Source organism: Paramormyrops kingsleyae, chromosome 25 (genome assembly GCF_048594095.1).
Source record: "Paramormyrops kingsleyae isolate MSU_618 chromosome 25, PKINGS_0.4, whole genome shotgun sequence".
Lineage (NCBI taxonomy): Eukaryota > Metazoa > Chordata > Actinopteri > Osteoglossiformes > Mormyridae > Paramormyrops > Paramormyrops kingsleyae.
In genome coordinates this window covers 19,262,217-19,405,816 of record NC_132821.1, presented here as the reverse complement: position 1 = coordinate 19,405,816, position 143,600 = coordinate 19,262,217, and the positions used below count along the sequence as shown (strand labels likewise).

At 50.4% G+C, this 143,600-nt stretch overlaps 2 protein-coding genes and 1 long non-coding RNA gene across 10 annotated transcripts; 2 read left to right on the top strand and 1 right to left on the bottom strand.

Annotated features, from left to right (window-relative positions):
- The first annotated feature begins 71,740 nt into the window (after positions 1-71,740).
- On the top strand, positions 71,741-118,954 carry fat1a (FAT atypical cadherin 1a). Of its 8 annotated transcripts, XR_002840494.2 has the most exons (31): positions 71,741-72,463; positions 75,761-79,050; positions 87,412-87,726; positions 92,875-92,936; positions 95,905-96,219; positions 96,333-96,543; positions 96,906-96,974; positions 97,382-97,521; positions 101,067-101,342; positions 101,499-101,709; positions 102,268-106,341; positions 106,888-107,084; positions 107,209-107,362; positions 108,020-108,253; positions 108,896-109,285; positions 109,394-109,608; positions 110,762-110,899; positions 110,991-111,134; positions 111,371-111,568; positions 111,787-112,600; positions 112,695-112,826; positions 112,926-113,083; positions 113,204-113,666; positions 113,751-113,904; positions 113,994-114,104; positions 114,202-114,821; positions 114,905-115,042; positions 115,307-115,366; positions 116,089-116,148; positions 116,694-116,729; positions 117,355-117,390. XR_002840494.2 is itself a non-coding variant. In XM_023830744.2 (30 exons), exons 2-28 carry the CDS (start codon positions 75,789-75,791, stop codon positions 115,351-115,353), a joined length of 13,242 nt encoding a protein of 4,413 aa, XP_023686512.2. In that variant the 5' UTR covers positions 71,741-72,463; positions 75,761-75,788; the 3' UTR covers positions 115,354-115,366; positions 116,694-116,729; positions 117,355-117,433. The 8 variants fall into 8 exon arrangements, 7 of the variants coding, with proteins under 7 accessions (XP_023686512.2, XP_023686505.2, XP_023686509.2 ...); XM_023830744.2 differs by lacking the exon at positions 116,089-116,148 and having other exon boundaries at positions 117,355-117,433; XM_023830737.2 differs by lacking the exons at positions 115,307-115,366; positions 116,089-116,148 and having other exon boundaries at positions 117,355-118,954.
- A 2,418-nt stretch (positions 118,955-121,372) lies between these two features.
- Positions 121,373-122,374, bottom strand: LOC140582675 (uncharacterized). Its single transcript, XR_011985483.1, has 3 exons — positions 122,177-122,374; positions 121,994-122,078; positions 121,373-121,869 (listed from the first exon to the last, which is right to left on the bottom strand). It is a non-coding gene; the product is annotated as an uncharacterized lncRNA (long non-coding RNA).
- Positions 122,375-123,377: 1,003 nt separating this feature from the next.
- mtnr1aa (melatonin receptor 1A a) lies at positions 123,378-142,442 on the top strand. Its single transcript, XM_023830615.2, has 2 exons — positions 123,378-123,954; positions 141,117-142,442. Exons 1-2 carry the CDS (start codon positions 123,792-123,794, stop codon positions 141,977-141,979), a joined length of 1,026 nt encoding a protein of 341 aa, XP_023686383.1. The 5' UTR covers positions 123,378-123,791; the 3' UTR covers positions 141,980-142,442.
- Positions 142,443-143,600: the final 1,158 nt, after the last annotated feature.

The window sequence follows — 143,600 nt, the reverse complement described above, 5'->3', positions numbered from 1 at the left end:
CGAACAGCCGCACCTGTCCTGCAGGGGGCCCTGGGGGGGACGGCTGCTCGGAGCGGACCAGCAGAGTCACACATTCAGTTAAATGCCATTTTGATTCCATTTGAGGCTGCGAGCCAGAAGCCCACGTGTCACCCTAAAATCTGCCCCCCTGAAATGCACAGTATCTGTGTGCGTGCGTGTGTGTGTGTGTGTGCGCGTGTGTGTGTGGTGCTAACGCGATCATAGTCACTGTGGGTGAAATAAGGATGACGGATAACAGCAATGTGTCGCAACAGACAGGGGGCAGTTTGCGGGCCTTTGACAGCAGCACTGTGAAAGCGCCCAAAGGGAGATTGGTCTGGATCTCTTGTTTTCAGCTGCTCCCCCCCCCCACCCCACCAACCCCACTGCTGTGCTTATAGAGTCCGTCCCTGTTTTTCTCATACCTGGTAGAACTGGTCTGGGCTGAGAAGAGGTTTATTATCAATCCCAAGGTAATGACCAGTAATCCAGTTCTGCTCCACACACCCCGGCATTGGTGCCCATTTCCAGAGTATTACTACTGCCCCCCCCCCCCCCCTCCAATCTCTCACACTCACAGATATATGAAGAAATATCACCCTCCCAGCTATCACTGCTGCTATGGAAATAAAGCGCAGTTTTGGCTTTTAGACTTTGCTGGAAACCAGCACAAATCAGCCCAGGAGCACCCCAGGCTTAAAGACTGAAATGGAATCACACAAAAGCGGGTGATGGAGATAAAGGACCCAGAAGACCTGGAAGGTGAACGGAGCACCTTCAGGAAAAGGAGAAGGTGAGGTCCCACAAGTGCCGCTCGCATGCGGGTTGGAGGAAACACATGTACACATCACTTCGGCTTCCGAAACGTCCACGATGGCATGAGCGCGACTTGTTGGACTTGTTGGTGCGGATCCATTGGGGGTTGCCAGTGAGCGGCAGACAGAACGCAGATGCACGCAGGCTGCTGTCTTTCCAGGGTCATGGGGAGTTACCAGGTAGGGAGTCCTGAGGGGAGCAGACTCATTGAGATGCGAGTGCTATGTTCAAGGACAGCTCCTCGTTGACTGCCCCATGTACCAGAGATGGACACACCCACATGGCGGGCAGGCGAGGCAGTCGACTACAGGTATATATAGCGCAGAGTACATTTCTGTGCATGTGTATGGACTCCCACCTTTCTGTGAGCCTCTATGGCACGTCATGCCAACCTGTACCCGCAGCCCCACTGTGAGGCCAGGCCCAATATTAATGTGCCACTGTTCAGGGTCCTGCTGCTCACGCCTTCATAGGGATATAACATGACTGAAGCCTTCCTTCTCTGCAGTTCAAAGCCTTCTTTCTAACCACCCCCCCCCCCCCGTCCCCAGCTTCCTGCCCTGATGACCAAGGCATACTCCGCATTAAACGTTTCACTTCTTAATTTAGTTTTTCAATAAGTGAATCTCTGCACGGCTACTTCCTGGAATCCTGCGCCGCTGTTGTGTTCTGCTACGGCCGCTGTGGCAGTGATTGGATCGTGGTGGCTCACGTAGCCCCTACCTCCCCGAGCAGCCTGGCCCCAGCACACTTACGTTTCACTGCCTGCTTTGTGTTATTGTGGCCGTTTCCATTATTTGTTTTCGCTCTTCATTTGCTGGGGTTGTGGCTGACAGCTCCTGTTGCCCAAGTGACCACTTTAGGCCCATTGTCAGGGAGGAAACAGCGGCACTCGGCCTTGATTCGCATTTAAAAAAAAAAAAAACAGCCAGAGCAACTGAACGATGCCGCATGTATTGTACAAGACATTCCTCCTCGTGCGAGTCTTCATTTGTAGAGCTAGAAACACCGGCTGCACAACGCTGCCCCGTCGGGAGGAGGCCGAGAAGCGACCTCAGCGAACGAGTGACTCCATGTGGTGCTGTATTGGTGCTAAACATGCCGTAGGCAGGTTCCCCGCCTCACACGAGGCCCCCTGATGTTCACGAGGACACATGTTGACAGCTGTTTGCCTTCACGCGACAAGGACGGGAACAAGAGCGCACTCGGGAAGTTGTGTATGCGGTGGCTGCACCAGTGTCCTTATCCGCTAATTATGAAAGCAGCGATTGCGATCCGCCCCCTGTCACTCCTCACCTGGGAACGATAAACAAACAATAAATCAGATCGGATGTCATCCAGGTGTTTCAGACGACTTTCATTCTATGGGGCTCTGGCAGGTAACGCTGATGGAGAGCCGGCCCGGTGCTCCGCGCTCAGCACGTCTGACACGTGTCATGGCAGCATCCGTCATGGAAACAAGCCTCTCCGGGAAAAGTGGGAAAACAGAGTAGCAAACGGATTGTGGCAGAGCCAGGAATGTGATTTGCGGGGGGCATGTTTAACACGGATCCTGGCTTTGAGTGAGCGCTAGCAGATGGTCTGAGCTGGGCCTGGGACTCGTCCGCGCCAGCGGCGTCCAAGGAGAGGGGACGAAATTATCTCTGAAGTTTGATAGCAGCTGCTGCCTCGTGCCCTTGAGGGTGGTGGGAGGCAGGTAGGGACAGTCGGTCGCAAGGGGCTCACAAGGAGCACGAGGGAGAGTCTTTGCTTCACCAACGAGTCTCACATTGGGGCTTCATCGTCAGACTGAGTCACAGCTCCTCGCTATAGCTAAATATAGTGGGAGCGGTGAAGGGGATTGTGGTCTGTGTCCTGTCCCTGGGGCGGGTTACTGCCAGGTCGTTAGGAAGCCATCAGTTCTCCTCCCTGTTTTCACATTCCTCACACGCTCGTCATCGAGGACAGCAGTCGCCACCAGTAAGCAAGCCCAGCACGATGGCCGTCTTCCTCTTCACCCACGTCGCTGTAACTCCCGTAACTCGTTACCTGCTTGCACTCACTAATTAAACACCGCGGACAACGTCCCCAGTGGCCACGCCCGAGTGTATCAGAGACCGGATTTCCGGCACCTTCACATGTGATTTTGCTCACACTATCCCAGCGGATTTCAAACAACCTGCATCGACATGCCCCATGCGTCTCCTTGGACAAACTGTCAGACCAGACGGCTCCTTAAGGACTGTAACTTGAGGATTGCTGGAGATATGGTGTTTCTACACGAGACTCAAGGTGCAAAAAATGGGCACGGCGTATTAAGAGGCTCTTTCAGTTAAACTAAGTCCAACTACTAGTCATATCGATGGATGGGGTCACGTTTTGACGGCGTGGTGTTTTGGTTCATAGAGGACGGCGTTGTTGTGTGGATCCTACTCGATGCCATGTGCTGAATGGGATTAAAACCCCATTGAGCCGGGGCCTGTTTTTCTTATTCCTGCCTTGCAGTCTTTGATCACTGCCGTCAGCCTGAGGGCGCTGGGGAGACACGTGAGAGACACGCTGATAATTTATTCCCCAAACCGCGGAAGGTTAGGCCTCCCTCTGGAAACCCCACTGCTGAACGGTTCGGCTGAGAATGATCAGCCCTCTGATTTAGCGCTCATCCTGACAGAGGAGGGCTTTCTTCTTTTCATAACCATTAAAACCCAATAAAACTTTACATGTGGCACTGTTAATACTCCCACTTTTTGTCTTCTCCCCCATCCATCCCTGTCTGCTTATCCTGGTCACGGTGGGCCCACCCCAGGGCACTGGGCAGGAGTGCACCTAGATGTGATGCCAGTCCATCACAGGGCTCACCTTTAACCGTACCATACTGACCAATCAGGGAGCCCAGAGATGCGATTTCATGATGTATCCCGATGTTTTGGGGCACTCTAAGTTGGATGGATAGTCCAGCGTGAGATACTTCTTAGGTGCTACGTCCCATAATCTCCTCCCTGGCTGAAACCTCATTCCATATCTCTGCTCGGGGCTGTTCTCTACCTTCCTTCTAGTTTTATTGTCTTGTTGCCCATTTTATTCTCCGTCCATCCATGCCGTCAGCACGTTTCCAGTGGTGGCCGCGCCAACCTCTTTCAGGCGGTTGCCATGGCGACCGAGACACAATCTATTTGTCGCCAAAGCAATGGTGGAGCTTGCAGTGGAACCCTTAGCACCATTAGATCAGATGTGGGAATCCTGTGGCCACAAGCATGGAGGGAGCGGAGAGCGATTAAAACCGGAAATATTCCTTAGCCTGTTACGTGGACCATTGTCGTGCACCACCTTATACCACAGGGTGTGTTGGGAACATTTAGCCTCTGTCCTGCCTTATCCGGCACCTGACAACAGGCTCTGGCCTGTCACCACATAGTACAGCGCCCCCTGCTGGTTTGGCAAAGCCAGGGGGTCGTTAGAGACTGTCCCTCATCATTACTCCTTTATGGTTTTAACTCAGCATGATCGATGCTACCTTCAAATCATTTAAAACGAACACTTTCATTTTTATGGGAAAACATAATGGTTTTACGATGATGCTATAATTAAATTATAAATCTTAAATTAAAGGTGACAGAGAAGCCTATGAGGAAGACGTTTATGTAGTGTATTAGAACTTTCTCAAATATATAGTACCATTTAAACGTCTTCTGTGCAGTATAATTTGGCTGCTGAAAAACATAAACTTACACAGGGAGCCAAGCTGAGTGCAGAGTGCAAAAGCACAGCCCATCTGCCGGGCAGTCAATCAGAAACGGGCCCAGAATGTTCCACATCCAAACAGGAACAAGGGAGGTAAAATTCCACACTGAATTTGGGGTTTCTAAGCTCGAACAGCAATCCGGCCAGATCCGGTCTTGGCTGCTGTGGATTTGAGTCCTGTCGAGAGTCAGCCCTGAGGTTAGCTACAGCGGACCGAGTTACCTGACAGTGACAGCGTGATATTCTCATAAGATTCACTGCTGACTGGGTTAGGGGGAAACTGCTGTTAACATGATTCTTGGTGAGCCAGACAGTGGCCGTCTCTCCGAGAGTGTGTATTCCTGCTCACGCAGCGCGTATCCAGCACTCTGCCGGCTGCAGCTAATAAATGAATGCACACCTCACACAGTGCGACAGCATTCAGAGCTGCTGCAGCAGAGATGCGACACCTGTTTAGCAGAGGGAGAGCGGGTCTGATTAGCCCGTCTGCGCCCCTCTGCCCAGGGGAGTCACAGCCGTAAACAGCTGAACGATGAGGCCGGCTTGTGCCCTCGCCTGTCGCTTACACCCTGGGGGCCGGTGGCCCGACCTTCCCGGTCCCCTGTGCCCTCGGCCTCACCTGCTGGTTCAAATCAAGCTGGTCCAGTCTGCTGGTCACCAACCCCAGTGACCTGAGAGAGGTGGATAGGGGCGAAATACGTGAGACATACTGGTTGAGGCTCCGCAATCAAAGGAAGGGCGATGCACGTCACTGACACTTGGGCAGGAGTTGGAGAAGAAGCCGGATGCTGCTGCCGGATGTTTCTACGTCTCGTATCCGTGTCTCTCTGTTATTATCGTTTTTCATACTGTCCCATTATCTAATCTGGTAGCCATAAAGCCGGCGGCATAGGGCCGGGAAATGGCTTTTCTGCTTACAGACACATCATTTGTTTGATGTTTGCAGGAATAATATTACCTACAGTCGACGCTTGGCTGTCCGGGCCTGCGAGGGTCTCATCAGTTACGGCTGCATACGTCTGGATTAAAGCACAAATGTTTCAGAAGTTTGATCAAACCCATTTTGTGTGGTCTACACATATGTAACCAGTCGGTCAACTGCACTCTGACCTTTGCCCTTCGGTGATGAGGGGGAGGGGCGTGTGTCAGGCGTTTTTTTTTTTTACCCACAATGACCCTGAAATGCTGAGAGAGCTTGGAGAACATGCATCTTTATCGACGTTGGTGGATCCATACCTCCCTCCAAGGACCTCATGAACACCAGACGTGTTCAGGCTACCGCAATGTCCTACTGTCCTAAAATCACCTGAAAGTAACATTTACTTGGGTGCAGAGCTTTTCGGGATGGGATTTCATTGAGGGGACTGGGATCACTGGGAGTTAGGGTCAGTAGCTACTTGGGCAGCGCCTAACGTCACCTGGGAAAATGCTGGCAAGTTCCGTCCCTCCTTTTATGTAACTTCCAGCAAAGAGCATCATCAATTTGATCTATTTTCGCTTGACATAAGGTATTGATTACGTATTTGGGGATTCGCTGCACACAAACACAAAACACCCCACCCACACTGAACCCTAGCCCCCCCCCCACCCCCCACTCAATACAGAGATGTTGTCAAATGTAAATATAAAGTACATCCCTGTCCGCACATGTGTTTGTATGCTAGTATCACTGAGCCAATTAATGCTGCAGTTATCTCCTAAAGAGAACCTGCATTTTTAAAAAAATGACGTTTTTCAGTTATTAAATGATAAGTCAATTGCTATCTCGTCTGGAAATGGCTTTCGGCTGCCACGTGACCCCGGACGGCATGTCAAATGCCCCCCGTTTAGCGAAGTGGTGGCCGTCGCATTCCCGCTGGCCCTGATAGGGCGTATCGCCGTGGCCCCGTCTTTGCGAGCAGGGCCCGCGGCTCCGCGGATGGCTGCTTAGCCTTATCGCGCCATTAGCATTGGGCGCGTTTAATTTGTGTGTTCCCTCGCCTGTGTCCGTATGTGTTTATGCATTATTCAGAGGTGCCCCCTCAGACCCCCGGTACCACTGTGCTTCCCGCTCTAATGAAGTACAGCACCAGCCACGTATAAATCTTCATTTCCCCGCCGCAAAGTTATGAGCACAAAAGAGAGAAATTAAAAATGCATTACATCACCTTATTTCATTATTTCTTACAGCAGCCTGTTTCATTATTTTTCTGGTTCCTTTAAAACTCCAGATTTCAACCTCTAATTGAAATTGGCCCGAAAGGTCGCACTTCAATTGGAGCCCCACGGCGAAGCAGGAGCGCGGTGGGAGAGCTGCCGGCTGAGCAGTCGTGTGCGCCGGTGAAAGGGCACACTCACAGGTACGCTTTCACACGTACACACGCACACGTACGCACACGCACTCACATATACACACTCGGATGTATGCACTAACACCAACACATGACTCTCACGCACACACTTTCACATGTACACACTCACATACACGCATACAAACTCAGATATAAATACACACTCACACATACACATGTACATGCTTACTTGCATGCATTCACGCATACGCACTCACACATACATATTCACATATATACACTCACACATATGCTTTCACACATACAGCCACACATACATGCTCACACATACACAGTTACGCATAGATACTCACATGTACACAATCACGCATAAGCATGCACACACATGCCCTCACACACGCACTCACACATACATGCACACTCACATGTACACACACACTCACGCACGCAGTCACACATGCATACACTCACACACACACGCATGCACTCTGCCACACCCATGTGCTGACACACAGACACACACACAAGCACCGTGCCGCTTCACATCCTCCTGACAGACGGAGCCCTTGGCCGCTTGAACGGCTCCCTCAAAGACAGCAGGTAGTGCCTGAGGTCAGCGCTATTTACAGATCAGGCTGCTGGGCTCCAGGAACCTGTACAGCTCGCCTAGAAACACCATTCAGCAGCCCAAAGCCCTCTGCAGTATTCAGCAGCGCCCCCTGGGCAGTAGAGGGCGTAACGGTGAGAGGTGGCCAAGTGCCATGGGATGGAGCAACTAATCTGTATCTATTTAAAGATCACATAGGTACCGGCGGGTGAAGAGACGAAGGTACAGCGTGGCTTTCGGAATGTGAGTGGCTCTCTTTAAGCGTGGAAAACAGAACCATGAGAACGAGCGGGAATGTATGACATCATCGGGGCCACTCATCTCCCATGAGCTCATCAAGCCACAGTTAGCATTCATCTGACCTACCGCAGCAGACTGCCACTTAAAGTGGACTGTCCTCCTCCCGCAGACCAGCGACTCTGCTGGGAAAGACATCACCCCGCAGTGTCCACTCCTCCCACTCACTTGCTTTTTTGTCCTTTGTTTCTCGTCCTTTCATGGCCTGGCAGGTTTCACATTTAATGGCTGGTATAAAATTTTAAAGGGACAGAGAATGCCAGATGTGTGAGGAAGAAACACTGTAATATGGATGAAATGTCTTGCTCACTTTAATGCCCAGCTTCATGGTTAATTGTCTTGGTAACAGTTAAGAGTCTGACTCTTCCTTTATCTGTAAATTAGTTTTTCCCAGACCGTGATTCGAATGCTGATGGTCCTCCTGGCAGGAAGGGGGCGGTGTGGATGCACTTTCCAACTGTTGTCCTTGGAGAGGCAACAGACACAGTAAATTGAGTCTGTGTCTGGGCACTTGGCCCCAAGACACGTCCCACAGAGCATGGATAGAGAGGGAGGTGCATTTCACTGCCAGTGTGCAATTTTGTGCCTACAACCTCATGATTACTGTGATTGCAGCTAATCTCGGTCAACCCTCGGAGCCACTGTATTGTAAAAAACAACACGGACGTCCTGTAAACCTCTTCTCTCGCCCCCCTGCTGTGGGGGCTCTTCCTTGCTGAGTTTGCTTCTCCATCTGCTGGCCACCCTGCAATGCGCTCCCCTGACCCGGGACAAATGCGCCTTCATGGACATTAAGGTATCGACCACAAAACTCTTTTATGGGGACTGATTTGTATTGAGCAACAGCTGGAAGGTTTGGTCAGAGAGTGGCATAGTGTGGAGACGAGGATGGGTCTAGCAGAGAGTCAGAGAGCGGCGTAGTGTGGAGACTGGGACAGGTCTACCAGAGAGTCAAAGAGTGGCGTAGTGTGGAGACTGGGACGGGTCTACCAGAGAGTCAAAGAGCGGCGTAGTGTGGAGACTGGGACGGGTCTACCAGAGAGTCAAAGAGCGGCGTAGTGTGGAGACCAGGATGGGTCTAGCAGAGAGTCAGAGAGCGGCGTAGTGTGGAGACTGGGATGGGTCTACCAGAGAGTCAGAGAGAAGCGTAGTGTGGAGACCAGGACAGGTCTACCAGAGAGTCAGAGAGAGGTGTAGTGTGGAGACCAGGATGGGTCTAGCAGAGAGTCAGAGAGCGGCGTAGTGTAGAGACTGGGACAGGTCTACCAGAGTCAGAGAGAGGCGTAGTGTGGAGACCAGGACAGGTCTACCAGAGAGTCAGAGAGAGGTGTAGTGTGGAGACCAGGATGGGTCTAGCAGAGAGTCAGAGAGCGGCGTAGTGTAGAGACTGGGACAGGTCTACCAGAGTCAGAGAGAGGCGTAGTGTGGAGACCAGGACAGGTCTACCAGAGAGTCAGAGAGAGGTGTAGTGTGGAGACCAGGATGGGTCTAGCAGAGAGTCAGAGAGCGGCGTAGTGTAGAGACTGGGACAGGTCTACCAGAGTCAGAGAGAGGTGTAGTGTGGAGACCAGGACAGGTCTACCAGAGAGTCAGAGAGAGGTGTAGTGTGGAGACCAGGATGGGTCTAGCAGAGAGTCAGAGAGCGGCGTAGTGTAGAGACTGGGACAGGTCTACCAGAGTCAGAGAGAGGCGTAGTGTGGAGACCAGGACAGGTCTACCAGAGTCAGGCAGTGGCATAGTGTGGAGACCAGGATGGGTCTACCAGAGAGTCAGAGAGCGGCGTAGTGTGGAGACCAGGACAGGTCTACTAGAGTCAGAGAGAGGCATAGTGTGGAGACCAGGACAGGTCTACCAGAGTCAGAGAGAGGCGTAGTGTGGAGACCAGGACAGGTCTACCAGAGTCAGGGAGAGGTGTAGTGTGGAGACTGAGAAGAGGGTCATAGAGTCAGAGCACTAATTTTTTTTGGGGGGGGGGGGGGGAATTGAGGAAAGGCTTTGGTAACCTGTTAACTGTAAATGAAAAAGGATGTTCAGATTGCAGACTGTAATTTATTCTGAACTGAGCTTGGTAAAGAAACCAGCAAACACACAGCAGCTTCCCATGCCGCGAGTGATGGCCAGTATTCCGAGCACACGGACGCTGGGACGGCCCTCTCTGCGGTGCGGTTTAATTTACTCGAACACATGTTTATGAAACTATTTATTAAAAAGAAGTGCAAATCACGTTCGCTGCCAAGCCTGAATCAGGGCTGCTGGGTAATACCAACCTGCGTTAAAAACAGGTCAGCGGCAGCTCGTAAAAGGGGACGCAATCATTACAGGCTCTAAAATGGCACATGCGTTTCTGATTTTTTTCACAGTAAATGAACCACACCAGAACTGCAGTTTTGCTGATGGATCTGGTCGCCTTGCCTCCTACTGTGTGTTTGTGTGTGTTGGGGGGGTCCTTGTTTACCTCTCTGGGGGGCACGAGGCAGCATTTTCCCCCACACCTGTCAGCCTGACTTTGTTGCGCCTTGTTTCCAAACCCACGTGCCCCCGGGTGATGTTGTGTGAGGTGGGGATCGCTCTGTGTTTCACTTATGGCGTTATTGGTAAAAGTGAATGGGCTTAATGAGTGTGATGTTACGGCGTGCCGGCGACGTGCCGCCTTGCCTGCCAGAAATGCATGTTTCTCCGCCTGCCGCTGGGCTTGAGCTCTGAACACCGCTTTCTGCAAAGTTAATGCAAATACAGTCCTGATTGCCTGGTGACACAGACACATCAAAGAATCAAAACACTGGCAAAAAATGCTATTTATTAATGCCCCCCCCCCCCCCCCCCCCGCCCCCCCGGCACACGCAGGGAGCCATTTCTATGATGCCTGCCGTTTTGCCGGACCCAGATTCTGCTCCAGGTGCCCGTCCACTGCCCTGTGGTGCAGAGGCAGACAGCAGGCATATGCTTTCTGAGAATCAGGCGATCCTCTGCACCGCTTTACCAGCCATGATGTCTGTCTGTGTGTCTGTGTGTCTCTGTTCCTGGGTTAGAAGGTCCCGGATAACTCTGATCAGGGCCACGCCCAACTCCCATCCGCACCGATGCCCTTTCTAAACAGCCGGTGGCAGGGGGTAGGGGTGGCAAGACCAGGCATGGGCAAGGGGGACCCAGACCACAAGGTACAGCTCAGAAACATCTAGAAAATGTAAGAAACCACTTATACTACATTCAGAATAAGAAAAAAGCTCTTCAGGGCTTTGAACCTGGTAACCGCTGTAGTTCAGGGGAGATGGAGACAGATGACAGATGGAGAGCAGATTTGCCAACCAAAGCCAGTTCTTGGTGACCATTTGTACTGCAGGAAGTCGACCCTGAAACACACCTGTTCAGGTGGCATATCCCCTCCGAACAAACCATATCAAAAGAGAGGCCTCGGGCCATATTATTAGAGTGCTAAACAGCAGAGAGAGGGGATGGGCTGCATTTCCAGGTCTAAATTAGGGTGTAACAACACGATTTTTTCAAATATTCCTTCTTTTTCAGTGTTGCAGGCTAAATGCAGCCTTAGGCCAACAGGAAATCATGTCTTTACTTCATGTGACCAATAAGCAGGACTGACAGACTGTAAAAGACTATTTGTCAAATGAAAAACAAACACTCATTGCAGCTGCCTCCTTAATGCCGTTTCCTTTAGTCAGTATATCAAACACAGCGTTTACTCTCTGAAAAATCCATTTTACCCAGTAATCCATACAGTCTGTATCCACAGTTTCTACCCTCATAGTCTGGACCCTGAATTTTGTACCCCACAGTCTGCAGCCCTGCAGGTTTCATCCTGCAGTGTACCTTCATAGTCTGTACACTGTATTCTGTACCCCTACAGTCTCTACCTACTGTCTCTACCCCCACAATCTGTTTCCTGCAGTCTGTACTTTCTGCACCACCACAGTCTGTACCCCAGAGTCAGTACCCAGGTTCAGTTTGCAGACTGACCATTTTCTGCCAGCCGTTTGGTCATTTCAGGACACTTTTGATAATGTAGCAGAGCAACCATTCAAGAGTTTTTTTCTGGCCAGAAGACACTAGTGACATTTCCAGTTATATGACTCTGTTCCCTGGGTCTCTGTCCTCTGAGTCTCTGGGTCTCTGTCCTCTGAACTTCCATCTTCTGGGTCTCTGTCCTCTGAACTTCCATCTTCTGGGTCTCTGTCCTCTGAACTTCCATCCTCTGGGTCTCTATCTTCTGGGTCTCTGTCCTCTGAACTTCCATCCTCTGGGTCTCTATCTTCTGAGTCTCTGGGTCTCTATCTTCTGGGTCTCTGTCCTCTGAACTTCCATCCTCTGGGTCTCTATCCTCTGAGTCTCTGGGTCTCTATCTTCTGGGTCTCTGTCCTCTGAACTTCCATCTTCTGGGTCTCTGTCCTCTGAGTCTCTATCTTCTGGGTCTCTATCTTCTGGGTCTCTGTCCTCTGAACTTCCATCCTCTGGGTCTCTGTCCTCTGAGTCTCTATCTTCTGGGTCTCTGTCCTCTGAACTTCCAGCTTCTGGGTCTCTGTCCTCTCAGTCTCTGGGTCTCTATCTTCTGGGTCTCTGTCCTCTGAACTTCCACCTTCTAGGTCTCTGTCCCCTGTGTTTCCACCCTCTGACTCATTCCTTACCTGTGTGGTGTCGTTCACGACCCCTGACAGGAACTTGCGGGCCCTGCAGGGACACTCCCATGACAGAGATCCAGCTGAAATCGATGGCTGGTGTTTTTTTTCCCCTTCTATTTGGCTCCCGTGCACTTCCTGTCATCCCCGCTTGGAGGCTCCGCCCCCATCAGCTCACCCTCAGTCATATTTGGTTTCACTCCCTGCGACTTCCGCACCATTGGGCCATTTTCCCACTCAGCTGGCTCCAGCTCCTATCACCTACCTGATCGCTCTCCGTCGCCTTGTGTGCTGCTTTTTATTGCCCATAATATAAATTATTTAACAAATGAAACACTACGATAAGGTCTGTGATGACTCTTCACCACCTGTTTCGTTTGTAGGCCCTGACGGCTACTTGGATGGATCTGAACTCAACAGAAACACACTTTCCTTTAAAGGGACCGGCAGTCACATCCACTTGGCTGCCTGAAATAAATCTTAAATGAACCAAGATTTATTCATGTTTGTTAGGTTCCCAGGGAAAATCCTCACCGTGTCGTCCGACGGGAAAGTCTTTAAAATATCATTCTCCTCCATATTTCATGCCGTCACAAGTAATTTATGGCCGGTGCAGACAGCAAGCGGCGCAGCGCCGACGTCTTGATCTGCCGTCACAGGGAGTGGCGTGTCTGGGTGACATGCTTCAGATCAGATCGGCGGAAGGCGGGGCGGTGGGTGGGGTGGGGTGGGGGTAGGGGGGCAGCCGCAGGGACAGAGATTATGAATCTGCAGCATGACCTCAGATGTCAGCTCCAAAGGGGAACGTTTTCTTCAGGTAGGGTGAGGGGCTGGTGTCATTCTGACGCAGGATGGTGGGACACAGCGTCACTGGCGTGAATGTGAAGCATGAGCTGCTTACAGGTGAACACACACAAACACACACACACACACACACGTTTTTATTCATATAAACAAAACAAAATAATGTCCACACAAGGTACAAAGTTACAGGTTTTTATCACATTTTGGGGACACCTGGTCCCCTCACTGTAATAATTACAAAAACACACATGTACACGCATACACGCACACATGCATACGCATACACACACACATGACCGCACACATGCACACACATAAACTCAAACATGCTTAGAATTTACATGCACAGGCACAGGTGACCAGAATATAAATAATGTAATTATTTGATATATCACCATATCAACAGGATATTGCTTTGGTAATTTATTTTTATCATAAAATATTGTATAATTTATATTCTACCCTTCTCTTTCTTTAAGTGTTTATTCAGCAAGAGGCCACAGATCCTCCAAACCTCGTTGTCTGTTTACAGCGAGTGCTGGACAGCCTCTTCAGCGTGATGGTCATGTGATCAGCACATGTTGGCTGGCTGAGGCTTCGCACGTTCCCGAGGCACCACCGCTTGCCGTCGTGCTGCACGTGGAGCGGCCTGGCACGGCTTCAGAGCCATGAGCTTGGGGATGTCATCATTCCAGCCGCTGCCAGCTTCGAACAGCCTAACAATGAGGACGACTCCAGCGTCTCCTGAACCCAGAGCGGCCGCCCTCCCTTCTTCACTCCCAGCAGCCATGCTGTCATTAAACGTACGGAGGCAGAGTGCCGCCTGCGATGGCAGGCCTTGCCTGCGATGGCAGGCCTTGCCTGCGATGGCAGGCCTTGCCTGCGATGGCAGGCCTTGCCTGCGATGGCAGGCCTTGCCTGCGATGGCAGGCCTTGCCTGCGGCCTGCTAGCTTTGTTTCTCAGCCCTCGCCACTTCATTATGCTGCCAATTTGGCTGACATCCATCACACTTCCCCGTGGGAGGCTGGGTCACGCGGGGCTCTGATTTAAACACGATTACATGTGAATTGTATGCAAATTAGTACGAGCCCTTATTTACATACACAAGCAGCCCATCAAAGATATTAACCTAAGCAATTATCTTTTTTTGGAAAAGCCATTTATAATAAACAAACACCAAAAGCTATGGGAGAACGGATGTCATCTCGCTTCCGAATCTGACGCCAATAATTTATCCTTCAAGATTGCCACCATCGTTGCCTTAGATGGCGAGTGTGTGCTGCGGAGTGGGATCCCACTCTGCCTGATCCACTAATTAAAGTGATCTGTTAAAGATAACAGCAAAGGAAGCCAACCAATGGGTAAAGAGGGAAATAGGAGAATCTTTTCCTGGGGAAATGGAGACGGGTCGATTGCAGGTGATGACCTGAGGATGGAAGAACAAGCCGGTAGGATTTTAAAATGCGAGTGTGCTGCGTGACCCACCGGGTCAGTACCGTCAGCGTACGGCAGTCACGGCGTCCTCAGAAGTAGATGTGACCTACCCCGAGGCCAGCGTGCCCCCTCGACACTGTGGAGCCCAGGAAGCGCTCTCATCCGGACGGGATGGGGGTTCTGAAGGACTCCTCAGGCCGGCAGGAACGTGCCCCCCCCTGGCTCGTCCCGGCCCACCTCCTCCCCGCAAATATTGCCCTGGATTTCCGGGCATTCAAGCGTCTTCAAATGAACTTGCACATTCCGCTGCGCCCTGGCAAGCGAAGGATGTCACATGAAACACCCCCACGGACGGAAGAGGCCTGCGGTCTGGCACTCTGCATGAGCAGGAATGTGCGTGCATGCATGCGAAGGCGCAGTTGTACTGGGCTGCAAGGCCTACGGGTGCCGTCCTCAGGGTTTGACTGCCTGCTTTGTTGTGCTCGTCGGCGGAGCTGAGCAGTGTGTTCATTGTGCATGATCACAGTCACGTCAATGCCCTACATACAGCACTGTTTGCTTTATAGTAACTCATTCCATGAGTAACAAAACTACAACAACTGTACTAACTTGGTTAAGCCATAGACCTGTGGTCTTTGTGGTAGATGACTGAGACTGGGGGTTAAATACTGTCCTCTTAGCACAACGTCATTGTGAGGGGCAAGCAAATTACAGAGTTTATCATGGTTTCCACACTATTAAACGTCCTAAATACTGTTGGTATAAACATTTATTTATGTCAGACTGAGCTGCACTTGCACTTGTATTCTTACAGACATGTCCCTGTTCATACACACACACACACACACACACACTCGCGTGATCTGGCATGTTGTTGGCATGTTGGCATTCTGAGTGACCCCACTTTCACGACCGCTTCACTGACTGAGAAGTACACACATATACATCTGCATTCACGCATGTGTGCGTACACATACGCACTCATACACATACATCCGCACAGACTGCCTTTAAACACACACGCAAAACGCTGTTCAGATTCTGAAAGATTTAGAAGAGAATCTGGTTGATGGAGATGAGATTTATGGTGAGAAGAACAATAAGAGGCAATAAGAGGACAGCGTGACATGGTGGCAATAACATGCAAATGCTTTCCTGTTGGCAGAAATCCCTGTAAGGACAGCGCTCGTATTCTGACAGTGAGACAGCTAGCTTTAATGGCGTGTGACAGAAATGTTCATAATGTTTGTTATGACCAAGATAATAATCTGGTTCTCGTTAATCTTTTTAACTTGCAGCATTTTCTTAAGCGTCAATGTAGAGTTTGATTCCTAGCAAATTGCATCTGTCTCATTTGCAGCAGACATGCCTCAAAGTCTACATGGAAGGAGCTTATGATGAGAATATTCATCTCGAATCATGGAAACAGTGGTAAATTGTGTCACATCTCATATGCAGCTTGTGAAAAACATGAGTATTTCCTTGATCCTGTCACCCTTGAAATTTTATATCTGCTCCTTATCAGCCAGAAGGGGGCGGCAGCAGCTTCCCTGCTGAAAGGGGCACCAGCAGGTGGAGATTCAGATTTATGGCACTTTTGGGGATATATAAATCACCGGGGGTGATCTTCAGCCTGCCCAGGGCCCCAGGCATGCTAAGCGCCTGATCTGAGGATAATTAGCCTTACAGAGCAACAGGTTGATTAATCATTTACCCAGACATCGTGGCAAATTTTCAACAGGAAGCCGTTAAGCTGGTTTACCAGGACTGGTGGGAGGGGGCTGTTGGTCAAACGAGACCTTGTGCGGGTTGCCTGATGTTTCCATGGATATTACTGAGCTTTTCTTGTGCTACTAGCAATTCCAGGAAACAACAGGTCTGCTAGCAATGCCCGAGAGCAGAAGGCTGACCCCACCAAGCCAGACCTCCAGCTGCTAGCAATACCAAGGAGCAGAAGCCCGGCCCCCCAATCTGGACCTACAGCTGCAAGTAATGCCAGGGAGCAGAAGGCCTGCCCTCCGAATGGAGCCCTGCAGTTGCTAGCAATGCTAGGGAGCAGAAGCCCTGCCCCCCAAGCCAGACATCCAATTGCTAGCAATGCCAAGAAGCAGAAGCCCTGCCCCCAAGCTTGACCACCAGCTGCTAGCAATGCTAGGGAGCAGAAGGCCTGCCCCTTAAGCTGTAACTCCAGCTGCAAGCAATGCCAGGGATCAGAAGGCCTGCCCCATAAGCTGTAACTCCAGCTGCAAGCAATGCCAGGGAGCATAAAGCCTGCCCCCCAAGGAAGACCTTCAGTTGCTAGCAATACTAGGGAGCAGAAGGCTGGCCCTTCAAGCTGGACCTCCAGCTGCTAGCAATGCTAGGGAGCAGAAGGCCTGCCCCCCAAGCCAGACCTCCATCTGCTAGCAATGCCAGGAAGCAGAAGGCCTGCCCCCAAACCGGACTTCCAGCTGCTAGCAATGCCAGGAAGCAGAAGGCCTGCCCTCTGAGCTGGCCCTCAGCTGTTAGATAATTCGTAATGTGCTGCGGGTCCCTTGTCTCCCATCCATGTCCTGATCTGTTCTGGTTGTACCCATTTTCTGAAAGACATCATTCGAAGCACTCAGAAAATGTCCTACATAATGCAAGAGAGTGGAGGTGAATGGAGGGGAGCCTGCAGTAACTGGACTCGCACTCCTGTTCTGCATTCTTCATCTGAGGATTGAGTGCTTAGTTCAGTTAGTTTTCTTTTTCAAGCTGCAGTCCGGTCATTTTTTCTTATTAATCGGAATTTGAATCAATAACTGGAGAAAGGCTCCTGAAAACTCCTGCCTGAAATATCTCCAACTCCAGAAATAGCACCAAGAATATATGAAAGGAGCATTCGTTAGATGAATGAATGAGCCAGCCGTTTTCTGTCCTCTGACGGTGTTTTTCGGGATGGTAAGCATGATGCAGGCGCCACAAAAGAGCGTCTCCCATCAGCAGCTTTGATCCTCGCCTGCTCGGACAACTCAGCTGGTCTGCAGGCAGGTGGATCACGTGACTGCCCATGTGACGTGCTGCGTGTCGTTCCCATAATAAACGAGGCTGACTTCCCTGGCCTCTGCCGCAGATAACTAGCGCGCCATATGGTCCACGCAACGGACGCGGCTGGTGTCAAATTAATCATCAATGTGTTAATTTACTCTCTGCGCAAAATATTTTCACATTACAATGCTAACACCTTTGTCTTCCATGTTCATGAGTCTCCGCACTATATTATGTCTTATTAAAAACACATATTTCACTAAGACATTTGAACCCATAAGCAGCACGGAATCTGGTGAAGATGCCACCCATGCTAAATGTGTTTCATGCAAAAATGTGAAAAAAAAAATCAGTCCTGAAGACAAGTTGGAATATTGAATATGCAGTGCAAATCTGCTTCACAAATGCAGCCCTATAGAAAATACATTTTGTCAGTAATTATTCCCAGCCTATTAAATGTGCCACTCAGAATTAGGTTACCTAGTGCACTGAGGTGCTTTTCAAAATAAATGTTAGAAACACATTGACTCAAATCGCATTTTCCTTGTCTGCGGCTTTTGTGACACGGTGCTCGACACCTGTCTTATTTTCGTCCGAGGGGCGTGTAGTGTCCTTCACTGGAGGGAGACAGCGGTGGAGCGTAAAACGATTCAAATGGAAAAAGAGTTGAGCTGTTGTTAGGCTCTCCTCTTCTCTGAAACACATTATCGCTACTTAGAGAGATTGAATTCACACAATCCTTATAGCACTGAAATATTAAACCCGTCACTCAAAATGCGCGAGTATTTTTTTTTCGGGAGTTTTCTCCCTGCCTTATAAAAACGCCGACTCACACCGCTCCCTTTAATCTCTGACGGTGCCTTTGGAGCTCGGAGAAGGCCTCATAGCCTTTGAAGTTTGGCTGCAACTAAAGCTCAAAAATAAGTGTAAGCCTCCACTAATGTATTTACGGCTCGGTGGAGTAGGCCGCGGCCCTCGGGCCTGCACACGACAGGGTTGGGCGCTCGGTGCTGCCTGGCGCTCTGTCCTCACTCGGTACCCAGGGGTGTTGATGTGATCCGACACCTTCACACTTCAAAATGAAACCTTTGTTTTTTGCCTCGAGGGAGTTTATTTATGTGATTTTCGGGCTGGTTATTATTAACGTTTTAATTCTCTCAAACGCTTTTGCCATCAGCTGGAACGTGCAGCTGCTCCTGAACCAAGCAGGATGTCGTATAAAGGATGAGCAGCACCGACTGGATCTGACGCTCTTTCAAACATATTGAGCTTAAGTTGCTTTTCCCAAGGCTGTTTAGCTATGCTGGCTCCGCTACAGGGAATTGTTTCCGGACCGAGCCTGGGGGTTCCTCAGAGCTTGTCAGGCTCACATGGGCCCGGCGCTCTTTGTTCTGGATAATCCCGCTTTCTGGCGCCGGTGCCGCCTGAAGAACCGCGGCCGGCGTGTGTGAGGCTCAGCTGGCCCGGTCTTGCCGAGGCCCAGGGAAATGACTCTGAAGTGAGCATGAAATCGACTGCATGACTCTTGCCAGAACCGGGCCGTCTGTTTGGGGGGGGGGGGGGCGCTGAGGCACGTGGTGCTGCCTCTGCTGGGAAATGTCCCACATCCAGAGAGCACACATGAGCAGATGCGTGTTGGGACGGAACGTGCTCAGATTTTCACGCCAGCCCCCACCCCCCGTGATGTTTACCAGGATGGTCGATGTATTGATGTGACTGTTTTTATCTCTGCAGAACATCTGGAGGTCTGTAATTTAATCTTAAATTTGATTATGAATAATCCATAATGGATGAATAGTGCCAATGCTCAGACTCAGGAATATCTAGGAATGTGTCCTTGGGTGCCTTAATCCTTTTAATGTTATTTAGTGAACTGCAGCTTAGTGACTCCACCCCTCCTGAAGACGGGTGGCATGGTGACTCCACCCCTCCTGACGACGGGCGGCATGGTGACTCCACCCCTCCTGACGACGGGCGGCATGGTGACTCCACCCCTCCTGAAGACGGGCGGCATGGTGACTCCACCCCTCCTGAAGACGGGCGGCATGGTGACTCCACCCCTCCTGACGTCGGGCGGCATGGTGACTCCACCCCTCCTGACGACGGGCGGCATGGTGACTCCACCCCTCCTGAAGACGGGCGGCATGGTGATGTCAGTGACTCCGCCCTTATTGATGACATGTGCTATGGTGACTCCACCCCTCCTGAAGACGGGCGGCATGGTGATGTTAGTGACTCCCTTATTGATGACATGTGGTATGGTGACTCCACCCCCCCCCCCAACCCCCAGTAAGTGTGCGGTTCATGTGCTCTCTCCTGTCTACACAGCTCACACCCCTCGCAGCTTTCTGTCTTCCGTGTGGTGGGGTCTCTCTAAACTGCCATTAGTGTGCTGTATGTGCTCCCTGCAGCTGTGTGGCCTCCTGTGCTGGGCCCTTGTCCCTATAGGACAGGCTAAAGTTTGACTGTGACAGCATACTGGACAGGCACTTGCAGAATGCATTTCATGAGAAATAAATTCCTATTTATTCTTATTGCAGATCCAGAGTGCTTTCTTGTCTTTGCACAGAGAAATGCCTTGCAAACTAGTTTCATGTGTTTTATATTTGGAAACGTTAGAATTACAGGGTTTCACATGTACAATATTTCTGTCTCAAATAAATTATAGAGCCTGGCTCTGTTTATCGTCACGCACCTGTGAATTATCTCATTACCCGAAATTATGTCCGGGAGTTTGGCAGAACTTTTTCCATTTTAAGTTTTAACTGCACAAAACCTATTAGAACTCAAGAGTTTAGCAGCGAAAACATCAGATCAGAGATCGTAGAATCCCTAAGGGCTCTACTGTCATCTGACACTCAAAGGAAAACTCTCCAGCTATTTGGACCACTGTGACGTTCCACATGGGAATACTGGGAAATAATACAAACCATTATGAGCCTATATGATTATGTTGCTAATGTGAGTGGGAAGATCGCTCAAGCAGGTTGTGGATTTTGGGAAAGGCATTGGTGTTTCTCGCTGGTATTCTTCAACAGCTGGATGAGTTGGGGGGGATGGTCCAAAAATTACGAGGATTGAGCCTCTCGGAGCTTAAGTTTTTAATCCAGAGAGAGTTGAGCCCCCTTAATCCATGGATTGGTGGAGGTCGCTCACATACCTGGTTTACACAAGGGGTTCTGCTTGGGGTGTCGTGTAGGATTACGGCTGTCTGGGATTGGTTGGTCATCCTGCTCCTCAAAACCCTGGAGTCACCTTCACCCCCCCATAACCATTCCATTGTCCTCTGACAAGACTGAATGCTCCGCTCTCAACCCCAGCTACCCACCTGCCCCTTCAGACTAAATCTGTTGTGCTCGACCGTCTCTGTCGCGGTCTGACCTTGACTTGACTGTGACGTGCGCTTACCCTGCATATCCTCACACTGGATTCTGCGGACATCAGCGGTCAGGCACCTCATCAGCTCCGGCGGCTCGGTCCAGCCCGCCTTTGGCACAGGGCGTTTGTGGGCGGTGCCGCAGACGCCCCCGTTACGACTGCCGCCAGCCAAACGGGATGGGACCACAAGCAGCCCGCTGAAGGTTATTAAAACAACATTAATTCTGTCACGCATGTCGGCAGGCGCAGCACAGAGAGCGGGGGGGGGGGGCTGAGCCGCGGTGGGGGGGGGCGTGAGGCAGACCCCTGTCAGCCAAGATCAATACCGTGCTAATAGGCAGCTTTAGAGGCTAACTTGGCCTGACCCTTTACCGGCGAGTTCCCGGGCCGGGGCCTGTTTTCAGGGCTCTTATCGCTGGATCACCGGCACCACGCAGGGGCCCATCTAGACAAGCAACAATAGCAATAAGGCAGCCGATCGTCATAAAGGGCCGCTTCTACGACAGCTTTGTTCCTTAATAACTCCTCTGATACCATCAGCATTGCATAGATGCAAGCGCATCCCTCTGTCTCTTCCCAAAGAATCTGTCGGCACCACCAAGGGCGGGTTTCCTGTAGTGATCCCGGGTCCTGGTCCAGCAAGCCGGGCCGGCAGGAAGGGGCCCCGCGGTGGAGCGCGGGCAACAGGGCCCGGATGCACTCTGCATTCACCTCAGAGCTGCCCGCGCGGTGCCCTTCAGCCGTGGGCACGTCGAGTCACGCGCCAGGAGCCTTGCTGGGTGTCACGGGGAGGACGTGCAGGGCAAAGAGATGGAGAGACGGGAAGGAGAGAGAGAGAGAGAGAGAGAGAGAGAGAGTCTCCCCTGTGTCTATCCCCACAAGGACGGCTGCTTCCCGTTCTGCTATTGCATTTTAATTAGAAGAGATCAAAGCTGAACTATCCAGCCCATCCCTCGAAGAGGGTCATGCACACAGACACACACACACACACACACACACACTCACACACAGGTTTGTAATTATATCCTCGTGGGGACTCCCCATAAATTTTTATGGGGATAACATGATGACCCCTAACCCAGTCCTAACCTTAGCCATAAGTAACCAAAGTATAAGACTTTTGGCATTTTTAGTTTTTTGACTGCGTTCACAGATCTTTGTGGGGACCTGAAAAATGGTCTCCACAACGTCAAAGAAACAGGCTTTTATTACATTGTGGGTGCCCACAATGTAATATAAACCTCATCCACACACACACACAAGCACACACACACAGACACACCACCCCACCGCCAGTGGGCCGCAAGTCTCAGATCCAGGTCCTTCTGAGGTCTTTCTGGACAGCTGACCGGAGACCTGATCCCGGGCCTGGAAATCTCCATGGTCCACTGGGCTGCCGTTGTTACCAGGACAACAGCACATCCTCACCAGCCGAACAAACCTCCAGGAGAGTGGGGCCAAACTGGCCTGAAATGTGTGTGGCTCTGCCCTGAGGGATCTCACTCCACCCAGACGGGGTGGGGAGTTCTCGGGGCCCAAGATGGGTCCCCTCGCCTTGACTGAGGTTCGAGCTCGTTAATGCTCGTCAGCATGACCATTTGGACCTAGAGCTTCCCGCCTGCTGTGGAGTTGCCCGGCACCATCGCCCACCCTCATTGGCTCACCGTACACAGCCCCTCCCACCCCAGCCACGACTGCGTGCCATTGGACTCCCCAGGCATCACGAGGTGTCCTTGAAGGTGAAGCCGCTGTAAAGTGGCTCAGGTGGGATTTCTCCCTGACTTGTTAAATCATCGATGCGCTTGCACGCCTCTCGCGTTGATTAAATCCGTAACGATAATTACTCTGTGGGTCTCCCGGTGCTGCCCATTCTCCCCAGACTGCTAAGGGACAGGGAAGGAGAGAAGTGAAATGTTTTCCCGAAAAGGGCACAATTAAATGAAGTCTAAAGGAGCAGCGCGTTTTATGGCCTTTTTGGGGGGGGGGGCGCATTTGACACAACTGGGGGGTGAGGTGGTTCTCTGCAGGGTCCCGGCCTTTGAGGGAGAGCCCAGCTGACAGCCGAGGTTGTATCTATCCACGGCGTGATGTGTTCCCTCGGCTGTGTGTGTGGGCAGACTGGAGGGGGGGGGCAGCTGACAGCTCGTCGATGGGCCCCAGATTACTTCTTTGTTGCGGCCGAGTTGATGGAACATGGAGGCTCTCGTGCCCAAGGTCGACTCCGGGACTCACCATCCGCCCCGTGGACCGTAGCCTTCCACGGGACTCGCCTGACGGACCGGCTGGTGCAGGCAAATTAACAAAGTCCCCCCCACTCCCCCCTGCCGAGCCTGACAGATGAAACATCCCCTTACGTTAACCTTTGCTTCTGTCTGATAATGTGACGGCGGCAGCGTGTGTATGCCCCCATGTGCCCCCCATCTCCTCCAAGGTGCTTAACATCATCACCATCATTACTCCCTCCCAGACCCCCACCACACAACCACCCCCCTCCCTGACTCGGCTCGCTCTGCGTTCCTGCGTCTCTTGTAGCTGCTCCCTTCGTTCCTCCACATCACTTTGTTAAAATGAAGCGCATACTCTGTCCTCTCATTCCCGCTTCACCTTCTTGAAGTTCCCTGCGCAATCCCATCACCCTGCTGACGGCTGAGCCAGTAGGCCGGCACAGGAGAGTCGCAAGGGCGTCTGATCTTTAGAAGGCCGTCCAGGCAGATTTAGCCTGAAAAAATTCTCTGTTTGAGTGTGTGCATATTTCTATGTATGCTGGAGGTTGTGGAAAATTTCCAAAAATGTTCAGGAGACAACGTGAAGCACCCAAGGGACTACTTCTTGCAGAGTGCAGACCTGAAACCCTCACAGCCCTCAGATGTCTTCAGAGAGTGTTTCCTTGATCCGTGTTTTTTAGACGGCATTTCTGAGGGGCACCTTGAACTGCTCCCCAGCAGCGGTTTGTGTTGCATTCGCACCCTTTGTGTGTCTGTTTGTTTGTTTTGTTTTGTTTTGTTTTGTTTGCTCGTGCTCGTTTGTGCCGGCGCGGGACGCAGAGCACGGCGTGGGCGTCTTTTCCAGACACGCCCCGATTGATCGCCTCCGCGCTCCTGCTGCCTCCCTCCTTCCCAACCTCTCCGCGACCCCGAATGAGTCTCAAAGGCAGACGATTGAACTGCGAAAATCCCCACAATAGCTTAACGCAGCTCACGAGTACAAAGAGATGGCTGGCTGGTGTAGTGGTCGCCTTGTTAACCCAACCCGGGCCCCTGCTGTTAACCATGAATCTCCGCCGTGAAAATATCAGGTTGTAGGAATCAGCTGCCGATCCAGAGCTCTGAGCCACATAAGCTAAAATACTGTAATAATATTAGCAGATCTCCAATAATAGTCAGATTATAAAAATAACAGGCACCTACCCAGTAGCAAAAGGACAATCTGGGATGAGTTCTTCAGATACACAATGTCTGGGTCACCAGAAAGAGCTGCCAGCAGTGAGATCTTCAGGTGCTTAAAGGCGTTTTGTTATCTTCTAAAACTCAGACTCTCAGCAGAGATCAACACCCCCATCACTGTATATTTATTCATACTTGAATATTCATTTTCACCCCCATGCATACTGTAAATTTGCTTATGTGTTGGAATGAGCTGCGGTGCGGTTGACATGTCCCCGCAGACGCGTCTCTCCAGCAGCGTGTGGCGGCGTCCCTGACCCAGCCGCTGATGCATTTTGAGTAAGACCCACTGAAGCAAAGGTCCATCCACTCTGCTGAAGGTTTATCCTGATTATCTTCCCTGAGGATCAGCGCTGATGCATTCGGAAAGGGGTCAGCCAGGGCTGACGACTTACCGTCTCGCCGGGCCATTGCGGCTCCCTGTTTATTTGCTGTTTTTTTCTTTTGGTGGGGGGGGGGGTGAATTAATGTCGTGTGGCTTCAAGGACGTTCTGATAGCGCATCCTGAGTTCGGGCTAAGCAATGGGCAGGCAGGCAATTCAGGAGGGACGCAAACCAAGGCAGCGGAGGAGGACGGCGAACAGGAGGCGCAGGCCTCCGGCGTGCGGCTGAGTCCCGCTTAGCCCCGAAAGTGCGGCATGGTAGGCGCTCCCAGGCCAGTGGCGTGGCTTCCGGGGCCGCTTGAGGGAATAAGGAGAATTGACGTTTATTGGTTTACGGTTGTTCTGAGCTAATCCATCTGCTGAGAGCCTAGACAAATTGGCTAATCTCAGGCTCGGATCTGTACCTGAGAGTCCCACACACCTCCCCGGTGCCCCAAACCCCCCCCCCCCCACCCCGGATTGTCGGGTCTCTGCATGTCGGTCACGTTTGGGAGTCGGCTAAATTACAGACCACATCGACAAGCAATAATAAGCGACGAGATTCGATATGTCTTGCACAACATTAGCGTTGCCTCTGATTGGCATAATGAATAATAAATGTCTTATTTTGTCTGCAGTGTGGAGGAAAAGTGAATCTCATCTCCAGGGACAATTGGGGCTCCAATGGACGACCCCGCATGGTTCCTGGGGGTGGGGAAGACAATGTGAGCCTGTTTGGGGTGTTTATATGACCTTTCACAATTGTCTGTTTTATTGCCTCATCCCCTGACAGCAATAGCCTCTGCTCCTCTCTGTGGCCTGTGCTCCTCTCTGTGGCCTGTGCTCCTCTCTGTTGCCTGTGTTCCTCTCTCTTGCCTCTGCTCCTCTCCATAGCCTGTGCTCCTCTCTGTGGCCCTTTCTCCTTTCTTCTGCGTGCTCTCCTCTCTGCTGCTTCGGGCCTGGGTCCATTTGGCTAATTTAAGGCCCCAGTTCCGTTTGTATAATTTAGGGCCCTGGTCTGTTTGACTAATTTAAGACTCTGGTCTCTTTTGCTGATTGAGCACCTGGTTCCATCCATTAATTTTCTGCCACTTATCCTATTAAGGATCTTGGGGGGGTCCAGAGCCTATCCCAGAGGCTATGGGCACAAGGCAGGGAACAACCCAGGATGGGCCACCAGCCCATTGCAGGGCACATTCACACGTGCACACCTACAGGCAATTTAGTAATTATAATTAGCCTTAGCATGTTTTTGGAATGTGATGGAAAACTGAAGGAATCCCCACAACAACATGGGGAGAACATGCAAAGTCCACATACATGGAGTCATGGCAGAGACTCAAACCCTAGTCCCCAAGGTGTGAGGCAACAGTGCTAATGACAATGCCACCATACCAGCCCACACACTGGCTCCGTTTAGCTAATTTAGCACCCTAGTCCATTTGGCTAATTTAGCACCCTGGTCTGTTTGGCTAATTTAGCTTCCGGGTCCATTCGCCTAGTTTAGCTTCTGAGTCCATTTGCTTAATTCAGTGCCTGAGTCCGTTTGGTTAATTTATTACCTTGATCCGTTTTGCTAATTTAATGCCTGGGTCTGTTTCGTTAATTTAGCACCCCGGTCCGTTCCTGCAGATGAGCAGGTTTTAAAACACTACATGCAGCAGGAACATTAGAGGAGCTGTCCTCAGATGGTCCCAGGGCTGGTGTCTGGTGGGAGCAGTGACCTTTCCCAGAGACTCGGAAGCAGTGGAGATGCCTTCAGGTCTTGGCAGGGAACGAGGCTTCCCATTTATAGCCCAACTGGGTGCTCATGATGGAGACACATCTTACCACGAGAAATTACGAGCCTAGGAAGGAGAGTCTGCACGCTCGGGTCTGTGTCCACCCACTGACCCTTCCGATTGGCTGTGGTCCTGGGGGGCCGGAACACCCTAGGCTGTTGGACCACCAGCATTACCCTCATAAAGCATTTTTAGTCATGGCGGTATGGTGATACTGTCGTATTGCAGTGTGTCTACAGAAGACTTAAACCGCAGTGCATTATGGGTATTACATCACACAACCGGCAGAGACCCCGATTAACATTTATCAGGCAGCAGTGTAACCAGTACACTGTTTCCTCTGATTCACCGGGACAGTAGCAGGGAGCTGGGCTGTGCCATGTGGGGTTATTAAAGACCGCTTCCACATCAATCGGAATTAATGAAGAGGGTTTGATTAAAAAGCCATAAATCACCGGCAGCTTGACACTTTTATCGTGAAAAACCGAAACACACGCCGATTGCCGCTGCACTGTGATTTATTTATTTCCCGCCGGGCTGACAAGGAGGCAAACGTGTCGGGGAGTTAAATAATAACACAAAAAGCCCGGCCAATTCGGCTCATGTTTTTATGGTTTATTTCACAAGAAACTTACCTCAACAATTATCCAATCACATTTACATTTTCTATATTGCACCCCTCCAATTTCCATGACTGCTGATTCAATGCAGGGCCACGTTGAACTGGTCCACTGAAGCTGGGACGAAACACAGGGAGACGCAAACTGACAGAGCACACTGGCAGTGGGCAGCGAGCCCACAGCCCCCTAGGAGTGAGGGCATGGTGTTTGTTTCAGATATAAATAGCCTGTACATCCAATCCAATACATCCCCGGGACGAGCAGATGAGTTTTTCTCTTTTTATAGTGTGTGACAGAAGCACACAGACCAGTTAGCAGTGACACCGGCATTAAACCTGGATGAGATTTTGATGACCGTGACATTGGGACGCCCCCACCAAAGCCTGGGCTGTGGCGGGGGGGGGGGGGGTTAGTTTCACTTTCCTGGGAATCCAAGAAAGCATGAACAGGTTATTGTTTACCTTAGCAGGTAAGTGAAGGTCGTTCTGGGGTTGAAATTGGTCTGAAGGTGGTGAGGGTTGTGGAAACTAACCAGCTCATCCATACCTTCCCCAAATCGACATGGGAATCAGAATTGATAACAGACAAATGATTCCGAGCAGAGGCACAAAATATTCCTGGAGATGGCTGATGCTAATAGTCATGTTGTGAGAAGCTCCAGGCTCCAGCTCTGGCTCTGAGCTTCGACTCCAGTAACCAGGCTCCTGGTTCCAAGCTCCAGGCTTCGGCTCTGGTTCCGTGCTTCAGCTCCAGGTTCCAGGCTCCTGGTTCCAAGCTCCAGGCTAAGACTCTGGCTCCGTGCTTCGGCTCCAGGTTCCAGGCTCTCGGTTTCAGGCTCCAGCTCTGGCTCTGGGCTTCAGCTCCAGGGACCAAGAACGAGGCACCAAGCTTCAGGCTCCCAGTTCCAGGCTCGAGGCTTCGGCTCTGTTTCCGTGCTTCAGCTCCAGGTTCCACGCTCACTGTTCCAGGCTCCAGGCTTTAGCTGTGGCTCCAGGCTTTGGGTTTCAGCTCCAGGGATTTCTGCAGTCCACACTGCAAGCTGGAACATAATTCATATCACTGTCGATAATAAGTCCAGTATTAATACAGATATATTACTTTTCAAGTAATACGGAGCAAGCCCAAATAGGAATGAGCAGCTAACTTCTTCTGACAGTCAAGTCATAGATTTCTTTTGCTCATGAATTTGCTAATTTTTTTACAGCTAGGAGGGCAAATCTCAGTTATTTTCTCTATCGCATTTTATCATACTGGGGAATTTTAATCATAGTATAACTTGTTACTGTAGCAGTCTAACAGTTTAATGAAATACTTGCATGTCCTTTTTTATATTCTGGAAGATAAGTTTGCCATCGTTTGCTCGTTATCTTTGTGGTGGCACATGTGGCGGGGACGGGGCGGGCTTTTGAGGGCCCCCGGAGCCTGGGGCCCCAAGCATGTGGAACCGTAGGTGCCACAGCGACAGAGCACTGCTGATTGCGGAGGCAGACGGCCTGGAGAATGGGGCCCCTTTATTAAAACGTTCCACCTCTGAGTGGATAATAAATGGGGGTCGTTGTGATGTCAGCTGCATGCGGCTTCGCCGTCTCCCACATATGCCGTCTACATATTAATATGGCAACATTAGCGCAGACTAAATGCAGGAGGCCGTGTGCTTGCATAGTGAATGTGAAATAACTAAATATTCACGCTGGATCATGGCACTAACCCTGCCCGCATGCATGAATATGAATAAACAGGTGGGATTGACCGGGAATTGAGCGGGTTTCGTGGTGAACACCGTTCCGTCCTGGCATTTGGAATCCGCCCGAACACGATCAATGAGCACCTAATTAATAACGCCTATCTGGAAAGCTCTCTTGCTGTTTCTAAGAGGCTGTTTTCTCGCAGGCAGCGCGGGGAATCTCTCCCCTCAGCTTCTGAGTCTCCATCCTGCCAGCAGGATTAATCTTCGCTATTATCCACTTTCTGACAGGCAGTTTCTAATGCAAATTAACTTTATTACAATGAGGACTTGATAGGCGCCTCTTTGGAGATTAAAAATTAAAGCAGCCGTGGACGCGGGGACTCTCGGAGAGTCTCAGGGAGTCTCAGGGAGTCCGCTGCATATTTATTACAGCAACTCAAGGTCCCGCTTCTTAAAGGGACGGCGACAGCTTAGGGGGTCTTGGTGATGCGGCGTCTGATCTGCTCTGCCACCGGCCGCCTGAATTAACTATAGAGACAGCGGTCAGTGTTGGCCCAAGGTCGTCAAGCAGAGCAGACGGGTTCCTCCACCCGCACTGAGGAATCTCCGTAAGGTGACCACGCTTCCTTGGCTCTGGAAGTGCCTGGGGTTATGGAGTGTTTTTCCATACGCATGCAGGAATTGAGAATAATCACTGGAATGTTTGCAGCCATAGGATCTGACAGACGGGGTGATTAACCGCTGCTTAGCCTCCCCGACACATTAAACTCAGCCTGCAAAATTGATCTGGAACTTAACTCCATTTAATTATTTAAGCATTTTTTACGTTTGCAGTAAAGTAAAATTGACTTATGGAGTGAATCCAGAAATCCAAGTCATTCCATTGGGCACTTCTGGCAGGGAAGCCCTTTAAGGACCAGATCTAGGAAAGGCCAACCAATTGTGGGCTTTGGTGGGATGGGTTTCTACTGGACACCAGCTAATCAGGGAGCGGTGGAGGCGGGCTTTCACCAGGTGAGATATAAATGGACCTATCAGGGAGAATTCACCCTCTTGCCTTCAACCAAACAAGCACTTGTATTTATTTGTACATATGTGTTTGGGGAGGTGTCTGCAGAGCCTGTTTGAGAATAGGGCCCTGAGACGGAGATGAAAACAGACATGTTTTTGGCAACAGATTCACCGCTGGTTAAGAGACTGGAGAGGAGAGCTTAACCAGTTAAATACGCCGCTCTTTGAAAAATAGCTGTAATTGTACTGCTGACTCTCAGCAGTAATGTGAGCAAAGCAGCAGCTGGCCAGTGGAAGCTTCTCCCCAAAGTGTTAGCAGTCCAGCTGCGTGGAGCCAAGGCTGCGTCCTGGCGGCTGGGCCACTGCGTCACGCGCCTGCTGTTTTACGCCCTTCCCTTCCTTTCTCCTGGCTGGTCACCTGCAAGCAGCAAAGAAGTAGGCCAGTATGTAAAAAACGCCCCAAGAAAACATCTCCCACAGACACCATTGCGTCTGTCTTCTCCATAATAAAGTGAATTCGATTGACCAGGGCACCAAACCTGAAAGTGAATAAATTTGTCATCATAAAACCCAAAAAACACAAATTCCAGAAGCAACCATGTAAGTCTGAGATGACGAGCCAAGCATTTTAGCTGAGAAAGGAAGCTTCACCCTGTCACACCATCGCTGACCTGCAGGGTCCCACGCCGCAGATCATCCTGCAAATGTTGGTGGTCCATGGCGGTACTCTGAGGGTGACGTGACGCCCCTCTGGCCCCTGACCTCACGCTGCAGGAACCTGCCAGGTATGTGTTGATGGCGGCATTGTGAGGGATCGTGCTGTATGCAGGTGTGAATGATGTCACACTGTGAAGGAGGGGCTCTCACTCCGGGGCCATTTAGCTCGTCACCTGATGTTCTCTAACAGAGTGGGGTGGGAGGCATTTATCCAGCCCCCCAGCCCCAAGCTCCATCTGTCAGGCGCCTCTGCCCTGACTACCTTGGAGAAGCCCCTGCTGTGTGGTCCCCGGCTGCATTCCTGGCTCCTGGTCCTGTCTGCCCCCCCCCCCCCCCCCCAGTTAAAATGGGATGCTCTGGATTAGCGGGAAAAGCTGGGATTGCCCCAGGTCAGCAGGAAGAGCAGGGATGCTCTGGATCAGCAGACGACAGCGGCACCTTGAAACTCCAGCTCTGCAAAATGCAGCTTTAACAACATAAAGTTTCCAGGATTCATTAGTCAAATGATTCTCATTAGAGTCTTTGGCTTAAAAAAAATTAATTACCAAGTCACCTCTAGCAGGTAACTGGAAGGAAAGATCACTTTGCCATGCTAAATAACTTCCTGAGAGTGTTTATGTTTGTTTAAGAAAGTACCTTTATGAAATGTTTGCCAAATCTTATCCCTGGGGGTTAGCTTGTACCCGTCAGCGAGGCACTTAACCCCAAAGCGCTTCATTAATTATACACCTGCAAACGAACCGTATTTATTAAGCTTTTGCAGCAGGACAAAATTTGCATGTCATTTCTTTGAGTATTACAATTTTTAATGTGCTTTTAAGTGAAAATTTAAATTAGTAAAACAAAGTTTAGGAAAGGGATTAAACCATCAAGGGAGAGGTGAAAGTACCTCAGCCGCCAGGAGCCGAAGCGTGACGAGGGAGGGAGACGACCTGATGAGTGAGTACGTCACCACGCCGATCTGCCGGAACATTCTGCGGCCTTGGGAGTTCTGCACTTTCTGGGCAGGCGGTCTCAATTGGGTGCCGGTTCCCTTCTGTAAATAAACGGGTCTAATTAACAAGCTGGTGAAAGTGGAGCCTGCCGGCCAGGTTCACTCATCACAAGGTCATTTCCTGCCGGGTTCACTCATCACGAGGTCATTTCCTGTCACACTCAGTGCTTTGTCCCGGCTTTGTGTACACAGGCACCAGTTTGCAGTACAGAGCTTCCTGCCACTGTGACGGTTTCACGGTCACCTCGCTGTTCACGGGCACTCCCACACGGCGGGGTTCAGCTCGCCGTGTCCTGTTGCCCGGCGCTCTAGCAGCCAGCATCCGCGTGCCTCCAGCTGGCAGAAAAGACTGCGTCTAACCAGCCGACTTCATTTTCCTGGCCCAGACCCCTAGAGCTCCCACTAAATGACTGTGCTTTCCCTGAGCCCCCCAGGCGAAGACGTACCCCCTTCACACCTGCTTTTCCAAATGTCAAAGCCAGTGAAGCTCAGACCAGTCATCACCCCCCACCCCAATGTGCTCCCACTGGTTTCCGCTCCGAAAATGACGCTGCTGTGAGGCTGCTGTCTCTGTTAAGGGCCTTTTGTCTGAATAAAATGCCGTTTTTGTTTTGCCTGAGTGGTATTTCACTGTCGGTGGGAAGCCGCGGGACTCAAGATGGGGAGGATATCTCAGCACGGCGGTGGGGCCGCTGGGGTCCTGGGAAGCCCCCTGTTACCTGCCCTGAGGTAAACAAGAGCATAATTAAAGGGCGGTGAGCTCACAGCAGAACCGCGGGGCCCCCATCCCTGGGGTGTTGGGGGGCACAGGTGAGTGTATGCATAATTCATCCCTGCCTTTCTCGCCTTGCCTGCAGCTCCGCGGACCCCCCCCCCTCCCGAGGCTCTATCACCATCTGCTGTCCAGGTCTGAGAGTTACTCACTGCACAGTGCCGTTCTCCCAGGGTGCCGGAGGGAGCGCCATTCCAAGAAGGTGCCAGAAGCCCCAGTGTTGCAGTGGGGGGACTCTTGGTGAGGATGGAGGACGGCGACACAACTGGCAGGACATGGCAGCAACCGACCACTGCTGAGCACCAAGCACCGTCCCTACCGACCCCCTGACATGCCAAGCACCGTCACTGCTGAAACGCCAAGCAACGTTACCACTGTCATGCCGCATGCCGAACACCGTCACTGCCGATACACTGCGCGCCATCATCGCCATGAGCGGTGTGGCTGGGAGCCCAAGCTCGGTTCTGCACTGGCTTATGGCCGTACATGTAGAATGGATGTCACCGTGATCTTCATCCTCAAGAAGAAGCACAACACTGCAAGCCTGAAGTGGGGGGGATTCCCCTTGAGATGCCGCTAAGTGGTTCCCCAGGCATGGATTGTTTGATGTGGACATACCGCTGGGGTGTTTGGGGAAATACAGACAGGTTTGGGAGAATTCTTCTCTTACACACTATAGGGAACTCTGGCCCAAAAACTCCTCAATGTCACCTGTCCGTGTTGTGGCCCCCTGGGACAGCAACGGGGGCTGGAAGGAGGGTGTGCTTGGGGGTTTCTATGACACACCTGCTTCCCAGTGACCGTCCAATTTCGGCAGCGTTGATAGACACATGCTTGCAAGAGCCCACCTCCCTGGGACCCCGGAGATAGAGATTATGGGGGGGGGGGGGGGGGGGCAGTTGACAGTGCCTCGTAAGGACCGGCGAGGACGGGGCTGGCTGCCAGTGATTAAAGACCCAAATTAAACGCTTGTTACCAGCCAACGGAGGAGCATGAATCATTTTCTTTTGTGAGACTGTCGCAACTCATCAAGCATCAATTATGCCATCTGACAATTAGCACAATCGCCGTGTGACGCAAAGGGGCGAAAAATAAAGGATGCAGGCGAAGAGGCTGCCGACGGCGTCCCCCGGAGGCGTCCCACAGTCGCTGTCCATCACTGCTGTCCGGCTGATGGGGGAGCCATCACCGCCCCCCCGCCCGCATTCTATAAACGGCCCTAAACTCCGACAGCTTCAGCTAACAGTCCCCGACTTCAGCCAGACGGCCTCTGTCACAGTAATTCACCATCCACAGAGATAGGGGGCAGGGAGATGGAGAACTCGAGGACAGGGAGGGCCAGTGCAAAGCAAAGCAATATCATAATTGGGAGAGGTGGGGAAAGCAGTTAAGGCACAGGGTTGGGTTTGGAGCATCCTCAGCTTTATGGGCTGATGGGGCGTGATCCACACTGATGTAATACATCCTGAGAACAGAAGCAGTGGTGACAGAGGCTCTGGCTTGTGAGTTTTGATTTCTCCTCACTGGCTTTGAGAATCTGCCATGTCTCCCCCGAAGAAAGTGCTTTCACACCTGCATGCCCTGGCCTCAGGGGCCCCTGTGCTTCACATTTGCCTTCACTTTGCAGGATACACGCACACTCAGGCACAAACTCGCACACGCACACTCAGGGACACACTTGCACAAGCACACTCAGGCACAAACTCGCACATGTATATTCAGGGAGACACTTGCACATGCACACTCAGAGACACACTTGCACAAGCACACTCAGGCACAAACTCGCACATGCATACTCAGGGAGACACTTGCACATGCACACTCAGGCACAAACTTGCACATGCACACTCAGGGACACACTTGCACATGCACACTCAGGCACAAACTCGCACACGCACACTCAGGGACACACTTGCACATGCACACTCAGGCACAAACTCACACACGCACACTCAGGGACACACTTGCACACACACAGAGAAAAACTCATACACGCACACTCAGTGACACACTCACACATGCACACTCAGGCACAAACTCACACACGTACACTCAGGGACACACTCGCACATGCACAGTCAGGCACAAACTGACACACGCACACTCAGGGACACACTAGCACATGCACACTCAGGCACAAACTGACACACGTACACTCAGGGACACACTCGCACATGCACAGTCAGGCACAAACTCACACACGCACACTCAGGGACACACTCGCACATGCACACTCAGGCACAAACTCGCACATGCACACTCAGGCACAAACTCACACACGCACGATCAGTGACACACTCGCACACGTAACACGTAAAACAGAACATGTGCACAGCGCTATGGGCTGGCTGAGGGTGTAGGAAGTATTAGATGTTTTAATTCCACGCTTTAGGTTTTTTTAAATATATATACGTGCCACCAATTCATAGTGACTCGCCTCTATGACTAACATCAAGAGAAGCAGGAGAGTCATCAGCTGCTGTGCTGAGGGTCAACTCTGCAGGTTGGTGTGGGGGGGTGGAGGACAGTTCACGGCTGGGCCTTGGAGGAGCACAACTCACCCCAGGCAGCTGGCATTCTGGGTAAAAAATAGAAGTTGAATCACATTATGACAAAAGCACACGTCGCATGGGGCAGTGACAGTACACCATATACAGTGACATTTCCTTTTATGGGTGAACTGATAAATAAAAATAATAGACAGTCCCATAAATAACTATTACTAAAGTCTTCACACACATACGACCCAACACTGACCGCTTCGGTTGGTTTCTTATTTCAGTGCTGTTTTATGAATGGTCTTATTAACAGCCTCTTTATCTGTAATCCTCGGCCTGACTGGACACGGCTCTCCTAATTTGCTCCCTTTTGATGCGTACAGACACAGAAAGCAGCTGGAACCCCCTGGCCCCCCCTCCTCCAGGTGTTGCAGTTTTCAGGGGAAACTGGTCTCAGTAATGCTGAGTACTCGGAGAGGGCAGTCTTGAGGAGCACAGCTTGGGGGGGGGTGGCTCTGTAAAACACCTGGGACCCCCTGTAAAGAGGACAGATGGCATGGAGGAGCTGGGCATGCAGGGGGCGCAGATGAACCGGGAGGTTTACAGGAGAAATGCAGTTGATCAACAGAGAACACAGCATCTGAAATGGGGCATGGGGGTTCGGGGGCTGTGCCATGCCTTAAGCGTGCCCATAGGAAGCAAGGAGATGCCACGTAACATGCATTCGAGGACCCCTCCTGCATTTCCAGTGACACCGTATGACATGAATCATTTGAGGACTCTTCCTGCATTTCCGGAGACACCGCATGACATGCAACATTCAAGGACCCCTCCTGCATTTCCAGAAACACCGCATGACATGCATCATTCGAGGACCCCTCCTGCATTTCCAGAAACACCGCATGACATGCATCATTGAAGGACTACTCCTGCATTTCCGGAGATGTCACGTGACATGCATCATTCGAGGACCCCTCTTCCATTTCCTGCCAAGGATGGTGTGGACAAGAATGAACAACACTCAGAACCATCAGGAGTGATGGAGGATGGCGAGGAGGATCATGGTGCCGTTCTCCTGATGGTACAATGCATGTGATATAATCTCCAGGCTACAGGGGGTGCTCTCAGGCCTCCACACCAACCTTCATGTCCTATTAATAAGTGAGACAGTTGTGTAGGTGACCCAGCAGCAGACATAATTATCCTGGACAAACCAGCTGCCATTGATTGCCCCTAATTCCCTTCTGTCCCCTCGGTGCTCTGAAACACGTTCCTATGTGTTCTGGTTCCCATGTTCTTCCTTCCGCATGACAACCACCCACCCAGCCTGAAGTATCAGAGGTGTATCTTGCACATTTGAAATCCCTGAGGCCCCCAATACAGAGTGTGTTTGCAGAGACAACGTGACAGACACCTGGCCTCGGTGCCCAGAGAAACGTTGTTCTGTAACCTCTATTCTTTCTTCTTCATTTCACAGCCCCATCTGCCCATTGTTCCACCTTCACCTGGATGGTGTTAGCAGAACACCAGTACAGGATCCAGTTTCCATTCACGGGTGACGAGTACTAAGTGCCTCAAGCCTGAAAAATACGGTAACTGTGCATTTCTCAAAGCTGCTCAGTGTACTGCAGCGCAAGCAGGATCAATGATGACAGCAACACAGATGTTTGCGATCTACCTATGAGTCAGGCTCCCTGAAGATCGGGCCAAAATAAATCTCACCCCTCTCATTCTGTCTGCTGCCAGATTGTATCACCCCCAAACCCTCGCCACAGGCGCAGTGTGGCAGTAGTGACTTCTCTGCACTATCGAGAGCCGTGTGTCGAGTCTGGAGTCCGATCCCAAGCCAGGTGCACGTTGAGGTCTGCATTTTGGTCCACACTGAGGTCCACACTGGTGCCACCAGTCCAGTAGCATTTATATTGCCATGGAAACCAGCACTGTGTGGATGGTTTTCAACAAAAGACAGACCAGAACCAATCTGATGTGTTGGGACACTGGTCTCTGTACGGGCCGTAACAGAGGTGATGGTTATGCTGGGGGGCAGGTGGCCAAGCTGCGGCAAGGCAGCCCAGGGAGCCGGAGATGAAGCAGGAGGAGCTTCCTCACCGCCTGACATCTGTCAAATCCAATAATGGGGGCCCCCGGACACCTTCCCAAGCAGGCACATCCCTCCCAGTCACTCTCATGGCTTTGTAACACCCCCCCCCCCACACACACACACACACACACACACCCCAGATGGAGCCATCATGGCCTGATACACGCTCTGCAGCTGGGCTGTAAATCATCCCAGGGCTGGTTCGCATCGCCATTTTTTTTTCCGCAAGGGACATGTCTTCCTCGCTTCTGCGGGTCCCTCTGGGCGGTGAATAAAACATCAAGGTTCCAGGCGAGCGGCAGCGGGAATGTCACGGAGGCAGCGGATCTCAGGACAGACCCTCGCCTTCGCTTCGTTTCGGGCTCCCGCACCTGGGATCCACGTCTGGATGGCGCTGTCTGGCTGATCCGAGCGCCGCCGTGGTTCCTGGGAGGACAGTAGCTGCTCTGGGCTCACAGCTGCGAAGCTGAAATGAATCCCAGTCATCTGCGGCGGACCGTGGCCGTTATTCAAAAAATGCTCCACGTCTGTGTCGCTTTCATCTACCAAATGTCATTTAGGTGTCCCTTAGTGTTACACCGCCCCCCCCCCGAGCTTTCATCCACCATTTCAAGCTGACCCCAGCTCCATCCCGCCGTCCTCGGAATCATGTCGCCGAAACTGAAACTTTTTGGCGTGGCCAGAATCTGCCACACATCAAGGACGGTATGTCGCCGTGGTACCCGACCACCTGACTAAACAGATAGGAATATTCCAAGGACACGGTGCCGAGCTTCGGCTCAGCGGCCATCAAGAGCGAGAATTTCATACTGATGGCTGGGGAAGCGCATGTTGATAAATGCAATAATTTATCAACATGTAATAATTACAAAAACAGATCACTACCCCTTACAGTATCAGGCATTTTGTATAATTCATATTGCAGGACAGTATCAATTATTTACAGCTCCTTTTGTAGAGAAACCGCAAACTCTCACAAGTCAATTACAGCTCCTGAATAATTTAAGTGTCATTTATACATTTAAATTTTTTTATATCATCCTTCTTATTCATCTCCTTGGAGATGACGGCGGATCCACAGGCGACGTTTTCTCAGGCGTGAATCCATTTGCATCTCGTTACGCTTGGTTTCGGTCACCGCGTTGTACGCTGCGTATGAGCGCTTCCGTACATCACCCCCCCCCCCCCCCCCACCGCAAGGCTGTTTACAGGAAGCTCGCACACTGATTTTTTGTCACCGACCCCCCCCCACCCCTCCACTGAAGACGTTCAGAGACCCGAGAGATCCCCCATGCCCCCCCCCCCCCCCGCACCCTGGCCAGAAAGGTCACGCTAACCTCTGTGTGCAAGAGCCTTCCACCATGGCTGTTGTGGGGGGTGGGGATGGGGGGGGGACGCAGCGGATGGCAGTGGAGAGCATCACCTGGCCTGGGGGGTGCTGCTGGGGGGGGGAAGCCAACACGAAATAACAATAACTGTTCCCAGCCAGGTCAGCAATGTTTATTTGGTAAAAGCAGCCGTGATGATGATGATGACATGGAAATAACAGTTAGTACACATTTACGAAAAACACGGTACCGGCTCAGGTACGGGGGTTAAACGGCGGGACGCTGTTTTACTGAGATGCAGCAGGGGCTCATGGCTGGTGGAGAAAAGGACAGGCGGCAAATTGGGTTCCAAGCGCTTTTATTTCTTGGGTTAGCGGCTCTGTTCGCGGCCAGCCGCCCGGAGAGCAGAAAATTCCAATTGGCCGTCCGCACAGGTACAGGCCTGTAGAATTAGAGCGATAGGAGAGGACCGGAGCGGTGGGAATTATTTAGAGACACTCCGAGGCATTCTGCCTGTCATTATTAAGCAGCACAATGTGCCTGCTGCAGTGGGATTACCTCTGCCGTGAAATGGGATGTGGACAGAGGCGGCAGCCGACCTATCGGCGCACGCCGCTCCTCTGATGGCGCCATCTCCTCAGTTTAGTCATGCTTCGCTATGTGTGCACATCTATTTTCTCTGGAAATGACAGCGGGAGCGACTCGGGGCACAGCCGCCCGCATTAAAAAGGAATCGCATTTGCGGGCGCGGCGAGAGACCCGGGCCGGTTTATCAGATAATTAGGGCCTTTTGTCAGGGGCAGGACACGGCGGCTCTGGCGGCGCCGGTGGCAGCGGTATCCGTACTCTTACATGATGAGTAAGAACGTTACAATTGAAAAAAAAAATAGGAGAAATCATTTTAAGAATGATTTGTGCAGTGCTCAGAGTTGCATGCGGTTCTCATGCACAGTGCATTTGATGCGTGTTGGCACTGAAGCCGGCTCCCCCACAATCAGAGGGAAGCCAGGAATATCTCACGAACGGTCTCCTCCACCAGGCAGCCTCCTGCCAGGCATTCCTTTACCAGGGACGGCCGCTGATCTTCTCAAGGGGTGATAGATGACAACAGAAATGGTGACCTGGGCTTGATCGCAGTCCCTCTTGGGTAAAGCGTGTCCTTCTTTTCCATTGTCAGCTGGTTTACGTTTCTGTGCAAGAAGCTTCACATCTGGAAAACAATTGTGGCTGAGAAACACTGTAGAATTCCAAAAATTTCTTTGATTTAGGGATGCCATAGAGTTCCAGAATGCCGTAGTGTCTGGGGCTCACTATAGACCTCTGCAAATCGCTGTGACCCAGGGGTTTCAGAATCCTGTAGTGTTTAGGGAGCATCATGAAGTCAGCACATGGTGCTTTTGTGTCATTTGACCCAAAAACAGATCCAGTTTGCCAGGCAGCAGTGACACGCACGCACTGGCTTGGCCGGAAGCTCTCGTATGCTGGCCGTTCGGTGATCCGCACGTAGGCAGCTGAGCGACAGGTGAACTGGAGGGGGGGGGGGGGTGTCCAGGCAAATACATGACTGGACATGATCAACACCAGGGAATACATCCAGAAATAAATGCCAGACAAATAGAGACGAGGACAGGTATCCAAAAAGCAACCTGTCCGAATGTGGGGGTAAAACGTGTGAGAGGCCAGAATGTCCAAACTTACAATCACGATACATAATAAGAGATCTTAGCTTCTTTAGGGCATCCTGCTATGGCGTCATACTCCCCGCTCACCGTCTGACCTTTTGTGATATTTCAGTAAAATGCCAAGAGCTGGTATTTCACACCCATCTTCTCCTCTGACCCGCGGAGCCGATATGTCTTAAAGCCGCAATCACACGGAACTGTATTTAATTAAAACTTCAGTTAAACCCTTAACAGGCTCAACTGGAAATGACAAGCGGCATCGTTTAGCCGCTAAGCAGCTGTGTCCGGGTACAGGGGCCGGGGTGCTGCTCCATGTGGGCTCCTCGAGGAGCTGGCTATCAAAGGCGCTTTGTGGAAGGACTTACACTTCTGATCGCAGACAGAGGGGGGCGCCGTAGGAGGAAACCCCGATTTCCAGTTGCTTAGGGAACCTAAAAAAATAAAGAAGAAGGACTCAGAGGAATTTAATTCATAAAAAGCTTGGCTGCTTGTGCCTGCTCCCCCCCCGCCGCCCGCTCCTTTTTGGGTCCACCAGATGCCCCGCTGTGATGGTGGTCTGTCTATGGAGGGGGGGCCCTTCCCTCCCCGGCCTCGATTCCTCTGGCCGATAATGGATGCCAAGGTCATGCCAGTCGGTTCCGGGTCTTTGTTACTGCAAAGGATCACAGACACCCCATCAAAAAAGGGCATTTTACAGGCTAACAAAACAAGCGGTTCCTCAGCTAATGAATCTGCTCACACCTCAGGTATGTCGGCAAGCCTCTGCCGCCCCGGGGGGGGGGCACGGGCTGGCTAGAGAGAGGGACAGAAAAACAACTTTAATCATTTAACAGGAGAATAAAAGGAATGTTCTCATAGGAATCTGGCTTTTCTTGGCAGTCTGCAGCGGAATACCGCACTGCTATAAGGTCCAGCGAGTTTCCCATCAAACTAAACATAAGAATATGCCTTTTTGGGAAACCTTCTGCAGTGGGTCCTGAGAGTTTCTGGATCGGGGGGGTTGCTGACCCTGAAGGTCAGAGGATCGTCCCCCTCAGACTGCAAGCTAAATCAGAAGTTTCGCCCTAAGGGTCACAAAAGCACAGAAGGTCTATTTAAGCTTAAGGAATGGGGACGAGGACATCGGAGACGGAGCGGGCAGGAGCACCAGTCATGGGAATCGTGGAAGCAGGGTGTGGAAGAAGCCTGTGTCATAGCGGCGTGTGTGAGGTGTGAAAGCCGGGCGAAGTCACAGCAGAACATCTGCTCCTCATTTGGAGAAGCAGAGAAATAATTTAAAAGTGCCAGTAAGGGGTGCGATGACAACAGCCAATTAAAGCAGCTGCAGAAAATCAGTGCAGGCATGACATCGTCCCCTTGGGTTCTCGCACATAGCGAGTCGGACTTTTGATCCAGTGCTACTGCGTCTTCAGAAAGAGCCTCGGCTTATAAACACCTGATAAGCCTTTTGTTAATGACTGGCCACAAAGCCCCTTGTAGCATGAAATAGCTTTCAAGGTGTGTACAAAAAAAACTTCTTTGAAGGAAGCTTTGAAAAGGCATCACTTTGAGACTGATTTGAATAATAGCAGACTTTTACATACTGTGTTAAATTGTGTGTCTAGTTGCACTGTAAGATCATAATAATCAGGGTTCTTATAGCCAAATGTTTATTTCAACAGTTTGATCACCTAACTAGTCATGGAATGAATAGACTTATAATTTCCGCCCTTTTCATATTTTGCATCTCTCTTTTTGCCCGCTCCGTCGAGCATCTGCCAGAGCTAATCTCCGCCTCCTCCCACATTTGAAGAACGCACGGCTCCATGCCGTCTATGGCAGGACCCTGGGAGGATTCTCATGTCATGTGATGCCTGCTGGCCAATGAAAGCACGAGGGGTGTTAGAATAGCTCAGATGCACAGACAGGTTGACTTGGGGTGAGGGGGGGGGGTGTCCCCCAGACTGGCACGTGAGACCTGCATCTTAGCAGACAGAAACAGCCCCGCAGGACTGATGTGGAGTAATGTGTGCAAACAGAGAGCGACGGCCCATCTGTGGAGAGAGCAAATGTTTGCGTGGGCCCCAGTCACCCTGTGCAAACACTGCTGGCAGTCTGCACTGGGTCAAACATTAACTCAGGACTGTGTGGCATGTGGTGCAAGTGACAATGGGGCACAGTGCACAAGCCAGCTCATTTCCAGCAGGGGGCACCCTTTAGATGGCATGACCCCAGATGCCAGGTGAAACCTGCTGCCATGTCATGTGGGTGACGCTGTCAATTTATCTAAATTTATTACTTGTGTGAGACTTTTGTCCGCCATTAAACTGATCTTCCCTGAGGTCTACACCCCAGCCTGCCAGATGCAAGCAACTATTCAAGTATGGAAGAACCACATTAATGAAAAAAATCTCTCTGTTCATCAGCCGGTGAGGTTGCGGACCCCAAGAACATTGAAAGCAGCTAATGGCAACAATAAGAGCACCATTGCATAGTCATTACAAAGGTAGTCAGAAACAAAGCACTCAGGGACAGGGCCCAAGGCTCGAAAAGTGCAGCTCAGGGTCATGTGACAGGTTCCGTCCAATGGGGCTCTGCCTCCACGTCTCTGGATTTGAAGCGGGGTTGTCTGGACCCCACTTTGGTCCCGAGTGTCTAAGTGTCACAGCATGAGGCCGGTGGCAAATTGAGGCCATTTTCTGAAATGAGATTCAAAGGCATGCAATTTTCAAGATGTTTCTGTGGGAAAAGCGGAGCTTCTGGCTCCGAGGTGATGTGGCAGGGGGATTAAGTGCCAGCCGCTCTGATCAGGTGCAGGCATGAGAAACCGCAAGGAACATGGGCTTCTCTGCTGGTTCGGTGCTCTCTACCAGTTAAGGTCTCTCTGCTGGTTCGGCTCTCTCTACTGGTTCGGTGCTCTCCACCAGTTCAGGTCTCTCTACCGGTTCAGGTCTCTCTACCGGTTCAGGTCTATCTACCGGTTCAGGTCTCTCTTCCGGTTCAGGTCTATCTACCGGTTCAGGTCTCTCTACTGGTTTGGGTCTTTCTGCTGGTTCGGCTCTCTCTACTGGTTCAACTCTTTCTGGAGGTTAGGCTCTCTCTGCTGGTTCGGCTGTCTCTGCTAGTTCGGGTCTTTCTACTGGTTCAGCTCTCTCTGCTGGTTCGAGTCTCTCTGCTGGTTCAAGTCTTTCTGCTGCTGTGGGTCTCTCTGCTGGATCAAGTGCTTGTGCTGATTTGCATCTTTCTGATGGTTCAGGTCATTCTGCTGTCTCTGGTCTCTGCTGGTTCAGGTCTCTGCTACTTTGGGTCATTCTGCTGTTGCAGGTCTCTCTGCTGTTTTGGGTCTCTGCTAGTTTGGGTCATTCTGCTGTTGCAGGTCTCTCTGCTGGTTTGAGTCATTCTGCTGTTGCAGATCTCTCTGCTGGTTTGGGTCACTCTGTTCTTTCGGGTCTCTCTGTTGGTTTGGGTCTCGCTGCTGTTGCGGGTCTCTCTGCTGGTTTTGGTCATTCTGCTGTTTCAGGTCTCTCTGCCAGCTCTCACTCTGGCACTATTACTGGGGTTCATTAGCCCAACCAGAAGTTAATTGTTTGCATGGTTTATTTGCATGTTTTCAGCATCAGATCAACGTCATTGTTTAAATTTTTTAATTGAATATGTCAGAATAAACATGGTAATTAAATATTAAGCCAGGGAAAGAATGTCAATAAAAATGGTCCTAAGTGGGCTGAATTTAGAAGCGTAATCCAAAACAAATGCAACATTTCAAACCGAAAAAACTTTAAAAGCACATTAACTATTTTTAATAAGTGGCCTGTTGTGGTGCCTAACAGTGCCTCGTAGCCACAAAGACCACCGTTAAGAGCTTGGGAGGATTTCAATTAAACTATTTTGGAAATACCGCGGAAAGAAATTAAACGTTTTTCCTCAGGGAAAAATAAAGATGGCTGAAGACACAACAGCAGCCAGGTATGTTTCTGTTAACAGTTCAAAGAGCTGAAACTCTTTACAAACAGTCATTGTTCACTCCAGGCCAGACGGAATGGCCACACTCGCTTTCTTTATTAGCCTGGTGTCGATTCAGCCACAGCCTCTTCCAAGTTTTAAAAATGAATGTCAAGCTGACGTTCGGCGGCTTGTGGTCATCGAAAGTCGTAATCCCGTCATAAAATTAAATAGTTTTGTTTAAAGATAACCGCAGAGAGGCATGCAGGAGTGCCTCTTACTGCCCATGTTGGTTCCAGGCCAAGCGACTCTCTGTGCGGCCCATGTCACCCACGGCTGATAACATCTGCACCAGTCAGCTCCCGCTTTTAATGCCTTATGGAGCACATCTACCCCTTAATGATTTAAATAATGTTTTCCTGGTGGCTTATAGGTGCCAGATATGCACCCATACAGTTACAATCACCATTCCACTGGCCCACAGTACAGCTCTGCTGTCAGTGAATCTGCAGCCCAGAAACAGAGGTAATACTGCCCCCCGTGCCCCCCACACCACTGTGTGTGTGTTTGTGTCTCTGTCTATATCTGTGTGTGTATGTGTCTGTGTTTGTCTATGTGTGTGTCTGTATGTGTGTGTGTGTGTCAGTCTGCGTGTATGTGTGTGTCTATGTGTTAGTGTGTGTGCCTGTGTGTATGTGTCTATATGTGTGTCTGAGTGTCGGTCTGTGTGTATGTCTGTGTGTGTTTGTGTGATTGTCTGCATGTATGTCTGTGTCGGTCTGTGTGTATGTCTGTGTGTGTTTGTGTGTATGTCTGTGTGATTGTCTGTATGTATATCTGTGTCGGTGTGTGTGTATGTCTGTGTGTGTCTGTGTGATTGTCTGCATGTATGTCTGTGTCGGTCTGTGTGTATGTCTGTGTGTGTTTCTGTGTATGTCTGTGTGATTGTCTGCATGTATGTCTGTGTCGGTCTGTGTGTATGTCTGTGTGTGTTTGTGTGTATGTCTGTGTGATTGTCTGTATGTATATCTGTGTCGGTCTGTGTGTATGTCTGTGTGTGTTTGTGTGATTGTCTGCATGTATATCTGTGTCGGTCTGTGTGTATGTCTGTGTGTGTCTGTGTGATTGTCTGCATGTATGTCTGTGTCGGTCTGTGTGTATGTCTGTGTGTGTTTGTGTGTATGTCTGTGTGATTGTCTGTATGTATATCTGTGTCGGTCTGTGTGTATGTCTGTGTGTTTGTGTGATTGTCTGTATGTATGTCTGTGTCGGTCTGTGTGTATGTCTGTGTGTGTTTGTGTGATTGTCTGTATGTATGTCTGTGTCGGTCTGTGTGTATATCTGTGTGTCTGTCTGTATGTGTGTCTGTCTGTGTCTGTGTGATTGTCTGTATGTGTGTCTGTCTGTGTCTATGTGATTGTCTGTATGTATGTGTGTGTCGGTCTGTGTGTATGTCTGTGTGATTGTCTGTATATATGTCTGTGTCGGTCTGTCTGTCTGTCTGTCTGTGTGATTCTCTGTATGTGTGTGTGTGTCTGTCTGTCTGTCTGTGTCTGTGTGTCTGTGTGATTGTCTGTATGTATGTCTGTGTCGGTCTGTGTGTATGTCTGTGTGTCTGTGTGATTGTCTGTATGTGTGTGTGTCTGTCTGTCTGTCTGTGTCTGTGTGTCTGTTCCTCCTGTGATGAGCAGTACCAGCATCTGCACACCTTTGGGTTTTCAGGCAGTGGTGCTGATTTTAGAACTTTTGCACATTGAGCATTTGTTTGGGGGGGTTGTGGGAGGTGGGGAATACCAGCCCCATTTTCCCTTTATCAGTGCAGTACCGTTGAATGTTGATTGGGCCAAAGTCTGAGATGGAGCATCTGGTTCCAATTTGTCAGAGACGTTCTGTGCACTGACCGCTGGCCAGACTCATACATAAGCTTCAGGCACTAATGAGCCGGGTGCAAGCGCGTGCCTTGGTCAGGGTGGGGGGTCAGAGTGATTCTTCCTGTCTTGGGCGTCCGTGTCCACCTCCTTCGGAAAAAGGCCCTTCTGCTCCCGGTGGGGAGCCCTGAATCCACCGCAGCTTGAAATGACACCAGGAACCCAGATAAGGAGCTGATAGGCTGAGATAGCAGCTCATTTTCTTTATTTTCAATGTGGAGAGGAGCTTATCAGGCTCCAATGCCTAGGATTCACCAGCTCTCTCTCTCTCCCCCCCTCTCTCTCTTCTTCTCCCTCACTCTCTCTTTCTCCTTCTTCCCCTCACCTCCCTCTCTTTCCCTCTCTCTCCCATCTCTCTTCCTCTCCCTCTCTTCCTCTCACTCGTCTAACTCCCTCTCCCTCTTCCCCTTTCTCCCCCACCCCAAGCCCCCACACAGGTGCCTCCAGGTTTTCACAAAGTCGCTTCCTCCAGTCCCTGTGTGCTTGGGGCTGAACGGCTGCCAGACGCTTGCAAGCTTTACCCATTTACATATTTCATTACACACCCAATCAGCTTGGGTGACTATTGGAATTGTCTCAGTGGCTTAGTGGGTGGCGCTATTGTGTCGACCACCAATGGTTGGTAGTTTAAGTCCCGCCTCTTCTCGTGGAGGGGGATTACACATTCTGCCTGTTCACCCCTGTCAGGGGGAGCGTTTGGAAGATGGATGGATTCCTGTTTCCTACTCTTTCTGAGACGGGCCACAGATCATTATTCTCAATGAATGTACATCTTCAGCTTCCTTTATAGGTAAGACCAGTCTTTTAAGGGTAGATTAAAGTCATGCAGGGTCATTAATTTTCATTATAGTGCCTACAAATCATATGATATTATGTATAATATCCATGTCCTGTGACTTTTCCCAAAATGACACGTGTACAAACAGCACAAGTGATCAGCAGTGTGCTTTGTTTAAAGGGCCATGTTTCCACTGCTTTCCCACGTGAAGAGCGAGCGCGTCACAGGCAGTCACCCTGTGCCTGATTTAAAGACAAAAAGGAAACCGACTAATTAAAGGTGGCAGCCAGTGCTTTATTTATAGGTCCAATGGCCCTTTTAAGGATCCTTTTAAAACCGGCAAACTGGGCCGGCACAAGCGAAGAAGCGGAGGCAGAAGGATGCATCCTCACATCCCAGAGATAGTCGGACGGCCCGACTCACCCTGAAAGGCCTGCAGAGGGCGCCGTGCATGTATAATGCATAACATTAAGCAGCCCATTCTGTAAGGAGTGACACAGACACGGAGTCCCCACAGAGAGCCCAGCCCCCGCTGTCCTCAGTGGTGACATATTTCAGGCTGACCCTGTGCTGCTGACTCTTCTGAGCATCTTCTGTGGTTATTTCCTTTTTTGAGGAGGTGGGGGGGGGGGGGGGGCACAGTCCTGCTCTGGATATGGCTACAGTCAATGCTTCCTGCGTCACACGCCAGGTAATGGCTAACTAGTCTATCGGTCACGTAACCTCCTCGCGGTATAAATCCGACACCTGCCTGTAAGCCGCCCACCATCGAGGAGGTGAGAAAAATGAGCGAAACTCCAGGGAAAACAGGTACCGGGACACCCACAGTCCGCAGCAGCCCGGAGATGGGGAGCTTCGGGTGGACAGACGCGGGGGCGGGCAGGCCGGTGAGATTTTCTGAAATTAGACTCAGCAGGTCGAGATCGGAGGGAGCAGAGGAGCTAATAACCTGGAATCCAATAAAAAGCCTTTGTGGGTACCTTTGTTATTCTCGGAAAACTCCGGAACAGGAGTGGAGGGTGATATGTGTGTGGAATGCAGGCAGGGCACTTACCGCTTAACATGTTAAAGGCTGGAACATGTCCGCCCTCGCTGACTGTCGGTGAGTCAGAAGCTTCTTCTGTTCACCCCCATTTCGTCAGAAAAATCATTGTGTTCCTCTATAAGCTCTGCCGTGTAACTTCCTGAAACCACTGGGGCCCATTCGGGCCTGAGAATCCCAGGCTGTGAGCAGCCAGCCCCTCCAGACGGTCCAGGGGGGCCTGCTTCCTCTCCTGACCGAAGGAGATCCCAGTTTTCTACTATCAGGCCTCTAATATCAATAAGTGATATCAGCCTTCCGGATTGGTCAGAAAAAGACGGAGAAATTTGATTGGTCTACCCTCCCATGCCCCCCCTCCCCCAGTTAGACAGGCATGTAAATGACGACATTAGACAGAAATCAAGGCAGCCCCCGCCCGATACCCTTCCAGAGCTCCTAACCAGCCAGTAATTAAAACTTCTACTAAACACTAAAACAAACTCATCTGTCCCTTAAACGGACTGCCGTTGAAATTATAAAAAAAGACGAAAGTGTGGTTTTTAGAAACATATTTAGGTAGAATGCTTTCAAAAGCATGTGACAATGAAAGAAAATGGCTCTTTCTGGATGCTTCCATTTAGAAAGACAGAAACAGGCAACAACGGGTGACAGGCTGATTATGCAGTCGTAGGCGAGACGTATCCGTGGAGAAATGTAGCCAGGGGCACAGGGGAGGAAGACGCTCAGTCGCTCTTTTAAGCAGTGGATGGAAATTGCACTTCATGTTTTGAAAATCTGATAAAATATCACGCACAGGAGTTAATGTCTGTGGCAGAGGAGCGACGAGGAGGACAGCTGTCGGCCTGCTGGAGAGAAGGGCCAGCTGGGGGAGACATGGGGTCACTGTCCCAGGGGCATCGCAAACACTCTTTCCGGGGAGCAGGTTCCACACACAAGCACTTCCATAGAACCAGCATCTCACACAGGAAAAGCGGAGTGAATCCGAACCAGAGTGTATCAGAGCCGGACTATATTGAAGCCAGAGTGTAGCAGAGCCGGAGTATATCAGAGCTGGAGTGTTTTGGCGTCAGACTGTATCAGAGCCAGGGTGTTTTGGAGTCGGAGTGTTTTGGAGCCAGAGTGTATCAGAGCCAGAACGTATCAGAGCTGGAGTATATTGGACCTGGAGCATATCAGAGCTGGAGTGTTTTGGAGTTGGAGTGTATCGGAGTTGGAGTGTATCGGAGCTGGAGTGTATCGGAGTCGGAGTATATTGGAGCTGGAGAGTATCAGAGCTGGATAGTATTGGAGCAGGAGCGAATCAGAACTGGAGAGTATCGGAGCTGGAGAGTATCAGAGTTGGAGCGCATCGGAGCTGGAGAGTATCGGAGCAGAAGAATATCAGAGCTGGAGTGTATCGGACCCGGAACATATCAGAGCTGGAGTGTATTGGAGTTGGCGCTGTGACGGAAAGGAATTGCTCTTGCTTTTCGCAAGGTTCCTCGTTCTCTTTGTGATATGAATTCTGCTCAGTCCCGCGATCACGTCCTGGACGTAATGTACACTGCGGTGTCATCAGATATTGAGTCATCCGCCTGCTTTTGGGTCCCATCCCGTGCCCTCGTCTATTTCTGAGACGTGCCGTTGAATATTTATAGATTTTTCATTCCCCGCTTTTGACGCGAATCCGTCGTATGCAGCCAGAAAGACGGTCGCCGCAAGGTGACGAGGTCTACACGTCGGAGTGAACTTCTGATAAATTACATGTCATCACAACTCATAAAAGAGCCAGCTTCCACCTGCCGTTTAAAGTAAAAATTGCTAGTTTGGAGCAAATTGTGCTGGTTCGCTCCCAGGTATAGAGATTAACACTGTGGCAGTAGTAATGAAGGAATCTGCAATTAAACTTGTTAGAGAAGGTCGGCCGTCAGTAGCAGCAGCCCATTATAAAATTAGCTGAAGTGCTTTATTTAAGAAAAAGCCAAGGAGAATTTATAAAGAGCTATTTCTATCTGTGTAGCTGAGTTAAAAACAACTGTCTTATCTTATCTTTCAGGCCTGGCATTAATATCTAACACCAAGGCTCCTCTTTGATGTCGTCTAGAGCGTGAAGGTCCCACTGCTTTTCAGGTACGAAATTCCCACAAGAGTGTGATGAGGCAGGTTCTGTCATACAGAGTCTCACAAACACACACAGACACACACGCACACAGACACACACACAAACAGAGACACAGACACACACACACATACAGACACACACACACAGAGACACAGACACACACACATGCACACACACACACACACAAACAGAGACACAGACACACACACACATACAGACACACACACACACACAGACACACACACACACACGCGCACACACAGACACACACAGACATTTTGGCATACCTATCTAAATGGAGACCTTTCCTTAATTTCTATCGGAAAAACTCTAATCACAACACGACGACCTTAACCTCTACCCAGCCCTAACCTTAACCATAAGTGACCAAACAAAATACAAGGCTTTTGCCATTTTTAGTTTTTTGATTGCATTCACAGATTTTTATAAAATTGAATTTCCCCTTGTGGGGACTGAAAGAATGGTGTCCACAACGTCAAAATAACAGGTTCTATCACATTTTGGCCCACAATGTAATGTATGCCTGTACCCTCCACACACATATGCAAAGACACACACACACACAGGCTTTGTGGTTATCGCAGACCATTGTGGGGAATCAGTTGGACTTCTTCTTCGTCCCTGAGTCCCTGCAATGCAGGTGAAATATGAGTTCAGTTTAGCCAAACTGCCCCTGGGGAGGCAGCATCTTTTCAGCACTGGATCAGGTCACTTTACGTTCGATCGCCCCCGCACCCCCCCAGATTAGCCTTGACAGAGTAACCCATAACGGAGCACTGCCAGTTGACCGCAGGATGCTAATGCCCTGATCTGGCTAACGCAGATCGCCACCCAGTAGCATTACGTAAATAGCTCGAATGCCCCAGTGTCCAGGCACAATCCCCCGCTCCCATCCGGGCAGACCTGGGCAGATTGTGACCCGATGCTCGAACGCCGCATTCCAGAGTACAGGAGCAGGCGTCGCGTCCTGGTCTGGGGCTAAGATGTCGGCAGCAGTTGAACAGAACTTGGAAAGGAAAGGCAGAGAGGGTAATGGGACGCGAAGAGCAATGACGCAAATATATTACGGCTTTTCTTAGATATACTGTGATGATATACATGAGATGCAGTAACACCAGAGTGAACTTCTGGAGCGACACTGGCCAAAGTGAACCAAGTGAGTTAACTCAGGGTACCCCAGCTAAACTCACCCCTGAACCGAAAGACAAACGCTAACATAACTACCCAAAGACAAAACATATACACACAATAATAAATGGCAGCCACTCCCTACATCCCTCACACGGAGTATTTACACGCGCTGTACAACCAGCAGCTAAGTCAAAATCGAAATCCAAAGAGATACATTCAGTAGCTAAAGCCCAGGTCAGAAAACAAATACGAAATATAACAAATCCAGAGTGCAAAGCAACAAAAAGCTTCTGAATGGGCCTGATGGCCCTCTTTTATTCTGTTGGAGGATGAGAGCAGGAAATAAAAACGATAGACAGATAGAGAGATGGAAAACCTGGATCCGGAACCGCCGGAACCTGGAATCTGACATACGGGCAGACCGTAACGCAGGCAGAACAAATAGATTAGTGCTTGGAAACTGCCTTGGCCATTATGTCCCCTGCTGCCCTCGAGAGCCCTGCTTGGTTCCTACAACATTTTGTCTTTTTCCAGGCAGAGAAAATGAGAGAGAGAGACTGCATTCCTCCACAAAACCTCCCCTCTTCCGGAGAACAATGGCTGCTTCATCTGGGAGGTAAGACTTGAGCGTTGCTGTTATGTAAGAGGGTTTCGATGGAAATATGCAAAGGGGTCAAAGGTCATCCCCCCCCCCTCACCCACCTAGAATCTGTCTCCCCACTTTCTTAGCTGTAAGTAAACAGATGGCGTGTCATCCACCATGACACCACACCCCAGCACTGCTCGCCTACACAGCAGTGCTGCCTGGCCCCTCCCATGGGGTGAAAGTTCGTCAGGTAACTGTCCTGTTGTAATCTCTCTTTGGTCTGGTTTCATTGTTTGATTTGCAGATCATACCTAGCAGACAGACTGGTGCCTCACGCTGACCAAACTCCAGCTGGCAAAAACGCAACCGTACTGTTGCCTTCCGCATTCAGCTCCCAGAGTTACCTGTTCTCCGGGGGTCTGGTTTTGACACAGGTGTGGTCGCCTCCCACAGAGCTGACAGGAACTTCCTGCAAAGGTGGGGGTGGGGGGGTGGGGGCAGCTTAGCTTCACGGCAGGTGAGACGTGCTGATTCCGCAGGCCGCCTGACAAACTGCGACCCCTATTCCTCCACCAGCCACATGCCGATAACAGGCTCCAGCTGCAGCTCTCAGCCACAGCCTTTTATTTTTAGCGCTGGCTGAGCTTCGACCCCCCCGTCTCTGACATTTTCTGTGAATTCCAGCAATGCTCGGAGCTGTGCTCTCTGGGTGTCAGGCGTTTCAGTCGCAGATCAGAGTGCACTGCGAGTTACGCGTCAGTAAGGGCCCACAGATCCAGCCACGCGTCTTTGCTCGGCACGGTAACGGGGGCACTTTCGTACCGGTATGCCGGTCAGTGATTCAGTGACATGGTTACAAAGCAGCGGGGGGGCCCCCGGCTGTTGGGAATGGCGATGCCGGCTTTTCTGGCACTGCTAAACTCATCAGCGACTCTGGGCTTGTGTTTGATATAGAGGATGGTGTCACAGAAGTGGCGTGTCCCTCAGGGGTGTCCGCCACTCTGCTGTTCCAGGTCCCCCTGCCTGCCCCCGCCACTAATGCTCCTCTTCAGTTATCAGGTCCTGCCACTGGCGAAGTTTATCAGACCCCAACTCATGTTGACTCATTTCAATATCTCCACAAATGCAAAGCCCCCTCATTCCCTGTGCCCGCGTATGCAGGCATTAATCTGGCTCTGCACAGAAAATTATTTCATTTCCTGAAGAAAGCTAGTCTGGCTGTGCTTTTTAATACTTCCTGTAAAGCCCACCCCGAAATTCTTGTTTGAGTACAGAAGCACTGGGTTAAAGCTATTTGCTGCTGAATATCTGCATGAGAATGTATGTGTTTTTCACACCATGGGACAGTAAATGAGGTGAGGGGATAATCTCGGTAACAGGCTGCTAGCTTAATCCAGTGAGGATTCAAATGCTGCACATATTTTAAAAATGAAGGCGAGGGTCTGCGCGGGCGCTCATGTAATTAAGCGCGCCGCTTTAGCCGAGCGGCACGCTCACTAATTGCAAAAAGCCCCTGATTTGTGTTCAAGAAGACGACGCGCCACATTGCTTTGCAAATACCAACTGGGCCTTCCTAATAATATGGTGCGTTATTGGTGCCATGTGCAGGTCACGTATCTGAGAACCACTTTCCGTTTCCACCGTGGCACCGAAACATGCCAGCACAATGACAGAAGTGTCATGGCCCGGACCCTCCCCAAAGATGCTGATCTGGGACTGGTCATCAGTCCCTAGAAGCTTCCTCCATGTGGAAAGGCGTGTGTTGGACCAGGGAACATGACATGGAGTCAGTCAGGCCCACCCACCGCCGACACCTTCACTGGTGTGGTCACTAAGGAGACGCCAGTGTCCCGGGGAGAGGCGTGCGCGGTAATCCAAACATGCTCCTTAGAGCAATCCGCACACCTTAATGTTATTATGCTCATGTGTTAATTATATTCCTCCAACAGCAGGGTGATTGTTATTCTCTCCTGACTCACCTACAGCTTACCGTCTGTCTCGCTGACGTGTCAGTAGCTTCTGTGCAGGATTCTGGACGCTTGCTATATTATATGTGCCACATGCAGCTTACGAGTCACTGACCAGGAAGCGCATCTGTCGCCCTGGCACTGCTTCCCAAAATCCCTGTGAGTTCCCTGACCTCGCGGAGATTGCCGCTGAAGCACCCTGTTCTCCTGAAGCCACCGGTCTGATCCCTGCCCTGGGGGCAGTTTCGATTGCTCTTGAAATCCCTCTCATCGCCTCAGTAGTCAGCAATCCTCCCCCCCCCCCACCAAAAGCAGAGAAATTTCTAACTGCTATGTTAGTGCCCCTTTCGTCTGTAGCGGTATTTGCTCAAGGGCTGTCTGACCCCGCCCCGCCCCCCTGCCTCCCTTCCAGAACATTCCCTATAAACTAACAAACCAAGGGTCATGTGGAGCCAGCCTGAGGCAGGAGCCGCACCTTGCTGATGTAAGACAATGCAACGCAAGCCCCACCCAAGACAATGCTGTCATAGTGCCAAACACCAGGCCCCTGCCAGGGACGTCCAAAGCAGTAACGACTCCTCAGGCCCCCCACTGTCACTGCATATCCCACTGGCGTCTCCAGTCTATGGGACAGTGACACTCGCAAACACACAGCTGGCTTTCTGCCACCGTCTCCTCAGCACACGGCTCTGTCCCCTTGCTCACACTGCCAGCAGACACACACACTGCTTATCAGAACTGGGTTTCTGTAAAGACTGCGGGTATCTGATCCGGTACGTCTGCCCCGAGGAGCATGCCTCCCTCTCACTGAAACTCACTGAGTCAGCTCCTGTCAGTGTTTCTGTTTGCAGACAGACCCGTGTTGCCTTATCTCCTTTATGCTTTTGTAAAAGGTCAACAGCCTCTGAGGCTGTCATGCACACTCCGGCCTCTTGGGGCACCCTTTCATCTCGGACCTGCCGTCTGCCTGCATCACGCCCGTGCGCCTCAGCTTATTGTTCCTCCCACCTGCAGTTTCATCACCCAACGGCGGCTCGATTATATCTGCACGCCACGCCTATCGAAATTAGGCCATTAAAAATGCTTCGAAGCAAGAAGGAATGCCAATAACGACAACGAGGTAATTCATTCAAAATCTGATTGGCTGAAGGGACACTGGAAGTGCATTCAAACCAAGGAAGGCGGAGCCCAGCCGCCGGCGTCCCTGATAATGTGTCCGGGCCGAGCGTCTCAGACAATGTAGCCCCGTAGCCAGTCTGTCCTCAGCTTACCCTGTGTGCGGCACTCGGTGGAGGGGGGGCCCTGAGGACAGCGTGATCTGCTGACAGCGCCCAGCTGGCTTTCATCAAGGAGCCACCTGACTACTTAATATAACCAGCTGGGCTGCAGCGAGAGGAGGCTGGCGAGAGACGGGATGACAGGATGCTTCTGCTGCAGGCTCTCAGGCTGCCGTGCCAGTGCTGCGGCGCGTTGATTTCTCTTAAAGGGCCAGACCCTCTTGTGTGCCGACAGCCTTCAGAAACATCTATTTACGTCCTGTGTGTCCGGCCTCCAAGGTCACAGACAGGGCACGAGTCCCATTTTACTCCCCTCTCCCAGTGGACCAGCTCCTAGGTGCTGAGACCCCCAAGCCTAATTTCCCAGTGAGGATCCACAGTCCCGCTCAGCTTCTGTAAGCACAGCACCACTGTTCTCTCCAATTATACCCACCCCCTCCAATAAATAAGTAAAAATACAATTACGGGACCTTCCCCACACTCTGCCGTCCCTTATCTCGCTCAGGCAGCTGGCTGCGAAATGTTTGGATTGGGCTAAAACGAATGATAAACAACAGGTATCTCTTCCAATTATAACGGACTGTGACAATACAGCGAATATGTTGTTTTCTCACAGACAGCCAGAGGCCCGGCAGCAGCAGAACGTCATAATAGGGGACTTGGAGACGCTCTTTGACAACTGAGCTACGAATTAATGTTTCCATTAGGGACGTACGTAACCCCCTGTACACCGAGCGCCGTTCCGTTCCAGCGCTCGGTAATAAAGGAAGGCCGAGACGATGCCCGCGGGACGAGGCGCTCCACCACACGCCCCGCTAAAAACGCGGCCGGGCCCAGGACGGTGCGCTTTGACAAGCTCGTCCTCTAAAAATACATCGAGCGTCAAAATACATAGAGCGTCACGCTGTAATTGATTCATCAGAAAAATAATAGCAGCCTCCTATTCTAACTGTGATCGCTCGCAATCAGGTGACATCATCGTAATATGCCGTGCTTTGCCGCAGATAAAAATAAACACAGCGAACTGATAGAGAAAATTCCTTCCTACTGGTGTCTTATTTACAAGCTAATTATGTTTTCCTGAGATTTGTTTGAGTGGTACTGAGGCTGATGATGGATTGTGGTGGATTCGGAGGCGGTGCACGGGGTCACCGGCTACTTGGGGGTATACTACGAGCTGTCGGAGAGCTCGGACGTTTTAAATTGCCTATTTAAGCGGGAACCAAAGCATGAGGCTTAATTACACCAAGGATCTGTGATGTTCAGTTATATTAAAGCGTCAATTAGAATTGGTAATGTACAGATGGGAGCCTTACGTAAGCACTGACACCTGACTGGTCCTGTTCAGTTCGGAGTGTGAAAGCAGGCCGGGGGTGAAGCGGCCGAGATCGTCCCAGTACACATTCGCTTGGCAGATGTTCTCATCCAAGGGCACTTACCCAGCATGCAATTTCACAAATCTACATACCTAAAAAAACAATTTCAGTTTAGCGTCGAGTGCTCAGGGGAACGACAGCCATTCTGCCTGCAGTGTTTGGACCAGCAACCACAACTGTCACACCGGCACCTGCGAGCCTGGGTCGCTCTCCGGAAGGTTCTGCCTGAGGCGTGATTATCGGGCCAGGGCTTCTGCATACGAATTGCATATGAATTGTTCTCCTTTCCTAGCATGGATGTGTCGATCTGTGGATGAGAAACCAATGGCTCCAGTCAGAGGGGGCAGGGGAAGCCCCAGGGCTGGCATATTCTCAGTGCGGTGACCCTCCGGGTCGCTCTCAGAATAATGCAATTTCATGAGTAAACATATGAGCACCCATGATATTAAAATCACTCTGGGGTAGGTCTGGCACCCCTCCCCCCACCCCACCCCACCTTGAAGTCTGAGTGACATCAGTTGCCAGCAACCAGCCTTTCTGACTGGTGGGGGGGGGGGAGTTGGATACTTAGGTAAGTATTATTTTTATTCTATTCCATTTGTAAACAAAGCCCTGGAGCTTATTATTGACACGGAGAGCACCTCTCCTATTCCCTTTCTGTCCTCTCTGTTCGCCGAATTTCCCCTTGGGATCAATGAAGTATATCATCCATCCATCCATCCATCCATCCACATTTGCATTAGCTCTGTGAAGACTGGAGCCTCACCCTTTTCGCCAGGCATCATGGACGTAGAATGTCTCATTCTGCAGGACAGCGACCTTTGTGATAGTGCCACCTAACTTGTTACTGTTGATATGCAGCTGATTCCTGAGGACTGAAAGACAGGGTCCCTCCCTACTGAGGACTGATTGCAGAACACAGAGTGTTTTTGTGTGTCTGTCTGTGGGTGTGTGTGTGTCTGTGTCTGTCTGTCTGTCTGTGGGTGTGTGTGTGTCTGTCTATCTGTCTGTCTGTCTGTCTGTGGGTGTGTGTGTGTCTGTCTATCTGTGGGTGTGTGTGTGTCTGTCAATCTGTCTGTCTGTCTGTCTGTGGGTGTGTGTCTGTGTCTGTCTGTCTGTCTGTGGGTGTGTGTGTGTGTGTGTCTGTCTATCTGTCTGTCTGTCTGTCTGTGGGTGTGTGTGTGTCTGTCAATCTGTCTGTCTGTGGGTGTGTGTCTGTCTATCTGTCTGTCTGTGGCTGTGTGTGTATCTGTCTATCTGTCTGTCTGTGGGTGTGTGTGTGTCTGTCTATCTGTCTGTCTGTCTGTCTGTGGGTGTGTGTGTGTCTGTCTATCTGTCTGTCTGTCTGGTCCAGGTATACCTTATCTCGTGGGGACCAAATGTCCCCACAACGTGAAGAATACCCATTTTTTACCTTTTGGGGACCAGTTTCCAGTTTCCTCTATTTTATAAAAATCAATGATGGCAATGAAAAAAAATAAAAATGCAAAAACTCTTGTATTTTGCTTGGTTGCTTATGGTTATGGTTAGGGCAGGGTAGGGGTTAAGGTTGTCATAGTTAGCATTAGCATTTTTCTCATAGAAATGAATGAGCCATCCCCATAGAGATGATTACACGACTGTCTGTGTGTGTGTGTGTGTGTGTGTGTCTGTGTCTGACTGTCTCTTCTCCCTCCCCCAGCTCTAGGATGCTGTCCGGCTTCCGTTGGCCACAGACCCTTCCCCCCAGAGCCCCTGTGCTGGAATTAGAGCACCTACCTGGATGGACGGATGGGATCGTGGTAAACATTCATTCACAGAGGGGGGATCTTGCTGTTTTATTCATGCCCTGCACTGCACTATCAGACAGGCAGTGAAATGTGCATTTCTAGCGTACATAGCAGAACACAGGCTTACCTGGCAGTTTTTCAGGCTTCCTGTGCTCTGAATTATACATTGAACACCAGGGGATATTTGTAAGCAAAGCCGTATAGAAGTACAGAAATTTATTTGATATATGTGACACACTGGAAACGCATAATTCCCCCAAGATATAATATTTATGTATCTTCCACAGATTTTTGATATTTTCAGATATCTTACATATTTACATACATCTACAATCTGAATACCTTTTTTAGGATATTTCATTATGTCTGGCTCTGTGTGAGTTACACCAGGTTCCAGGTTCGCTGCGGTGTCAGTGTATCACAGCAGGGGGTAGTGCAGAGTGGTGTTCCACAGGGGCAATAATCCAGAGGGGCAGTAAATCCAGAGGGGCAGTAATCCAGAGGGGCAGTAAGTCCTCAGGGGCAGTAATCCAGAGGGGCAGTTAGTCCTCAGGGGCAGTAATTCACAGGGGCAGTAATTCTCAGGGGCAGTAATTCACAGGGGCAGTAAGTCCTCAGGGTCAGTAATCCTCAGGGGCAGTAATTCACAGGGGCAGTAAACCTCAGAGGCAGTAAGTCCACAGAGGCAGTAATCCTCAGAGGCAGTAAGTCCTAAGGGGCAGTAAACCTCAGGGGCAGTAATCCTCAGAGGCAGTAAGTCCTCAGGGGCAGTAAACCTCAGGGGCAGTAAACCTCAGAGGCAGTAAGTCCTCAGAGGCAGTAAACCTCAGAGGCAGTAAGTCCACAGGGGCAGTAAGTCCTCAGGGGCAGTAAATGATTTTTTAATTTTATTTTTAAGCTTGTCAGTTACCATGCAGGAGACATAAGCAGCTTGCAGGAGCTGCGGACATCACCGTGGAGACGGCAGAGCCTTACATTGGGCTATATCACTGTCAGGAGGACCCAGGTCTTAACTTGGGCAGTTTCATGTTGTAAAAATGAATGATGGAGCAGCTTGGGTGGGGAAGGGAATGATGCGGGGGGGTGGTAAATGGGAAGTAATGCAGCGATAAAGTCTTTGGAACCCTGCTGGTCATCCTGGGGATTGCAAGACTGACTGGGAAAGCAATCCCAGAGGTGTTTTCAAGCTGGAGGGTGAAGCTGTTCAGACTACAGTGTGGAGATTTGCTTAGATGGCCCATGCTCACCCCACACAAAAAAAAACCCTACCCCGCCCCCCCCCCCACACACACACACACACAGCTTGTCGTCGTTTCAGCCTTTGAATTTGTCCTTTCCTTTCACATTGAGGTTCTGTTGATCAGCAGTCCGGAGGCTATGTGGTACAATGTGGTCCATGTTGATATGAGGCAGCCAGAAATGCTGGCTCTCAGCACGGTACTCCAGAGCCCAGGGGCCAGCCGGGAAGACTGGGAGGACTGGGGATCTCCACTGGTTTCACTCAGTAAAGACACCCCTAACACTCCTAAAATCGTCATTCACCAGCATTGAAAAATGATTCGGCTTTATGGCAGCGATAGATGTTCTCTGCTTGGGAGAAGCTGACAGTTCAGCTTTTATAGAGAAGCGTGAGATTGCGCTCAGATCTGCTCTGTAGCAGGACGGAGCCTCTTCGCCGGGAGCATCCGCCATGATTTCTTGATAAGCAACTACACCACCATTTATCAAATACTCCCGCTTTTATTGGAGGAGTACTGCAGAGAAGGCCCACATCCCGCTCCTCCTTTTCTTGAATCCTCTTGGATCTTCAGAGCCCTTAAGACTTCCTGGTATTTATGAGCACGGCCCGCCGGTCCACAGCCCCTCAATTTCCACACCATTACAGGGGACGTTTCTTTGTTCAACGCCTAGACAATGTGATCCATAATGGGGCTAATTAAAAGATAAACCTCTGGACTTTGGTTCCATAAAACCAGGGCACAGACAGAGCTCGGTGGCGACCCCATCACCCACGGCTCATATGTGTTTATTTCTGGTACAGCTCACTTAACACAGTCAGTTTCATTTGTATTTTCAAATTATATTTTGAAACAGACAAATCAATTTAGCTTTGGGTATTTGTGCCTTTCGGGGGTGTGTGTGTGTGTGTGTGTGTGTGGGGTATGACAGTAATCAATTCCAAAATCACATTAATCATTTGCACCCAAAATGAGGAAACGCGACTCTGCGACCATCTGAGCGGACAGCTTCATTTTTCCGGCAAAGTCCCACGGTCCCGCCTGAGAAATGCAATCTGCAGATGGGAATGAATCCCAGCGTCATTCAATAAAGGGAAATTATTTCGGAACGGCGTGCAGCCGTGTTACAGTCTGGGAAAGGCGGGAAATGCAAAGCAAGTGAAAGCCCTTGGGGGGACATCGAGCCGTAGAGGCCCTTCCCCGGGCAGCCGTCAAAGCCAGGGCTTACCCCTCTGAGGCTGGGGGGCGGGGAATCTGCGGACACCATCGGCCGGGGGCATGAGTGAGGGAGAGGAGCAGGTCTCGGTGTCCATCCCTGTCATCCACACAGCTGTCAGCCAGCAACCGTCTGACATGATGGAGCGTACAGGGAGCTGCAGCCAGCTGCAGCCACAGCCCCGAGCTTCCTCTGGCAGCAGCGCCCCCAAAAGGCCTCATTAAGCCTAATGAGTCTTGGAATTAACAGCACAGTGGAGGAGTGGCCACTTTCCCAGCTGGATATTCGGTTGTTTCTGTAACATTCATGTTGGACGAGTAACAAGTGTGGCGATTCCCCCAGTGACCCCCAGACGCACTGCTGTCCCCACGCACACACACACACCCCGGGGTGTCACACGGTGTCACATGCACACACTCCCTGGATAGTCACATGATGTCACACACACACACACTCCTGAGTGTCTCTCTCTCACACACACACACACACACACACACACACACTCCTGAGTGTCACAGGCACACACACACATGCATACACAAACGCACACATACACACACTCCTGAGTGTCACAGACAAACATACACATACACTTCTGAGTCTCACACACACAAACACACACACCAGAGTGTCACAAACACACACATACACTCCTGAGTGTCACAGGCGCACACACACATGCACACACAAACGCACACATACACACACTCCTGAGTGTCACACGCACAAACACACACACACATGGCCGTGTGAGCGGATTTAATTGAATCGCTTATCAGAAGCGCCTGATGATTTCCTTTTAAGCTGCGCGGCGTTCCCACTGAATCATGGGCCGTGAGACATCCCTCTGCTGTCGCCCCCTTTCCCAATCAGCCGTAAATGGGGTAATTTAAAAACCTATACAGGCCTGTGTTTGTTTCTTTATTATTACATAGAAAGGTCACTATAGATCCTTCTCAATGCACGCAACAAAATAATCGCTTCAAATAATAAAGATCTATTTCCTCTGATGCGGCGTCTTCTTCAGCATGTAAGAAATGCCCACATTTAAATATAACTGCATTCAGTCACCTATAAGTCATATTTCCATTCCGTGGTATTAGGGCCTTATCTCTCTCTGCTGTAAAATGGACGCACTCCATTCGAGTTCCTCCTCCTGTTTTTTTTCAAGATTTCGATCAGCGCCCTGCCCAGCAGGTAGCACTAATAGCTTGTTCTTTTTGCTCCAGAAATGAAGCACCAGGGAGCTTGAGATAAACCTTGATCTTTAAAGAAAAAAGTAAACAAAGACAAAAAGACTTTTGCAGACTTCCCTTTGGGGGGCGCCTTCCATTACGGGCCCGTCTAATCCGGCTGGCGTCTGCGGCGTGACGCGATCCAGAATGCCGCACAGCTGAGTTATGAGACGCTCGTCGCATTTAAGCCGCCCGCTTCGTCCTAAATAAATTCGTCATTGTGGCGCTAATGGGCGCGTATGGCGGACAGATGTTGCTGAATAGACACGCGCTTCGCGGGCGCAGTCAGAGCCACCCTCCTCATAAGCGTCAAGCTGCCCCCGGATAAATTACATTTCCCAGAACAATCTTTCCTGTTTGTCTCTCCCCCCCCCCCCTCCCCCGCCCGATGGTGTTGTCAAAAATGGGAGATAATAAAAAATAGATCCTCCTGTCCTTTGGAACTGGGGGGGATTTGGGTTTTGAAGATATAATATGCTAATTAAATTCTTAAGCGCAGACCTTTCCCGGCTTCCAGGATGGGTATGGACGCCGCGGGGAAGCCGCGCATCTTTTAATGCGCTGTCGAGCGTGCTCTTCCCTGCTGCTTTCCTTGGATGGCTCGGAAAGCTGCGATGCATGCAGCAAGCTGCAATAGCACCGTTCCTGGGAGTCCCATTCCATCCAGCTATGGAAGTTACAGTCCCCAGTTGCCGGGGGTGACATGTCACTCAAGCAGCCTATAGGAAATTACAGGTGTGCTTTCAGCCACCACCCCCAAATTAAAGGGAGGAGCGAATGCGCCTGGCGGTGACTCTATGGGCTGGGTGGGGTGCTGGTGTGGCCCCTCTCCTCTGCCTTCCCCAGCCAGGTGTTTTGCTTATGAAGTTTCTTTTCTCACTCTTTGTAGAGGGAAATTGCAGCATGAAATTTACTGCTTTATTTCTGCAGGTTATTACAGGGGGCCGAGCTGAGTGTCCGCGGAGAGCCTGCTGTCAGGGTGCCTCAGTGGGCGTCTTCCCCGAAGAAGCCGCTTTGGAGACGGCACGTCTGCCGCGCCGGGCGTCTGTTTGAGGTGTCATCACCACCTGAGCGCGTCGCCGACTCCCACAGGGACCCAGTGACGTGGGAACACACTGGATTGCGCCTGGTGCAGCAGAACGTGATGCCAGGTCCCTTCATTGGCCGCGACGCCATGCTGACAGCCCCATGGGAGCCCCGAGGATCGGTGCAGCCGTCGGAATAGAGAAACGTTTAAACGATGCTTAACGAGGGAAAAACGCCGCAACATTAGCAGAGTAAAAGCGAGCGATGCATTTCCCGGAGCCTTGGAGGATGGCTTTCCACCCCTCTTGTGGTTTGGGGTTTAAGGTGCACCAGACCCCCCATCCATCAGGATGCACAGCTGCAGAAGCAAGCAGGTGGGGTATTTGTGCTTTGAAACAAAGCCTTCCCTGACATGCTACATGCAGAATGGATGTTTTTCATTTGTCTAGAACCACAAACACCAGGATACTGGAGTTTTACTGGGGTCACAGAGCCTAGGCCAATCAGGGTGCCCAGCATATTCAGGAATGCCACACACGGGAGCTCTCAAAAGGAGAATTGGTCGCAGGAGAGTGAGACACATAGGGAGCAAGGAGAAAACAGGAACCAGACAGAAGGAGTGTGGAGAAAGGAGGAAGAGACAGAGGGAGCAAGGAGACATGGTGTGAGGAGAAAGGAGGAGACAGTGGGCAAGGAGAAAGGAGGAGAGAGACAGGGGGAGTGAGGGAGCTAAGGAGAAAAGAGGAGAGAAAGAGTGAGGAGAAAAGGAGACAGGGAGAGAGGAGAAAGAAGTAGGGTGACAGGGGGAGTGAGGCAGAAAGAAGGAGTGAGGGAGCTGAGGAAAAATGAGAAGAGACAAGGAGTGAGGAGAAAAGGAGACAGGGAGCGAGGAGAAAGAAGGAGGAGAGACAAAGGGAGGGGAGGAGAAAGTAAGAGAGAGGCAGGGAGTGAGGAGAAAGGAGGAGAGACAGGGGGTACAAGGAGGAAGAGGGAGAGAGACAGAGGGAGGGACGTGCAAGAGGCATAATTAGACAATTATTCAGAGGTGGACAGGAGCCCATCCCTCTTTGTGGCACCTTCAGTCAGATGAGGCCAGCGGAGATGTTCAGGAGACGGAGTGGATCATACCTGAAGGTCTGCAGCAATTAGAATGAGCTGAGCCGGCCCACCACAGGGTGTATAAATCAGCCTCCCGTGAGGCCCTGACCCACCATGGCCAATGCCACTGTCTGCTGCCCTGATCTCAGCAGTGGAATGAGAACGACAGTGCAGTATGAGGAAAAACAAAAGCCTGTGGAAGCCAGCAATGTCGGGAAAGCAGGGGCATTGTGTGTCAGATGCGTCTTAGTTATTAATTGGCACAGAAACTCTCTAGGACTAGATCTCAAGACACCTATGGAGGGAGTCAGAGCCCAATTCAACCTGAATGCAGTGACAGAGGAGGAGAAGGAGTAGTGTTGGAGGAGGAAGAGCAATGTCAGAGGAGGAGGAGCAGTGTCAGAGGAGAAGAAGCATTGGAGAAGGAGGAGCAGTGTCAGAGAAGGAGCAGTGTCAGAGGAGGAGGAGCAGTACCAGAGGAGGAGCAGCATTGGATGAGGAGCCGTGTCGGAGGAGGAACAGATTTAGAGAAGGAGCATTGTGGGAGCAGGAGGAACAGTATAGGAGGAGGAGAAACAATGTCGGAGCAGAAGGAGCAGTGTTGGGAGAGGAGCAGTATCAGAGAAGGAGCAGCAGTGGTTTAGAAATACAAACCAAAGCCAAGGCACAGGGGTAGAGGGAGCGTGCTCCCCCCAAAACGTGTTGGGAAAGCAGTCCTTCTTACCACACACCTCCTAGAAGGCGTGGCTTGAAGTCATCCTCATTTAAAAAAAGGTGAACATAACAACTGTCTCCCTGGATGCCTGACGCGGGACAGGAATTTTAAACACTTCATAACAAGCACGTTTGTCATTTTGCACAAATCACACTCGAGTTGCCTCGCTGAACGTGAAAGTGCCAAATTACCAGCGTCTGAAACAAGCGTATCCCCAAGAGTCCCCCTGTAGTGTAAATGAATGACACTCGATTTCCAAAAACAAATAAACAAAAAATAAATGCCTTTTTAGACCATATGGTTCATCTGAATTCATCAACGTTATTCTCGCTCTGAAGAATAACCTGAAATGAGACGGGAAGCAAACGTCTGCCTTAATCTGGGAAATGTATAATGACTTGTGTGGATCTCCTGTTTTGCTCCCTTGAATAAAAGGCACCGAGAATAAGTCTGAAAGGCTCTGCCAGCTCTTATTGGACACGCCGTTGGCGTGGTATGGTGCTCCGTGGCAGCCGCTGAATGCGTGATTTAAGACCTCGACGCCGGAGCGGGGGAATCGCGGGCAGGAGAGGATGGGCGAGGCCCCTATAAATAGGGGCCCCTTGGGAGAGCGACTGGCCAACCTCGGCTGTGATTTATTCTGGGGAGCCGGATGTTTTCTCTGGAAAAAGGCGCGTGCCGGGAGCCAGCCACGTCTACCGCTCACGCTGGGCCCATTGGTGTGGAGAGCTCCACCGCAAGGCTTGTTACATGTGTGGCACAGACCCCCATAATATCAAACCAGGGCTGGGAGCCCAACTGGCCCTCAGAGTGACTTTCAAACCAGGCAGAGTGGTTCTGTCCAGCCTACTGACCATTCCTCCATCAGAAGCAAAGACATTTCACATCAGGATTGCCACTCATCTGCAACACTGCTTTGGTTGTATCTGGGAGCTAACCAGGCCTGGCAAGGCGGACACTTAGCAATCTTACAGTCTTTACTCTTTAATTCCACTGGATAAGTACCAAAATAGCAGAGCTGCGCCTTCTCCTTTCAGATCCTTTCCCCTGCCGGGGAACCCGGACCTTCTGCCGAGACGTGCGGTTACTGGGCATGCACGGACACAGTGCAGAGGATGCTCCCTGTAGCTCCTCCCCTGGACGTGCCGGATCCAGGTAGAGCATGTCCCTGGAGCTGGAGACAAGGCAGCCATAGAGGTGAGATTCCTGACAGCCAGCGGGCAAAATTTTAAGTGCTGGCACAGATTCGAGGAAGTGACTCATTATCACAACGGTGTTTCAACAGTACAGACTGTCAAAGCACTGAAGACTTTATGAATCATCCACCTCTGCTCCTCCTTACAAGTTTGTTTGATCTTCAAACAGGGAAAAGATGCACACACACACTTCCACTGCGATTACTGGGTGCCTTCTAGGGCTCTGGAACCCTGTCTACCGGCAGGAAGTCAGAAACCTGTTTGAGATTAAATGCTCTAAGTAGGAGTTCATGTCCCTAAGGGCGTCCATTGAACTGGTAACCTTTGACCTTCTAACCTCAGGGATCGTGACACAGGAAGCACATCCACAGCTAATCCTGGGAGAAAGTACTGTGCTTATCTATGTTCTGTAGAATGAGACACATCCATCACCATAGATACACAGGAACAGGCTCATGGTTCATTACTCACCCAGAAAAACAGCGTTGCTCTCGAACAAAGTCATGCATTTTTATAAGACCCTACAGTTCAGTACAGTTTTTCAGTCTTTTGTCAGTGCCAATTACAGCTTTTGATACACTGCTATGAGTGCCATTAATTCAGAGCAGACCACATAGCAACACTTGTTTTCAATAAATCATAAAATCAAATTTTATCCACGGTGATAGGCCCTTGACTCTGCAGCAGCATCCCCCTCGAAAGTGCCTTTGAATGCGACGACAGTCATCTCAGGAGTTTTTTCCAAACCCCTTCAAAGTCTTGGGCAGCACTGAAAATGAGAAGGATCACTTCACAAAGACAAACATAGCGTGCTCAAGACCCGGGATCAGAAACGTGCCTGCTTATGAGGCAGAACGGTGAGCGGGGGGAGTGCCGGGCATCTCCGGCCCAACACCGTCAGGACGGGGAAGAGAACGCTGGATGGGGAACAGAATGCTGGATGAGAGATAGAGTGCTGGATGGGGAACAGAATGCTGGATGGGGAACAGAACGCTGGATGGGGAACAGAATGCTGGATGAGGGACAGAGTGCTGGATGGGGAACAGAATGCTGGATGAGGGACAGAGTGCTGGATGGGGAACAGAACGCTGGATGGGGAACAGAATGCTGGATGAGGGACAGAGTGCTGGATGGGGAACAGAACGCTGAATGGGGGACAGAGTGCTGGATGGGGCACAGAACGCTGGATGGGGAACAGAACGCTGAATGAGGGACAGAGTGCTGGATGGGGAACAGAATGCTGAATGAGGGACAGAGTGCTGGATGGGGAACAGAATGCTGGATGAGGGACAGAGTGCTGGATGGGGAACAGAATGCTGGATGAGGGACAGAGTGCTGGATGGGGAACAGAACGCTGGATGGGGAACAGAACGCTGAATGAGGGACAGAGTGCTGGATGGGGAACAGAATACTGAATGAGGGACAGAGTGCTGGATGGGGAACAGAATGCTGAATGAGGGACAGAGTGCTGGATGGGGAACAGAACGCTGGATGAGGGACAGAACGCTGAATGGGGGACAGAGTGCTGGATGGGGCACAGAACGCTGGATGGGGAACGCTGGATGGGGAACGCTGGATGGGGAACGCTGGGTACCACCCCAGAGCTCAGCGTCAAACTGAGGACATGTCCTCGTGCTGCTTGACGATAAACAAATCCGGACTGGATAACTGACAGGCCGCTCCGAGGTGCTGGTGGACAGATGGTGAGCCCCATCCATGTCGGCTCCTGCCCTGGCAAACACACAGCTCCATTACAAGGCTCTGCTAATCCGGCCATGCAAATCCCACCACTAAATGTTGCTTATGTGGATCCTTTCTGACATGACTTACAGACACTTTCACATCAGTGGAATGCGTGTCTGTTCCTCGGCTACTCCAGGAAATCAGACGATGCATCCTGTCCACTGACATCCAGCACTGCGTTCACTGAAATGTCAAATCCAATAATTACTGTCTCATGTAACTAAATCCATAGGCACGACCCAACCGCTACAGCACACCTCTCCAGCACAGTTATGTGTTACTGACTTGAAAGGATTGTCTATCTTTTTTTACATAATCCTTTATTTAAATAGATTGCTGTGTGGTGATGATATAGCGATCTGGACTATTCTTCTTCCTCACATCCTATTATTTCCCAAGAACACTATCTTACTTTCCAGATAAATGCCGGTGCTCAAGTGTGTGTGTGTGTGTGTCTCTGCGCTCAACGATGCTGGCCACATACAGGTCCATCCCATGTACCGTGTGTGACATTGAAATCTAATTCTAGACACTCTGGAAAGCATTTCTCTACTGTCATCAGTGTGTTCTGTCCTAATGAAGTCTATGATCCTCCCTCAGTAGACACAGGAATGGGGTACATTTACATTATATTAAAATTATTTATTTGACACTTTTATCCGAAACGATTTACAGCAGAGGGAAGGCTAACAGTTTATGGGTCAGTAGGGACCCGATTTCTGAAGCAGAGGAAAACTTTGGTTCAGGATCACACTCTGCTTCTGGATCATGGTTCCAGTCATGACTGAGAAAGTCTCAGCCCTGTGATACACAGCTAAGCAGGGGTTCTCTTGGGTGAAAGGTCATCAGAAGGAGCAAGGATCTCACATCAAAGTTGAAAGCTACAGCGGGAGACCCACCAGTCAAAGTTGCACTAGAACAGGGCAAATGACACCCTCCATTCATTCTGGCTGGCAATGTGTTCATCTGTGCAGCCCCATCGCCCGATCGCCGTCCTCAGAGCGCCCCTTCTGTCAATCTCATCTTCGGTCAGCCCCATCGCCCTATCGCCGTCCTCAGAGCGCCCCTTCTGTCAATCTCGTCTTCGGTCAGCCCCATCGCCCTATCGGCGTCCTCAGAGCGCCCCTTCTGTCAATCTCGTCTTCGGTCAGCCCCATCGCCCTATCGCCGTCCTCAGAGCGCCCCTTCTGTCAACCGCGTCTTCGGTCAACCCCATCGCCCGATCGCCGTCCTCAGAGCTTCCCTTCTGTCAATCGCGTCTTCGGTCAGCCCCATCGCCCCATCGCCGTCCTCAGAGCTCCCCTTCTGTCAATCGCGTCTTCGGTCAGCCCCATCGCCCCATCGCCCCATCGCCGTCCTCAGAGCGCCCCTTCTGTCAATCTCATCTTCGGTCAACCCCATTGCCCTATCGCTGTCCTCAGAGCGCCCCTTCACCATTTCGCTGTCATCAGAGCGCCCCTTCACTGAATTGCCATCATCAGGTGCCCGTTCGCCGAATCGCCATTGAGTAGAGGAATACCTTTGAACCAGCCTTTCAGCAGTGATCAAACGTTCGCATGCTCTGCGTGCGTCTCTTTCATAGAAGCTCAGGGAAAAAAAAACAACAAGCACCAGGATAAAAGTGAGTGAGCATTAACTCAAACACAGTGATTGGTTTGCTTTCCAGGAGCTTTGTTCCGGTTGCCATCCTCCCCCCACCCATCCCATCTGGGGTAAAAATGCTCGGGTAGACCGCAGAGCCTTATGAAACACACAGGGACAGGCATACAGGAAACAATTCTGTCAGCTGCGTATTATATAACGATGATTTTATCCTAATCCAGCCCCAGCCTTGTTTTCACCATACATCCTAAGCGTGGTCCTGCCTTCAAAACCCTTTGTTGTGTTAATTTGTAATGAACGTGTGGCTCTGTGTATACCCACCCCCCACGCTTTCACTGCTGCACCCCTGTAGATAACTCTGTTTTCCTTTAGGACACCCTATGGCTGTTCACCATGCGTGGGCGTTGAAAACGGACTTTGTTACCTGTAATGCCAAGGTCATGCCAGCCTGTTTATTATGCTAATGGGATGAATATGAGCTGCCTATTGTAGCGGCTTGGAAGGGAAGATTTCGCTGTCGGCGTTTGATCCATTCCGGGGTGGAGAGCCGTTTGGCTGACCCTGCGGGCCGGGCTGCCGTAAAGGGATATGTGTGTGCAGCAGCGATTTTCTGCAACATCCCGCCCAGAGAAGCAGGCCTTGAGGATTCTTGGAAACGCTCCGGGTTCATCGAGAACCTGGGCTGCATGTGTGGTTACAGAAGACATATGTAAGGATATTTAAATTGGCTATAATAAGGATCGTGTTCCTGAGGCCTTGCACGGGGATGTCCTCAGCTGCACAGCTGCCAAAAGAGCCAGTGAAATTGTGTCACTGTTATTTTTAAACTAACATTTGTTTGTGTGGTTGAAGACCAATACCAGAGAACATCCCCAGGCAGGACACAGAGTGAACTTCTGAAAAAAAAAAAGGACAAGATATTTTATTTATGAGTGTTTTTAAAGTCCCAACTGCTCATATTTTTTGAATGTGAAAAATTAAATTTACAGTTCAGCCTTAGAGTATTAAGGATTATATTTATTTCCGCCTGGCAGTAATAGCAGTAATTTAATACAGTATTTAGAGGTGTAAGTCTTCCTGAATCAAAACCATAGCCTTCTGGCAAATCTGACAACAATGGGGTGTTTGTGGACGCATTTCGGCACATGCCTCATCCATCCTCCCATCCTGTGGCGGGCAGCAGCCCTCTTTTCCTCACATATGGTGCTCCGGACACCAAGGCCGGACAGTCCTGGCGCCTGGTGCTGCTGGATCCTCACACGCTGCATTCCGGCCGTATCGGGTGGCTGTGCCAGGAAACGAGCGGGATTCCGGGCCGAGGTGCTCTCCAGGATGCGGCGGCTGCTTCCGACTCGCTCGTATGCTGGAGACGACAGCTATGCAGCTAACCTCCGAAACGGAACGGCACAGCTTGGTCTGAGCCTGTACCGACTTCTGCTGTTAAGCAGTTTAAAATGAGAGAAAAAGTGTAAACTGTGGTAGATTGTTTGGACAAAATAAGTCAAGTGAAACCCTTCGCAAACTAAAATAAGATGCTATAAGATTAGATGAACTTTATTGATTCTGAAGGGAAATTCTTGTGCATACAGCAGCAAGGTAGCTGAAGTGCCGACAAAACAATACAAAGTGCAGGACAATACACATCGCAGGCCACAGACAAGTAAATATAGTGCAAAGGAGTGTAAAAAGTACACTAAAGTAATAAACAGAAATGAAAAAATAAATTAATGAGGCATACCTGCAATACAGCTCCCCACGCCATGTGTTCAGAAGTACAGTCAGAGGTAAAATAAGTCTTCATGAGCTGTATACATTTTTACACTGTGGCCATTTCATCTCATTCGGCTGTCTTTCATCCTGGCCGATGTTTCATGTTGATTTTGCCTTGCAGATGTACTGATTCATCAGCTACTGACTGAAATGCTCCATGAGTGAATCCTCTTACTTTGATGGGAGGAGCGGGCTGAGCGGGCAGTGGTGTCGGCCTCCCACCCTGCGGTGTGCACGGGGGGTGTCGAGGTCCATACAGCCCTCGGCCTCCCCCACTGCGGTGTGCACAGGAGAACTCCAGCAGGGTCAGGTATCAACAGCAGGACAGGCATAGCTTCTGGCCAAATCGCCAGGGAGCATCACGGCTCCGAGGATCACGCGGGTAAGGGTGGCACTTTGCACAAGAGCTGCCTTTTTGGGTCAGGGTAATTTTAGCCTGTTTACTGGACACACGTGGAGCAAACGGATGACTCCATTGTGCTGTGAGGGGAGTACATACAATTTTTTTTCATTTCCTAAGCTCCATCTGTTTCGTTTTTGGTTAGTTTTCTATGTTTATAATGATTTATTCACTTGGACAAAACCCTCAGTAGGTGAGATGGGGAGGTCGTATAACGAGAGACAGCTGCAACAGTGCAGAGCAGAATCGCTCTAACAGGATTCCGAAACGGAAGGTGGATATCTCCCACATTAGGGTGAGTGTCACCTCCTCATTTGGACAGGTGTGCAGAGGAGAATGGACAAGAGCTGGGAGAAGCCTGCAGTGTGTCTCAGAACGCTCCTGGCAAAAGCAGACCAGCCCTGCAGCTCACACAGAATTGTCTTAATAGTCTTTACTGTAATGCGGATAGGTTTCACTAAATTACCCGCTTCGGGGGCTCGGCACATCCCCTCTTAAGCCGTAAATCCAGAACACGGTGGTCAGATGAGCAACGGAATGCCAAGCGAGCGAGGGTCGACGTCGGCGCACCCCGTCCCAGCGCAGGCGTAACGTCGATGCGTTTACCTGGAATCATCAAATCATCAGCGCAAAATACATTTTTCTTTTGATAAATGTTCGTGTACTTAAAAATTCTGCCCATCCGTAATAGTTCCACATTCAAACGTGACCACGCGTTCATAAACCACCTTTAAGGGTGTGTTTGGCCATACATTTGTTCTGAATAATATTTCCGAGTGTGTGTTTGTGACAGATGAACGTTTCTGTGTTCACATCGGACTGGATTGAAATTAATCATCCCACGCATGGACATTGCTTAAGGATGCAGCAGGAAAGGTGAAACCCTGCAAGTGCAGGACGAAGAATTTGCGAGTCGTGATACTAACACGCCTGGAAAATCAGGAGGCGTCGTTCCTTCGCTCTCCGAGGGTTGGACGTTGAAAGAAAGAGGAGAGAGAGCGGAGTTGGAGCTCGGCTACGTCACGGCCCTAAGCCCAGGCGTCCCGGCGAGGGAACAGTAGCGCTGTTGTACGGCGGATCGGCCAGGACCTGGCGCTGCGCAGCGGCCGGAATCAGGCGCACCAGACCCCGCGGGGGCAGCGAGATGTGCCTTCGGTGCAGATGGGAAGAAATGTGAAATGTGACTGATGAGGAACCGCTGGACGCAATCGTGAATGCCTCTGACTTTTTATTTATCCTAGTGTGTCTGGGAGCAAAATGTCCCCGTGTAAAATTCGCCAACATTTCTGGGGATTTATCTGAACTGCTTTTTGGACTCAGCGGCATCCTACGTCCAGGCAGATCTGGTAAGTGTGAAGTGTCGGGGAAGGAGGCATGGTTCCTGCAGAACTGATACCATGTGCCGCGACTACCTAATTTTGTCCTAACAATGAAGGCGGTGCGCTTTCACTCATTCCTGTAATAAGTACAAACATTTCCAGATATAAAATCACATCGGTGCGATATTTATCTCATCGCGCTGAGTTTTCAGGCAACCTCGGATCGCGCTGAAGCCGTACATCGTTACATGTGGGTTTTATGTATGTGGGCAAGAAGCGTTAATATCCGTTGAGAATTACATATGACCTTAATTTAATTCAAAAGTAGCCTAAGGATCGTAGTGTTAAGAAGAAAACTGGAATTGGGAATCCATAAAAATCCAGTGAGAGAGCGCCATCTGTACCGATATGGTGCGGGATACAATGCCATACCACTCGTCGCTGTGCGGTTTTAGTGCTTTTAAGATTTTGTGTCTTTTTTGTTAATATGTTGCAAACACGCAAAGCAGCCAAGGGTCCGGTCAGTAATGGATCCGGGTCCCTTCAAAGTCAGCTGGAAACAAAGTTTATCGTGAAGTCGTCGGTGCTTTTGATGACCCCGTGAAATATACTTATTAACGGAAAAGGAAGATGACACGAAGAAATCACACGGGACAGAGATATCGGGTTTTGGCGTTTGATTTGGGTCAGAAAAAGCGGTTGTACAGTTTAAAACGGACCCCCGCAGTTCGACCAGACCCCCTCCTCCAACACGAGGCTGTGCGCCTTTCTGTCGTTTGCCCATTTTATTTAGGAGAAAAGTGCGGCACATGGACGTGGGTTTGGAAAATACTTTTTGGTAATAAAACCCCTGCGTTTTTCAATCAGGACTCTGGGCTGAACCCGAGTAGATGTGAACCGGTACCCAGAACAATAAGCTTAGGAAAAAAGTTCTGTTAAGTGTAAACCTGTTTAGATAAAGGCGAAGGCAGTTCATGTAGAGTATTTGATTTGTACCGAATGCGTACACGGTATGATTATATGAGAAATGTAAAATTATTACATATATAATGTGGAATTTATGTCAATATAAAGCCCTAAAATTCAGATACGACATATTTTATTTTCCGTTTAAAAATAGAGCATTTTAAACATGTTATTCTCACTGGTGAAGGATATTGCATTCCTTCGCCGGATAGGGTTTATTAAACAAACATAAGGCATACCACATTAAATCTATACTTATATTAAAAAGGCATAGCCTTTTATTCCAAATGTGCAAAGTAAGACAGAAGCAAAGGTCTTTTTATCTTCATGCCAGCTGTAAGTAGATCCGGGCCGGTAGCTCTTAGCGCGGAGAGATACGGCCGGACTAGAGCGAGGGAAGGACTGATACACGCGCTGGCCGCGCCGCGCCGGGAGACCCCCGAACTTGGCGAAATGGTAACTAAAGGCGGACATTAGAACCGGAGAGGGTACGTAAAGGTGGGCTGGGGGTACAAACACGACATTGGAATGCTTGCTTTGTTTCGACTCCATTCGGCTTGGTTCTCCAGGTTTTAGCGATAGCGTGCTTTAGAAAAAGTTGCTTTGTAGGTCTACGACCGGAGCCCCCTTTGACTGAGAAGTTACAGTCTCGGGAGTTTTCATAAAAGTGCGAGGGAAACGCGTTTTACCTTAAAACCATCTGCGCACACAGCCCGAATTTCATTCAGATATTCCTTTTTGTGATTTTTTCCTGTTTTAAAGTGCGTATAATTTTGCTCTCTCAAGGCAGCACACGGTCTACGTGAACTGAATGGAAATTAGTCCCGACGGGGGGCGTTCCGTTTTAAACACAGATTTACACAGTCAGTCTGAGTGCTTCTCTTTCACTACATCTCTAAAGTGATGCCAGGCTAGTTTTTAAAATGCCTGCATTTCTTTTTGTCTCATTTGTACTTTGTAAGTCTCCACTTCCACAGTCCACCTTTGTTTCTTCACCCTCTAAAGCCAGCTTCTTTAGCTCTGGAAGAGCAGACCTTCCTGAGGTCCCTCCTGCTGTTTTTCCGGGCCCCCGGGGCACACACTTGCGCACGGCGCACACACACACGGTTAACATTAGAGCCGCGCCCCATTCTGGCCCCAGGTCGGCTCTGGCTCCGGCTGTGGTTTTGCCGCAGGGACACAATAACAATAATTATGTTTCTGGGACTTATCACAGCATCTCATAAGTGTCATATTCTGCTGCATACCTTCAATATGACATCGGAATTTGAATGCATTCAATCTGAATGTATGCATCTTGACCCTAAAAACGTGTTTGTTCTTTAAATGAGGAACATTTACTCTTGGGTTATGGCTTGCAGCAGGCGTCGTTTGAAAAGACCCCCTGGACTACATGTCCCATTACTGGAGGTCTTTGCTCCATCGCTTCAGGTACTGAGCTCCGTCTGCTGCATTTGCAAGAAGAAGGTTCCGGTTGAATGACTGACATGAAAACATAAGTCAGTGTCGCGTGCTTGGTGTGCAAACGTGGCATTCTGCTCTGAAGTTGGGATTCTGAGATGGGGAGATACACTTTACACTCATGATTTGGAATTTTGCATAATGCATCACAGATCAAAGAATGTGGGAGATATGCAATTTAAGTGTAACAAAGGGATTTTCAAATCTGCAGATCTTTACTTTGAAGTGGCTTTCCTTGACCTACAACAGGTCATGAAGTAATTCTAAGCTTCGTTACCATTCAGGTGTTAAACGCCTCAAGCTTAAGTCTTATTCTTTGGAAGAACAAAGTACAGGAATAACATGGGAGCAAAACTTATGGAGGTTGGGAAGGATACAGGGTTTTTTTTTTTTTTGTTGTTGCAATTTTCTCTTGAACTATTTGCACACCACCATTTGTCTTGCGGCGAGATGCAAATTGAAGTCGAGTTAAAGTGGGGCTCCCTCATGCTTCTGGATGGTGTCCCCAGAGACTGCTCCCTCTATTCAGCCTGGCCATTACTTGTCCCATTCTCAAAAGAAAGTGTTCAGCGAAGCTCAGGGTAATGTAAGAAATTACCCCCCTGCCCATCCCCCATCAGTGAAACCTGACTCCTGTTTGAACAACTGTCCCCGGCATTGACTTGATGGAAGTTCCTTGTCGCCTCGTGTAAATAAACTTCAATAGGAGGCCCCCACTCCCTCCCCCATTGAGAAGGCTTGTGTAGTTGAATGGTGTGTGCAGTCACTTTTTAAGTTTAATTAAAGAGAAATGAAAAACTGCAGTGTTGTGTGCCTTCAGCAGCTTCAATTTGGTCAGTACCTGCTATTTCTTTTAGTTCCTAAAGCATTTGTCTTCTCTTTCCTGTTGTGTTGTAGGTGTCGCAGCAAAGCAGATTGTGGCATCATGGGGAAGCTCTTGATGTCGCTGGGCCTCACCCTGTTGGCTCTCCTCTCTGGCTGCGTGGGGAACCAGGGCATGGAACCTACATCAGTCCTGCAGTTCACACACCCCGCCTACCAAGCCTCCATATTTGAGAATTCCGCTGCTAAGACCTACCTGGAAAGCCCAGTCAAAATGGGCGTCTACAACATAGACCCTTCTTGGGAGGTGCGATACAAAATAGTATCTGGTGATACGGAGAGCCTCTTCAAAGCAGAGGAGCATGTGGTGGGTGATTTCTGTTTCTTGCGCATCAGGACAAAAGGTGGCAGCACAGCCATTCTTAACCGGGAGGTTAAAGACCACTATGTGCTTACGGTCAAGGCATTTGAACGCACCACCAGCGCTGAGGCTCGCACAAAAGTTCGAGTCCAGGTGCTTGACACCAACGACCTGCGGCCCCTGTTCTCCCCCACCTCCTACAGCATCTCCCTCCCTGAGAACACACCTATGAGGACCAGTGTGGCGAGAGTCACAGCCACGGATGCTGATGTGGGCACCAATGGCGAGTATTACTATAGCTTCAGGGAGTGGACGGACATGTTCGCTGTCCATCCCACCAGTGGCGTGGTGACGCTGACGGGCCGCCTGGACCAGTCAGAGTCCCGGCTCTATGAGCTGGAGGTGCTGGCAGTAGACCGTGGTATGAAGCTTTATGGGAGCAGCGGTTTCAGCAGCACAGCCAGGTTGACTGTACGGGTGGAGCCGGCCAACGAACATGCCCCTGTTATAACAGCCGTCCCACTGACCCCCTCAGACGGTGATGGGGACCCCACATATGCCATAGTGACAGTGGAGGATGATGACCAGGGACCAAATGGGGAAATTGCGTCACTGTCTGTTGTGGCAGGCGACCCTCTGCAACAATTTAGGGCCATGAGGACCATCCCCGGGAGCAAAGAGTATAAGATTAAAGCAGTGAAGGATGTGGACTGGGACAGCCAGCCCTATGGATACAATCTCACTTTGCAGGCCAAGGATAAAGGAAACCCCCCCCAGTTCTCTGCTGCTAAAGTCGTCCACGTGATATCTCCCCACTTTAAAGTAGGACCACCTAAATTTGAAAAGGAAACTTATAGGGTCAGCCTCAGTGAGTTTGCCCCAGTTCACACTCCTGTGGTAATGGTCAAAGCTGTGCCTAGTTATCCCCAGTTGAAGTATGCATTCAAGTATAAGATGGAGAAAAACCAGTTTGCCATAAATCCAAACACAGGCCTGATTACAACGACTGGGGCTATTCGGGCAGACTATGCGCCCAGTTTTGAGCTTGAAGTTGTCACTAGTGATGGCAAGGCCTCCACGAAGGTCATCATTGACGTAATTGATGTGAATAACAACCCCCCGGAGTTCCTCCAGCCCTCTTACGAAGCCAGTGTTGATGAGCACACGCCAGTTGGATCTAGTGTGCTAACTGTTAGCGCTAAGGACCTTGATAGTGGTGAAAACGGTTATGTGACCTACAGCGTTGCCAATGCCAACCCTCTACCGTTTTCTATAGACTACTTCACTGGTGTCATTAGCACCTCCGAAGATCTAGACTATGAGCTTATGCCGAGAATTTACAAGTTGAGAGTTAGGGCATCGGATTGGGGATCCCCTTTTCGTCGTGAAGTAGAGGTCCCTGTAACAATCATTCTGAACAACCTGAATGACAACAACCCTCTCTTTGAAAACATTGACTGCGAAGTTACGATGGCGAGAGACCATGCAGTTGGTGATCAGATAACTACAGTGTCTGCCATTGATGCGGACGAGCTACAGTTAGTACGATACGAAATAAAGTCAGGCAACAGCCTTGGGCTTTTTGACTTGAATCCAAATTCTGGTGTGATCTCCCTAAAGCAGTCCTTAAATGAAGGAGAGGGCACGAAAGTATCTTTTCATAGCTTACAGATCACTGCCACGGATGGTGAAAACGTCACTCCACCCATGATCATGAACATCAGTGTCATTACAGCTCGGAAACCAGTCCAGCTGAAATGTATTGACACTGGGGTCGCTGCCATGCTGGCGGAGAAGCTGCTCCAGGGAAGCAAGATCCACAGTCAGGTGGAGCCTGAAGATAGCTTTGTAGACATACACACCACTAACCGCTTTGCACCACATTTTTTGGACTCCTTTCCCAGTGTTATCAAGATCAGAGAAGATCTTCCTGTAGGCGCCCGACTTGTCCTGATGAATGCCTCTGATGCAGATAGTGGGTTCAATGGAAAACTGGTTTATGTGATTTCCGGCGGGAATGCAGAGAGTCGATTTGTTATTGACATGGAGACTGGCTGGCTTCAGGTGTATGCGCCGCTGGACAGGGAGACATCAGATCACTACACACTTAACGTAACAGTGTACGATCTGGGAATCCCTCAGAAGTCCTCTTCCCGTCTCCTGGATGTCAACATCCTGGATGCAAATGACAACAGCCCAGTGTTCCTGCAAGACAGTTATTCCATTGAAATTAGCGAAAACACAGCGCCTGGTACTGATATTATTCAAGTTGAGGCTACTGATAAAGATCTGGGTGCCAACGGGGAGGTCAGGTACTCGCTGGTAGCTGACACTGGGCACTTTGCCATCAATGAACAGACTGGTGTGGTGAAGGTGAAGAGCCCGCTGGACCGTGAGACCCATCCAGTGTATACTTTGAAAATAGCTGCACAGGATCAGGCTATCGACGAACCCCAGCTGATAACAACGGTGACTCTGAAGGTGGTCCTGGAGGACATCAATGACAACCCGCCGAAATTCATCCCTCCAAACTACAGAGTCAAAGTTCGGGAAGACCTCCCAGTTGGCACAGTAGTGCTTTGGCTGGAAGCCTACGACCCTGATGTTGGCCCGTCCAGTCAGGTCCGTTACAGTCTGACTGATAATGGGGATGGAAACTTTGAGGTGGACAAGCTTAGTGGAGCTGTGCGTATTGTGAAAAACTTGGATTATGAGAAGAAGCAGGTCTATAATCTCACGGCACGGGCCAAGGACAAAGGCAGACCTGTATCTTTATCCTCCACCTGTCACATTGAAGTGGACATCGTGGATGTGAATGAGAACCTCTACCGCCCTTTGTTCCCCGCCTTTGTGGACAAGGGATCCATCAAGGAGGACGCTCCCATTGGCACCTCGGTTATGAAAGTGACAGCTCACGATGAAGACAAGGGCAGAGATGGGGAAGTAAGGTACTCCATTCGTGATGGAACGGGACTTGGGGTGTTCGCCATCGATGAAGAAACTGGTAAGTTTTTCTTTTAGTTGAATCCAAATGATATCCAGTGTGCATAGATCTATGTAGACTGTATGTGTGTGCATCTGTGTCCACACATGGAAATGTGATTGTGTTGTTAAGACCGCAGCCAGAAAAAGTTGGAAGCCAGAAATATTAGACCACTACTCAACGTCTGCGGGTAGAGTAGACCTCTTTTGTATTGGTGCAACTGTCAGAGGTGAGAGACTTCCTGATTTTTTTCCCCCCTTGCCTGCTGTTTTCCTGGAGGACCAGACAGTTGATAGCTCTGGCAGACAGACCAGCTGTCTCGGAGACTGACTTATTCCAGACAGGTTGCTTTGGGAGTCCATTGGAATGTGGGGTGATGGGATTTTTTATGGTTGTTTTGGATATTGAATGATTCACATTAGTTGAACTACATTAAATAATCTACTTTTGCAGTTAAATTTCTTATAAAGAGCATTCTCCATGCTTTCGGTGCTGGTGTGAGTCATTTTGCAATGGCAGTTTCAGTCAATCCTTCTCATTTGTCCTGGATGGTGAGAGTGTGTTGAGAATAGCGAAGAATCGGGACTGTTAAAGCTGTTTTGAGTTTCCTTGAATGAGTGACCTCCTTAATTCCAGCTTTCCATGGTGTTTCCATGGCGTCTGTGGTGCCTGGCCAGTGTCAGCCCTCTCCTCCTGTGTGCAGTTTTTTCGACTGATTTTTACAGACCTGTCAGTAAAACTGTGAAATCACGGAACCGAATAACAGCTGCTGCATATAGACCTCATTCATGGTGAAGCCCAGATTTTCACAATAAAGTCTTGAGGTGAATTTTTCTTTTGTGCGCAGCTCTGGCTCGTATATAGTCTTGGAAGATGCACGCTGTTGTTAAGAGGAGAAAATAAGTAGCGGCAGATCTAAACTGGTGGGGGGAGCCGGGGGTGGGGGGTAAACGTGCTGGGACAGGACAAGCTACCTCAAAGCGCTCTACACTCCAACCATCTGTTGTCCATTGTGCAGATCCGGCTGATAGCCATTCCTCTTTACTGCCTTATTAGGGTCCTGCATGCTCATTAACTTTTCCCCCTTCCTTTCTTTCTTTTGTTTAGACACAGAATAAAACAATTGGACACAACTGGGGCCCGATCCACAATGTTAGTTTAGTCCTTAAGTGGATTTAAAACTTGAAGCAGGAGAGATTTTTAATCTCGCCTGCTGTTGTAGCCGTATCATACTCCGACACTGACGCCAAATTCGATAGATGTTCTGTAATTGTTTCCATAATTCTGGTGAGCCGGAGCAGCTCTTTGTGACGTACGCCACATGTTAAATGTGCCGTGGCCTTGCTGGACTGGAGGTCCTCGGTGGTGCTGACATTCCGGTTTGGTAGCTTTTGAAACCAGGCAAAGTTGACGCCGTTGGTGCTTCAAAATGGTGCGGAGGTATTGGCCTGAACATCTACATCCCCTGCCCACCCCCACCCTGCATCCCCGGGTGATTCATCATATGGAGCCCCCATTGTTATCAACACAGCCAGAGTTGGTCGCAAACCAAATATGCCCAAGGCAGTAGCTCCCCTGGGAACAGGGAGGGCAGTTGGGTATGAGGTTACCACATGTGGCTGCAGGACTGCCTCCCAACCCCCCACCCACCCCACGAAATAATCAGAGCTGTAGGTGAGCTTTCTGAGTCTGGGGAGGAAAGAGAAAAGGGATCAGTACGGATTCCGGGAGGCACACCGCCACCTCCACACTCCGCAGCCCTTAAACGCTAAAGGTTTCGGATTTATTTATTTCCCGGGATGACAGGGCACTGAGAGGCAGACTGCACACAGCTGTGGCTGTTGCTTTGCTTTGCAGCGCCTGGCCCTTCCCCTCCTTGCCTTTCTTGTGTCATGTGTGTCCTTTTTATTTATAAACTTTATTTTCTCTCTCTGCAGACTTTGAGAGCTCATAAAAGTAGGGGTGGCAGCGTGGAATGTGAGACGGAGATTAGCTGCGTGCTTTGAAGGCTGCCTTCCATTTGCAGGCAGAGGCTGTGCTTGTGTTGGTTTTTTTTTTTTCCCCTGCTGTGTGTCAAACCAGTTTTTCCTTTGCTGGAAAGTCTTTGTGCAAAATCCCAGATCTCCTAGATGTGTCTGTAAAAATAAACGCTAATGGCGTTAATGATAAACTCAACTTTCTTGCAACGGTTGCCTTCTCCGAGGCAGTTTGAGAGCTTGCGTCGTCGGCGCCGTCTGTGAGTCACACAAGCAGGAGCCGTCTTTGTCAGCAGGCCTCAGAGACGCTGAAAAAATAGGGGGACATATGGAGAGCTGGTGAGGTAGTGCGCACAGGCCAAACTAATTTTGGCTTTGCTGGTTGCCGGACAACGTGTTTGGGGTAATTGAGTTAATGGGGGTTCTGTGTGCCCAGGACAGGAAGGCATGCCGCTGTCCCGACTCATACAGCCTGGGCCGTGTAAAGGAAGCCGGCTGTTAGCAGCAGCCGTGTAGGGGTACACAGGAGAATTTGATTATATTATATGGCGGAAAGAAAATTAGGTAATTAATTAGGTCTGTATTTGCACAAAGGGGACTGACTTATGCCTTCTAGGGTCAGGGTACAGTGTGATCTTTTCTGTGCTCAATTAAGATTCTTTTTCATTTGATCTTTACCTCCTCCCTCCCCCCACCAGCGATTGCTTTCATTTACGAGGACGGCTGAGTCGCACCCCCAACCTCCCCCCCCCCCCCCCCGTGTGTGTCTTAGAGGGACGACTGGAATTTTATGTTCCATCCCTCATCTTTAATTAAGGTTGGTTCCTTCGTTATTGTGCATTAAACTAAAATGAGCCTAATTGAAAGTCATTCTGGGGATGTTATTACATTGTGATATTTATTTTCCTGGCGGCTGCCTTTTTTCGGCACGAGCTGCCTGGCTGATTGTCGCCCTTTTTTTGCTGGAATGCTGACATGCCTGGCGACTTAACCCCTCGTGGGCCTGTCGCTCTTGGAGCCTAATCTTTATGATGGAGCTACTGTAAGGCGCTTCGTGCTGTTTAGGAAACATTACCTGTAGAGTAATCCATGCACGCATGCACACGTTTGAGCTGGCTGGCGGGTCTTTGGGAAAGCGTTGAGAACGGCATTCTCCGGGGTCCCGCCTCGCACACACGCTCTGAGTGTAATTTATGCGCTGCCCTTCTGCCATGCATTGTCTCACAGACGAAGCCTTGAAAGGGGCCTTTGTAGGGTGTAAGAGAAACAGCTTGATGCACAACAAGCAAGTCTCAGCATTCCGCGTTCTTCTTCTAAAGCCCGGGTGCCCTCAGGAGTGCCCTTCCTGTTTTCAGCACGGCTGGCCGATTCGTGACGATGTCAGATAGCTGAAGTATGCACCCGGCGGTTTGTGTTGCCCGTGTTTGGCTGTGCCGAGATCCCAGACGACCTCACGGCCTTTCCAGCAGATTGATGGGCTCAAAATACCCGCCTCCCCGATCACACTTTTCTTTTATACACCCAAGCTGGAGCAGAAGTGTGACTTCTTCCGCAAACTCTAAAGAACACACTGCTCTAAGTAGTGTTTGCTTCAGTGAGGTTGCCTGGGCGACCCAAGCTAGGAATGTGGAGAGAGCTGGAGTTCTTTCTGATTGTGGGGTGCGAGATGGAAAAAGTACGCTTTCCCCAGATAAAATTGTTTGCTTGCTCAGTCACCAAGTAATTTTTAAACTCCTCAAGCTGCTGTCTGCTAGCCATGTTAAATCAGGCAGTACTGTTAGGTTTTTGGCAGGTTAGCGATCTGATGGGTCGAATGGTCAAAACGTTATTGCTTGTACATTACGGTCTACGGGAGGGTACCTGCAATTTTAGCCAGGTGGTTGGTTGGTATTCTAGCTTGGAGAGGTAGCAATTTATCAGAAGGTATTTCCCCTGAAGAGTAAGGTCAGCTGAAGTTTAGTCATTTCTAGATGTTCTTAGGTGTAGCAGGTGCTTTGTTTTTGCCTGGGCCGAGAACTCGTGACAGATTTCTTATGTTTTGCTTTGGGGTTAGAGGTGAACCCAGAAATGACTCCCGAACAGCTTGAGAGTCACAGAGGAACACAGACGTGCTGCCGACATTCTTTAGCACTGGAAATTTAATTTAATTTTTTATTTTTTTTTTTGGTGTGCGTGTTCAATTCTGCAATCCATCTTTGTAAGGAGCTAGATCTAAACCCGAGTTCTGATCTGGGATCTCAGCTGGATGTCTTAGCATTCACTGGAAATAAATTTATGATTTGGGTCCTCAGCAATCTGTTACTTTAATCCAAGTCAACTAGCCGTTGAAACATTGAAGCAACTGTAAACATTGAAGCACTGTAGTATTTCAGGAAGTCAGATTCCTCTCCGACCCTGTGGCCTTCTGTAGGTTGGTGGTCAGAGGTGCCGTAGTGTCTGTCTTTTTTGAGCAGACTTCTGACCCCGAAGCATTGTTGACCCAAGGCAGAAGGCACAGTGTGTTGATTGCCTGCAAGTATAACAATCTACTGTTTAGCAAGGATCAATGTTTGGTGCAAGGAGGATATTTGGTTCCTCAGGTTTGTGTTGCTGCTTTTAGACCCTAAGGGATTCTCATTTTGGTCTTCTCGAGAGGTTTAGTTAGGGCTGCCACTTTTGCCCGGAATGCCTGGTGGCTGAGGCGTGACGCGGCTGAGGGCCAGGGAGTCAGGGAGCTGACGGGAGGCCGGACTGTATCTGACCTTGGATAATGTGGTTGAAATGGTGCCGTCGTGCATAGCCGTGCTCTGGAGGGTCTGAAATAACATCCAGCATGGTGACAATGCCTGGGCTCTGGGCTCGTCCCAATAGGATTCCTGGACTGGAATTAATGGGCTAAAACCAGCAGAGCTCCCATAACCCTCCATTCAAACGCTGAATAGAGTCTTTCATTTTTTTTTCTGTTCTCCAACCAAAATATTTTGGAATTTCTTCAAGCTTTTTGAGGTGTCTGTGTTTTGGTTGCAGATCTATATTGTTAATGATGCATTAATGCATTGTCACTGGCTGTGCTTATCCCGCCGTGGTAAGATTCTGACTGCAAAATGGGTTTGATGGAGGAACGTGGACCTAATAAGTCATTAAAGTGGTACTTTGAACGTGACGTTATGGTTTGTGCAGACGGCTGAGTTTGTTGGTGGCAACCGTGCTGCAAACTGATGGGCGAAAGCAGACTTAGTCACTTATAAAGCCCCAGGTTTCTGACCCGTGACACAGCTGATAAGGGCTTTTGTGAGCTCCATCCTGTTTGCTAAATTACCATGCAGTTATTTGGAAGCTATTTTCTGGGATTTATGCCGCCGTGCAGATAGCGGCTGCTTTTCCAGAGCCATCACCACACCTGGGGTGTGACAGGATGCAAGCAATTTACAGCCTGATTAGATTCCTGATGAGGAAAGGACTTTATCACACCTTTGGAAGAAGGTCGCTCTGTATCTGAATAACACGTCCATGTGTGCCTCATTCTCCTGCTTGTCTGTCAGGGTAATGAAGACAAAGCGGGGCCTTATTCCTTAAAAGTCAGAGCCACGCACCTGAGCGAGGGATTTGCTAGCCTTTAGCACTGGGTCCTGCTGTGGAAAATCGCAGACGTTACAGTGGGGGTGTTTGCTTTCAGCAGTTACTTCCCCCTTTTTCCGTTGTGCTCTCCCTCCACTGTGGAATTTGAAGCATTTCAGCGATCGGTGCCTGGGAAGAGCTAGGGGGGCGGGGAGCGGGGGGGGGGGGGGGGGGGGGATGGTTGATGAGAAAGTTCATGTCAGCCTGGAGCAGAAGACCTAAGAAGGCAGCTGAATGCTTTGCCTGTTGAACAGAGCACTCCTCTAGAGGCCGAGAAGCGGCTCGCCAGCCAACAGAACCAACCTTAATAGCCTCTTCACTGCTCCAGTGAGCACGCTGGAAATTAACCTACAAAGGGTGCACTTGCCATGGGCTCTGAACTTCATCAAGCCTGCCGGGGTGGGGCCAGGCAGGTCTGGGGGAGGGAATTCTGTTGTTCTTCAAAAGCCACCCTGAGGTGCCCTCCTTGACCATTCGTCCTGCGCTTGTGCGCCAGAAAGATGATGCGTATCTCCTGGACAGCTTTCCGGGCCCTCAGTAGCCGGGATAAACCCTAATCTGCTTTCTGGCCCCACAATCCATTTCTCCTTCCAGGATTAATAAGTGTCCGTTTTGCTCTTTCGCTGGAGGAATGCTATTAAGCTCCACATCTCATGAACAGTACTGTGTTTATCCCCCGAAACTCCCCCCCTTTCCCTTTCACTTAAATAAAATTCAGCCTGACGTTCCAGCACAGCTTTTCCACGATCTCTTACAGAATTAGGAGGTCCGTTCAGGTGTTGGGCATCCGGCTGGGCTCTGGTAGGCGAGGAGGCCGCTTTGAAAGCCCTGCTTCTCCTTTTGCTGCATCTCCTGTGTGGGTGGCCGGTCTGCCAAGCCCCCTGCAGCATAGAGAGAGCCAGAAAGCTGCCACCTCACAGCCCAGTTTGTGTTCAGTCAACGCAGCCTGAAAGTCCGCTTTCTCCGGCTGCTCTTCTTGTGTTCCTGAGCTTCTGGTCCCAGTACCAGAGGGGGTAACGGGAAGAGACGCACAATACGTTGGGTAACATATCGGTATTGGCTGACCAAGACATCAGCATCATCATAGCTGATATCGCCGGCCGATATTTAGACTTCAGAGCCAGAAACACACCTACCAAAATAATGAAGATGATTGCACTGATAATCAGCCTTTTCCCCTAGTGGAAGACTAAGGGATTTTGTGAACTCATTCAGCAATTAGACACTCGCTACAGTTTCCCAAGTCGACCCTACTTCCCTGACTGTCTGCATTATCTGATGTTGTCGCTGCACACCGTATGGGATCTTAAGAAATATCGTCACCAACAGCAGTTTGACTACATATCTGTGGAGTGCTGAGGTCAGCTGGTTACACGTATCGATGATCGGTATTGTGGGATTAGACAAAAAGCTATATTGGCCAAAAATATCGGTGCACCCCTAGTAACGGGTGAATACTGAGTGGGTCTGCATTCTGTTGTTAGCGAGGTAGTAAGGCAGACGTTGTCTCTGGTGAGCTATAAGAGGCTCGGCTTCAGAAGGCAGGTAGAAGCACCAGAGTGTGTGGCTGATGCAGCTCTGGGCTGAGCTCCTGGTCTCACTTTACTCTTCCCTGCAACCGCAGGAAAAAAACGATCTGAGAAAAACCTGACTCATTATGTCTGACAACAAAATGGATGCCTGGTCCTGCCTCTTTTCCACCAAAATGGGGGCTGCCCTCCAGGACAGATATGCTGTGTGAAATATCCCCCCCCCCCCCCCCCCCCATTTATGCACTGTAACTGTACATGGATACTCTGCATTCCTCCCTGTCGTTAAGGAGAGACCACGGCCTTTCCCTTTGTGTCCTCGTCCCCCCCCCATCCCCCCACTGTCACTTGTCCTCTAACGGTTGTCTCCATGGTGTCCTAGATGGGTACGTTAAAAATGTAAAAATCCCACAGCGGAACATCACGGGGACGGGTATTCGACCCCCCTGGGGTGTTCCAGTCAAAATACCTAACTCTCTGGCCAGATCCAGCCGTCGGACCCCCACCCCCCCACCCCTCACGCTTCACAGACTGAAGCGACCTGGGCCCCTCCCCCACCCACACGCAGACCTTAAGTTTCGCACAGACAAAAAATTACATTGTGTGCTGCCCCGTTAGCAGCCTTGATATTGATATTTCGGCAGTACCTATATTATGTTGGAGAAACCACAAAAGATCTCTTACAGCCTTACACCCCTGAAGGAAATGTCAGTTTATTTTTTGGAGGGGGGGTGGTGGATATCTGATGCTGCTTGGTTGGCTTCCCTGCGGAGGAGCACCTATTGGGGGGGGATGGCTGGTAAAGCAGGAAGGGTGAACAATAGGCAGGAATGAGTGGTTGCTGGATCGTATGAATGATCCCTGGGGGGCAGCGGGCAATGCGAGTCGCCGGCTTGGAGGCAGCACAAAGCTGGGGGGCTCTGGGAGTAAGACGACGCCCAGGAACGAGTGCGGTCGGCCCCGTCTCCGGAGCCCAGCAGGGCCTACACCGCCCAGGTCTTTGACTTGAAGGTGTTGAACCCTCGCCTGAAGCTGGTCTGAAATGCGGGACGAGGCCACACTACGGAATCGGCTTTCAGGCCTGCCGTAACGATCCTGCCAATAAGGCTGAAAGCAGAGCCTCGTAGTTCAAATGTTCATTCGATTTTTTTAAAGCAGGTAAATCGTTTATAGCTGAATTGATTTATTGTATTCCTTGGCCAGTAAGTAGATGGTTGGCACTAGAACTCATTAAGATCTTACCGCCACGGAGAGAGCTGAACGCTGGCTTGTTTTCCCAGGTGTGATCCGGACCCAGGAGCTCCTGGACCATGAGACCACACCACACTACTGGCTGACAGTGTACGCCACTGACCAGGGGGTGGTGCCCCTCTCCTCTTTCGTGGAGGTTTACATCCAAGTACAGGACGTCAACGACAACGCACCACAGACCTTGGAGCCTATCTACTTCCCGAGCGTGCCGGAGAACTCCCCCAAGAACGTGTCCGTCATCCAGGTGCAAGCCTGGGACCCGGACACCAGCTCCCAGAACAAGCTGACCTACAAGATCACCAGTGGAAACCCTCAGGGCTTCTTTGACATCGACCCCAAGACAGGTGAGTCCTCCTTTTCTCTAGGGACACAGCTGGGTGCAGGGTATGTCAGTGGGTTAAGGCTGTTCCCTGAGCTTGGTGTGCCACTGTCCCCAAGTGGGAAACTCAGCAGCACCAAGACGTGAGACTGAAGCCTCAGTGTCTGGTAAATGGTGCTGCTTGACTTTTCTTTGGTTTCTGCATGCCTTATGATTAAGGTCCTACCAGCGTGGGCTGCATCTGTTGATCCTCCCAGCCGTGAAGTGCCCAGTTTCTTATGGAGAAGCTGCCAACGTGTCCTTTTGTGCTGTAACCTTTCGTGGAACTCTGGGATCTGTATTTCAAGGCATTTGTATCAACAAACGTCGGTTATCTGCAGCAGCGAGCGGTGATGTGGATTTTCCGACCAAATAAGGGTTCCTTCTGTATCATTCTTCGCTCTTCACAGTGAAGCTGGCAGCCATTCAATGAAAACTGGAAAAAAAATGCAAACAAACTGGGACAGGAAGTGCACGGCGTGCTCATCAGTGTGGAGGCCTGCTGGCGCAGAGGGCTGAGTGCGCGGCGGCTCAGCTGTGTGGCGGCTCGTCAGTGCGGAGGCCTGCCGGCGCAGAGGGCTGGCCGCTCAGTCACAGGCCACTTGTTAATGAGCTGCAGTGTTTGCAGCTCCCACGAGGGTATTTCAAAGGGGGGTTCAAGGCTTTGAAGCAGGGGCTGGTTGGCACGGCAGTGAGCATGTGTCTTGCTGAAACAGTGCAGCACCCTTATTCAGGGGGAGGCTGGGAGTCTGGGAGTGCAGTGGGGGGGGGGAGGCGGGGCATGGATACATTTAGCGAGAGCTCCTGGTGACAGGTCAGAGATCCAGAACATTCTAATGTTAGGCAAGAAGGGCTCTAGCATCCTGGCAGTGACTTTTCTCACTGCTCTGGGCCATTGTTCCGCGAGAATGGGCATCTTTTTGAAGTCTGCAAGGCATAAGCGACCGTGGGGACTACAGTGTGACACCAACCCTCACCTTGGGAAGTTCACGGGGGAACGCCCACCCCCACCTGATATCTGGAGCGGCCGCTTTGTGTCGCCAGCCCAGTGTCAGGGCCCAGGGGCTGACTCTTACATGAAAGGTTTTTTTAGTTTCTGCTGAGCAAACAAGTGCGTTGGATGTGGCCGCCCTCTGGTGCTCCGCCAGGCTGGAGGCCAGCCCCCTCCCTTCCGCCATGACGTGCTGAATCAGGGCTTTTCAGGGTGCTGACCCCCTGCTTCGGCTCTAGACCAGGGGTTCAGCATCACCTCAAAAGCGGCCCAAGGCTGCACACTTTTAAAAGGGCTTTGATCCTGGTGCTGACATGTTCTCCACCTTCACCAGCGTCCTATAGGTACGAGGCAGCCCAGGGGTCCCATCGAGAAGGTGCAGGGTTTTGTGAGATGGAATATCATGCGGTGCGTTCGTGCCACACCTGAGCCGTTCGCACATGTGATGCCGGGACGACGATACTGGTTTTATTCCTAATAACTGAGTCGACACAGTTATGTTTGAATGGTGGGGGAGCCTGGGGAAGCTTCTCTGGCTCAGAAACTTCCAGACCATATCAACGGCATCCCAAGGGCATCCTCTCTGTGAATCAGAGCTCTGAGGTTATCCACCTGCTGTGTGGTCCGTCGGTGCTGACAGCTCATTGGCTGCTTTCCGGCAGCACTGTTTACGTCAGCCAGTCAGCCCCACATCGGGAATTACCCTCTTTTAAAATTCCTCTCTTCTCGATATTTTTATATAGTATCGGTCACACCTTGGGGGTGTTGCCTGTGGCTGGCTTTTGAAAGCATCCTTGTGTTAAACCTGGTTAGCTATGCAAAAATAAAGCAGTAAATGAAGCCCTGCTACATTAGCGGGGCGTGCGGGTCTGGGTCAGACTGAAGGGACGGTCATACCTGGTCCGAAATAAGGGCCGCCCTCCCTGCCCCCTTCTGACTTTGCCTGGGAGGACAGAACACCCATAGTAGCAAATTGAAAAGGTATATGTCCTGGGTTTGAGAGAAGCAGGGCTTGCGCTGTGAAGTTAATCCCTGGAGCGGTGAGCAGAAACCTGGCCCCCGGCGGCAGCGTGTACGTGCACGTTACTCATGGCCTCATGCCAGCTTCCTGCAGCACCGACGCTGTCAGCTGCAGGAAGGCTGCATGGGAAGTGGGGCCTGCCGCATGGGAAGTGGGGCCTGCCACATGGGAAGTGGACATTGCTGCATGGGAAATGGATACTGCCTCATGGGAAGAGGATACTGCCGTCTACAACTTCCTGCTGTTCCCTGTGAGCTTTGACAGACGGCTGGCGGGCTCTGGACGTAAAAGGCTGTGTGAGTGCAGGGTCAGGAGCATTCCGAAATGAGCCCGCTCCCCCGTGGTGCCCGCCAGCTGTCAGGATGGGGTGCTGCAATTCTGAAACGATCGTCTAGTGATTATCAGTCATCGTTTCCTCACACCTTATTACCGTCTAGGTAAATAAAGAGGTCTGTGTTCCGCTGCGCAGGATGAACGGCACCCTGGATAAATGTTGGGCTTTTGTGGTGATTAAGTGTTTCCTAATTTAATTACGCCATCAGCAGCTCCTGAAAAGCGGAGAGTATGGGGGGAACAGATGTTGCTCTTGTTGAGTTTGCTTTGGGGTCACCGCCACAAGCCCCCCCCTCCCCCCCCGAACTGCAAGACAACACATCCAGCTCAGAGTGGTGGTTATTCTCTGTCCCTCCCTCCATCATTTCTACCACTTAGACAATGGCAGGAGGTTTGGTCAGGGGTGCTTTTGGAAGTTTCTGGAGGTGGCTGGTAATAGATTTCTGGCCCTGCCTCTTGAGGGAGTGTGAATGTGTCTGTGTCCCTGTATGTATGTGTACGTGTGTGTGTGTGTCTGTGTGTGTCTGTGTCCCTGTATGTATGTGTACGTGTGTGTGTGTGTGTGTCTCTGTGTGTCTGTGTCCCTGGATGTATGTGTACGTGTGTGTGTGTGTCTCTGTGTCTCTGTGTCCCTGTATGTATGTGTACGTGTGTGTGCGTGTGTGTGTCTCTGTTTGTCTGTGTCCCTGTATGTAAGTGAACGTGTGTGTGTGTGTGTGTGTGTGTGTGTGTGAGTGTCTGTTTATAAGTGTGTCTGTGTGAGATTCTGGAGGAGCCCCCTGACGGAATCTGTGCCCGACTCGACATCCTCCATAACAAGTAGAGACTTGTCCTTGTCTGGACGTTCTCTCTCTCTCTCTCTCTCTCTCTCTCTCTCGCCCTGTCTCTCTCTCGCTCGCTCTCTCTCTCTCTCTCTCTCTCTCTGTGGAGACCGTACCCCCACTCCCCAAACGGTGGGCCTGTTCCCAGCACAGTGACACACAGCACATGGCCAGCTGCTGCTGAGTGCCCCTCTTCTAGAGCGCTCTGCCTGCCTGGCCTTTCCCCTCTCTCTGCACACTCTGCCTTTGCTCTGTGTCTGAGGGCGAGGCCCGCAGTAAGTATACCAGTGTAGCCAGATGTGGGTAAACGTTCGTCAGCATGAGATGATTGTGGCCCTGGGCTGTTTTTTTAAGGGAACTGGGGGAGGAACATTGCCAGCAAATTGGAAATGATGGAGTCCTTGGGCTGAGCTGATTTTCTCTTTTATAAACACGCCTCAGCTCTAAATCACGTCGGATCAGCTTCCCCTTTCCAGGTGGTAGGGTGTGTCCTGAGACAATCCCTCTCGCTTCTGAAAGTTTCTCTTGGGGGCAGAATTGGCTGTACTGTACAAAGGCTCCATTTGTCATCTTGCTTCTACCTGATGGTGCTTCACCAGTGTTGTTCTTTAATCGCTCTGCCCCCTGCTGGATCACCATAGTGCTGAAATGATTTTGATAAACTGCATTACTGAAGCATTACTGAAGTAAAGGAAAATGTAGAAACAGGTAAAAATATATACAAATAAAAAGTGCTTTCTGTTTGCCCTCACTGACTAAGCTGGGCAGTCTGCCTGAGAGTTTGTCTTTTCGGTTTCATGTTTGCTAAGAGCAGGCTGATTGTCTGTGAGTGCTGACTTCAAAGGCCATTTGGTGCGAGCGCTGCGTGGCTCCTGCTGTCCAGTGACGGCAGCTCTGCTGTTAGCGCTAATCCGCCGCTCCCGGCCTGGCCTTCACCGTCGGCCGTGTGCTAATGGCTGATGTGCCTGGTGTGATTTCTGCACGAGCCGCTCTCGGTGGTTAGAGCCCTCTGCCCAGATGGCGCCGCCCCGGAAAGGCTTCAGAAACCCGGCCCGGGCTCCCGCCCGCCCCAGATGGGCCGGCCTGCTTCTTCTGCAGCGGGACAGCGGCTTGGTGCTATTTCTGAGCTTCTGAAAGCTGCGGTCTGCTATTCCTGTCGCCAGCATGTGTGCCGCGTACAGGCTTGGGTTTCGGAAATCCTTTTTTTATGCTAATCAGACGGCAGCGCGCTCCCAGAGTACGCCGCGCGGTTAGCACTGGAACCGGCCGGCCTGCCATTAAAGTGGGAGTGAGAATGCAGGCCGTCCTCCTCTTTCCATTTTAAAATCGTAATTAAAATCGGCTGCAGTGTGTGCGGGTGTGCTTCCTCCGCCACACTCTGTCTCTCACTTTCTTTGTTCTCTCGTCTCGAGGCCTACCTGGCATGCCGGTGTGAGCCCATCACAGGCCGGTCCAGGCAGGTCTTTGTGAGGGATGGGGGGAGGGGGGGACTACACTGTTTGCACAGCTCGCCAGGAGGCCGGGCATTTCTGCGGAGTGGCTTGGGGGTGGGGGCGAGGCGGGGAAGAAGGAGCAGCAGGGTGCAGGGGGGGCTGCTGGTGGATTCTTTGTCGAGGCGGTGTCAGGTCCCGGCAGCTGGAGTGCACGGGCCCCGTGTTTGCATATAAATTGGATGGATGTGACAAGCAGGTCTCACAAAACACAGCCCTGGTGTTAAGGCCCTCCGCAGGGTTTAGCGTGAGCCGCATTTGGCCAGCGGCCGTAAATCGTCCCTTTGTTTACAGCGTGAGCACTTTGTGTTTTCCTGCCTGCTTCCTTTTTAGTGGCACTCTCTGCCCTAGACAAACAGCACGTTCTGGATCGCTGCATTAAAAGGCCTGTTTGGGAGCTGCTCTGAACATCGGCAGCATTAAGACGGTTCTAGGTCATGGGTTTCCTAACTTGTTTGTCTGTCTCGCATGTCGGCAGGGCTGGTCACCACTACGTCAAGAAAGCTGGACCGGGAACAGCAGGATGAACACATTCTGGAGGTAAGCAGTCATCAGTGTGTTAAGCGTCCGGATCTCCCTCCGCAGTCACATGGCTCCTCTAAGCTTTAACTGTTGAGCCAGACATGCAGACACCCCCAGACAGCTGCACTGGACCAGCTTTGTTTACTGCCTAGAGGTTGGTCCGGAACGCATGCTTCCGAGATGTATACGGAGGGTAAGGTTTGAGGTCTTAATGTAGAGACTCTTCTGGCTTCATTATCAGAGTTAGTGACTGGAAAATGCCCGTCAGCCAGATTCTTAATACTTAATCTTGTAATTAAAGAGCCGTTGTAGACTTGGAATAAGTCGCTCCCATTTTTGTTTTGCTTGCTAGGCTGTTTTGTAAAAATCATATTGGCTTGCATAATTTCAGTGTCTGTGCCCGTGATCAATAGCGCTGCTTCCGTGGACGGAGATCTTGTGGCTGTTGGAATCCGCGTGATGACTGATTGCTTCCCGTTGCACTGCTCTTCTGCTGTGTCCAGTAAAATTATTTGGTTTTCGGCGAGTCAAGTTCCCTCCTCCCACCCCCCACCACAGCCACAGTGTAACGGGACGCAGCCTTAACCTGACCCTTCTCTCAGACACACGTGTTTTTCAGTTCTCTGCAGCACAACTTGCTAATAAAAGTTACCCATGTGATTTGTGGTTGAATGAGGCCGCAGAGACACTTTTAATCAGCAGAGGGCGTCGTGTGGGAGGGACCAGAGCCCACAGAACGACTGGGCTCTCGCGGTGTCCGAGCCACCGGCCTTGATCGCCTTTGACCACTTCACATTCACCGTGTGCCACTTAGCCTAATGCTTAAAACCATTATAATAGCGTGCCCGATTAATCAGAATTCGAGATGCCTGCGATGTGCGAAAGATGACTCACTGTTAATGGCTTGAGTTCTATTCAAGACGAGCATAATCGCTGGCAACTAATTGCAGGCTGGTGACTTCTGCCCCAGTTTTCACCGGCGTGGCCTGGTCTCCATGGAGATGCTGCTGAATGAGGGGCAGAGTCCAACCGGGACTCCTTTGTTGGCTGTGCCTCCCCTGGGGGGGGCTCCTTAGCTCCTGGGAGCAACAGGACATTCCTGGGGAGGGGTCCCGGGGGGTAGGGGTGGGGGGGGAGCTCCTCTGTCTGAACACCCAACAGTGAGAGGTTCACATTTGTTCTTGGTCTTTACAGCCAGGTAGACCTATCCCAGGATGCAACGCACAGGCTCCAGGAATCGCCTCGTTTCTTAAAAAGACCACCCATGCCATAAGGTCCACATCCGGTCTTAAAAAGTGCTGATCAGCTGAGTTACGATGGTGATCTCCACTGTCACTGGGGCTTGTGTAATGGAACCCTGTCTGAGTGCTCGTCTCCAGTTTCCCCAGTTGGGTCAGGATCCCCCAGGGGGTACCGACGCTGATGACTCAGTGATCTTGGAGTCATAGTGAGGTATGGATTCCACTGGCCACGAATGGAATCAAAAACAGGAACCGTTCAAAGCACAAGCGCTCAGTGTCCCTGGAGTGAAGTCCCGGTAGATATCGCTTCCTGAAGGCTTCGCCAGATGGTCCCGCTGGCACCTTGGTCTTCAGCCCATATGCTTTGCAGGCTAGAAGCTGCTTGTGTATCGTTAGGAAGGAACAGGCAGTGGAGCGGCAGATCATCACCTGTGACGTCAGTTCTTGAAGATCACTTGTTCCTCTCAGCTCGGTCCCTTCCTTTGATAGTCTTGTAGGCTTTGGGTGAAGTGTTTGAGCTGATACTGCTTAGGGCCTGCTGATGCTGTCATCAGTCCTGTGAAGACCCTCCCCGGCACGTTAGGGGTGCGACGGTACACAAAAATCACAGTTCTGTATGTGCATTTATATTTATTATAATTTTTTATAATTATATATTATATATAATTTATATAATTATATTTTTATTTTGAAGTCACGGTTCAGTACATTTTCGGTACAATGGGGGGGTAAAAGAAACAAAACATGAAATGCTTCTTTTTTTCTTTATTTAACAGTGGTTTACTGAACAAAGTATGACTATCTTTCTTAAATAAAAAGTCTGTCAATAATGCTGCTTCCTACTAATAAAAAACTAAAATTTGCTTAAAAGTAAATCAAAATAAATATTCTCTCGAGTAAATAAAAATAAAATAAATATCCGTTAAGGTGCACATTTAGAAAATCGAACTGTACCTGATCTGTACTGTATTCACATTAACAGCTTCCAGCTTCACTTTAGGACTCATGCCTAGTGGTGCGGCTTCATCCGCCCCTTTCCAGATGTTACTCGGGGGAAACACACAAACACACAAAGGTTCTGCATTTGCTGCATTCGTTTGGTACATAAGTGTACCGAACCGAAAGACCTGTACCAAAAAGTTTCTGTACAAATACACTACTACAGCACTCACTGCCTGTGTGTCACACCGTGGTCCTGGGGGGGGGGCATGATTTCATGCCACTGTATACCTGATACAAATGGTTTGACGATAAAGCACTCCTCACTTGACTTCACTTGACTTGACTTGTCATGACACTTGAGTTTCGTTCTTGCACGCATCTCTGCTCCCTCCGTGCTGTGATCTTCAGCATGTCTGGAAGACTGAGACAGAAATATTAACGGACACCTGTGAAGAGAGAGTTTGAGGTGCATCATATTTTCTTAGAAATTTCGTGGGTTTATTTTCTGATTGACCGAGCTACATGTACAAGACAGCAGTGGGGTTAAGGGAGCTGTTCTCCTGGTTTAAGTCACCTTCTGAAAAAATGAGAATCACTAACCAGTATGTAAAGCTCATGCATAATAGTCAGAAATGTACACCCCTGTGTATGTGTGTATCTTTAAGGTGTCAGACTGTCCCCTGTGTCGTCGTATCTGAAGGTTCTTCTGACTCATATCACGTTTGCTTCTAAGTCGCCTTTTACTGCTCAGAGGGTAAAGCCTTCAGGAGCCTCTTATCTATAACCCCCCACCTCCCCCACAGATCACAGTCTCAGACCATGGGACACCCGCCATGTCCACAGCGGTCCGGGTGATCGTGAAGGTGCTGGATGAGAATGATAACCGGCCGCTCTTCCTGGAGAAGATCTACAAGATCAAGCTGCCTGAGCGAGAGAGAGCGGCTCGACGGGAGCCCGTATACAGGGTTGTGGCCTCAGACCGGGATGAGGGCCCCAACGCCGAGATCTCATATAGCATCGAGGAAGGGGACGAGCAGGCTAAGTTCTTCATTGAGCCCAAGACTGGCCTGGTGTCTTCCAAAAAGTCCTCGTCTGCGGGAGAGTATGACATCCTCACGGTAAGCCTGTCTCCCTGCTGACAGTTATGGAGGCCTTTGTTGAAGGTGTTCCCATACTAGGTCAGGTCTCAGGTGTGGCACACAAGCTGATGTCTCCTCCCGTGTGGCTGTAGATCAAAGCTGTGGACAACGGCCGGCCCCAGAAGTCGTCCACCTGCCGGCTGCACATCGAATGGATCCCGAAGCCAGAGCCATCCGACCGGCCTCTGGCCTTCGAGGAGTCGTTTTTCTCCTTCACCGTCATGGAGAGTGATCCCGTGAAGCACATGGTGGGAGTCATCACCACCGAGCCCACAGACACGCCCGTGTGGTTCGAGATCACAGGTAGCCAGCGCTCACTCTGTATGGGATGGCGGGGCGGTGAGGAGCACATTTCTGCCGATTAATGGAAAGGGCCGTGCTTCTAATAAGGCTTTGCTCATAAGATAAATTCACCTAATGGATTAGCACACAATCTCAGCTGTAATCACCCAGAACATTCTCCCTCATTGCTGATCCCCCTGCATGGTGTTTGGCATGTAAGAAGCTCTGGAATGTCCTCTGTCACCTGTCCCTACTTCTCCTAACCTGCCTCTGTTTGACTGACAGACGTCTTTTTCTCTTCTCTCCTGTGTTTTTCTGCTTTTTCGCTTTCCCCTCTTCCGGAATTTTCCGTTTGTTTTTTTTGTTTTGTTGCGTTCGCCAAGGAGGCACACCAGATAAAGACACATTCTCCATCTTTCAGATGGCTTGTGACCTGAACTGTACAGCAGAAGGTATCTGCTGGCTCCTCCGTGTGTTGTGATGGTGCTTTGTCTGTCGTGCGATGCCGTAGCCGTGAGATATGTGGCTCGCAGTGGAGCAGGCGCTCTGGGCTGTCGACTGTGCTGTTTTATATGATTAATCGCCGTGTGAGCAGCACTAAACTGAAGCTGATAGATGTCCCTCCCAGCAGCGTGCACTAGCCTGCTTTAAGGACTTTATGTAATGAGCTACATTCCTGTATGTGTCCTTAATGTGGTTTTATTTTTAGTCGAGAGTGAAGCTGTTTATCATGATAAATAAGGGGATCGTAAGGGCGAGGTCTTCCAGTGGTGCAGGCATGATGATTCGCCTGTTCACAGTGAGTGGGTGCTGATGCACTTTTCCTCTGCTGTCCCTCATCCACGACGAACCATCTCAGGTGGCAACCAGGACAGCCGATTTGACGTGGGCAAGGGCAGCGGGACCATCATCGTGGCCCGGCCGCTGGATGTGGAGCAGAGGTCCAGTTACAACCTGACCGTGGAGGCCACTGATGGGACCCGATCCATCAGCACCCAGGTAATCGGCGTCACAAAAGACAAAAAGTGACGCCTGTGGAAGGTTCCGTTTGATCCGGATCTTTCTCCTGATGGCCCTGTGGCGTGGAGAAGCCGGTTCATTACGGCAGTGAGCCAACGCGGGAGAGAAAGCAGTCTCTGCTTCTTTGCAGCGTTCCTGTTTTCCTGGCTTCTTGGTGTACCGCCTGTCTGCCGGCTCAGGGCCTTTTATGACGCTTAGGAGACCCAGTTTCTTCAGAGAGCCTAACAGAAGCGTGGGTGCCCCCCCAGGCAGGCGGGACACCCCGTCTATTGCTTCAGCATTTCTTGGTGACTCATCAGGTTATCTCTTTAGTGACTCATCAGTGTCGCGTTTTTGCTTGTGTCTGCTGCCTGAGAGCCTCTCCTCCTCTTCCTCCTCCTCCCTTCATGTCGTGCGGAGACTGGCCAGCGGCTTGTCACACTCACTCACCATGCTGTTTAGTCTGGCCGTGATGGTATCTCCGGCATGCCAGGCAAATTCCTTGCAGTTAGACATGGCATCTGGTGAACCCCGTACTAGGGATGGTAAGATTCACCGATTTCCATTGGTGCACCGGCATAAAAGTTCATGACGCATGCAACTGCCCTGATTAAAAAAGTTTGCACTGGATACAATTTGGGATGAACTCGGGATCCATCGTTTCTAAAATCTTTGCATGAGTTTTATTGTAGAATAATGAGTTAAATCATTTTGTTTTATTAATTTTGTATGATTTATTCACAACTGGTGTGTTTAATGTTTCTGGGGGTCGTCCTGCTTCCAGCCCACAGGAGGGCATGTCTTTCATGGCACACCTGCTTGTGTTAGTAAGCTGTTGCGTGCAAAAGCAAGTTTTCTTTTGTGGCTGTTTGAGAAGCTAAAACATGGCTCCTGGCTCATCTGACTTTGAGGGGAGTAAAACTGAGCCGTCCATATATTTACATATTGTAGCGTGTTTAGTAACGAACTGGGCGGAATTCTATTTGGTTCATTTAAAGGATTTGCATGAAATGTGCCATGTTTTCATAATTATATATACAGTGGTACCTCAGAACTCCGGATCAAATCCTAAAAAGTTCAAGTTGTGATCGAATTTTCCCCATAAGAAACAATAGAAAGCCAATTCATTGGTTCCCAGCCCCAAAAAATTACACCTAAATGTTTTTTAGCATTTAAACACCAAATGAACCGGATAAAACAAGAAGAGCATATGCTGTACTAAACACATCTAAGCACATTTATCAAAACAGTCATTTGTAAAGTGTGGAATCCCCGTGTGATCAGCTGTTTCTGGTTGTTGTCATTAGTCCTCTCTATTTAGTCCGCGTTTCACTTTGTTTCCCCAGTCCGGTCATTGTATTGTCGGTCTGCGTTTTGCCTGCCTTACCTGTAATTAAACCCCGTGTTCCCTGATACCCTGACGTCTGCGCCTTTGTCTCCCTTCCGTCCCCGATCGGCACGACAATATTATTATAATTAAATGTATTAATGGTTTATTATTATTATTAAAATAATAAGAAATCTTTATTTTTAAATATATTTTATTATATAATAATTGCTGTTACTGTCTTTCATTGTCTAAATGTATTTTTACTGTCGAAATATATGTATTCAGCTAGTGTAAACATACACGATGCTATCACACCAAATGCGAGGCTGAGACTGAAGCGTTACCCTTTGTTTCCACTGAGAGATGTGCCGCGTGACTCATTTCCCTGCACGTAAAGTTATCTTAGGTCGGTGGTCACGGTTTGACTTCTGAGATTCAGATCGAGTTCTAGGTCATTTTTTTTCGAACTGTTGGTTCGACTTTTAAGAAATTTGAGTTCTAATGAGTTCGAGAACTGAGGTACCACTGTATATATCTGAACAAGTCGTGGTGCCCACTATGTTAAAATTAATTAGCAGCGACTTCTTTCTGGGTAAATAAGTATACTTAATTATGTTGTGTTTGCCCATGTTTTATGCAGCCAATATTGATTTGTGACAATTGTAAACCGTTGTGCACAAAAGCAGGCTCTGTTTTGTATCTGAAGGGGGGAAAATCAGCAACTCATTCTTATGTTTGAGGAAATGAGGAAGAATCTGTAATACTCTCCAAAGTTTGTTTTTTTGCTTTGCTATTTTCTCTTTATGTAAAAACTTATTTTTAAGAATTAGGTCTACATTCAAGTCTTTAGTTTTGTTTTGCTGTTTAAGTCATAATCAACCCCAGACTGCCTTCACCGTCACCCATCTCCCATGCCTGGCCTGCACTTCCCTCACCATGCTACATCACATCACCAACATACCGAAACACAACACAGAGTGCCCCGACAGGAGGGTCCCAGGTCTGGCTGCACCTCCCTCAGCATGCCACGTCACATCACCAACATACCAAAACACAACATACAGTGCCGGGCCTGGCTTTACAGGTCAGGGATGTGTTTGATAGGTGTGCACTTAGTGCACAATGAAGTGTCAAAGACGGGAGCTGAGAGCAGGCCCTTGCCTCGCCTCCTGGATGGGTCTAATCTCCGCAAAGTGAAAGGCGCTGGACTGTGTCCGAGTGGCTTTGGTGGGCGATTCTGTTCTGCCTTTCTACCTCGCTGGAGGCCTTGCTGTCTGTCCTTGGGGCCGGCGCGTATGGAAGCTTTATCGCGGCATCCGGCTCCTCCTGAGGGAGACTATTGGGAGGGTGTGCAGGTTCAATGGGGATCCGCAGATAAGGGTCTTGGGAAGCTGTAGGCAGCCCCCTTGCCAGCGTCTCCTGTGGCCCCTCTCCCCCTTACAGACTGCTAGTATTGCCAGTCATGTCACATCGATAGACTGCAGTTTTGACAGCATAGCGGTCCCACAGCACTCCCTCTGTCCTCCACCCCCCCAGCCGGGGCTCCAAAACGGCAGTGACCAGCGTTTTGTGTGGCAAAGGCATTATGGGATGTCCACCTCTCATTGTGTAGGGCCCATGTGGGCAGCTTTGCACAGCGGCCGTTCATCAGCCGGCAAGGAGCTCACAATGTTCGTCACGGATTATCTGAGCCCGGGGAAAAGGCAATGCGGTGAATAGCAAATGTGGAAGAGTGCCCCCTGGTGTCTCTTGGTGATTTTGCGAAAAGAAAGCCTCTGATTTTTTGTGTTCAGAAAAGTCCTCAGGTAAGGTTGTACTGCTGTCGGGATGTGATACAGTGATGTCTTTCTTTCCGCCTCCTAATCCATTTTCTGAAATCCGAGGGCCGAATCCTCTGTGCTAATAAGAGACGGAAGCTCGCCGAATTTGGCCAGGAAATGTGCAGCATTTTTATGAAGGCTGCGATTGTGGGCCCTTCGGAGCTAGAAAAGGTCACACGCGGGTCACGTGTCCCTCGAGACAGTGATGCGATTGCGTGGGGTGGTTCTAGAGTGGCGCGTTTAGAGATGTAAGAGAGACAAACCTGGTGTCCTCTGCACTCTCAGCCCACTGTCTCCGGATTTAGGGAAATACCACTTTTGTTTGTTTGTTTGCACACTTCCTGCCTGCTTTAGGTACAGACCAGAATGCTCAGCAGCCCTCTTTGCCCTAACAGGTTCTGATCCGCGTCTTCGACACCAACAACCACCGGCCCCAGTTCTCCCAGTCCAAGTACGAGATAATCGTCCCTGAGGATACCCCACCTGGCACTGAGGTTCTGCGGGTCGATGCTGCGGACCGGGACGAGAAGAACAAGCTGACCTACACTCTACTGAGCAGCACTGACCCACTGAGCCTCAAGAAGTTCCGGCTGGAGCCGGGGAGCGGCATCCTGTTCACTGCCGAGAGGTTGGACCATGAGACCACCAGGCAGCACACACTCACAGTGATGGTACGCCGGTCGGCACGCATGTGCGCCCATGTGTTTGCGTTTGGGACATTTGGGTTTGTTACAGTCATCTGGTACTAATACGGTCAGTGTCAAACAGAGGAGTAAAGCCATATAGTCTGTACGGTTTGGCGCCTGAGCAGCTTCCTGCCATTTCAGGTCCGTGACCAGGACATTCCAGTGAAGAGGAACCTGGTGAGAGTCATCGTCAAGGTGGAGGATGCCAACGACAATGCCCCTTACTTCACCAGCCCCTCCTATTCGGCCCGTGTGTTTGAGACGGCTGCCGTGGGCTCCGCCGTTCTGCAGGTCACGGCCCGAGACAAAGACACAGGCCACAATGCCGAGGTCCGCTACAGCATCGAGTCAGGTACTGGTCCCAATCACTAGGATCCGTGTAAATGAGTGTGTGTGTGTGTGTGTGTGTGTGCACACATACTTTTGATGTTAGGGCTGCAGCCTACTAGGAATTTCGGGGAAAAGCTGTGTTTCCCCGCCACTGGAAACCCAAACAATGGGAAAATCTCATGGAGGCCACATTCCTGAGATGTCTGGAATGGCTGTCGCCGATCGTAGCAGCTGTACACTTAGGCTGATCTCCGGCTGGCTGGAACACACCGCTTCTTCACTACCCTGGTTGCTGCTGCTTGTCTGGATACAGCAGTGTGAAAAACAATTTAATTACTGTGTTCATCCACATTCTGAAAGCAGCAATCTACTGTTTGTCTCGTTTCTGCACAGAATTGTGGTAATAGGCACTGTTTGTTTGGCCTTTAATAACTTAATAGTTTTAATTTAATTCACCTCATGAGACTGAAATTAAAGCTAGATTTTAATACAAAACCTGTCCATTTCTCTGTAGAATAGAAATCGATAGCCGAACTAATGTGCTAATCCATCTTTTTTTTTTTCTCTTCACTCCCAACAGGAAATGTTGCAAATTTATTTGCTATTGATCCCATCCTTGGCACTGTTACTGTCGCGAAGGAACTGGATCGCCACAGTAAGAACCAGTTTGAACTGGCTGTGAAGGCCTCTGATAGTGGAGTCCCTCCGCTGAGCACCACGGCAACTGTCCACATAGCCGTGACCGTCTCTGATAACGCGGCGCCCAGATTCGCCAAGAAGGAGACGTCTGCTGAGATCAGTGAGACGGCACCAGCAGGGAGCTTCGTGAGCTTGGTCGCGGCAATGAGCCAGTCTTCCGTCTTCTATCAGATCAAAGAGGGAAACACGGGCGGGGCCTTTGACATCAACCCCAACTCGGCGGTCGTGGTCACGCAGAAGACACTGGACTACGAGAAGCAGCCGCTGTACCGGTTGATTATCCAGGGAACCAACATGGCTGGCCTAACCAGTAACACCACTCTTGTCATACACCTGAAGGATGAGAATGACATGGCCCCAGTCTTCACACAGGCTGAATTTAAAGGCATGGTCAGCGAGTCAGCCCCAGTCAACACTGTGGTTTTGACCATGGACAATTCTCCACTAGTTATCCGTGCCACGGATGCAGACCAAGACGCCAATGCCATGTTAGTCTATCAAATCGTGGAGCCGTTTGCCCATAACTACTTTGCCATCGATTCTAGCACGGGTGCCATTCGGACAATCGCCACTCTGGACCATGAAGAGAGAAGCATGTTCCACTTCACTGTCCAGGTCCATGACATGGGAATGCCACGCTTGTTTGCAGAGAAGGTGGCCAACGTTACCATCCAAGTCATAGATGTCAATGACTGTCCCCCGCAATTCAGCCAACCGGTATATGAAGCATCTGTCGCCGTGCCGACGTACAAAGCTGTTCAGGTGATTACAGTAAACGCCACGGATGCCGACTCTGGGCCGAACTCCAAGTTGCTGTTCTCTATTTCGGATGGCAACATTGGCGATAAATTCAGGATAGATCCCAACACAGGTGTCATTTCCATGCAGAATGTGTCTCAGCTGAGAAGCAGGTATGAACTGCGGGTAAGGGTATCCGATGGACGGTTTGCCAGCACTGCCTCAGTAAAAATAAATGTGAGGGAGAACAAGGACAGCGGCCTGAAGTTCACTCAAGAAACATACACTGCCTCTGTTCAGGAGAATTCCTATGAGAAGAAGATCCTGGCTGTCATCGCTGTCATGGGGAACCAGCTAAATGAGCCCCTTTTTTACACCATCCTAAACCCTGACAAGAGGTTTTCAGTCAGCCGCACCTCCGGGGTGCTTTCCACCACAGGAATACCATTTGACCGTGAGGAGCAAAGCTCCTTCGATTTGGTCGTGGAGGTGACCAAGCAGGAAAAGTCAAATGGTGTGGGAAATGCCCTTGTGAAGGTGACAATCGAGGATGTCAATGACAATGAGCCCACATTTGTCAACTTGCCCTACCACGCATTGGTGCAGATAGAGGCAGAGATAGGTCAGGTTATCCGGCAGGTGACCGTAGTGGACAGGGATGTCAGCCAGAATGCCGAGGTCCACTATCACCTCCGTGAGCACCATGAGTATTTCCAAATAAGTCCGCTGGGTGAGATTTCTTTAAAGAAACAATTGGAAGAGGAGGCTGTAGCCACAGAGTTTGTTATTTATGTAGTGGCCAAAGATGGTGGGGATCCAGCCCTTTCGTCAGTGGCAGAGGTGTCCATTAGAGTTGTGGACAATGCCGTCCCAGTGTTTGAAAAGGCATTTTATAGTGCTGAGATTCCAGAAAGCGTACAACTGCACACGCCGGTAGTGCACGTTCAGGCCAGCGATTCCGAGGGACCTCGGGTCATCTACACCATCGAGCAAGGAGACCCACTCCGCCATTTTTCCATTGACTTCAACACTGGAGTCATATATGTCAGGCAGCCGCTGGATTTCGAGACGCACCCTGCCTATAAGTTGAGTGTGAGTGCAACGGACTCACTGACTGGGGCACACGCTGAGGTTTTTGTGGACATTATTTTAGAGGATGTTAATGATAATCCCCCAGTTTTTCAGCTAAAGCAGTACAACGCTAGCCTTTCCGAGGCCTCTGTTGTAGGAACATCTGTGCTGCAAATAACAGCTACGGACTTGGACTCTGGAAACAACAAAGCCCTTTTTTATCAGCTAGTTGAAGATCTGGACAACAATTCCAGTTACTTTAGCATCGACCGGGAGACTGGCATCATATGGACTGCCCGTGTGCTGGACTACGAGACTTCTCCACAGCATGAGCTGACAGTGCGCGCTGTGGACACAGGAGTGCCCGCACTTTCCAGTGATGTCACGGTGACCATCTACGTGACTGATCTGAATGACAACCAGCCAGTCTTCAGCCAGCAGCTGTACAATGCATCGGTCAGTGAGCTTGCCCCCCGCGGCCATTTTGTTACTCAAGTGCAGGCATCTGATGCCGACAGCTTGGATGCCAGGAATCTAGAGTTCTCTATCCTTTCTGGAAATGAGGACCAGAACTTTGCCATTGACCAAAAGACAGGCACAGTTGTAATTTCAAACCATCGCAAACCACAGATGGAGCAGACGTACCATCTCAACGTATCTGTGTCTGATGGAGTGTTTAGAAGCTCAGCTACGGTTCTGGTCATGGTCATCGGGGCCAACTTCCACAACCCCATCTTCATGCAGAGAGAATATGTTGTGGAACTCATAGAGAACTCCCCTAATGGCACGCTGGTTGTGGAAACCAAAGCCACAGACCAGGACAGTGGCATCTATGGACAGGTGTCTTACCACATTGTGAATGATCTTGCCAGGGACAAATTTTCTGTCAGTGACAATGGAGATGTGAGAACGCTTAAGGTGCTTGACCGTGAGAACTTGCTGGAGAAAATGATCCCTGTAACCCTAATGGCTAAAGACGGCGGGGGAAAGGTAGGGTTTTGCACCGTGAATGTCATTGTGACCGACGTCAACGACAATGCACCACAGTTCAGGGCCACAGAATACAAGGCAAATGTTGCATCTGATGTTTTGAGGGGGACTACAGTGCTGAGGGTTGCAGCATCTGACATGGATGAAGGCAGCAATGCTGACATTGTTTATGTTATTGAGACCAAGATGGAAAATGTTGAGGAAAACTTTGAGATCCATCCCTTCAGTGGTGCCATTGTCACAAAAGAAAGTCTTATTGGGCTGGAAAGTGACCTCTACTCCTTCTATGTAAGGGCTAAGGATGGTGGAAGTCCACCTAAGGAAAGTGTTGTACCAGTGTACATCCGGATACTGGCCCCTGAGATACCAGTGCCAAAGTTTGTTGAATCTCACTACAGGTATGCCATTGCTGAAGACCTGCCTATTGGATCAGAGATTGATGTTATCCAGATCAACAGCAAACAGGCCGTCGTGTACAGCCTGGTCAAAGGAAACACTCCAGAGAGCAACCAGGATGAGGTCTTTGTCGTTGACCGGGACACGGGCAGTCTAAAACTGGACAAGAAACTTGACCATGAAAAGACAAAATGGTACCTGCTGACGATGCAGGTGCAGAGTTACCACGAAGGCACAGAAGTAGTCTCTGCTGTTGATATCAGCATTCAGGTGAAAGATGTCAATGATAATGCCCCCTTGTTTGAATCCAACCCCTACAAAGCCATTGTGGTGGAGAACCTGCCTGGGGGTGCAGCAGTTATCCAGGTGAAGGCCACAGACCAGGACTCCGGGACTAATGGGCAGGTGGTTTACAGCTTGGACCAAGACCAGGAGTCTGAGGAAATTGCAGAGCTCTTCGCTGTCAACAGTGAGACGGGCTGGATCAACACCCTCAAGGAGTTAGACCGGGAGAAACAGAACCGCTACACAGTAGCCGTGTTAGCCTCTGACCGTGGGGAGCAGACACAGCTGGTGGCCCGGACCAAAGTGGAGGTGGCTGTGGCTGACGTGAACGACAACCCCCCTCTCTTCACCGCCAAGGTGTACAAAGGCACAGTGAGCGAAGACGACCCGCCACCCAGTGGCGTCATTGCCATCCTCAGCACCACTGACGCAGATAGTGAGGACATCAACAAGCAAGTGAGCTACTTCATAACAGGTGAGTCGGCACCTATCTTTACACGTGTGACTGGAGTTTGGGTCATTTAAGAAACGTGTATCATTATCTCTACAGTTTTAAAGTCACCAGGGAAAAGCTCAGCCTTTGGTGCCAATTATCTTGTGTGAACAGCTGAGCTAAGTTTGACATCATGAAATACTATAAAAAAGCTGCCACAGTTATTCAGGAAAAGGCACAACAGGAGGTTGGGAAAGAGAAGCGACTTGAGAAACGATGTGGACGTTGGGGCACCTGTTATTTTCCTGTCACTGTATCAGGGTCCCTGAATAAATCTTTGAAGTAATTCTGAAGATTGTTTTGGCAGCACAACACGAAGTGGCAGGCGAATCCAAGCATGCAGATGAGAGATGGGAGATTTGCATGTTGTACAGGAGGAACAGACTGCATTCTCACTGAAAGCTCAAGCTTCCAGCTTAGGAAGGGAGGCATGTTCTGTAGACCCTTAGTGTGGCACACGCATCTGCTAGGGTTTCCGGATATTTTGGGCTGCAACAGTGAGCTGTAACAGATCTCCTTGTCCTCCAGGTGGAGACCCCTTGGGGCAGTTTGCCATAGAACACACCCAGAGGGAGTGGAAGGTGTCAGTTCAGAAGCCCCTAGACCGGGAAACCAGGGACCACTACCTCTTGAACATCACTGCTTCCGATGGCACCTTCATGGCCAAAGCTGTTGTGGAGGTGAAGGTTCTTGACGCCAATGACAACAGCCCCACTTGTGAAAAGGTATGTCCTCGAAAACACGATGGCATGTGGGGGCAGTCAGTTGGGACGTGGCATACTCTTCCGGTACTAACTCGGGAGGGTGCAGAGGCTTCCAGCAAAAAGGTGAAGTTCTCTCTCTCTGCAGACTTTGTATGAGGAAAACGTAGCTGAGGATACCCCGATAGGCAAGCTGATCCTACAAGTGTCAGCCACAGATGCTGACATCCGCTCCAACGGGCAGATCTCCTACGAACTGAGCGGTGGTGTGTCTGAGCACTTCAGCATCGATGTGGAAACAGGTATGAGGTCTTAGGTTTCTGGATGTCCCAGTGTCTTTAAGGTGCAGGGAAGACGTAGGTCCCCAACACCACAAGGTTTTTGAGTTGAAAAATTGATCATTTGATGGCGCGCAATGTGGAGAGAAGCCCCACTGCTCACTGTGCTGTCAGGGTCTCCTCCACGGCCCAGACCCATGATTCCATGCAGCCGTGAATTGCATGCCAGATCTGCGACCATGTCCCAGCTACTTGTCTTACATCTTGGGGGGTTATCGTCACATTGTAGCAACAGGACGGCTATGGCTATGGTTTAATGATGTATGATGGGGACCTGGAGGGGGCCGGGCATTCAAGGTCCTACCTTTCGGACTCCTGGGTAAGGCTGAGGTTGCCCTCTGCCCCTATGAAGAGCTGTTCATCTCCCTCATTCCCAGAACCCCCTGAATCATGTAAGAGGAAAGCCGCAAGGTTGAAGTATTTTAGCTTTGCAGGAAAGATGATCTCCCTCTCGAGGAATTATTCTGGGGGGAGGGGGAGGGCAGGGGTGTTGAAAATCAAATTTTACCTCATTAGGCTTAGCACTGTTATCGATTCGTGTCTGGTCCCAGTCTGGCTCCGGCTGGAAGTGCTGGGGAATGTGAAAGCACAATTCTGAAGCATGTCCTCCACTTTTCCCAGGTGAGCTGAGGACGCTCCTGTCCCTGGACCGTGAGGAGAAGGAAGAGCACTGGCTAGAAGTGCGGGCTGTGGACGGTGGGGGTCGCTACTGCCAGAGCCGCGTGCACATCACTGTGGAGGACGTCAATGACAACGCGCCAGAGTTCGCCTTGGAGACCCAGGCCATCACCGTCTTTGAGAACACAGCACTGGGCACGCCAGTGGCCCAGCTGCAGGCCTCGGACCTTGACCTGGGTGAGCAGTGGGGCGAGGCTGCTCTGCGTCAGGAGGCGGAGCCATGACCACACTTGATGGCCATTGTTGTCCCAAGCTCCTCCAGTGCAGCCCTCAGTTGTGGCACAGTTGTGTCCATGCCCATGCCAACCCCCTCCATTCTGTCAGGCAGTGGGTAAACAGGGCAGAGCAAGGAGAAAGTATGAAAATTGGTTCCGTACTTTGAGATCCAGAGTCCAGCTGGAGAGAGTGTGTCACAGATTGGCAGGATATGAGTGTGTGTCAGGATTGGGAAGTGTATGTGTGCGTGTGGGGGTTGGTGTGTGTCTCCCCCCCCCCCCCCCCCCCCAATCATTACCTCGGCTGCCTTGGTTTGTGGTCACATGGGAGCGAGGCGCATACACCAGCCTCTTTCTGTGCTGATGGCTGCGGCGGTGGGGCGGGGGGCTCGTTTGGGGCTTTGGCATGGCGGGTGTGGACAGCGTCAAGCTGCATGCGAGCGTGCACGGATAAATGTCGTAATTTGTGGCCGGCATGTCGGCAGGGCGTCCCAACTTTATTGTTCTGATCCATCTCTGTCTCATTTGGGCCGGCGGGCTGGTCTGCTGAGTAATGAGGCTGATCGTGGACGTTTGCTTCCTCCCGGCGCCCCCGCACCTGCAGGTCTGAACGGCGCAGTGCTCTACGTACTGGAGGAGTCTGCGGGAGGCGTCTTCTCCATCGACGAGCACTCAGGGCTCCTGCGGCTGCAGAGGCCTCTGGACCGGACAGTGCAGGCCGCCTACACGCTGACAGCACGTGCTGTCGACCAGGGAGTCCAGCGGCGGCTCTCCTCCGTGTGCCATGTGGCTGTGTCTGTGATGGACATCAACAACAATCCGCCCGTGTTCGAGCGGCGGGAGTACACGGTGGCAGTGCCGGAGGACGTCTCCGTGGGGACACAGGTGCTGCGGGTCTTCGCCGCCAGGCGCGACACGGAGGCCAGCGGCGAGGTCACTTACGCGATCGTCTCTGGCAATGAGCACGGGATGTTCAGCGTGGACCCCCAAACAGGTGCGTGGGCTTACATTCGCGTCCACAGTATCGCTCGCTGTGGAGTCGCCGCCACAACCATTACTGGAAAGAGTTGGTAAACCTGCATAAAATGTGTCCACCCTGCAGGGGACATATTCGTTATCGAGCCCCTGGACTACGAGAGCTTCCATGAGTACTACCTGACCGTAGAAGCATCTGATGGTGGTGCCCCGGCCCTCACCGACCTGGCCACGGTCAGCATCAACCTCACAGATGTGAACGACCACAGCCCTGTCTTCAGCCAGGATGTGTATTCTACCGTGGTCAGCGAGGACGCGCCGCTGGGCAGGACCATCGTGGCTGTGAGTGCTGGGCTGGGAGAGTGTGGGCTGGTGCTCTTCACAATGAGGATTTAGGGACTCTCTGAGGACTGATGAAGCGTGCGCAGTACCTACACACGGAGCCTTTCATCCCCTGTGCTCCCACCCTCCCTCCATCCCTCATCTCTCTAGCTCTTTATTGTTCTGTATAGTGCTCTCTCTCTCCTTCTAACGCTTTTTCTCTCTGTCGCTTTCTTTCTCTGGCTGTTTCTCCTTCGCTCTCTCTCTCTAGCCCTCTTTCTCTAGTGTTCTCATTCTTTCTCTAGTACTCTCTCTAGCGTTTTTCTCTTTTTCTCTCTAGCAGTTTTTCTTTTTCCCCAGCCCTTGATCTTTCTTTCTCTCTAGCCCTTTCTTATTCTCTCCCTCTTTCTCTTTATTTTTCTCTGTAGCCATTTCTTTTTTCTCTGTATCCCTTTCTCTAGCATTCTTTCTCTCTAGCCCTTTTTCTTTCTTTTTTCTCTAGCCCTTTATCACTCTTTCTCTGTAGCCCTTTCTATTTCTTTTTTCTCTAGCCCTTTATCAGCCTTTCTCTGTAGCCCTTTCTCTGTTTTCTCTAGTGTTCTCATTCTCCTATACTTTAGCACTTTCTCTAGTGTTTTTCTCTTTTTCTCTCTAGCAGTTTTTCTTTTTTCCAAACCCTTGATCTTTCTCTCTGGCCCTTTCTTTTTCTCTCTCCCTCTTTCTCTTTATTTTTCTCTGTAGCCATTTCTCTTTTTTCTCTAGCCCTTTCTCTATCACTCTTTCTCTTTAGCCCTTTCTTTTTCTTTTTCGTTTTTCTCTAGCTATTTCTGTAGCACTTTTCTGTTCCTCTGTAGCCCTTTCTGTTTTTTCTAGTGCTCATTCTCTTTCCGTTTAGCCCTTTCTCTTTCTTTAGCCCTCTTGTTTTGTCTGGAGTGCTCTTTCGGTTTTTCTCTTTCTCCTGCTCCCTCTCTCTCTCTGTCTACCCAACCCCCTTTGACAGTGCCCATTTTATCAGACATGAGCTCTAATCATCTGTCATATACGACCCGTATGGGAGTGCGGTTTTGTACCTGCTCGTGTCACTCTGTGGCTTCCCAGGGCCTCTTAACTGTGACGGTGCCCTATCTGTGTCCGCCCCTCGTTTCTGACTACCTCCCACTCTTCCACCCCCCAGGTCGTGGCCGAGGACGCTGACGGGCCCACACACAACCACGTACGCTATGCCATCATGTCCGGCAACCAGGGCAGCACGTTCACTATCGACGCGGTGAAAGGCGTGGTCAAGGTGGCCCGCTCTCTGGACAGGGAGAAGGTGGGCGGAATCTTCCTCAAGCTACCATGCTGACGTCATGTGAGCTTGATGCTGTGATGCACTTGATGACTGACCTCTCCATTTAAATCAGGTTTCGGGATACACCCTGACAGTGCAGGCCACGGACAATGGGCAGCCGCCCAGGTCCAGCAGTACCTCCATCAACATCGACGTGTCCGACGTGAATGATAACGCCCCTGTGTTCTCCCAAGCCAACTACAGCACTGTTATCCAGGTGAGACGTTGGGCCCCCCAGGCTGCAGTATGACTCTGTACCTGCCTGCCAAGCGGAATCCCCTTTATGTCTGGTCAGGCCCACAGAGAGAGACGTCGTTGTTTCCTTTTCTGATGCAGATTCAGTCTCGGGGTGTTTGTCAAGCAATATTGGAGCTTAAACCGACTTTCTGGGGCTTTCCATAAGTGGCTAATGAGACTGGCCTCTGAATAACGGTCCATTAATTACCCCCCCAGGAAAACCAGCCCATGGGCAGCAGCGTGCTCCAGCTTAGCGTCTCCGATAGGGACGCCTCCCACAATGGGCCCCCGTTCTCCTTCGCCATCGTTGACGGCAATGAGGACGATGCCTTCCAGATGGACGCGCGCGGGGTGTTGCTGGTGGTGGGCCGGCTGAGCCGCCGCTTGCGGGAGCACTACCTCCTCCTCGTCCAGGTAAGGTGGCCTGCAGGCCTCCCCTGTCATCTCCCCCTACCCCTCTTTTGTTTCCCATGCAGCAACGGAGCAGTCATTAGCAAACTGAGTATTTCAATATTTATCTTCACACCTCTCTCTGCCTCCCTGAAGGAGTGGCGGTGTATTGGCTCCCTCTAGTGGCAGAACGCCATTTCTGCAGACGGTCTCTGAGCAGCCGTTGTCTCTGCCTCCCACAGGTGTCTGACAGCGGCCGGCCGCCCCAGCAGTCATCCTGCTACATCGACGTGCACGTCGTCCAGGAGAGCGTCTACCCCCCGGCCGTGCTCCCGCTCGATGTCTTCATTGCCGCGCCAGGGGAGGAGTACGCCGGCGGCGTCCTGGGGAAGGTCCATGCCACTGACCAGGATGTGTACGATACGCTGACCTACAGCCTGGTCTCCAGTGCCAGCTCCGCCCCCCTCTTCTCCATCTCCGCCTCCGACGGGCGGCTGGTGGCCGGGCGGCCACTGGACCCTGGACGCTACCACCTTAACATCAGTGTGACGGATGGGCGTTTTACTGCGGCAGCCGGCGTGGCTGTGCACGTGCGGCACGTGTCCCAGCAGACGCTGGAGCGCTCGGTCACTGTGCGCATCGCAGGCGTCACACCTGAGGAGTTTGTCACCGACTACTGGCGCAACTTCCAGCGGGCACTGCGTAACATCGCGGGAGTGCGGCGTGACGACGTGCAGCTGCTGAGCCTGCAGCCCGTGGACCCCCCCAACGACAGTGACCTGGACGTGCTGCTCAGTCTGGAGCGGCCCAGTGCGCCCTCCACGCCACATGACACCCTCTTCCGCAAGCTGAACAGCTCGCTGGCAGCCGTGGAGGAGGTGACTGGCGTGCGCGTGGTGCGCATCTTCAGGAAGCTGTGTGCCGGCCTGGACTGCCCGCTACGTTTCTGCCAGGAGACCATCTCGCTGGACGGCACTGCCATGAGCACCTACAGCACGGCACGGCTCAGCTTCATCACGCCCCGGCATCACCGCACCCCCATCTGCCTCTGCCAAGGTACCGGCAGACCGGGCTCGGTGGTCAGGTGACGAGCGGTACCGGCACAGAGCTGAATGTCTCCTAACCACTTCTACACTTGTGTTTCCCCCAGGCGCAGACTGTCTGGTAGCGGTCCGGCCCTGCGAGGGTAACACATGTCCGGAGGGCACCCAGTGCGTCGCCGACCCCAAGGGTGACGGCTACAGCTGCGTGTGTCCCGATGGCCAGCAGGGGGAGTGCTCAGGTGAGGTCACACCCTCCCGCCTGCCCTGTCTCTCAGTGGTTCGCCATGTCCTGTTAACCCCCCTCCCCCCACCACCCTGTATGTCCCTGGATTCCACAGGGGGGCCCTCACTGACATTCAATGGCAATGGCTACCTGAAGTACCGGCTGTTGGAGAACGAGAACAAGGAGGAGACCAAGCTGACGCTGAGGCTGAGGACGCTTGCCAGTCATGGGACCGTCATGTACGCCAAGGGGACAGACTACAGCATCCTGGAGGTGTGTGTGCGGGCAGGAGGGGGTCTCCACACACCCAGGCTCAATGGAGCCGATGGCCCGTCAGGCTGGTAGCTGACCTCTGACCTCTTTCCCTCTTCATGTGCCCCTGCCCCCTGCCAGATTGTTAATGGTCACCTACAGTACAAGTTCGACTGCGGCAGTGGGCCCGGCGTGGTGTCAGTGCACAGCGCCCAGGTTAATGATGGCGAGTGGCACTCCGTGTCGCTGGAGGTCAACGGCAACTACGCCCGGCTGGTGCTTGACCGGCTGCACGCAGCATCGGGCGCCGCCCCCGGCACACTGCGCACCCTCAACCTGGATGGCCGGCTCTTCCTGGGGGGCCATGCCCGGCCGCATGGCCGCACTCACCCAGGCCCCGGGGCCCTGCGGGGCTGCCTGGCCGCCGTGCGCCTCAACGGCCAGGAGCTGCCGCTGGCGGCCCAGCCCCTCGCGCTAGTGCGCGGCCCCGCCGTGTTGGAGGAGGCCGTGGACGTGTCGCCCGGCTGCGCCGCCCTGGTGGTCGAAGGCTGCTTCAGCAACCCCTGCGCCAATGGAGGCCTATGTTCCTCGCTGCCCGGCGGCGGTACGGACACGCTCCCGCCATCGCATGCTACTCTCTCACTCCATGATAGGCTGAACCATGATGTCTCTTTGCTTCCTCCTGCAGGTTACTTCTGCAAGTGCACAGGCTCCTTCACTGGCCTCCGCTGTGAGCTCAGTGCCAACCCATGCACCTCGAACCCCTGCTTGTATGGCGGGACGTGCCTGGCACACGGCCTGGACTTCCTGTGCCAGTGCCGAGGCCAGTACTCCGGCCAGAGGTGAGACCCTGTGACTGGAGGAAGTTTCTAGGGGGGTGGTGACCCCACCGGGGTCTCCCAGACCCTGAATGTTTTTTGGCTTCCCCCAGGTGCCAGCTGGGCCCATACTGCAAGGACAACCCATGTCAGAACAGCGGGAGGTGCATCGACAGCCTGGACGGCCCTGTCTGCGAGTGCGAGCCCGGATTCCAAGGGGAGAGGTGAGCCCCGCCCACACGTAACCCCACTCACACATAGCCACACCCACATGTAGCCCCGTCCCCCCATATGCCCGCTTATCCCCCGCCCCCCTTACAGGTGCCTGTCGGATGTGGATGAGTGCGTGCAGACCCCCTGCGCCAACGGTGCCCGCTGCCTGAACTCATACGGCTCGTACAACTGTAACTGCTCGGCCGGTTTTGGGGGTCAGCTGTGCGAACTGGCGGCCGAGGTGCGCAACGACCTTGTCTCCACGGCCTGGAACATCGGCCTGGAGGAGGTGGTCGGCATCGCCGTCTTCATCACCGGCGTCTTCCTCCTGGCCCTGCTGTTCGTGGCGGTGCGCAAGCGAGCGTGCCGGCGTGGAAAGCGGGCCCCCGAGGACGACGGCGGTGGGGCCCGGCGCCCCATGGCAGCCCACCCCTTCCTGCAGAGGCCTTACTACTCAGACGTGCCGCCCCAGGTGCCCGTCAGGCCCATCTCGTACACGCCCAGCATACCCAGCGACTCCCGCAACAACCTAGACCGCAACTCGTTCGAGGGCTCCGCCATCCCTGAGCACCCTGAGTTCAGCACATTCAACCCAGACGCAGTGCATGGGCATCGCAAGGCTGTGGCCGTGTGCAGCGTGGCCCCCAACCTGCCCCCCCCACCACCCTCCAACTCCGTCTCTGACAGTGACTCCATCCAGAAGCCGACATGGGACTACGACTACGACGGTAATTAGCCAGTGCCCCGCCACCATAGCCGTCGCCGCATTCCGCTTCATTATTGACTGATGACTCCATCTCCCCCCCTACAGCCAAAATGGTAGACTTGGACCCCTGCCTAACCAAAGAACAGGTGCAGGACAGCGCCTGCCACCCCTACAATGCCCGTGGCAGCCTGTCGGAGGTGCAGTCACTCAGCTCCTTCCAGTCCGAGTCCTGCGACGATAACGGTATGTTCCCGGGGTGGTCAGGGTCCGCTCTGGGCGCCGCCTCGCAGTGAATTAGCGGTGGACACCCCCCATCGTAAAGACCACCGTTACCCTGCAGAGGTGCCGCCACACCTCCCTGGTCGCAATGTTCGGAACCTCTGCAGGATGCTGGTTGTCCTCTGCTTGCATGTGAAATGCTGTCACTGTTTGAAAGGCGACTTTGGGTCATCTTTTTTTTTATTTTTCTTTTCCTTTTTTTCCTTCCCTCTTCCACTGCACACTCAGCTCCCATTTGGATCAAACCGGTCCAGGGAACCAGAGCTGGTTTTTAACTAGGGGCAGCTTGTAAGTTTTTGCTTTGTTTCGGTACCGAAGGAAGAGACCAAACATAGATCGAGCTGAGATTCTCCAGGTTAAAAAAAGAGGCTTTTCCCGCTCGGCCCGTGCCCACCCCGAGCTGCCAGCTCCATTAACGGACACCCGTGCAAAGGCCTAAAGCTGCAGGGGGTGTCTGACATCACCCAGCTCCAATTTAGCTGGGGGAACGTGGTACATGTGCTGCCCCCTGCCCTGCCCTGCCCTGCCCGCCGAGACGCTCTGCATGCCCCGAGCATGGCCACACCCCGCCGACTGCCCGGTGGGCCCCCGTCCTTCCCCACGCTTCCACTCCGTTGACGTTGACAGGTGGGAGTGTCCTTAGCAGGAAAGGCATTTTTTACTCTTGAGAATTTCACTTGGTCCTTCCTTCCATACTGTCACCGTCATGCTCGGCATCCCAGTGCCTTGGACATGCGTGTCACGCTGCGCGGAGTCCCCACTCCCAACCCCCCCCTTCCCCCGCCTGTACCCCCTCCCACCATTCGTTCTGTCCCACTCCTGTGTTTCGACCTCCGGTCAACACCCAGACATTCAGCACAGTCCGTCTCACATCCGTGTCAATGGCCACTCCGCCGCCGCCATCCCCCCCCCCCCCCCCGTGGTGATGTGTGGGGTGTCGTTAGGCCCACTGTGCCACCGTGCCAAGCCTGTGTACTAACTCCAGCCTTTGCTTCCCCTGCTGCCACAAGCCTCCATAGTGACTGTAATTCACCTTGTCAGCTCTGTGGTTGACTCGGTGGCTAAAGAAGGTACCTCTTTAATTCAATAATTCTCTGTGTGTGTCTGTGTCTGTGTGTGTATGTGTCTGTGTGTGTATGTGTCTGTGTGTGTATGTGTCTGTGTGTGTATGTGTGTGTGTGTGTGTGTGTGTGTGTGTGTGTGTGTGCGCCTGTCTTAGTGAGTGCGTGTCTCTGTCTTTTTGTCTGTGTCTGTCTGTCTGTGTATGTTTGTTACATATTTGACATGACCTGATGCCGGTAGCCATTTACTTGTTAACTCCTGGTGCATACTCAGTTATGGTGGCTGTTGGACCCACATGACGCTTTTCCCATGGTGCAATTCAAGCTACTCAGCACCGATCTTTAAATAGCTTTTTAAATTAAAAGGTAGCCTGATCTTACTCTGCTTCCCAAGGTTGGTTTGAGGGTTTGCCCATCTAAGTAAATGTCCTGCCTGCTCTGTGGCACCATAGAGGCTGTCTCTCTACGCTGCCTCTCATTCCTGTTCCAGAACTTTCTCCACTGCTCTGAACTCTTCCTCTTCTCTTCCCTATGTGCTCCTCCTGGGCCTAAAGAATCTTTCTCAGCACGCGACCTCAAGAACACCAGAGGTGATTTGCTGCATGAGATCCGTCGTTTGGCTCAGTCCACCGGTGGAGGTGGGGTGGGGGTGGGTGGGGGGGGCGCTCAAGTTCGGTGCTGTGACAAAACCATGCCGTGTCAGAGTGGGCTTTGCCCTGACGAGGCCCGCCTACAGAAGGGCGGTTACACTGGCAGTTTCGTCACCCCGTGGGCACATGCTCGGCCCTTGGATGTAACAACGCTACATTCCCCTGCCCCCATAACGCCACCACTCCTCCTGTGGCTCTTGATCTTACCCCTGCATCATAACAAGCATAGGCGAGGCCTGAGCACTGCTCAGAGCCGCTCTGCTCAAAGCTCACGGCGTGCTTGTGTGTGCAGTACCCATGTGCCCAGCTGTCGTGCGCCACATGTGTCCCCTGCTGGCGTGTGCTACGTGTGTCCCCTGCTGGCGTGCCCTGTGTTCCCTGTCACTGTATGTGATCCCTTATGCCTTAAGTGTCGTGACTCCGGTCCCCGGTGTGGGACATTCTGTGTATAGGGGGCTCCAGGCTCGTGACGGGGCCCCCTAAAGGGCAGGAGCGTGGCTGGAGCCCCCTGTCACGGGGACACATGACCCTCCCCGTCTCACCATCCTGCGTTTCACCCTTGCAGGATACCACTGGGACACATCTGACTGGATGCCGAGTGTTCAGCTTCCTGGAATCCAGGAATTCCCGCAGTACGAGATCGTGGAGGCGCCTGTCCCGCTGTACGGAGACGCCGACGGCATCGACACCGACTACTACCCCGGCGGCTATGACATCGAAAGCGACTTCCCCCCACCGCCTAATGACTTCCCTGCCCACGACGAGCTGCCCCCCCTCCCGGAGTCGGGGCCGCTTGGCGACGCCTATGGGACCCTGCGGCCGCCGCGGGCCACACCCCCACCTGCCTCCAGCCCGGGTTCTTCGCCACGTGGCCGGTCACGGGACGCTTACTACAGCCTGGGCGAATACCTGCCTCGGGGCCAGTACGGTGCGGAGCCCCCAGAGGGCCACGGGGCCGCCTACGCGCTGGCCTACGGGACGCGGGACTTCCAGCCGGCCTGCATGGACAGCCTGTCTGCGTCGCTGTACGCATCGGCGGCGTCCTGCTCGGACGTGTCGGCGTGCTGCGAGGAGTCTGAGGTCATGCTGAGCGAGTACGAGAGCAGCGACGAGGCAGCGCGCTTCCATGCGCTGGAGAGGCAGCAGCACACACAGGTCTGATGTGCAGCTCACCCCGCTGAAGTGCCTGAGCCTTTAACCCACACACACACATACAAGGTCATGTGTCCCCATGACAGGGGGCTCCAGCCACGCTCCTGCCCTTCAGGGGGGCCCTTCCCGGGCCTGGAGCCCCTTGTATACAGACACACAGCACATATGCACACACATGCACACACACACTCAACCCACGTACACAGACACACACACACATATATGCCCACCTACACACATACGCACAGACACACACGCCCGCGCTGTGGCCTCTGGCTGCTCTCAGCAGGCCGCCTTACTGGAATCCCCAGACGCACACGGGATCCGCACACGGGATCCGCACACGGGATCCGCACACGGGATCCGCACACGGGATCCGCTCACGGGATCCGCTCACGGGATCCGCTCACACCATCTCTCTGAGTTTCCATCTCCATGCTCCAGTTTGTGAAGGATCTGCACCCGGGATCAGGAAGAGTCGTCCCTCCTGGCAGAAGCGCCAAGCACCGCTGCTCCCCCCCCCCCAGGCTGGCAGGCCCCCCCGTCTCCGTGTAGCCGTAACCATGCAGACTCATTTTTTAATTTGAATCCTCATTTACTTGTATGTAAATTTTTCTCTGTACAGTTTTGATTTTGAGGTTTACTAGGTTTTGTAGATACTTTATCCTTTTTATTTTTCTGAAGTTTTAACAGTGACATTTCACAGTGTCGTGGTGTCAATGCTGCGGCGGGAGGGGGGGGGTTGTCTGTTTCTGTCCCTCGTGTCCTTGTCCCCACATCTTCCCCAGGCTGCACATCCTTGTGTCGTATCTGATTGTGAACTCCAACTCAAAACTTTTTATTTTTCCACCAGAGAATATGGGACCGATATTTATAGTGCAAACTTGGACACTTGTTTTTTTTGTTCTCCCAAGTGTCTGTATGTGAGAGAGGTACGATGCTCCTGTTAAGGTTTTTATTAAATATTCCCATTAGATCATGCTTTCCTACTGGCAATAAATTATTCCTTAAAAGTCTTGTGTACTGTTGTTTGTTCTGGGCTTATTATAGTGTGCATCTGGGCATATATTTACCCTGTGAATGTGTTTTATTCATACATAAAGAAGACATTTAATGAACAGGTACTGCCTGACAGTTTAGAGGTTGGCCAAATTAATTCATTTGCTTTCTCAGACCATTTAAATTGTGCAAAATAAACTGCCTTGATTGCAGCGAGCTGGGGCAATTCCGGTCCTGGTTTGCAGATTTCCCTGCTCAGACACCCCTTATTCAGCTCACCAGCTAATTGCCAGGCATAGTAGGTGTGTCTGAACTGCAGACTGTGTTGCAGACTGGCCCTCCTGGACCGGAGTTGGGGAATCCTCACCTGGAGCCAGTGGATTCCGGAGAATCCTGGTGTTGTGCCGTAATGAATAAGGTGATGTAATATTTTCGGTTCACCAGTTGATGGCAGCATTAGTGCATTTCACAGCGAAATGCTAGGAACGTACTTCCACCTTATAGAAGTAGTATGGGTGTCACGTGGCTTTACACTGTTTCTGCGGTGGCATGTTAGGTTATATCAAGCAGCTAAAATGAAATCTAGCTTGTTTTTTAAGAACCATTTATGTTGAAGAAATATGAATGACTGGAAAGCTTTTAATATTTTTTTCTGATCATTTATAGAATTTGTAGTATAATTGTTATGAAAGCATTATGCAGCTGACAGAATTGAGTAACTGGCAAAGCCCCTTTCCTGGGCTTTTGGAATAAAATGTTATCGGGGTCTCTGTGCTGTAACCCAAACCACAGGGTGCCGTTTAAACGCACTTCATGTCAAGACTGGAGAAAAACAGCCTCACAGGTCCTGACAAAGCAGAGCTAGAAGCTAATCCTGCTGGGGTGGCGACAGATTAAACACGGTGACACGTCATGAGGGCAGCCTGAAGGGGACGGGGGGGTTCGCCCTTTATTGTACTCTGATGGGTCATGGGGCACCTGCAGCAAGAACTTCTGACACAGTAATATTTTTTTTGGGGGGGGGGTGGGTGGGTTCCCATCATATGGTGATATGTCGAAATTCATTCACCAAGATGTTGGTCCTGATATTTTTTTTGTGTCCCCTGGTGAGTCTGTGGGCTTCCCTTAACCCAGAATACTGCAGAGTCCCTCTGAATAAGAGACTCGGGTCCTTCACTGGATTTGGTAAAAGCTGAGTCTGATGTGGTGGGGTGTCCTGAACGGTTGTTGGTGTTTTGTAGGGGTGGCAGTTCTGGAGGCACAGCTTCTGTATCGGTATCACAGTAGCATGGGGGAGTGGCTGTTCATCATTGCTGACCCGCTGTGCATGTTCACGTGCCGTGGCCAAATATGCATGTACCAGCGTTCATGCTTCACACATGCTCCACAGTGATTGTAAGTTGAATGGTGTCTGGCCCAGAGCACCCAGAACCAGCCTGACCTGGAGGGCATCTGGTCCAGATCACCCAGAAGGGCGTCTGGCCTGGAGACTGTCTGGCCAAGAGCAACTGGAACCAACCCAGGCTGAAGGGCCTCTGGCCCGGTACATCTGGAACCAGCCCAGGTTGAAGAGTGTCTGGTCATGAGCACCCAGAACCAGCCTGGTCTGAAGGGCCTCTGGCCTGGAGCACCCAGAACCAGCCCAGGTTGAAGGATGTCTGGCCTGGAGCACCCAGAACCAGCTCAGGTTGAAGGGCATCTGGCCCGGCACATCTGGAACCAGCCCAGGTTGAAGAGTGTCTGGTCATGAGCACTCAGAACCAGCCTGGCCTGAAGGGCCTCTGGCCTGGAGCACCCAGAACCAGCTCAGGTTGAAGGGCATCTGACTCCCTTCCTTCCATTCCACCTTCTTCCTGATGCCTCCCTCTATACTGCTACTGCTGAGTGGTGCAGACAGCAATAACCTTTCTCTAACCTCAGTGTGAGCTTAACTCTTAATGTATGGGAATTGGGAAATCCTGCACTGTGCTTCTGTCAGTCTGCGTCCGTCTGTCTGTTTCTGCCTGCCCAGCCACACTATGTTCTCTCCAGTCTGTATCCCTGTCCCAGTCGTTCTTCACCTTCACTTGTCACCATCTGGTCAGTCACTAGTCACCTCTCCCTTCAGCCCACTCGACTGCCATTGTTTCGCTCCTCCATTCATCGCAGAGGAGAACGTGTGGGGATCTCACTCTGTCCTCCAGTTTTGGTCGATTGCTCTGTGCGCCTTTGTGCTCCTTGTCATTACGGACTCAGGCCATAGTGCAGGTGGGACTGAAAGTGTGACGATCTACTTGCGGCTCCCAAACAAAAAGGGGTTTTATTTAAGAGAAGTGCAGGACACTGGGAATCATACAAATTAAAGGGCCGCAAGGGGCCAGAAAAGTATAACAGAACTTAATACTAAACAAGCTACAAAGACCATAAGGAAAACAACCAGAGAGCAGGGCAACACAGAGCAGAACCTGGATACAAGGAGCAACACACATGACAGCATTACACCATGACATTACAATGGCAGACTGAAAAAACAGACATCCAGGGTTAACAAGGAACAGGTGTAACCTAATCAATGAACCAGGAGACACTGGAGCAACGAGAAACAGGTGGACCGAATATCTCCAAGAACACACAGGACTAAGAGAATTAATACACGCTAAAGATTAAGAATCTACAGCAAGGAAACACCACCAGAAAATACTAAAAGCAAGAAACTCTAGATACGAAAACACAACATAAACACTTGAGAACGAAAATCCAGAAAACAAAACAGGTGAGACTGGTCTCAAGCCAGCCTCAAATCCACAACATGAAGGAAGAGAATTTGAGCCACACTCTCAGCTCACTGACCGGGGAACAGGGAAAACATACCAGGGACTGAAGGGCAAGAAACCCTGACACCTTGTATTCGGCATGGATTTGCTGTGTTTGCGCTGCAGGAGTGCTGTTCCTTTGGAATGAGAAATAATTTGGAATTATCACTCAGTTCCTTGGAGAGACAGAAGTGAGATTCTCTATTCTAGCAAATGCAAACACAAAGTATACTGGAAAATGTTATTCGTTTATTTTTTTACCAAGACCTAACGAGCGGGCATTCGGAGATGTGAACCCGTGATCTTGCAGCTTTCGGGGTCAGGTGACGGCCGTGCCCTTTCACATCTGGAAGCAAAGGGTCGATACCACATTCACATTCAGAAATCCAGAGTCAGCTGAAAAACCCCATAACCGCCGGCATCAAAGGATCGTTTAAAACTCACCAGCCCAGTAATGCGTCAAACTAATAGCAAAACGCGAGCCACTCTGAAGGAACCAGAGATCAATTAAGCAATGAACCCACCCGCTTTTCAAATAGGCCTAAGTGCCAAATCAGTTAGCCTAAGAGACTAACTTAACGATCCCTCCTGTCATTATGACAAAACTTTCATCATATCACACAAATACTTTAATGCTTATTCCTTTAGGAAAACCCGCAAATCTGATTCAATCTTCAATAATCCGTAGATAAAATCTGGAACATTATATGCGAATATTATGAACTGAGCTTTGAAGCAATTTTACTGGCTTTTCCCGCCCCCCGATGCACTTTCATTCTCCTCAACACATTAAATTATGTAGAAAACACCTCTCGCAGTGTTGGCACACAAATGGGGCCACGCATCAACTCCCTTTAAAGCATGTTTATAAACAGCCCCCTGTCCACGTTTGCTCGCGCTACGCGGTGATATGTAGGGCAACATATGGAGAAGCACATGTAAGCTGCTGCTTTCTGCATGGATATATAAAAAAAAAAACTCGGGACGAGGCATCAGCTTTACAGGGAAGCCGGGCACCAAAAATCACGGTTAAAGGAGAATGAGATTTAAAGGATCTTCTCATGGGGCGGTGGGACCCCGGACTGGGACGGGGTTTCAAGACTGCGGGGCCAGGTATGCCTGACATTATACCTGAAATATACCTGCATCCTGACAGTGACAAAATTGGGCTGCTTTGTTACAGAAAGTAATTAATGACCATTCAGTGGTAACTCAAGTGATTAGAAAGACCGTTTTTTTCTCTGTATTTTTTCCCAAATATTATACAACACAAGCTTGGTTATAACAACGAGGTTATTTATGCGCCCGGTGGCCCCCTTCTCCTGCTGGTCCAGCCGCCAGTTAATCATGAGTGTTGCGCTTTTGCCCCCAGTTTTGTACATACTGCTTATACACATCGAAATGTTTTGCATGTGTTGTTCCAGTTTAACAAGACTTGATTCATTAACTTGTCATAGCTTCTTCCGCTGTTTGCGTTCGATATTTTGGTCATTTCCATATTTTCTGTGCCTTTTCGATTAGATAAATATGCTTGTTAAAATTTCCTCAATGATGACATTTTTTGACCTCTAAACGCCCACATAATAACTCCCATCGCGCAACACAACAAACTTCAAAGCGCTTCCTCTCCCCGCATACGCTTTATCCTACTCCCACCCGTACTTCTTATATTTACACGGTATCAACAGACCTCCGTCCACATTTAATTAAATCCCCTTTACTTTATACCGCAGCCTCCTCACATACAGGAAGCTTCTTTGTAGAGAATGCCTGGAGATGGATGAATCGGAGAATAATGAATGAAGCTCAGCGGAGACGGGACGCCCCCATGTCCACGGGGCGGCAGCATCGCATGTGAGGGCGATCTGAAGGCCCGCTGCATGTCCACAAACTCCGGGATGTGATGGACGTGCAGGCTGTATAAAACTGTCAGCTCCCGCTTTCTGAGACGCGCATCCGAAAGTTACCCCTCGCCCAGAGAGCCGCACTAACGCCATGAAGGAGCGCGAGTTCGCCGGACACCCGAGCAGCACCTCCGATCCCGAAGCGTGACGGGAAGATGGTCATTAATGGTAGTCATTTCAACAGTTCGACGCTCAGCCGCCCTCCGTGGGTCACCACAACCTTGGGCTGCATCCTGATATTCACGATTGTGGTGGATATCCTGGGCAACCTGCTGGTGATCTTCTCCGTGTACAGGAACAAGCGGCTGAGGAACGCAGGTGAGCGCGTCAGGTGCCCCGGGCTCCCGGTCCGCTCGCTACTGTACCTGCGAGGCTGCGCTTTAATCCCCTTATTATGTAAAACGCAAAGCCTACAAACTTGTCATCCAGGCAGACAGGATGCTGGTTTCTCATAGACCAGCGTGCAATTTGTTTATGTCTGGATAGTTATGTTTATATGCGAAATCATTAATGCGAGCACTCATTAAAATCATTGTATATATAATGCATATAGGCTACGACGAACTTTGAGTTGCGTGTGGTCTTTTAGCGAAGTACGATCGGAGACGTGCCAATGGATTTTTGTTTGATCTCGACAGTAAAGTTGTTTGAAGTAAAGTTTGACGAGCCAGAGTAATTTACATTCTGATGTTACTCGAGGGAGATGAGCTGAATATGCTGCTGGTATGTCTCCAAGTATTATTGTAAAAATAATCGCTTGTAACAGGATTTCCTCCTTTCTGTATGTACAGTATAACGGTAACAAAGCAAATGTAATCCTTTGATTCAGAAAAAAAACATACTTTGCTCATAGGTCTTGGAGTAAAATCGCAGTGTTTACTGCACTTTTCACTTTCATATAAGAAATCCAAGGGGCAAGTTAAAGATAGACATTGGCGGGTACTGGCTCGGAGGCGCAAATTAGCGCGAGTCAGATAAAGAAATATCGATTTACGGACCAGAAGGGGATTAGAACAGGGACTGCAATATTGGAAAACTAAGATGCTAAGGGGAAGCACAATTATTCTAGTCTCCCCCATGTCTCCATGTGTTGTGGGGTTTCCCCCAGGAACTCCGGTCACCCCCACAGTCCAAAAACATGCTGAGGCTAATTGGAGTTACCAGATTGCTCATAGGCATGCATGTGTGAGTGAATGGTATGTGAGTGTGCTCTGTGATGGGTTGGTGCCCCATCCAGGGTTGTTCCCTGCCTTGCACCCATAGTCTCCAGGATAGTCTCCGGGCCTCCTGCCTGGGATGAAAGTCTAGGCAAAGAGAGCCCGTTTCCATTTCATGTCTGTGACCCGAAGGCAGCAGAGTAAACTGTGTGTTGAGAGGGTGACTAGAGTCATTGGTTATGGATCTTGCAAGGCGAATGACAGCTCTGTGGTTTTCTTCAGACAGATTTGGAATGGGAAGGCGGATGATCTTAGCTGCTCTATGTGTGATCCTGGTAAGTCTGTTTTTATTAGATGAAGAGAGCATGCTGTAGAAACACAGAGAACAGTACAATAGGATTGGTTGGATAATGTTCTTGTACAGCAATAAGAGAAGATGGGGGGGCAACAGAGAGAGCACAAAGCCTGTGAATGACATGTAGTCTCTGCTGGGACCATTTTTGGATATCTGTGATGTGCTGATCAAATGTAAGCTTCATGTCTGTAGTGAGTCCAAGATATTTGAAATGTTCAACCTGTTCCACCGTTTTGTCATGAGTTGAGGTGGGGGTCCATCCAGATGGTAATGCATGTGAAGTATGAATGACTAGTTCTTTTGTCTTGTCCATGTTCAGTTCCAGGAAGTTGCCAGAGCACCATTGTATAATATGTGAAACAGAATGTTGATTGAATTGAATTACTATCACTGAGCAGACCCAGTATAGCAGTGTCGTCAGAATACCTATAGTAGCTGGTGATAGGTGAGGGGCTAAAGCAGTCATTGGTGTATTGTGTGAAGAGAACGGGGCTGAGGACACGCCCCTGAGGAGCTGACTCCCTGTCTTGGCTTTCACAACTCATGGTTTTTGTTGACTTGGCCATTATTTTACCGTTTGTAAAGCCCTAGATCCTCACCCAATGCATTGAAGCCCCGCCCACCTGTCTTCTCGCACCTTCTGACTTCTGCAAGCTGCCTGCTGTCCCAGATCCGTGCCTTTGACTCCCAGTATGAGTGCTGCATAAATAGATTGTTTTAGATCAGTTATGTGGTCCTGGCCCAGCCACCTGCATGTGTGGCATCAGGAAGTGGCTGATGCTTAATTTCAGGGTAGAATACGGTTATTAATATATTAAAGTTATTATTAGAAAAGTTATTACATTTTTGTGTCAAGGGCCATAATAAAAGATGAAGTACGGGGCTGCAGCAGACATAAGGTGGCACAGGGAGCCAGTGAGAGACTGAGCCATAAAGCGGTACTGTCCTGGGGCGCAGGAACGCCTCACATGCTCAGCTACAGCGTCGCCATAAAGCGATACTGTCCTGGGGCACAGGAACACCTCACATGCTCAGCTACAGCGTCGCCATAAAGCGGTACTGTCCTGGGGTGCAGGAACGCCTCACATGCTCAGCTACAGTGTCGCCATAAAGCGGTACTGTCCTGGGGCGCAGGAACACCTCACATGCTCAGCTACAGCGTCGCCATAAAGCGGTACTGTCCTGGGGTGCAGGAACGCCTCACATGCTCAGCTACAGTGTCGCCATAAAGCGGTACTGTCCTGGGGCGCAGGAACACCTCACATGCTCAGCTACAGCGTCGCCATAAAGCGGTACTGTCCTGGGGTGCAGGAACGCCTCACATGCTCAGCTACAGTGTCGCCATAAAGCGGTACTGTCCTGGGGCGCAGGAACGCCTCACATGTTCAGCTACAGCGTCGCCATAAAGCGGTACTGTCCTGGGGCGCAGGAACGCCTCACATGCTCAGCTACAGCGTCGCCATAAAGTGGTACTGTCCTGGGGCGCAGGAACACCTCAGATGCTCAGCTACAGCGTCGCCTTCAAGTGATACTGTCCTGGTGTGCAGGAATGCCTCGCATGCTCAGCTACAGCATCGCCATAAAGCGGTACTGTCCTAGGGTGCAGGAACGCCTCAGATGCTCAGCTACAGCGTCGCCATAAAGCGGTACTGTCCTGTGGCGCAGGAACGCCTCACATGCTCAGCTACAGCGTCGCCATAAAGTGATACTGTCCTGTAGCACAGGAACGCCTCACATGCTCAGCTACGGCGTCGCCATAAAGCGATACTGTCCTGGGGCGCAGGAACGCCTCACATGCTCAACTACGGCGTCGCCATAAAGCGGTACTGTCCTGGGGCGCAGGAACACCTCAGATGCTCAGCTACAGCGTCGCCTTCAAGTGGTACCGTCCTGGGGTGCGGGAATGCCTCACATGCTCAGCTACAGTGTTATTATTATTTTAGCTGTTGTTGTTGGGCACCTTCAAGCCCATGTGAACTTGTGGTGACCGTATAGAAAGCAGGTCATCAGGCATGTTCATTGTTGTGCTGATCAGTCCACACACAGTATGGCTTAAAATAACCCAACAGTGTAACCTGGCTGGGACAGTTACCTCAATGGGACACTGTTGGCTGAACGGGTTACCTCACTGGTACACACCAGTTTTTTATAATAATATTTTATTTAATTTAAATTTTAGTTCCCAGGCTTCTGTCAGGGTTCAGTTTTGATCCCCCCACCCCCCTTATCTGCTCTAGTGTGAGAAACATATTTAAAATAGTACTTAGTTGTAATTCCAGCCAGTGGTAATCTGGGTGACAGTGCAAAATGAGATGTGCACTGCTGAGTCTTTACTACAGTGGTTTGCTGGTGTGATTTGCTTTTGAAAAGGGGTCTTGTTAATTTAGACTCATCCTCTGTGAAATTGGTTTTTCTACCCCTGTAAATCCTGAAAGTTGGACAGTACCACAAAGCATGTAAACAACACTAAGCGGGCGGCCTATATCTGACTTGTCATGGGATATTGGTCCGCTACCTTTGGGGGTGTAAGTTTGGCTCCACCTCAGACAGAGTCTGATCCAGCCAATCAGAGTACTCCCCAGTGATGCGCTCCTACCCTCTGCCACCCCTGAGCCACATGGTGCCGGAGCACTGCCAGTGGATGGGTGGGATTCTGAAAGTCACCCCCCCTGGATTAGGTACTACGTTTGTCACTGAGGACTCTTTCATTATGCAAATGATTTATTCATTTATTTTGAAAACATCTCAGAATGTGCAGTCACAGTGCATGACAACAGTCATGTGACCTGCATGAGGCACCAGTACCCAGATCTGAGCACCAGCTAAAAGCCTCCTGTCTGAAACCACAGGCAAACCACTGTGGAGTTGTGGATCTCTTTTGATTAGAATTGGAAGCCGACTGTTTATTTATATGCTTCTAATTAGGTTTGATCAGTGGCTCTTGAGCATTTATTTCTAACCTCTTTTCAGTTACGGCATCCGCTGATACCTGTTTGATCACATTGGAATTCATAAATAGCTCACACACTCCAGATGCTGCCTGGCGTATGTCAGAAATTTCTCTGTGAAACCTAGATATGCAACTAGTCAGAACAGACATTTGATGGAGAAATGTTCAGCAACCACAAACAGGTAAGAATAAACCATCCACTTAAATATTGCTGTGGCATTCGTCCATTTTCCACAGCCGCTTGTCTGACGCAGGGTCTCGGGGGTCCGGAGCCTATCCTGTAAACGGGCACGAGGCAGGGAACAACCCAGGACGGGGCACCAAATCACCCTGGATGGGGCACGCCATTCACACCTACGGAAAATTTAGTAACTGCAGATCACCATAGCGTGTTTTTGGATTGTGGGGGAAAACCAGAGTACCTGAAGGAAACTCCACGATGACACAGGGAGAAGAAGCAAAATCCACACACATGAAGCCCTTGGCGAAGTGGGAGGCATTAGATCCAAGTTTGATGCATTATGAGGTTCCCTGTAAGGTCAGAGGGTGACGGCCTATCACACCGCTGACACCTGTGAGCGTGTGCCGGCTTCAAAATGTCTGGGTCAAAACCAGTGGTGGAGGAAGTACTGAAGCTTAGTACTTAAGTAAAAGTACAAATATCCTGCAAAATATGTACTCAAGTAAAAGTAGAAGTGCTACATCAACAATCTTACTTAAGTGAAAGTACTAAGTACTTACTTTTAAGTTTACTTTAAAGTATTTTTTTAAGTAAAAGTACTCACACAATGGTTTGTCTCAACGTTTTGGGTGTGCCATTTTGTAAAAGAATAGTAGATGTACTGACTTACGCCTCTACCGATGTCATTGCTCGTAATAATTACAAGCAACTAAACAGTATATGTGTATTGGCTCTGGGTCCATGTTGAATGTCTCGTCTTCTTGAAATCAAGCCAGTCTACCAGCTCGTGCTGCTAATTGACGCACGCTCCGCCATCATTGGAGCTAATGAAGCCACCTGATTGGTAGGAAATGGCAGACAACACCAGAACGCAATTGGCTAACTATTTTTTCATGCAAGATTTTGAGGAAATTGTGTTCATAAAATGTAACGACTAACGGCATAAATTGTAGAAATGTAGTGGAGTAGAAAGTACAGATAATTGCCGCAAAATGTAATGGAGTAAAATAAAAAGTATGCATTATTATTTTTACTTAAGTAAAGTACAGATACGTAAAAATGTACTTAAGTACAGTAACGAAGTACAAATACTTCGTTACATTCCACCATTGGTCAAAACACACAGGGAACAAAATAATGTTCGGAGAATGAGAGATGTGAGAGGGGACTTAATGTGAGAAGAATCACAGCACAGGGAGGAGGCGGGGGCACCTCAGCCTCGGGCTCTGGAGCCGCCGTAATTCAAAGGATATACCCCGTTTCCTCGGTAATTTAAATGAGCCCCCATGCTGTTTATGCTGATCAGGCCCGAATGGGCATCGAGGAAGACAGAATGGGAGACCAGTGTTGCCGTGGAAACCAGCGGCGGCTTGTGTGCATCTGGCTGTTAAGCCCCCCCACCTGATGCTCGGTTCTGTCACCGTTCTGGGTGTCACACTGGGACTGGAGCCCAGATGGGAGTCCGAAGTCAGCTCACCCAGTCACAAGTGGTTTGAGGCCCAGTCACCTTATTAGCCTGCTATAAATCTACATTATTTGTCTCATCAGGAGATACTGTTGTCGGGGGTGACAGGCATCCCATAAAACCACATGCTTATCAGTACATAGATTTCTCATTTGAATGTTTTTTTTTTTTTTTTTTTTTTTAATATTGTTCCTTCCTGTTTTCCCGGCTGTTTTCCTGACATGACTTCCCCGTTACCTGCTGACTCCTGAATCCAGCTGAATTACCTCCACTGCTCTCAGCTTTCGCTGATGCTGATCATCCACTTACACCCAGACTTCTGAAACCTCAGCATTTTGGGCGGGCACATAGTGGGGGGTGGGGGGTGGGGGGTGGGACTGCCCCCACCTGGAGGATCCGATGATGTCCGCACGTCAGAGTCATAGCTGACAGAGACAGGAACAAGCATAGCACTGCAGACGGGTTCTGCGGCTGTCGGCTCTGGGAGTCTCATGAACCTGCAAACATTGAGGGCAAACTGTGAAAAGGATTCACACGCTGCATGCATGTGGAACCAGAACTCACCTGCCATAAGGGCCACCTGAACTGGGTTTAACTGAGTCATTTGGGGCCTGAGCATTACTGTCCATGGTTCAAGGTTAACAGACGCACTCCATGTCTGTGTTCCTGACTGACCCACTGCGTCTGGCTTGGTGACCCTCTGCTTGACCTGGAGTGCTTGAGTCTGGGGCTTCCAGGCTTTCTGGTCGGCAGCTTTTTTCGGGGGCAGAATCATGTCCTAAGGACCTGTCAGGGAACCACTCTGTCAGCGATGTCCTGCATTGAATGTCATTATGACTACCGCCTATGATGTCACTAAGCTACCGGGGAAAATGGCCCATCCCTTATGGTGAGGTCAGCAAGGGGTGTGGCTAAAAGACAGGAAGTGCTGCACTGGCACCAGTGTCTTCATACTGTTTGTAGGACTTTATAATTAAACACAATGCAGGTATAAGGAGCGCATTTATTTTCCAGATTGTATGGTAGTCTTCTACCTCTCCCAGTCTTCCTTCTCTCTCTCTGAGTCTTCCTCTTCTCTCTTCCACATGGCAGTCTTTCCCCCCCTCTCTCCTAGTCGTCCTCCTCTCCCTCCCACTCTCTGTCCCTCGCACTCGCATGCTGCGACGTCCCCCCCCCCCTTGGTGTTACGGTCGCCTAGGTGACCCCTTACCCGCACCTCCGCTGGCAGAGCTGCGCGGCCTCCTGTCAGCATTGCGTGAATGTGAGTGGAGGCACGCGGGGAAGGCAGTGTGCTCTAATGCCCCCGGCGCTGCTCATGTGCCGGGCATCTGGCCTGAAAATACCATCATGCTCAGTGGGGGGGGGCGGGGTTCCTCTCCATCCCCAGCTATTTTTAACCTCCTAAATGTTATCCGATGCGACTGCTTTCCACTTGACGTGAGACGTGATGGAGCCCGAAGTCAGTGTGGGGCAGTAGGATCGCGGGAAGTGAAGCGAGGTTCGGCGTGACCGTACTGCGGGGAGGAGGGGGCTTTGTATTCACTGGGGGGGGTTATATCTCACCTCATCATGGCCGCTCTGTGAATGGGGCTAGCTGTGGGTTAGCAGAGGTGGTAGGTTGCAGTATGTATGACATGGATTGCGGTCTTATGTTTCACAGGAAGGCACTGTTTTGTTTAATTTTCAGTCACTGTGATATTACGTGAGCGAGGGGGGGTCTGGGTTAGTGCTGTGGGGGAGGTCTGTGGTGTGACTGGGATGTGAGTGACCACTTTGTACAGGTAATCAGGCTGAAGAACAGCAGGAAATAAAGGGGATAGCAGAGGTGACATTTTACTGTCATAAACGGCACATTATCAGGGCGCATTTATAAGACAGACGGATAAAAGCCCCCCCCCCCCCCCCCCCAGGGCCTGCTGGGGGTTTTCTCCCTGGACTGTCACTGCCGTGCCATTATAATGAAAATTTTTTGCACTTCCATTTTGCACTTAAAATATGGAGATGATTGAGCTCAGTTTGGTGAAGGTAAGCAAACCAGACCGGCTTAGTAAACGTTCAGCCTGTATCGGGATCCAGCAGTGTGCTGTGGACTTGTCAGCGGATTAGACCGTCGGATTCAGCGATAATCGCAGGCGCGTCCCAGGCGGAGTGATGTCATTCAACATCTGTCTCTGTCATATAATTATTAGTAATATTAACAGTGTGTGTGTTCATGTTTTCTATGGTACACTTTAATAGTACCATTTCCTACAGGACTTTCTGTTTAACTGTAAAAGCAGTTACTACATTTCTGAGGTTCCTCTTCTGTGGTTCCTGTTAAAGTATATGTAACTAATAATAAAACACCATACTCTTCTATGGTATTTCCGGTTAATGAGTATTTAGTAATAATAAAACACCATACTCTTTTATGGTATTTCCTGTTAAAGTGACTTTTTAAAATAAAAAGAGAACCTCCAATCTGGGCCATACTGATTAAAACGTCAGAATTCACTCTGCTTAAACACTCAGCCATGATTAACAATCACCTACTTAAGCATTACACTTAACAAATCCTGTTTACATTTCAATTAACTTTTTTCAAGTGAAAACACTTTATTTCAATTAAGGACCAAATGAGCACAGAAAACCATTGAGCTGATTATCAGGTTCTGGCACGCTAGGGCTGGACGATTTATTGATTTCAAATCGAAATCGCGATTTGAAACAACACAATTAGCAAGTCGCAAAAATCGCGATTTAGGATATACATTATACGTCGGACCCAGTGTTTAAAACTACTGTGAGAATAGTTTTACAAATTCATGCCGTGCTCCCTGTGTGACAGTCATTCTCACCAATCACAAGCGCCGTGTTTCTCGCATGCCAGTCATGCTCACCAATCAGAAGTGGCCGAAGAAGTCGTATAGGCCCACAAACAGCAAAGACGTGAAACCCAAGGAAAATGTTACATTGCGGTGCGGAAAAATACTGATTCCGCTACTGAGCTATAAGTGAATTGTCTTCCTATTTCATGGTCCGAGATTGTTTCAGAAAGGTCCTATCATCAATAGAACCGGCGAGCTCCTTTTAAACACCAGCTGCAATATACTTCAGCGTATAATACCTTTGGTTTTTGTTAATAGGCAATAACATTAGTATACCGCTAACCCATCAAAACAACGAGACAGTCAGTAATTCTCATAGCAGCGGAGTCAGTGACCTCCAAAAAAGCCGTAAAACCCACAATACAGTCGTGTTTATGTTATATGTTTCTATGCTTATTAAATTTAAGTGTTGCTTTAACATAAATTCTAAAAGAATAGATCGCTTTAATCGCTATTACAGTTGGTTATGGGCACACGGTCTCATTTAGAAAACATACAAAAAGAGACGCTTATTGTTCTGTCGATATATGCTGCCTTGTCGAAAAATGCTACCGTAGTGCTAATCGATAGCCCTTACCCTAACTCTTACCCTAACCCTAACTCCCTAAAACCCCTACCTTAACCCTAACCCCTAAAACCTAACCCTAATCCCAAAACGGTGGAACTGCACATGCGAAGAAAGGCTCGATAGCACGTCTCGATAGGCAGTATTTTATGACAGAACAATATAATGTTTATTCATTTGTTTTGTATTTGTCCGAGTAACAAAGCAAAGGAATGATAAGCTAGCGCTTCAGTCGAAACCTGTATTTTACTTCTCATTTAAAATAAAATGCAGGGTTGGCAATTTTGATCAGCTGCATGTTCTCTGTTCTGCACACACATTAACATGTATGTAAGTTTTATTACCTTGTAAATAGTCTATAGGGTTTGCAAACTGCCGTAACGTTTTTGATGCAGCTAATTTTAAGTTCAGAATGGAATATAGATTTGCCGTAAGATTTCTTGTGTGAGAGTCTGAAAGAGTTTGCAACCATGAACACGTACATTTTTTGTTTCACATACAATTGATTTGTATAGAAAATAACCGTATACAGTTGTTAAAAAGCGGAAACTTTGACCAACATGAAATCATCAATAAACGACTTCTTTGTATTCAACATTTTAAAAATGCATACGACGTTTAAAAATGTCCAGCTTTACGGTTTCAGGACAGAACAGCCACTCTGTTATGAACATTACGGTTTTTTGAGTGTTATTAGTGTTAATAACAGCAGCTAACAACACAATAGGGCAAACAAAAGGGCTGCATACACCGAAGTAGTTATTGCTTGTTCATTGGCATGGGAAAAGGCGGTTCTAGTGTTATTAGGAGGGTAATAAGCGTTACCTGCAAGATCACTATTTTTCTTTTTGCTGCAATTGATTCGATCATTATTACTTTATTTAACTTGACACATCACATCTTTAAATTCTCATCCTTGCATTAGAATGTAGACCAGTTAATACTGATGGCATCTCATGCTGCGTCATATGTTTTAAAATTACTACACACTGAACATTGAACTGAAGCATAACATAAAAAAAAAATAATTAAATCGCAAATCAAATCGTAATCGCAATGTTTGTCAGAAAAATCGCGATTCGATATTTTCCCCAAATCGTACAGCCCTATGGCACGCTGAGATTAATATATTGTATTAAACTGAGAAGTGTTTATGAGTGACATTAAGTGCATTGGCATGGAGACATGAACAAGCCAGGTAGTTGGTGTCCAGCTTTGTGGATTCTGTGGCAGCCGTCTCCTGATAAGTGGGTCCACTAAAGCAGGTGTCTTTTAATGCTGCCTCTCCCCTTGGTTTGGTTTAGAGGTGCCAAAGACATTTTGTGCCCATGAGGATGAACATCTGGCCCATTCACGGCCCCAGATTCCCCCCCGGATATATATGTATGTATGTATGTATGTATGTATGTATGTATGTATGTGTATATATATGTGTGTGTGTGTGTGTGTGTGTGTATATGTATGTATGTATGTATGTATGTATGTGTGTGTATATATATATATATATATATATATATATATATATATATATATATATACACTCACCTAAAGGATTATTAGGAACACCTGTTCAATTTCTCATTAATGCAATTATCTAATCAACCAATCACATGGCAGTTGCTTCAATGCATTTAGGGGTGTGGTCCTGGTCAAGACAATCTCCTGAACTCCAAACTGAATGTCAGAATGGGAAAGAAAGGTGATTTAAGCAATTTTGAGGGTGGCATGGTTGTTGGTGCCAGACGGGCCGGTCTGAGTATTTCACAATCTGCTCAGTTACTGGGATTTTCACGCACAACCATTTCTAGGGTTTACAAAGAATGGTGTGCAAAGGGAAAAACATCCAGTATGCGGCAGTCCTGTGGGCGAAAATGCCTTGTTGATGCTAGAGGTCAGAGGAGAATGGGCCGACTGATTCAAGCTGATAGAAGAGCAACTTTGACTGAAATAACCATTCGTTACAACCGAGGTATGCAGCAAAGCATTTGTGAAGCCACAACACGCACAACCTTGAGGCAGATGGGCTACAACAGCAGAAGACCCCAGCGGGTACCACTCATCTCCACTACAAATAGGAAAAAGAGGCTACAATTTGCACGAGCTCACCAAAATTGGACAGTTGAAGACTGGAAAAATGTTGCCTGGTCTGATGAGTCTCGATTTCTGTTGAGACATTCAAATGGTAGAGTCAGAATTTGGCGTAAACAGAATAAGAACATGGATCCATCATGCCTTGTTACCACTGTGCAGGCTGGTGGTGGTGGTGTAATGGTGTGGGGGATGTTTTCTTGGCACACTTTAGGCCCCTTAGTGCCAATTGGGCATCGTTTAAATGCCACGGCCTACCTGAGCATTGTTTCTGACCATGCCCATCCCTTTATGACCACCATGTACCCATCCTCTAATGGCTACTTCCAGCAGGATAATGCACCATGTCACAAAGCTCGAATCATTTCAAATTGGTTTCTTGAACATGACAATGAGTTCACTGTACTAAAATGGCCCCCACAGTCACCAGATCTCAACCCAATAGAGCATCTTTGGGATGTGGTGGAACGGGAGCTTCGTGCCCTGGATGTGCATCCCACAAATCTCCATCAACTGCAAGATGCTATCCTATCAATATGGGCCAACATTTCTAAAGAATGCTTTCTGCACCTTGTTGAATCAATGCCACGTAGAATTAAGGCAGTTCTGAAGGCGAAAGGGGGTCAAACACCGTATTAGTATGGTGTTCCTAATAATCATTTAGGTGAGTATATATATATATACATATATATATATATATATATATATATATATATATATATATATATTTATACACACACACACACTCACACACATATATATCACTCTCAACCGGCACTCCTGGATGAGAGTGGCCTGCACCTGGTGTCGAGGTTCAGCACCTTCACATTACAACATCTGAATTTCACTGGAACGAATGAAATGGTTAGAGACGTAGAACCAGTTTTAGGACTGACCAGGGGAGAGGAAAGTGGGCTTCGTCTGACTGGGGGTGTAAAATCGCAGCCTGTCCCATCACCTTGCAGCTTTCCAGGGAGATGTGAGGACCTGCAGCCGGCAGGATTGACAGAGAGTAACGGCTGATACGGGGGAGACACAACCCTGCCAGAACCAACAGGGTCAGAGGCAGCGGGATCTCGGTTCTGGTCTCTTTCCCTGACCGGTTCTGAGTCACATGCATGGTGTCAAGGTGCGAATCTGTGCTGCCGTCGACTGTCCATGCCGGCTCATAATTGGACGACAGGAACGTGGGAAATGGCTGCGTGCACAGTTAGCTGTATTCTGTCTAGAGGAGGTCCATCAAGTAGGACATTTTGCCCTTATGACAGTGACAATGACCATTAAATCCATTTACTGAGCCTTAATAAACACTCCTGACTCAAATGAGAGACTCATCCATTCGGGGTCTCTGGGATGATCTAATGAGGCAAACATGGCTGTCCTTGCTCAGTGTTGACAAAGGCTCTCCTCGCAGGAGCTCCATGGGCATTGTGGATCATCCAGAGGGGGTGCCCCTTTCAGGGTCAGGGAGGCCTTTGGCTGTGGCGGGGGTGACCTGCTGAGGATTAACCATCCAGGCGAGGAGGCGGAGCTCCTCCAGGAGCATCAGCAGCTGCTCTTGTACTTCCTTAAATGGAGGACTTTGGTGGAGTGAGCTGTCACTGGATGTTACGATTAACCAGGGAATTTACCCCCTGCTACCCCAGCAAGTCTCGTACTCTGGCCTGGCTACCTTAAAATGTAAATGACAGGCAGCCAGGCATGAAATTGTGTCCGCATGACCTGAAGGGGCCGGGGGGAATGGCAGGGACGCCCCAGCCTGCTTCAGGAGCGAAAGAGCCCACAGCACAGTGAGAAAAGAGTCGGTCAACACCACCTTCATCTCAGTCGCAAGCTGCGCAACTCCCAGCTGCTGATCCAGATCCACACTGCAAATTCACATTTATGAAACCCAGCAGATAAAGTGTATTTTATCAGTGACTGAAGGTGCAGTATTTTGTCCAGTGTAGCAGTGTGTCCAGTGAAGCAGTGTCTGAAGGTGTTGTATTTTGTCCAGTGAAGCAGTGTCTGAAGGTGTTGTATTTTGTCCAGTGAAGCAGTGCTTGAAGTGGCAGTGTTTGTCCAGTGAAACAGTGTCTGAGGATGTAGTGTTTTGTCCAGAGAAGCAGTGCCTGAAGGTGCAGTGTTTTGTCCAGGGAGGCAGTGTGTCCAGAGAAGCAGTGTCTGAAGGTACACTGCTGCACTGGACGATACACTGTATCTCTTTTTTTAATCAATGAGCTTCAAGGCCAGCAGCTGTCACCCAGCGGGGCCAGGCACGGTGAGTTTACCAGCCTTGAACTTGGTCCACTAAGCCAGTGGAGGGTTTAATTTTTGTTTTATAGAAATGCAGGTCCATACTTGTCCCAGAAATGTGGACGGCAATGTAGCACTCCACAGAGGGATGGCAAGTCACTGAACATGAGCGACTTTGGTGGCAGACAGCAGCCCCCTGGTCGAGTCCCACAGGTCTGTACCCAGCATCAGTTCACAGCCTGTCAGGTTTGCCGAAGTCCCAGCAGCCTTAACCTTAACCCTCCCACCCACAGACTGGGGCACCTCTGATACCAAGCAGTTCAGTTCTTATTTGCATTTTCCAACACTGAGTGTTGAGAAGGCTGGTCAGGTAGGTTTTGCCTCTGTCCTGGCCCAACATTCCGTAATCACCTCTGACACTGGTCTGCCATCACAGTCGCTTGCTAACATGTGACTCACCTAAGGGAAAGTGGCGGGGGTGGGGGTGGGGGGGTTAAAGGACGGTAGTGGGCTGCCCCCCCTTTCCAGACCCCGGCAGGTCTGCAGGTGCTGGATAAGTTTCCATGGCAAATGGACGGCTTTATAATGCGAAAGTTGTGATACTCAGATTGTTTAAGAGAAGGTTGCGATAAAATGGGCCTCATTTCAACCAGTCGGCTTTCCAGGACTCCGTCCGTCATCTTCGCCCATCTCCGCCTATCCCCGAAAGGCAGTTGGCTCGCCAGTTGCTTCAGCACCATGTGATCGTCATGGGGGACAGGACGAGACACACGACCTTTGCCGGCGGTGGGGAGGGCCCAGGCAGCTTTAGCGACAGATTATGCTGACCGGTTATTCAGAGTCTGGTCTCCGCCTGTCCTTCAGCTGGAGAAATCCAGGGGAAATTCTCTGCTTCTTGGATTCGTGTTCTGAGAAAATGTCAGTTTTTACAAGGCTATAAAATCTGCTGAAATGTTTTACAAACTGTCTGGAGTAGCCATAAGCAAATAAATTTATTTTAGGAACCCCCCCCTCACATTCCAGGTTCCAGAGAGCATCGACACAAGCCAGCACCCTCGTGTGTGGAGCCGGGCCCCCCCCCCCCCGCCATGGCGCCAGTTCCTGACAGCAGTCCGGGGGCGCAGACGGGTCACTCCGCCTCCGCTCAGTCACAAAACAAAAAATGAATTACGGGGGGGGGGGGGGCTCCGCATGCGCCCTCTCCGTTCCCACAGCGGGATGCACTCGCAGCTCCGCACCATCGCAGGTTCCTCCCACTAGACGCTTTATGGATGCCCGTGTTTTCCACACAATCCCAGTAAGTGTTTCCTGGGAAAAGAAGATACGCAGCTCCTGGTCGTCCGTGAAGCGTTTTAATACTACAGTCTGCCCTGTGCAGTGCACGTCAGGACATCACAGCGTCAGTCCGTTTACACGCTACACGCTACATACTACCTGTCACATCTCACAGGAAGAACAATACCATGTGCTTTGGTTAAATGTGGGATGTGTATGTTTAGTGCAGGGTCCTATGTGAGTGGGGGATGGTCACGGGGGGGCAGGGCTGCCATGGGTTTAAGGAAATCGGTTTGTGTTCCAGTGGAATCCATTAGATGTCCCGTGCCTTCATGCAGTCAGGGTGGCGTGCGGAGAAGATGCGAGATGCCTACAACCTCTGCCTTACCATTTCCACGAAGACAGAAAAGCTGCCCGCACTGTACAGTAGGTCACTGAGAGATGGTGGGGTATCTGACAGACCTCGCTCTTCTGGGGGTGTGATATGTCAGCAATAGATTATTAACCCTCTTCCTGTGTGTGTCAGCCTGGGCAGGATTCACTTTACTTGTCGTCTTGTAATTGGGAGTCTTGAAGTCGCAGTGGTTTACACAGTGTATGACTGATCAGCGACAAGAAATTTCACCAGGAGGAATCACTGATAAGTCTGTCTGGTCTCCAAACTATGTTTTGTTACAAAACCACATGTGTGGATGACACCGGGAAATCACAATTCTAGTGTCAACACGTTACAAATTGTTAAAACACTTTAATGAAATGACAGTACATATGCCCAATATTTAGTTGGGGTGCCAAGTTGGGGTGCTGTGCAAAATGTAAATAAAAACAGAATGCAATGATTTGCAAATCATGTAAACCCATAATCATCTGAAAAAAGACATGTCAAATGCTGAAACTGAGAATTTTTACTGTTTTATGACAAATGACAAAGCATTTCAAAAAAGTTGGATGGGGCAACAAAAGACTGGAAAAGATGTGTTATACTAAAACAGAACACCTGGCGGAATATCTCTGTTAATTGGCAACAGGCCAGTAAGATGATTTGGTATAAAAAGAGCTTCCCAGAGAGGCAGAGTCTCTGTGCAGTAAAGACCCAGTGGGCACGGGGGGGGGCACAGTGACACCTGCGGGCACAGTCACACCCAGCAGCACATGAGGGAAAGTTGAGGGGGGGCTGTTTTACATTCCAGGAGAGCTGCCTGTGCTCTGCCCCCCCCCCACAATGCATAGACATAGCAGGAACAGATGAGCTGGGACTGCTGAGTCCAGTCAATCCAAAGTGATATGTAACCAGAGTGACACCAGACACTTTGAGGAGGGGGGGTCCCCTGTGAGTAACCTTACTGCCCCCCCCCCGAGAGTCAATCCCTCAGGCAGCCTGATTTTGCTGTGGTTTGCCCAGTCCTGCGAGGTAGATTGAAACAAACATCAGCACATCATTTTGATAATCTTCTATGCTGAAAGTAGGTCTCAGCAGTTCACACTGCTGAATCTGAAAATGCACATTTTCAGACCAATGACCTGCAAGTCTTGTCAGTGACTGACAGCATGCAATGATCCCGCCCACATCTTTACACCCGTTGCTGTGAAAAGTACACATCAGTTATTCAACCCAGCTATTGGCTGATCAGCTGACATCAAAACAGCTGCTGGTAGAGTGTCCTGCTTTCTCATTGGCTGACCTGACTTGTATACTGATTAGGTAAACATGCCATTTTTATTATGGTGGAGTTGTGCACTAAGGTTCTGCTGGTATTTTGGGTCAATACAGTTAAACATTTCACTTAGGAAGGCAAACGCACCACGCAGATGTAGTGTGACCTGGGTAATAGATGTTAGGATGTTTTGGTGCAGTTCCTGATCCGCAAGGTGGACCGGGCTCCCTGCATCCTCTTTTTTCAGGACCGCCCCATGTAGAGCGTCAGGCCTAGCTTTTAGCGTTAGCTGATATGGTATGCTCCTGTCCCCGGCTGAATCTGGCACGTTCCACTTCTAGCAGGTGTCTGGCTCTCAGCCCGCTTCCACGCCCTCCACCTCGACCCCTGAGCGGCGATTCACTCATCCACCCTGCTGCGAGGGATCCTTAAAAACCACAAGCATATGGGACGTGTTAATGGCAGCTCTTACCGATTAAGCTGTTGGCCAAAATGATAGCCATTAAATGAGAGATGTCAAAGGGAAATGGCTCTCTATTCCACATCCTCACAGCAGGGGGCAGAGTGGCCGAGAGACAGCTTTGAAATCGTACAATTAAAGAGACGGCCAACAACCATAAAGACATATTTATTAATGTCAGTGGGTTGATGCGTTGCTAACCTCGCTCCTGTGCATCTCTCTGACAGGCAATATCTTCGTAGTGAGCCTGGCGGTGGCGGACCTAGTGGTGGCAATCTACCCGTACCCGCTGGTGCTGACCGCCATCTTTCATGACGGCTGGAGCCTGGGCTATGTGCACTGCCAGGTCAGCGGCTTTGTCATGGGCCTCAGCGTCATCGGCTCCATCTTCAACATCACCGGCATCGCCGTCAACCGCTACTGCTACATCTGCCACAGCCTCAAGTACGACAAGCTCTACAGTGACAAGAACTCGCTGTGCTGCGTGCTGCTGATCTGGCTGCTCACCGTGGCGGCCATCGTGCCCAACCTGTTCGTGGGCTCGCTGCGCTACGACCCGCGCGTCTACTCCTGCACGTTCGCCCAGTCGGCCAGCTCGGCCTACACCATCGCCGTGGTCTTCTTCCACTTCATCCTGCCCATCCTCGTCGTGACTTACTGCTACCTCCGCATCTGGATCCTCGTCATCCAGGTGCGCCGCCGCGTCAAGCCCGATAGCCGGCCGCGGCTCTCGCCACACGACATCCGCAATTTCGTCACCATGTTTGCCGTCTTCGTGCTGTTCGCCGTCTGCTGGGCGCCGCTCAACCTCATCGGCCTGGTGGTGGCCGTCAGTCCCGACGTCGTGGCCCCTGCCATACCAGAGTGGCTCTTTGTCGCCAGCTACTTCATGGCCTACTTCAACAGCTGCCTCAACGCCATCGTCTACGGCGCGCTGAACCAGAACTTCCGCAAGGAGTATCGCCGCATCGTGGTGTCCGTCTGCACGGCACGCATCTTCTTCCAGGACAGCTCCAACGACGCGGCCGAGCGCATCAAGCCCTCGCCGCTGATGACCAACAACAACCAGGTCAAAGTGGACTCGGTGTGAGCCCACAGCAAGCCAGCCCAAGACACCAACAAACGCCAGCCTGTTCTGTCGTCTCTGTACATATTGAAATGTCGGTTTTCGCACAGAGTATCACATCCTCCTTGGTTTGAAGGTATCTTGAATTTGCAGTATGTACACTTTTGTTTCAACGTTTACAGTAATTGTCTGAATATGTATACATATGTACTTTCGTATGAATTTTATATGAACCGTATTTAGGGTTACATATAGCCCAAATTAATGCAAGCAACGTGCAAGGTTGCAGATTTCACATCGTGCAGCCTTGCAGAGTCAGTGTCTTTCCTGACTGACTGGTTAGACCCATTTTGCCAAATCTGTCTGCTGCAGGGTTTGTCTTACATTCACATCCCGGTATGAAACTGGGCCAAAGCAATATTTAAGGTGTCTACTGTTTTCTGTACTTTGAAAAAGAGACATTAAATAAATGTTTTTTTTTCCTAAACTGTGTGTGTGTGTTTGTGGGAGTGTGTGATTGTGACCAGGGTTACTGTGTATATCTGAACATGATCCCATGACCCCACTGCTAATGTGGCTACGGATCATGATCTCTGCGTCTTTGGGGCTCAGCTGACGACCTGGACGAGGCTGAGGAGCCCCCCCCCCCCCCGAACCTGGTCCCACACCACCCTGCCAGAAGGCATTAACAGTCGGGACCAGCCTGGTACGTATGTCCATGTTCATGATGGCTCAGCTAGCCCCTGGCGTTGAGGAGCTCCCTTCCCTCTTACAGCGTTACTGATCTCCTCTTTCGGGGGGGTGGCGGTTTGGTTGGGCCCTGGGCCTGGTTCCCCGTGTCTTTTTCACGCCTCATGTATCAACTCCGCATGCTAGAATCGGGTGACCTAATCCATGTCAGGGGGCACAATTTGAGCTATGACAGGGTTTGTAAACTACTATTTAAGCCATTTCAATTAAAAGGACCCGGATTTCAGTTCTTGCTTTGTGCTTAGTCAATCTCCTATAATCATATAATTATGTTAATGTAAAATAGGTTGATGAGTCTTTCAATCAAGGAAACAAACCAGTAAGTCAGTGTCCATGAAAATCATGTGACTGTTTCCACGGTGATTTCATGGGAGCCCCCTCATGAACGAGAAGCCCTGTGATTAAACCCCCAGGCTCCTTTGCTAAATCCACGATTCTGCCGGTTCAGTCCCTGGGTGCAGAGAGCCGAGACACCAATTTAATCTCTAATCTGGGTCTGTCCTAGAATTCCACATCCATTCCCTGGCAACAGCATCCATCAGAACATCCAGAACAGCTGGATCCCCGCCGCATCCTCCGCGCTGAGCGCCATGTTGGCAACACGACACGTCCGGCACGTGCCAGCTTCTGGGGGCGTCCCTGCCCGTTGCCATGGCACCGCACAGGCTTGGGTCCCAGACGAACCAGGTGGAATATGTTCCTTTTATTAAAGCTTCTAGCTCTTTCTGAGGGCATTCCTCCCCTGGACCCACGCCTGTGGGCTTCTTATCAATATTATACTGTATGTATAGCGCCCACCTCAGAACCCAATTTCTAATTCTGATTAAACATTATGTCCACCTGGCTGATGTAAAGCCAGGATCCAGGCATCCTACACTGTTGGGCCGCTGGTCAA

Coding starts and splice junctions, on each gene's coding strand:
- mtnr1aa (XM_023830615.2), top strand. CDS start 123,792: ATGGTCATTAATGGTAGTCATTTCAACAGTTCGACGCTCAGCCGCCCT. Junction 123,955..141,116: donor CAAGCGGCTGAGGAACGCAG/GTGAGCGCGTCA, acceptor TCTCTCTGACAG/GCAATATCTTCGTAGTGAGC.
- fat1a (XM_023830737.2), top strand. CDS start 75,789: ATGGGGAAGCTCTTGATGTCGCTGGGCCTCACCCTGTTGGCTCTCCTC. Junction 106,342..106,887: donor AGTGAGCTACTTCATAACAG/GTGAGTCGGCAC, acceptor CTTGTCCTCCAG/GTGGAGACCCCTTGGGGCAG. Junction 115,043..116,693: donor CGAGTCCTGCGACGATAACG/GTATGTTCCCGG, acceptor CTGGGCCTAAAG/AATCTTTCTCAGCACGCGAC.